General features: G+C 47.5%; 3 protein-coding genes, 1 non-coding gene and 1 pseudogene across 9 annotated transcripts; 4 read left to right on the top strand and 1 right to left on the bottom strand.

Moving 5' to 3' along the window:
• The first annotated feature begins 26,434 nt into the window (after window positions 1–26,434).
• On the top strand, window positions 26,435–91,269 carry UBE2E1 (ubiquitin conjugating enzyme E2 E1). Of its 3 annotated transcripts, XM_065947265.1 has the most exons (6): window positions 26,435–26,582; window positions 27,481–27,665; window positions 31,187–31,237; window positions 88,621–88,753; window positions 89,972–90,119; window positions 90,488–91,269. In XM_065947265.1, exons 2-6 carry the CDS (start codon window positions 27,514–27,516, stop codon window positions 90,583–90,585), a joined length of 582 nt encoding a protein of 193 aa, XP_065803337.1. In that variant the 5' UTR covers window positions 26,435–26,582; window positions 27,481–27,513; the 3' UTR covers window positions 90,586–91,269. The 3 variants fall into 3 exon arrangements, with proteins under 3 accessions (XP_065803337.1, XP_065803338.1, XP_065803339.1); XM_065947266.1 differs by lacking the exon at window positions 31,187–31,237; XM_065947267.1 differs by lacking the exons at window positions 88,621–88,753; window positions 89,972–90,119; window positions 90,488–91,269 and adding an exon at window positions 69,003–69,297.
• A 3,423-nt stretch (window positions 91,270–94,692) lies between these two features.
• Window positions 94,693–115,665, bottom strand: NKIRAS1 (NFKB inhibitor interacting Ras like 1). Of its 2 annotated transcripts, XM_065946790.1 has the most exons (5): window positions 115,547–115,563; window positions 111,817–111,908; window positions 107,318–107,428; window positions 101,547–101,788; window positions 94,693–95,377 (listed from the first exon to the last, which is right to left on the bottom strand). In XM_065946790.1, exons 3-5 carry the CDS (start codon window positions 107,409–107,411, stop codon window positions 95,135–95,137), a joined length of 579 nt encoding a protein of 192 aa, XP_065802862.1. In that variant the 5' UTR covers window positions 107,412–107,428; window positions 111,817–111,908; window positions 115,547–115,563; the 3' UTR covers window positions 94,693–95,134. The 2 variants fall into 2 exon arrangements, with proteins under 2 accessions (XP_065802862.1, XP_065802861.1); XM_065946789.1 differs by lacking the exon at window positions 111,817–111,908 and having other exon boundaries at window positions 115,547–115,665.
• TRNAG-CCC (transfer RNA glycine (anticodon CCC)) lies at window positions 110,886–110,958 on the top strand. The gene has a single exon. It is a non-coding gene; the product is annotated as a tRNA-Gly (tRNA).
• Window positions 115,666–115,768: 103 nt separating the features above from the next.
• RPL15 (ribosomal protein L15) lies at window positions 115,769–119,752 on the top strand. Of its 3 annotated transcripts, XM_065947047.1 has the most exons (5): window positions 115,769–115,832; window positions 116,254–116,436; window positions 116,537–116,673; window positions 117,882–118,197; window positions 119,248–119,752. In XM_065947047.1, the coding sequence occupies exons 2-4, from the start codon at window positions 116,265–116,267 to the stop codon at window positions 118,185–118,187; spliced, it is 615 nt and encodes a 204-aa protein (XP_065803119.1). In that variant the 5' UTR covers window positions 115,769–115,832; window positions 116,254–116,264; the 3' UTR covers window positions 118,188–118,197; window positions 119,248–119,752. The 3 variants fall into 3 exon arrangements, with proteins under 3 accessions (XP_065803119.1, XP_065803117.1, XP_065803118.1); XM_065947045.1 differs by having other exon boundaries at window positions 117,882–119,752; XM_065947046.1 differs by lacking the exon at window positions 115,769–115,832 and adding an exon at window positions 115,984–116,008 and having other exon boundaries at window positions 117,882–119,752.
• A 16,401-nt stretch (window positions 119,753–136,153) lies between these two features.
• LOC136176925 (glutaredoxin-2, mitochondrial pseudogene) lies at window positions 136,154–136,724 on the top strand (annotated as a pseudogene).
• The last annotated feature ends 4,894 nt before the right edge of the window (window positions 136,725–141,618 follow it).

The raw sequence follows: 141,618 nt of genomic DNA, 5'->3' as shown, positions 1-141,618 counted from the left end.
AAGGCTGTCTCCGTTCCCAGACAGCCTTCCGGTGGCCTTGGGCTGGCAGAAGCTGGGGCTTTGCCCTCCGTACGGAAGACGGGCAGAAAGTCTGGGCAGTCTGTGTGCCTGGCACACAGCCCCAAAGGACACACAGCTGTCTTTGTGGTGGGTGCCAGGGCCAAACCATGCCATGGAGAGCCATGTGATGGCTTTTAGGGGAAAAAAACGAGGCATCTCTCCTTTCAAAGGAAAACCCATGTTTCAGAACCCCTAGGGAGTAAGCAGCCAACAACACGAAATCATTATCCTCTGTCCCTCTGGGACTAGGGGTGAGCTTGCAAAGTTCCCAAGGAACGCATGTGACTTTTTTCTCTAAGGCATGATTCATTCCAGAGAAGTCCGCTTTGTTCTCCGAGTGACAGTTAGAGTCAGTACCTTAGACTTACACCAGAGGAGTGGCCCCTCTATCACATAACAGAAGGCTCCTAACTCGGCAAGACTCCTTGAAGAAGGAAGGGATGGGGGTTCCAGGTTTTCCGAACGTCCTTACTATCTCAGATTGTGGAAGGTTCACTTTAGGTACACATCTCTATTTTACACTAAAATCTGCTTTCGCATGGGGCCTGCCTTGAAGTCTGACCTGGCAACCCTGACCGAGGCCCCCAGCGGCTTGCCTGGATTTGCAGGAAGGACCCAGGTCCGCGTGCAGCAGCAGGCAGCCCTCCACCAAGAACCCGCCTGCCAGTGCAGGGGACGCAAGAGACCCGGGTTCGACCCCTGGGGCGGGAAGATCTCCTGGCGTGGGAAACGGCAGCCCACTCCAGTGCTCTTGCCTGGAGACTCCCACGGACGGAGGAGCCTGGCGGGCTACAGCCCGTGGGGTTTCACAGTCAGACACGGCTGAGCGCACACGCACGCGATCCCCAGGTGGGCGGCAGGCAGCCCTCCTCTCAGAGGCCAGCAGTGCCACCGACCCTCTCGGGCTAACCTTCTGCGGACGGCGGCCAGGCCTCGCTCCTGGCAGAGACCACGCCCAGACGGTCCCTGCAGCCAGGCCCCTCCCCTCCCAGCGCGCATGCGCTCTCCCGCTCTCGGAAGCAGCATCTCCAGCCTAAGGCGGTCCTCCAGCCTAAGGCGGTCCTCCAGCCTAAGGCGGTCCTCCAGCCTAAGGCGGTCCTCCGGTCCTCCAGCCTAAGGCGGTCCTCCAGCCGCCCTCTGCTTGTGGCCCTTTAGAAAAGCCCTTCTCACAGCCTGCTCGCATCACAGACTGCAGGCAGGTACACGAGGAGAAAGAAGACCCACAAACCCGGGAAAGAATTTCTTTTTTTTTTTAACCATCATCAAATTACAGAATGGCTCTTGTGAGGATTCAGCGAGGTTACAGAGGAAAAGTATCCGATCCGAGGAGATAAGAGAAATGGTAGAATCGCAAGGTTGTGATGCGGGCTGCGCCAAGCTGACTCTCGGCCACCCCTTAATAGTCCCACACGAGGAATTAACTCAGAGCCGCCTACAGGAAACATAATGCAAGCCACGTCTATGATAAATTGTCTAGCAGCCACATTTTAAAAAGTAAAAAGAAACAGGTAAAATCGACCTTAATGTCATATTCTTAGCCCAATATTAGAATTTCAACTTGGAATCTATAAAAAGTTATTGAGCCCATTTACCATCTTTTTTTCACTAAGTTTTATGGTCGTTTTTATGCAGTCATACACAACGAGACCAGATATATTCAGGTTCCATGGACTTAACAGTCACGGTCATCTTTTTTTCACGGGGATTCTGAAATCTGCTATGGATTTTATGCTGAGGGCGTGTCCCGGTTCAGACCAGCCGTGTGTGGATAGTGGCGGTCATACCACACAGCTTTGGTCTAATGAGTCTTATTTTATTTCTCCTCTCCGCCGGCCGAGAACCAGCACCCACCCACTCCCATTTTAAAGGAGGGGACTGAGGCTCAGGGCTCATAGTGACCCGTCACCGGGATCAGCAGGAACAGTGGTTTGTTCACCGAACAGGGTCCTGTTTGAGCCCTGATTTTGCCACTTCCGATTTCTGTGACCTCTGGCAGGCTCTTTCAGGTCTCCTAGGCTCAGGTTCCCCACAACTGAAGCAAAAGAGAAAAAATAACACCTACTCTTAGAGTGCAAGGATTAGATAGCGTGTTTGCAAAAGCCTCTCAAGTGGCTGGCGCATAGAGAAGTTCACTAAATGATTCTGATAGAATGGCCCAGGCGGAGCCTCCCCACTGGGGGACGTGACTCACGGCCTCCCGGGCTCTGTGAGCCTCAGCGGGCCCGTCTCCCTTCGTCAGCCTGCCCTCGGCTCCTCGGGCTCCTGTTCGCCCGCCGCAGGCCCAGGCCGCCCTGCCCACTGGTACCTGCGTTCCTGGCAGCTCCCCGTCCCTCCCCTGGGGCCCAGGAATCCCTCCCCACCACCACATTTTTTCCCCCTGTGAGACCTGCTTTCTCCCGAGTGACTGTGAGGCCCATGGAATCTCAATATATCTGGTCGCGTTGTGTAAGACTACTGCATAAAAACGACCATAAAACAGTGGCTTAGAATACCTTTTATTGTGCTCACAAATCTGCAAATGTGGGCATAAATCCAGCTGCCAAGTTTGAGAGGTGTTTGTGTTGCCTGTTCAGTGCCAGGCACTCTGCAGATTCTGTGGACATGGAAACACAAGACCTCCCCCCCGAGGTCTGCCTCCTCTGCTCCCGATAGCCATTCTACAAAACTCCTTAGGGAGGTCAGGCCTCAGAAATTCTGGGTCCGTTTGCAGGGTGGGGTCTTTAATCCAGGTAGCCCCTGGGCTCAGGAAGCCCAAGATGAGACTGAGAGGACCGCTGTGTGGGGTGGGTTTGGGTAGGACCTCTGTGTCAGAAATGGACCAACAGGAATTCCCACTAAGTAATTTCATTTGAATCCTGAAGCTGGAATTTTTTTTTTCTTAGCGGTTTTTAAAGTTTTTTTAATTGAAATATAGTTGGTTTACAATGTTGTGCTGGCTTCAGATGTACAGCAAAATGATTCATTTATACATAAATGAAAAAGTGAAGGCGTTAGTCACTCAGTCATGTCCAACTCTTTGCAGTCCCATGGACTATATAGCCCACGGGCTCTTAAGTTCCTGGAATTCTCCAGGCAAGAATCCTGGAGTGGGTGAAGTGAAGTGAAGTGAAAGTCACTCAGTCGTCTGACTGTTTGCGATCCCATGGACTAAACAGTCCATGGAATTCTCTAGGCCAGAATACTGGAGTGGGTAGCCTTTTCCTTCTCCAGGGGATCTTCCTGACCCAGGGATCAAACCTGGGTCTCCTGAATTGCAGGCAGATTCTTTGCCAACTGAGCCACCAGGGAAGCCCTTATACATATATCCATAGCCACATATATTCATTTTTACATTATCTTCCATTATAGTTTATTATAAGACATTGAGTAGAGTTCCCTGTGCTAGACAGGAGGTCCTTGTTGTTTACCTATTTTCTATATAGCAGTGTGTGTATGTTAATCCCAAACTCCTAATTTATCCTCCCCCTCTCCCCTTTGATAACCGTAAGCTGGTTTTTTATGTCTGTGAGTCTATTTCTGTTTTATAAAGAAGTTCATTTGCATCGTTGGGATTTTTTTAACTTAAGAAAACTTCACGTGTGTTGTTGAGAGAGAAAACCCTAAGAGTTCTCATCCTACATAAAACAATACACAGCAAGAGAACTACAGACTGTGATGAGCTCCGTGAAAGAGACAAGAGGGTGTTAAAGAGAGAGCGGGGAAGGGAAGGCTTCCCGGGAGAGGGGACATCTTCAGGAGACACTGAACCAGAGAATAATCCAGCAAAGTGAGGAGCTGTAAGAAGACCCACTTAGGTTGAAGAAAAGTAAGAGCAAACAGCTGGAAAAGGAAAAGGGCTTGTATGTCCAAGCAAGAGGAAGAAGCAATCGAGCAAAAGGCAGCTAGGGAGAGCGGGAGGGAGGTGTTGGTCCGGGAGCAGAGTGTGTAGTTGGTGTCGGTTATCATGACTGGTGCTGCCAAGACAAAGCTGAGATGGGAGATGGATGCTGGGGACGGGGAACAAGTTACTGACAGGTCAGGGAACTAAGAGACCCTGGTGTGTGTTGAAATGACCCAGAATGGGGATGGGAGTCAAATGGAGAGGAAGACAGTAAGCTGAGAGAGTAGATCCTCAGTGAATCGAGTTCAGCAGGAAGGCAGCAGGTTGACGGCTGGTGGAGAGATGCCACGGAGCAGAGTGACGCTGTCCCGACCTTGCAAAGCCATTCAGGTCTTAGAGAAAGAAAGGAGGCAGGTTGGTTTGGCCAAAGCCCTGGGGAGCAAAGTGAAAGTGAAAGTCACTCAGTCGTGTCTGACTCTTTGCAACCCCATGAACTATACAGTCCATGGAGTTCTCCAGGCCAGAATACTGGAGTGGGTAGCCTTTCCCTTCTCCAGGGGATCTTCCCAACCCAGGGATCGAACCCAGGTCTCCCACATTGCAGGTGGATTCTTTACCAGCTGAGCCACAAAGGAAGCCCTCTGGGGAGTCAAGTGAACATCTATTCCTTTCCCTGGCCTAAAGGACATTTTTTTAAACTCTTCAAAAGTGGTCTGGAATGACATGACCCAACCTAGAAGCGTGGGGCTCTGTGTGTGGATCTAAACTAGGGGAGGATTTGTGGGGATTTTCTGTTTTGATTTATAGCTTGTGTTTTGTTTGTTTTGAACAAGGACTGTCTGTGCATGATATGTGCATTTTTAAAACAATGAAAACAGAAGACAGGATTCATGGGGAGAAAGCCAACATAAAGTCTATACCACCCCCATCCGGTGGTATAGAATCTGCCTGCAATGCAGGAGACCCAGGTTCGATCCCTGGGTCGGGAAGATCCCCTGGAGGAGGGCATAGCAACTCCCTCCAGTATTCTTGCCTGGAGAATCCCATGGACAGAGGAGCCTGGCCGGCTACAGTCTATGGGGAAGCAAAGAGTTGGACATGACTGAGGGACTAATACATTCCCTCTCTTTCACTCCCATCGCAACTGTTAACTGAAGAATTTTCACAGGCTATAGTAGCTCTCAGGGTGTACGGTTTGCGGGCCGTTTCCCCAGGCCCCCTGAAATCAGCCCTTGGACGTCTCTGATGGAGAAGCTGGGCTCAGCTCCGGGTCACTGTTCTAGCATCAGAAACGAGCAGTAAGAAACCAGAACGGGTCCAGAGGGGCCACTATAACTGATGCAGTAAGTTCAAGACAGTCTCAAATGTTAAAAGGAGGTGTCCTTATCAATCTATCATCTGAAAGCTTGTCTTGACAGGATTAACAAGAATTATCTTTTGATAATTGCCAAAGAGAGTTTGCAAAATGTCGGAGGCTTCCGAGTCAGTCTATTAAAGTGCTGTATCTTGGGGTGTTTGTTTCTCCTCAGCCCCTGGTTTGCCCTCCTTTCTGGGGAGATCCCTCAGTTGGTTCACAGGAGAACATTCCAGAAGAGCTGTCTCAGCCTCAGAACCTCTAAGAAGGCCCTGGGTGGAGTCTGTGGCATCAGGCAGCGCGTTGGTCGCCTCGAGGGGGTCCGGGCTCTCTGGGAGCTCCGCTGCACCCCATTCCCCAGTTTTACCAGCCCCCTCTCAGCCTCCCCCCAAGTATAAGAGATCCGGATCTCGCTGCATGAGGCTCAGAAATCCACACACATTGAATAGGATTCCCTAGGTGATTTCTTCCGCCTCATAAAGTTTGAGAAATATCGGAAGTTTGAGAAATATTGACCTAGGGACTTGACTGAGGTTGTGAAGGGTCATTTCAGAGACATAACATCCGCTCGTGAGATAAATATGCTCCCTTTTTCTTGGGCTGGTAGCTTGACGGATGTCATTCATGAAATTAAAAGGTAGATTTAATACATATAAAGGGGGAAAGGAAATTGTCAGGCCAGTGCATCCTTGTATTGTCAGTAAACTTAGACAATTTTTTAAAATGCATTTATTTTTACTTACTTATCTGGCTGCACTGGGTCTTCGTTGCAGCATGTGGGATCTAGTTCCCTGCCCGGGGATTGAACCCCGGCTCCCTGCATTGGGAGTTCGGAGTCTCAGCCACTGGGCCACCAGGGTTCTAGACAAGGTTGCCCAGGTGACCCGAGTGGTAAAGAACCCGCCTGCTAATGCAGAAGACACAGAGCCACAGGTTTAATCCCTGGGGTGGGAAGATCCCCTGGGGAAGGGCCTGGCAACCCACTCCAGGATCCATGCCTGGAGAATCCATGGACAGAGGACTTGGGTGGGCCACCGTCCACAGGGTCTCAAAGAGCCGGACACACTGAAGTGACTTAGCACCCACGAACACCAAACACAACCTATCTGTTATACCGAGTTTTGCACGAATTGGTGAATTTTCAATAAGTTTTTTCTTTAGATCAAGTTGAGAAAAGTCATCTTTCTATCCCCTGAATGTTATGAACCTCTGCATTTAAACTTTAGTCCTCATACCTGCCCCTACAGTTCTGCAGCTAAACATGTGAAACAATGCCAAATGCCCTCCTGTTCACCAACTCGGGCTTTCTGGTCCTCCTTAAATAACCCAGGAAACCCAGGCGCATGGGGCAGAGTCAGATGGCCACTGTTCCTGAGCCTTGTTTGTGGAGCAAATGGAAAAACTCATTTCATGTTTAATGGCATTTCAGAATTGATTTACAACTGCCTACTCCTTCTGAGTCTGGGTTTTCCTTTGAAACAAAAAACACTGTAATAAAAAATGATAGAGAGGAACACTGAATTGGAAAAATGGTAATGGTACAAAAATGGTATAAAAATAAAATAAAATCATACCATTGTTGTTCTTTAAGATTCATTCAATATTCACTTAAAAAAAAAAATTAGAATGCAGGCAAGGTTCTAGGCACTGGACCACAGCAGCAAACTGAACTAGCATCCTTATTCTCAGGGAGCTTCTATCCTAGCTGGGAAAAAGATAAAGAAACAAACATATCAAGTGTCGTGTGGTGAGAGATGCAATGAAGAGGAATAAAGCAGGTTTGGGGGTAGAGAGGGCTTCCCAGGTGGCACTCGTGGTAAAGATCCCACCTGCCAACACAAGAGACGTAAGAGAGGAGCTTCGATCCCTGGGTCGGGAAGATGCCCTGGAGAAGGGCATGGCATCCCACCCCAGTATCCTTGCCTGGAGAATCCCATGGACAGAGGAGCCTGGTGGGCTACAGTCCATGGGGTCGCAGAGTCAGACATGACTGAAGCGACTTAGCACGCATGCATGCATGGGGATAGAGAGTGGGGCAGGGTGTGGGGCAAGGTTCCTGCTTTTGGGTGGACCAGAGAGCAGTGAGGGAGTGAGGCGGAGCCTGGGGCCCTGGGGTGGGAACAGAGCGGCAGGATGAGAGAGACGGGGCCAAAGAAGCAGGAGATGGGTCAGAAGGCTGGCAGAGAACGCCCCGTCACACAGGACGTGTGAATGTCGGCTCAGGTTCTGCCCAGAGCCGGAAATCCACTGCAGGGCTTGGGGCAGAGCCGCCACCTGGTCTGACTCGGAATCCGTAGGTGCAAACGGTCGGACGCTACGGGTGGAAGCAGACACGTTCATGATGGGGGTGCGCTGATGACCTCTGGCTGCAGGGGAGGCGGGGAAGCGGCATGGGTCGCACCCCTGTCTTGCTTCCTCTTGGTTGTCAACTGAAGAGCCAGCTGAGAGCTTTAAGATTCTCCCACAAAGACATGACAAGTGCCAAGTCCAAATTCAAGAGCCACCCCCCTCAGTTCAGGCGTGTCTTTGCTCAGTTCTGCTAGCCACTAGCCCTTCCCAGAGCAAAAATGTCCAGGTTAGCTATATGCCAACAGAAATTCATTTAAATTTTTAAAAATAAATAAGCTCCATTTCCAGGCGCGCGCGCGCACACACACACACACACACACACACATAGTCTCCAGGTTGTAGGGGCCACATGGCCCTAACCAGATGATTCCATCCTTGCCAGGGAACAAAATGTCACACCCTAAGACCTTTCAGTGCAAATATCCTATGATCTCTCTGCTTCAGACATTCCTCGAGCTTTCTAAGGCAAAGTCTCCTTGCTCCTGGAGACAATACCTTTAAAGGGCAGACAATTTATGAATATTCAAAAGAACAGAGAACTCAGCTTAGGAAGCTGGTTTACCTACAGTGTTATTGACTATGGCAAATGGGAGGAAAGCCTTTTCCTAAAACCCCACATCAACATATTTGCAAAGGCTAAGAAATGTAACGGGAGCCCTCCCAGGGATGCTCGGTTGTGAAAGCAGGCTCTTGAAGACTGCTGCAAGGAAGTAATCTCGTGGTGGAGCTTGAGGCATAGACAGGCCAAACTGGTGTGAGCATGCTCAGTCGTGTCTTACTCTTTAGTGACCACATGGACGGAATCCCACCATGGGATTCTCCAGGCAAGAATACCGGAGTGGGTGGCCATGCCCTCCTCCAGGGGATCTTCCCTATCCGGGGATGGAACTCGGGTCTCCTGCACTGCAGGCAGATTCCTTACCACTGAACCATCTGGAAAGCCTCAAGACAGAGCCAAGGGAGAGCAGAAGAGATGCCTCGTGTATACCCTTAGGCAGCTGCCCACCTTCTCCACTTCCTGCCTTCATTCATTCACCAGTTCATGTACTGACCCATCCATTCATCCGTCAGATTTATTGCATCCCTACCATGTGCCAGGCACGTGCTGAGTACTGGGGCACAGAGACTTAAAATAGAAAACCAGACAATTCCTACTTGGAAGGAATGCATGCAGTTGGAACCCCAGATTTCATTCCTCACCCCACAGATGGAGGGGCTGCGACGCCCAGAAAAAAGGTGGGCTCCTGCAGAGTTCTACAGTCTCCTGACCTGCCTCCAGCCCCCCACCCCCTCTTCATGAGCTTCTCACTCTGAACCTGTGGGTTTATCTCTGAAATACTCAAGCACAGGGCAGTCTCAATTTTAATTCTTAAATTGATGGATTTTATTCTTTTTTTTTTTTAGTACTCAGAATTTTATTTAAAAAATTTTTTTTCAGGTGATGAGGGTTCAGCCCGTCTGACTTGTGAGGAGCACTAGAGTAAATCATTTGCTTTTGTTTTCCCTTGACACTTTCTTACAAAAGTTTTCTTATAAAACATCCAAGAATGCTAAAAGCCTAGAATATTTCATCTTGATTTACCAGGTGTTAATATTTTGCCATACTCTGTGTACACTTAACAAAAATTAAGAGGAATCTATAACATGGAGAAGGAAATGGCAACCCACTCTAGGATTCTTGCCTAGAGAATCCTGTGGACGGAGGAGCCTGATGGGCGGCTGTCCGTAGGGTCGCACAGAGTCGGACACGACTGGAGCGACTTAGCAGGCATGCATAGCATGCAATCTATAACAAGACACAGTATCCTGTGCATATGGAAAAGAATATATAGTACTGTACAGTGAAAAGTAACACAACATTGTAAATCAACTACACTTCAATAAAATTTACAAAAACAAATCAAACTAGGTGCAAAGAACTTCCTGACCCAGACTCTGAGACCTGGAAGGCAGTCTTTGTATTCACGAGCTTAAAGTAAAAATTGCTCATCATGTAAATGTGAAGAGAAAAAAATTCAGGATATGAATGTATACATATAGAATGATCCCCATTTGGTAAAAACAATGTATTTGATCACAAACATACATGGAAAGGAAATTCTGGGAAGAAAGTCAACTAAATGTTTCCGTGGTTATCTCGGGATTGTGGATTTACAGGAGAATTTTGTTTTCTCTATTTTGCAAATCTCCTATACTGAGTGGGTATTACTTCTATTGTCATTCAAAGGTAGCTTTTTGAAAATCAGGTTTTAATTATTGCTGCCATTGGCATAGTGCTGTTTACTCAAAATTCAAAAATGGTGCACTGAAATCTCGGCTGCTGAGTCCCACTGAATTCTCCACGACAGTCGTGAGCCCATTTTCATGTTAAGGATGAGCAACTGAGCTTCCTGAGGACGCAGGAGGGTCAGAGTCAGAACTGGGCTCAGCGCCAGAGGGGAAGGTGTAGGCGGATCACCCTGGGGGGCTTGTGAAAACACAAACTGCAAATACTGCTGACGCAGGACCGCACAGGAGAAGCAGGGCCTGGGGGCAGAGGCCCACGTCAGGACCCCTGCTCTAAGGCTGTGTCTCGGTTTCCTCACCTGTAGATCAGGAAGATTCGTTTCTGCCTGGTGGGGTGGTCATGAAGGTCAAACAGGAAGCTCATGTCTATGGGTTTCCCAGACTGCAGTGGTAAAGAACCCGCCTGCCAATGCAGGAGGCGCAGGAGACGCAGAATCGATCCCTGAATCGAGAAGATCCCCTGGAGCAGGAAATGGCAGCCCACTCCAGCATTCTTGCCTGGAGAATCCCAAGGACAGAGGAGCCTGGCGGGCTGCAGCCCACGGGGTCGCAAAGAGCCAGACACGTGTGAACGACCAAGCACACGCACTCATGCAGGGCACTTGGCACAGGCGTGGTCCTCGCGCACACTCCACAATTGTGAGATCCTTCTCACGACTCAGGGCTTGCTCCCCGGGCTACACCATCACGCCTCAATACCCGCCAGCCTTACTGGAAGCTCTCAAAGCCTCTCTTATTCAAAGTGCCCGGAGCACAGTCTCCACTCATCCACACGTAGATGTAAATATTGTCTAAGGGGCCTCTGTTTGCAAGAAAGCTTGAGAAAATACTAGGTCTTTCTTTGCTGGAGAAACTTACTTTGCACTTAAAAAAAAAAAAAAAGGTAAGGGGATCTTTGGTTGAAATGTTTGCTTGGGGGCTGAGAATTAAAACTTAAGTTTCTGAACCCACCAACATCATTTTCTGTGATAATTTCAGTCTTGAAAACGAGTGCCAAGAACCTTGGAGGAAGAAGACAGCCTTGTGGGTTTTTTGTTTGTTTCGCAGATGCTTCAAGGGGTTTCCTCTGACACAGATGGAAGCAGAGGGTGGTGACAGGGGGCACGGGGCGGGGACTGGGGTGCAGGGAGGGGTGGAGAAGACCCAGGGAGAGGCACCGTTTATTCGCAAGCTCCCTGCTCCCTGGGCTGTCCTCTCTCCTTTCTCTAAGGTCTGCCAGTCAGAGCCGAGGCTGGGGGTCACACGTGCTCGGGTAAACCCAACAAGGAGGAAAGCATCTTAGGATGGGAGCCATCTGAGTCTGGTTTCCCCTTTTTCCTCTATAAAGATGGAATCACCCTAGGTGAAATAGATGATCAGTGCAAGTTTGATGCATGAAGCAGGGTCCCCAAAGCCGATGCTCTGAACAACCCAGAGGGATGAGGTGGGGAGGGAGGTGGGAGGGGATTCAGGACGGGTGGGACACATGTATACCGGTGGCTGATTCATGTCGATGTATGGCAAAAACCATCACAGTATTATAATTATCCTCCAATTAAACTGTTAATTAAATACATTTTTTTTTTTTTAAAAAAGGATGGATGGGGAGGGGAAGGTGGGGCGCTGCCTCCTCGTGGCTCCTGGACCTCCCACCTGGGCAGGTGCTGGTCTGGACCCCGGCGTGTCTCTCGGCCCTTGCTGTCTCCAGGGTGACCGCACGGCTTAATTACACAGTCAGGTTGTTGGCTCTGTCTAGACAGCGAGGGTGGCGAAGGCTGAGATGGAGACGAGGAAGGGGACTCCGGAGGCCTCTGGGGCTTCCAGGCGCCGTTTTCTGGGCCCTCTAGGTGGGAGCGGGCTGCTGGCCTCCTCTGCTCCTGGACGCGCACGCAGGACCTGGCCTCACGGACGTCCTTCTCTGGCCCCAGTTAGTTTTGTTTCTGAGTGGCATCAGGGGGCCCTGAATTCTCTCCGAGGCACCGCCCCCCGGGCAGACAGGTCGCCCACCCCCACTGAACGCACAAAGGCTGCAGAGAGCCGGGACCAGGAAACAGGGCAGGCAGCATCGGAGCACCGGCCCACACGCCCTTACGGGACCCCCGGGGCCGTCTGGGGAGGATAACTTTGATCTATCATGCATGGTTTATTTGCTTTTTTTATATTATTATGGAAATATTGGAGATACAGATAAAAAGTAAATAAGTCACAGTTAAAGACAATAGCATCATTATCTTGGTATTTATGATTCCAGATATTTTTAATATGACAATCTACATTTTTTTAAAGCAGATTTTTTTAATTTTTGGGAAGGATAACTGAATAGCATCATTCTGGGGGACCTCCCTGGCAGTCCAATGGTTAAGACTCAGCTTTCAATGCAAGGGGTGAGAATTCGATCCCTGGTCAGGGAACTAAGATCCCACAAATCGTGTGGCCCAGCCAAGAAAATATTTTAAAAAACAATAATCATAACATCATTTTATAACTGAGAAAACAAGGAGGAGAGATTAAGTGTCTGGACCCAATCACACAGAAAGTAAAGTACAGAAAAAGAAATGTGAGTGTGATCCCTGGGTCAGGAAGCGCCCCGGGAGGAGGGTATGGCAACCCACTCCAGCATTCTTGCCTGGGGAATCCCCGTGTGCTGAGGGGCCTGGTGGGCTACAGTCCATAGGGTCCCAAAGACTCGGACACAACGGAGCAATTAAGCACATACTCTGGTCATTCTGGGGCTATTTTAGACCGACAGCTTGCTGTGTATGAACCTCTGCGAGCTTTTCCCCTTGTGGCTGGTTTGACAGCTATTTGTCCATTCACTCACTCATTCATTCATTCACTCAAGAAATATTTGTTGATGGGCTGCTGGGTGAAACCCGAGACGGTGGGAGAAGAAGACACACTGCCCACAGAGCTTGGAGGGGGAGGCAGAGAGGGGAGGGACGCTGCAGACACCCTGGTAGGTCTTAGTCCTCGGGGAGAAAGCCTATAGGGGCTGCGGAGGTTGGAAGGCAGAGCCCCCCACACACCCACACCCCAACAGTGCTGAGAAAAGTCCTTACAGGGAGTGTGAATCTAAGTCCAGCTTCTAAAGCTTTGCTTCGCAACTCAGTTCCTTGTGCAGAGTTGTTCTGGGTTCAGTACCAGGTACTCTGTTAGGACTTCACACATTCCCAGGGGTTGAAATTTAGCTGACAAAAACTGTGGTCACTATTGTCATCCGCGGGGAGCCAGGGACACTGAGTTCTGGAGTCAGTCCTGAGTCTGACTTCTGGCTCTGCCCCCGAAGGGCTGCGTGACCCTGTGCGAGCGCCTTAGTCTCCCTGAGCCTCAGGGGTCTCATCTGTAAATGGGGGATAATAGAGGAAGCTGCCTTAAAGGGCTGTTGTAGAGATTAAGTCATAAAGCGCTTAGCACATAGTCAGCAATCAATACACCCTGGCTGGTATGAATAACGCTATGCGTGCGTGCATTCTAAGTCACCACTTCAGTCGTGTCTGACTCTGTGCAACCCCGTGGACTGTAGCCCGCCAGCATCCTCTGCCCACGGGATTCTCCAGGCCAGAATACTGAAGTGGGGTGGCATGCCCCCCTCCAGGGATCTTCCCAACCCAGGGATTAAACCCAGGTCTCTTGCATCTCCTGCGTCTCCTACATGAGCCGGGGGATTCTTTACCACTAGAGCCCTGGGAAGCCCTGATAACACCGTACAACCCCCCCATATGATCATTTTTTAAAACTTTATTTATTTATACAATGCTGTGTTGGGTCTTCGTTGCTGTGCGCGGGCTTTCTCTAGAGGGCTACCCTCTTGTGGAGCACGAGCTCTAAGGCGGGCAGGCTTAGTTGCCCTGAGGCACGTAGAGTCTTCCCACACCAGGGATCGAACCTGTGTCCACTGCATCGGCAGGCGGATTCCTAACCACTGGACCACTAGGGAAGTCCCCAAATAGTTCAGGACACTTTTTTTTTTCCTTTTTGGAAACATCCAGTCATGATAAAAGATGCTCTTTCAATTTTGCGGCATAGTTACCTTAACCACAGCTTGCTGGGACATTGTCATTTCTCTCCCATATCAGGTTGATGTATACACATTTTAAATCTATTCCAAATACCTTGCGTGTGTGCATGCTAAGTTGCTCGGTCGTGTCCGACTCTTTGCGACCCCATGGACGCCCACCAGGCTTCTCTATCCATGGGATTCCCCAGGCAGGAATACTGGAGTGGGTTGGCATGCCCTCCTCCAGGGGATCTTCCTGACCCAGGGATTGAACCCTCATCTCATACGTCTCCTGCATTGGCAGGCAGGTTCTTTATCACTAGCACCACCTGGAAGCCCTCAAATATCTTATTGGCTTTTATATAAGTGAGAGTAAATATTTCCAGGATTGGGATTATTATAGTTATCAAAGTAAATATACTGTTATTTCTGATATTTGTAGCAGAATGAAAAGGGCAGGAAAAAAATGTACTACTGATTTCAGTGGCAGAAATCTGGTGAAGACTGAACAGTTTTCACAGCTATCTTTATTGTGTGTGGACGAAAATCATGATGGCTCTGACTGAGGGTTCTGGGGGTTGAGATGCCTTTTGCCAAGTATGATTTCACATCTTGGAGAGGACAGATGCTCATCTGAGAGGTTTAACCCAGAGGACCTACTGACGGCCGTGCCTTTTAAAACTGGCTCAACCACAGCCTTTAAAAGAGAAATTGCATGGTCATCGTGTTTGAGTATAATTGACCAATGAATCCTCTTGATTCAAAAATCCTGGGGAAGAAAAACCTAAACATCTTTCATAGAAACAGCAGAACAGATCCTTCCAAAAACCCACATGGTGTGTCAATATTGTTTTAGGACCACGTGAAGCTATTTGGAAATCAATATTTAAACGTTTTTATGAAGTGAGCCATATGTCAAATGAGAGAGGACAAAAGGAACTGAATTGTGAAGCAGAAAATACAGAGTGTCTGTTTATGGCATCACTTAATATGTCTGTTTTCCTCTAGGCAAAGTTTCTTTATTATTGTTGATGTGATTCTTTTTATTCTATTCTCTGCACCAGGAGCAGAGTGCAGGTAAGTAAGAAATGATTCTGACTGTAATTTTATACCCACGCTGTATGTCTTCCACTGTAAATACCTATTCATACTGTGGTTATGCAAGTAATAGGATAACATCAGTGAAAGTCTGAAAAAAAGAAAGAAAAAAGCAGAAACAGAAGAACACCTTCTCCATCTGCTAATGCAACACCTAATGGTATTTCTGTCATTGCTTCACTGATATACGGTACTTTCATTTGGTGACTTCCCGCCCGGGCCTTGCAGTCAGGCTGGTTGAGTTTGCACTCAATTCCCCTTCTCACCAGCAGTTTGACCACAGCTAAACTGAGTTTGAGTTAGTTCCGGGAGATGGTGATGGACAGGGCAGCCTGGAGTGCTGCAGTCCATGGGGCCGCAGAGTCAGACATGACTGAGCGACTGGCCTGAAATTCCTTAAACTTTTTGTGCCTCAGATTCTCAGCTATACAACGGAGATGATAAGAATAGTACCTCTTGGGTTTTGAATCAGGGGATTCAACCAAGTGCATAGCAGAAACATTGGGGGGAAAAATTCCAAAAAGCAAAAGCTGATGGATGGACACCAAGGAAGTGGTGGAGGGGTGGGTGGGACTGGAAGATTGGGATTGACTTATATACACACACGATTGATATTATGTATAAAATAGATCGTTAATGGGAACCTACTGCATAGCATAGGGAACTCTACTCGATGCTCGGTGGTGGCCTGAATCAGAAGGAAATTCAGAGAAGAGGGGATATGTGTACATGCATTGCCAATTCACTTTGCTATGCACCTGAGACTACCACAACATTGTAAAGAAACTACACTCCAATAAAAGTAATTTTTAAAAAAAGCCTCAATACTAGGTGAAAATTTTAAACATTAAAAAAAATGTTTTTAAAACCTTGAATTTGCTGTATCCTGACAGTTATTTACATAGCATTTACATTGCATTTACAATGATATAGCACTTAGAGCATTTACATTGCATTAGGTATTACAAGCAATCTAGAGATGATTTCAAGTTTTACGAGAGGATGTGTAGGTTAGACGTATATACTATGCCGTTTTACATAAAGAGACTTGAGCATCCTTGGATTTTGGCCTCAGTGGGGGTTCTGGAACCAATCCCCCAGCCGTACCGAGTACCACTGAGTGCCAAATGTATTGGTTTTGTCTCTTGCAAGAAAACTGAAGATCAGAGAGGCTAAATGACCTTCACAGCTCTGGATTCAGGTCCAGAGATGTTTTTTAAGACACATGAGAAATGGTACATGTTTCAGCTGCTCCAGAGATGCCTTTGAAGGAAGAAATCTTCGCCTCCCGATGTCACACAGCAGGAAGGATCCAGTGTCACCCAGGTCTGGACTGTCTCGCTCCCCATGTTTAACTAGAATGAATCACACCTTTCTAGGGAAACTCAGGTTTACAAGATAGAGAAGAGATAAAGGGGTCATGTAAACAGTACCACGAGAAAAACAATCAAGCAAATCTAAAACCCTGGACATTCTGCAAAACAAATTGGCCAAGTCTTTTCAACAAGCCAATGCTGCCGTTGAGGAAAGGCAGGAGAGGTGGAACAGCTGGGTGTGGTTCTGAGTTAAAAGAGACAAAACAAACCCAGAACGTGTGGTCTTGAATAGGACTCTGATTTGATCCTAAAGGGAAATCAGAGAATTGAATATATACAGAATATTTAGACAAAACTAGGGAATTATTGCTAGTTAATAGTGAAAGTGAAAGTGGCTCAGTCGAGTTAAATTCTTTCTGACCCCAAGAACTATACAGCCCATGGAATTCTCCAGGCCAGAATACCAGAGTGGATAGCCTTTCCCTTCTCCAGGGAATCTTCCCAGCCCAGGGATCGAACCCAGGTCTCCCGCATGGCAGGCAGATTCTTTACCACCTGAGCCACCAGGGAAGCCCAAGAATACTGGAGTGGGTAGCCTATTCCTTCTCCAGCGGATCTTCCCGACCTAGGAATCAAACCGGGGTCTCCTGCACCGCAGGCGGATTCCTTACCAACTGAGCTACCAGGTTAATAATGTATACCTGTAACTGTAAGTGTAATGATGGTATGTGTTTTTTATTTTGTTTTTTGAAGAAGCAGCAGGTTGAAGAATTTAGGGTAAATCATCTTGACATCGGTTTACTTTAAACTGTTTTAGTAAATTAAAAGACAAATATGACAAATATTATCAATTCTTCAATGTAGGTGTTGAAGTGAGTGTAGGGGGATCCTTGTACTATGCTTTCTACTTTTATGAAGGTTTCAAATTTTTCATAGCAAAAAGGAAACGAATGAAACAGACAAAAAAGGACTTTTCTAGAAAGCAGAAGCCGCGTGTTAGAGATGCTGCAGAGATGGCCTCGCGCCGCACATGAGCAGATGTGCTCCACGCGGTGATGGCAACACACACCGCCCTGCCTTCCACATCCTCCACACCACGCACATGTCACGAGTGCTGCTCGCTCAGTCCTGTCCGACTCTGGGCGACCCCATGGACTGCAGCCCGCCAGGCTCCTCTGTCCGTGGGATTCTCCAGGCAAGAACACTGGAGCGGGCTGCCATTCCCTTCTCCAGGGCATCTTCCCGACCCAGGGAAGGGTTCATGAGGAGAGGACACAGAAGTCCCATTTAAAAAACTAAACTAAAACACCGTATACGCCTAAGGAAAACCTCTCCAGCCATTCCTATAAAAGGCCAAACCTAAATTATCTGGGTAGCATTTATGTGCAATAAATAAACAACAGGATGGTATTAATAATATGTGTTTATAATGCAAATATATTGGAGTACCAATAATTACTTTTTTAAATAAGAGGATGACGGACGATTTTGGTAACGATGGATCCATAAATGGGGACAGAACTAAGAAAATATCTATAGAATTTGAGCTGCCGATTCTGGGCTCTGCTCTAAGCCATTCCTTTACAAGTGAGAAAGTCTGACCAGAGTAAATGTATTCACCCCCAACTTCATAAAATCTTGATCTTACTCTCAAGCCAAGTTCAAGGAAAATCATAAGTTTTCATTTCATTGTCTAGCAGCTTCCAAAAATAACATCGTAAGTATATACCTCTTTAGACCAACCACCATCCCAAGGATTTATTTTAAGCTAAGACACAACTGGAACTAAATAAACTCTAAATATCGGAACATAAATCTCAGGCTTAGAAAGGATACTTCTAGTTTTCCCGCCTGTTGCTGAAGGACACAGCAGTGCTGAGGGGTGACCCAGAGTTGTGAGTAATGAGCTTTTCCACTGTTGAAGGGTGTCCAAATACAAATTTCTATACAATTATATGAAAAAAAAAATCTGTTTTCAAAAAATGTTATGTTCTCAACTCCGTAATATGGTAAAAATTTAGAACTCTAAGAGGACAAATATTCACCCCCAGTTACCCAGTTCTAAATCTCGGTCTTAGAACAGATGGAACCTAAACAGCTCATAGACGGTGCAAAAAATGACCTTTACAAACCCAAGCTGCTGCTGATGACGGTGGAATTGCTTCTGGGAATCCAGTGTGCGAATCTGAGAGCAGAGAAGCATGTAAGCAGCGACACGGTTTCACCACCATTTCCACGCTCGTCCACACTGTGATCCACAGACTGCCCAGAGACACTTCCTCGCGTTTCAAGCTTCTCTGAAAACTTCAGCTTGCCCACCGCCAGTTTCCTTTCAGACCTCTTGATTTAACGCTTTGAAGAGGCCGGACTAACCTCCTATCTACAGAGAAAGAGAATGAATTTTGTGTAAGAGACACAAATCCTCTGGAATGACCCTTTACCTGACAGTTGTCCAAACAATTGAGCTCAAGCGTCACGTACTCGGCCATCCTGACTCGCTCACTGAGAGGGGAGCGCTTCTGGGCCAGCTCGGTGATTTCTGACTCACCTGTTTCTTCGACCTCTCAGGCTGGTGCTCCGATGGCCCCCACTCAGCAGGTGCCTCGCAGCTCCCTGGATGCGGCCTCGGGCTCGAATGGGGCAGAGGTCCGCCACAGCAAAGTCTCCCGGCGACAGGAAGCGCCCAAAACAGTGTCCAAGTACAGGGCTGGCTGTGTGCGCTTCTAATTTATTAACTCTGGAGCAGCCAAAGGAAGTCTGAGGTTGCTGGATTAAGTCCTGAAAAATACTAATTAGACCAGAATAATGTGTTAGATTCAACGATGGTAGCTCTGGTCATGCCAGGCCCTGGACTAAGCAGTTTACAGACGTTTCTCATTTAACCTTTAAAAAAAAATCTTATGTGGATAAGCAACAAGGTCCTACTGTATGGCACAGGGAGCTATATTCAAGATTCTATGCTAAACCATCATGAAAAAATATGAAAAAGAATGTATAACAGAATCATTTTGTTGTACAGCAGAAAGCAGCCCATTATAAATCATCTTCGGTATTGTTCAGTTGCTCAGTTGTGTCCGACTCTTTGCAATCCCATGGACTACAGCACTCCAGGCTTCCCTGTCTTTCACCATCTCCCAGAGCTTGCTCAAACTCATGTCTGTTGAGTCGGTGATGCCACCAACCATCTCATCCTCTGTTGTCCCCTTCTCTTCCTGCCCTCAATCTTTCCCAGCATCAGGGTCTTTTCTAACCATCAACTATACTTCTATAAAAAATGAAAAAAAAAAAAAAAGAAATCAGTTTTATTATCCCAGTTTTACGTAGGCAGCAGCAAAAGTTGGGCAGGTTGGAGAACTTTCCAGACTTCACTGTCCGTCAGAGGGAGTGTGGGTCTGGAAACAAGCCTGCTTGTTCCCTAACTGTGTTCCTCCCTGGGATGGAGACGTGGGGAAGGCCGGGGCCGTGGGAAAACCTGGCACGTCTGATTTACCATGCTGTGTTTATCATGCTGGGCAGAACAGTGATTCAGGTATTCATACACATATTCCCTTTTTAAGAAATATATTCTTTTCTATGATGGTTTATCATAGGACTTCCCTGGTGGCTCAGATGGTAAAGAGTCTGCCTGCAATGCAGGAGACCCAGGTTTGATCCCTGGGTCAGGAAGATCCCCTGGAGGAGGCATGGCAACCCACTCCAGTATTCTTGCCTGAGAAATCCCATGGACAGAGGAGCCTGGTGGGCTACAATCTGTGGGGTCACAACAAGTCGGACATGGCTGAGCGACTAACACACGCATAGAACTTTGAAGATTCTCCTTGCTGTCCAGCGGATCTTGTTGTCCATCCACCCTACACATTAAAACTTAATCTGCTGACCCCAACTTCCCACTCCATCGCTCTGGGCAACCACAAGTCTGTTCCTAAAGAGACTTTTCAAGGAGACTGAAGTCAGGGATGAGGAAGGGCATGCCAGGATGTTTGCTTCTAGCCTCACAGTCACGCAGGGCCAACATCCGTCCCCACTCCACCATGAGATTACAGACTGTCTTCCATTCCGTGAGTGGGATTCAGGAAGCAAGCAGTGTGTGTGGGCACACACACGCCATGGAGAGCTGAGTCTGTGCCTGGCCTGATGTCCGCGGTGGAGGGTCTGTGAAGAGGATGACCCGGCCCGGTCCACGGAGAGCGCTGCCGGCCAGCTAAGACGAGGGAGCACTCACCCCTTGGAGGTTCCCTCTGGCTGTGGGTGTCCCCACGGGCACCCCACATTTGAGGCGCGGCGATGTGGACGCCAGCAGACCCCATGGTCCACTTGGATTCCTTCAAGGGAAAGTTCTGTGGCTAACCAGTTGCCTGTCCTTAGAAAACTCCTCCAGCATTTCTGGACCTCAGCCTCTTTGTGGGCTAACAGAACATTCAGGGATGCTCTCAAGGCCTCTTCCAGTTGGGAATTCTCTAACACTGAGGTCAAGACTTGAGATTCCTTTCCATGAAGGGGGTGGAGGGGCGGCTAGGAGTCTTTCAGGCCTCACCTTGGGGCCACGCGTGCTTTCCTAGGAATGGCAACACAGACCTCACATGTCCCTTATTGAGAGCTTGATGGTGTCCTCCCACACCTGTGAACCAGGGGCCACTGGAGGAGGTGGGAGAGTTGAAAGAGGACACCATCGATGCCAAGGGTGATGTCCATCCCCTGCCTTCTGAGACTGCATCGGTTCCTTTCAGTCGCTCAGGCGTGTCCGACTCTGCGACTCCATGGACTGCAGCACGTCAGGCCTCCCTGTCCATCACCAACTCCCGGAGCTTGCTCAAACTCATGTCCATCGAGCTGGTGATGCCATCCAACCCTCTCATCCTCTGTCGTCCCCTTCTCCTATGGCTGTGTACTGCTCACCTACTAAGTGCTACACTGTTCTAGAATACTTCTAAGCAGACGTGTTCTCGCCTATCACAGGCTTTAAATTCCCAGAGCTTCAGCATTAAACGTGATCAATTAAAATGAGCGCAGAGAATTAGGACTCAGGAGCAGCTTACCTAAGCCTAGACTCCCCCAGTGGCTTCCTCCTGGTTTGTGGACTTCTTCCTCTTCTTCCTGGCTTTTCTATCAAACTAATCTTCTTAAGACACCCCTTAGGCTAAAATGCCTCTAGTGTCTTTCTCTTGTACTTTTATCCTGTAATGAAGTCCGGGCTTCTCAGCTCAGCCCTCTGCAAATGACAGGCAACTTGTTTTCACCCTTCCAGCCACTACTAACTTCTTTTGAACAAATCTGTCTAGTCGTGGTCTCTCCAGTAACTTCTGGAGTTTTTCTGTCTCCATATATTTTTTTGTTATTTAAAGATAGAGTGGTTTGATTTTTTAAAGGTACTGAAAGAAGGCACAGGCTTCTCAGGTGGCTCAGTGGTAAATACTCCGTCTGCCAAGCAGGAGACTGGGGTTTGATCCCTGGGTCGGGAAGACCCCCTAGAGGAGGAAATGGCAACCCACTCCAGTGTTCTTGCCTGGAGAAAGAATTCCCAGGAACAGAAGAGCCTGCGAGCTACAGTCCAAGGGGTCCCAAAGAGGCAACACAACCGAAGCACACAAAGAATACCTCTCAGACTTTATTTCTGCCACAACACCTGGCACTGTGCTTAGCATACATGGGGCAGTTAATACGCATTTGTTGTTTAATTGATTTGGGGCTGAGACTTGAGTCCTGTCTGCTGCAAAGACAGAACTCATCAAGTAGGCTTAGCAAGTCCACATTGGTATCTTTGCTGCCAACTGCTTCTGGGCCTTTCAGTTACTGAGGTAACTTTTGGATTCAACACTGGATCCTTGACTCGAGATTTGCCACACCAGGGAACCGAGGGAAAGTTGATCTTTTTTAAAAAAGTTTCTCAATAGCTACTTAGTGTGAAAAAAAGTAATTTTCCATACTCTTTCATCCCTCCAAATTTTAGGAAACTGAAAATGTGTTCTGTTCAAGAAAAGGTTTCAGAAACTAATGGACCAAACTGCTCAAGCTGTAATCCAGTATGTTCGAATACACTGTGACCTTATGTTATCAACGTATAGGAGGCTGAAGGCTAGTGTGTTTAGAGAACAGGTCCCTCAGAGGAGACGCTAAATTATAAACTGGGAAGAATGCTTCCATACTAAGTACCAGTCATTTGTCGACATCAAACCCACCTTTTTGCTGTTGCCTGAGAAACCTTTTGACTCTTATCAAGTCTTGGTAAATTTTGAAAATCACATGGTTGTTCAATGCCTCCATGTGGTAGAAAAAAATAATTTAGCTCTGTCCTAGCTTTGTAATAGCAACCTTCAGGACCAATAGAGTCGGACAATGCTTAGAGTCCTTCAAAGGGATCAGTGTTTTTTTTTTGGAAAAAAAAAAAAAGCATGTGGAAAAAACAACCCAAATTGAAGATAAAAACCCCAGATCTCATTAGGCTTCATGTAATTGATCCTTCTTTGCAAATCTTCTTTATCCTTCTATCCTTTTGTATAAGGAATGACTTTTTCAAGCAAAGGAGCAACATAAAATAAAACAACTTGAATGAAATCTGCAGTGAGTCCATCTTTTCGGAAAAGCTTTATAGAAATTCTTTTTACATTCCCAACATAAGAGCTTTTTCCTTTTGAACAAAAAAAAAAAAAAAAAATAAAGGAAGTCTTTCTATCAAGTCATAAGGTAGCTTTAAAAAGTCACAGTAACAAATGTTAATTTGCTTGACAATTCTTTGAATATGACATTGGCCAAAGAGAACGATCAGCTTCATGAAATATTTGAAGTTCCGTGCAAGCAACAAACCAAAAACAGGCGTGCGCGAAAGTTAGATGGGGTCTCTTTCTTTGGAATCAACTCTGTCATTTCACCTCCTAGGGATCAGTCAATACATTGAACTTCAAGTGCTCCTATTTAAACACACTTGATACTCTAAAGATGGCTTGAGGAAGAGAACTGGATCATTTTGAGAATCAGAAAGAGGCATTACTAAACTGGAGCCCAATTTTTCAAAGCCCAGGGATGGCAGAGTGCTGCACCACATGGGCCTTTTGGCTGAATGCATCTTTTAAATGTAGATTGAGCCTTCTTATCAAAGCAGCCACTATATATATGCGCATTTGCTTGCCCTTGACTTTCAGAGTTAGGGGGAGGGGTGGAGGGAGATTTTCCTGGCACACCCTTTGTTTTCTTCAGGACAATGTAGCCTGAGAATGTAGTACCTACTTAAAATACGCCTGTCAATATGAAATAAAGAAATAATTAGGATTATTCTCAGAGTAGGGAGCAGGGAACTTCAATAGTGATCATTAATTGGTTCAAGTACAATACATGTTATAAGTTCAGTGATTCCCTTCACTAGCTTCCATTTTTTCCACTTTCCCAACTATGCTGATTGTTAATGTTCTTTAAAATATTATCAGAGTTCTTTATATAGTAAATATATTTAATATATTGTTCTTTAACATAGTTGAGACTCTCCCTTCTTCCCCCTACCAAACATTGCCAGAAGAAACAAAATCATCTCCAGACACCATGGACCACAGCTGTAATTCTGCCACCGACTTTCTGCTTGACCTTGGATAAGACACCGGGTTTCTTGACCTGAATTTCTTCATCTGCAACATGAGGAGTTTGAACTCAAAGATATTATATCTTAGGCCCCATTTGGTAAATACAATCCTCTAATTCCTCCACTCTTATCTTTCTCCTGAGGAGGTTTCTTATACTGTCATCAATTCTGAGTCATAAAGACCCCATGTCCTAACAAAATTCCTGAGAAGTAGGATCAGGGTGGTATTATGAATACTTTACTTTGAGCAACAGTTAATAAACCATCTAATTATAGATACACATTTATTCTTTCTTGCAGCTCACTAGTCACTACGGCATAGGTATGGCCCTTCATAGATGAGGAAAAGGAGGCTTAGAGAGGTCAATTTGGCTCCTTAGGCCTTGCAGCTAATAAGCAGAAGAGCTAGAAGGTTACAAATGAAGTATTATTATTATTTTTATGACAGAGACAACTGTCATTTTAAAATAACCTGACATAAAGAATAGTCTTCCGAGAGCAGCAGATTTTTTTCTTAACATTTTGAGGTTTTTATTCCCCCCTCGGCAGGCAGGTCATTCCTGAACCATAAAGCACTAACCAGGGTTAGAGATAAGAAGACTAGGACACAAAAGAGAGCTAGTGTCCCTCCAGACTGGTGGTTGGGAAGGCACTCCCCTATAGAGGAGGGGCCCTTCCATTTCATGATTTGTTTCCCCAGGGACCAGTCTAATCCAAGCATCGATGAAACACAAAATACCACGTTCGGTTTTTCAAAAAAAATATTATTATAGTTAGTATCCAAACATATGATTTACACAAACCAAAATTAAAGAAAAAATTCAGCCACCATCCCAGTCATATGAGCATCAAACCTTTTCTTTTCCTGCGTTCTTCACTAGTTGTACTCACACTGTTCAGTTCAGTTCAGTCGCTCAGTCCTGTCTGACTCTGCGACCCCGTGGACTACAGAACACCAGGCTTCCACGTCCATTACCAAAACTCTCGGAACTTGCTCAAACACACGTCTATTGAGTCGGTGACACTGACAGTGTAGACATGTATTTTAAAGAATCAGAAACCCAAATTTTCCTAAGAGGAAGTCTCAATTTTAATAACTGTCTTCAGATTTTTCTTTTCATCCCTACTGAGTTCATGTTTGTTTATTGTTTTCCCTTAAATTTATATCTTTTACATCCAAAGTACATGTATACAGCCTGGTTTTAAGCAGATTCTTTTGGGTTGTTTTCATATAACATACAGCAGAGAATGTTATTATTTTTATATGCTCTACTAGGACCCCTGAAATCAAACACACATCTGGGATCTTTTGAAAATTTCTAAGCATCTGACCGACTGAGGGATTGCTCTGCCTGGAGATAGGAGGCTGAAATGATGACCTATATATATTTTCTTTCTCAGCTTTTACCTCCTTGATTCCATGACAATTCTTGGTAGGTACATGTTTCCCTGTAAGGGTTGAGCAAGAAGTCTGCACAATTACTTTATGAGTCTTAATAAAGTTGGAGTTTCACGTTGAGGGCTAGGAGGGGTTTAGGTGGTAAGAATGCTTGTTTTCCTGGTTAGAGGATATGCCACGGGCTTTATAAATTGTGTTGTACTGTGGTAACTGAAGCCACTGTTGCCATGGAAAAGGATGGCAATTTGAATGAGATAATTTAGAGTGGCCCATGGAAGTGTGACTGGACAGTCGCTTAATGTACTACACCTAGTACATGTAACATCAGATGTATTTCTTCTATTTCCTTCGATTGAAATGAGGAATAAGTGAGAAACATAACTGTAATTTGATGGCTTAAAAAAATTAATCTTGGTAAGAACACTAAATGAACAATTCAGAATTAGAGGGACTTTTATAAAAATAGTATGATTATTTGAATGGCATTTGCATTGTAGCTGAAGAAGGTACAGCGGTCCCCCAAACTTTTAATCCCAATTCTGACACCAAAAATCCTAAATCCAGTCTAACGCAGTAGTACAGAGTTTATTCCCATTGATTTCTCACGTTCGTGAGACTATCGCACGTTGGTTGGTTTTACCTGTCACGAAATCACTTTTAGAAAACACCACCTCTGTCTATAAAAATGACTGGAAATACCTAAAATTGTAAAATGGCACGTGTCTGGCAGAGAAGTCCCGTTTCTCAGCGGCGAGCCCGCACCGACCTCTGCTCCTCGCAGGCAAACCGTCAGAGGGAGAAGCCCGGTCAGCCCACAGGAAAGCCGTCGTGGGATCTCTCATTTCCCCTTAGGCTGATCACTCTTCAGGAGCAGTTCCCGGGGGCATTCTCTCGTCCCAAGTGCTGGCTACCACATCACCTTTTTTTTAAACCAGTCGGCCACCCTCGGGTCCCCCCGGCAGAAGCCCTTTGCCGGAGGACTTCCTCAGGCCATCTCCCCACCCCGGGCGGTTCTCGGCGCCCCCACCCCTCCCAGCGAGGGCGGGGGCGGGGCCCCCAGGCCACGCGAGACCTCGGCCCCCGGCCCGCGCCCGAGGTGCTGAGGTGCGCGCTGGGGGGAGGGCGCGCGTGCGGGGGGAGGGGCGCGGGGCGGGGCCTGCGCGGGGGCGGGGCCTGCGCGGGGCGGGGCGGGGCGCGGGCGAGCGTGTGTGGCGGGGGAAGCCATTGCCTGTTTAATAGTTGCTGCTGCTGCACTTCCGCTTCTCTCCCGGCGAGAGAGAGACACGAGTGGCCAGGCCCAGCCGCAGCCGCAGCAGCAGCCGCCGCGGCGGCACGGAGCAGCCAGACACAAAGAGAGGTACGGGGATCCCCCCCGCCGCCCGCCGGCCCCCGGCCGCGCCGCCGGGCCTCGGGGCCGCCCCTCGCCGCCCGGGCGGCCGCCGGGCGCGGGGCTGGGGGTTGTGGGGCGGCTGGGGGCCGGGCCCGCCCGCGGGGGGATGGGCGGGGACCCCGGGCCGCGTGGGGCGCGGGGGCCGCCCGCGGCGGAGGCGGGGGGGGGCCGCCGGGGCTCGAACTGTCAGCGCGGCCCCGGGAGCCCCCCGTGGCCGCCGAGGCCCGCGGAGGGGGAGGGGAGGGGCTCCCCGTGCCCCCGGGGCGGGGGCTCGCGGGGCTAACCCCCCGGGGTGGCCGCGCTCATTGTTACTCCTCCGCCGGGGAGGCCCCGCACCCCCACCCCGGCGGCGCCCGCGCGAGTGCTGGGACCCCCGCCCGCCCGCGCCCCCGGGGGCCGGCGCGGGACTGGGGGGGGCCCGGCCTCGGCGCCCCCGCCCGGCGCCCGCTCCCCGCCCCCACCGGCGCCCGCTCCCCGCCCCCGTCCCCCCTTTCGGCTTCCTCCCTCGCCCCTCCCCGGCCTCCCCGCCCCGCCGCCTCGCCGAACTCCGCTCCCGGCCCCCGCGACCCCCGGGGGCCGCCGCACACTGCCCGAGGCCGGCCAGCCAGGCCCCCGCCCAGAGGGGAGCCTCGGAGGCGGTGGAGGGGGCGGCGCGCCGCCCTCCCGGTCGGTCCCCACCGCGGCCCCCACTCGGGGCCGGGAATACAGACAAACAGCCCGCGTCCGACTCGCGGAGGCCGTGATGGGCCTGGAGACTCGGGAAAGCGCGTGGAGGGCGGGGGGCGGCCGGGGCCGGAGCCCTCCTGACAGCGCCCGAGTTCCGTGTCTACACCGGCCTTTCTGTTTTGTCTCCCTCCCCCTGCAGGGGCTGTTTGCGGGGTGGGGCGGGGGGTTCGCTATGTCGGATGACGATTCGAGGGCCAGCACCAGCTCCTCCTCGTCTTCGTCTTCCAACCAGCAAACCGAGAAAGAAGCAAACACCCCCAAGAAGAAGGAGAGCAAAGTCAGCATGAGCAAAAACTCCAAACTCCTCTCCACCAGCGCCAAGAGGTACCGAGCCCCACCCCGCCCCCGAGCTGGCTCCTATTGCCCCACGGCCTCTGGCTGCACTGGGTCCGCCTCCAGTGAGGGTAGCCTACACGCTCCTCGGAGCTTCTGTGTTCATAAAAAGGGAGAAAAGGACCTTGAAAGTCCGAATTATTTCTCTCTGTTGCTGCTTCTGTGTTTTCTTCTGATCGTTGTCTACATGCAGCTGTTGTGGCTTGCCTCCCCCGTGTCTTGCTGCAGTTTGTAAGAATCCGCATGAGTGTTAACTAGTGACCCCCAAGTCTGATTTCAAATTATTTGTCCTGTTAATCACTACTCTGTGACCCTCCCCAAGACTGTCATCCCACTTAATTACTAATACCGGCCCGGACAGCTCTATTACGATTTCTATCACCGTCTTACTTCCTTCTCACCTGTTGCACATGGGATCTGTCTTTGAATAGTGCTTTCTTCACAAATTGCGGAAGGAATAACTAACTCACATTAGCAGAGTAAAAAATTTAATAGGTGGAGATGGATGTTTCAGATGGGATTTAAAGAGATTTTTCTGATTTAGAGAGTTGAGACAAATTAATGAATCAATAAATTATGTCAGTTATTCTAGGCTGTTTTGGGGGTTCTTTGTTCTTTTTGAGAATTTCCACTTGAGTTTCAGGGAAGCTCAAAATTTTTTTCATGCTGTTTTCTTTTATGCTGTAAACAAAACAAAAACACTTTTGTCAACACAAGTTGAATTCAAGCAGTAGCTCTTTTTCTTTTTTCTCTCCCTCTTATGTCTCTGGTAGAGGCTACTTTTAACCTCCATCATCCTTCAGTAGTTTCCTCAGACCCCAACGAGCCTTACTCTACCGCAGATTCCTTGGAGCCCCCATTCCTTTTCAAAAATCCTGTTGTCCAGTGTACAGTCATTAAACTTTAAAGTGGCAAACCAGGAAAATAGTAAGGAATCGAAATGGTAGCTTAGATAGAGATGTCTGTCTTAAAAGAACGTTAAAAAAATGGAACAGGAGGCTTCAGTTCTCTCCACTGAGTAGTAAACCAAAACTCTTAGTTAGAAAGTCTGTCCTGTCATTCTCCCTGCCTGGAAATTTGAAAAGTTGATAAAATGCTTTGGGGACCTGAGCACAGGAGATGAAGGAGAGGCTCTGGCTTAGTGTGAACAGCGTAGAGGTGGAGTTCAGTGGCAGGGTGCCTTGGCAAGATTCTCATTTTCAGAGGGGTCGTTTGATTGCATCTCAGCTTCCCAGGAGTCCTGAGCGGCCCTCTTTGGTCAGCCCTATGCTGGCTCTCTGCGAGCCTGGTGTCTACCCTGCCTGCTTTGGATGGAGCCTTCTCTCCATTCCCGCTCCCATTCTCCAGGCGCTCTGATTCAAGCTGAGGGCAGCTTTTGGCCTGACCTAAGGCAAAATATTTGTGTTAGTTCATTAGCATTTTTATATTTTGCTGGATTACCCTAGTGTACAGGAATACATTTGGGGATAAAGGCACAGGTGTCAAATATAGAATTGTCTGCTTTATGTAAGCAAATTAGAGACGGGTTTTTTTTTTCTTCATTAGACACAATTTGTCCGTTTACGCTAAGAAGGTTAAAAACTCATTTGAAAATGCCTGGGAAAGAGATGGTAGGTGTTAAATAAATGAAAGGTGGGAAGCTTCCAACAGTAATTTTATCTGTCAAGTTAACATCAGCTTTAGCTCCCTGGGAATCTTGCTGGAAGAGTGGCTGTTACCATAAGGCAGAGCTGTGGTTAATAGTAAAGGGGAAAAAACAGAGAGGGACTCGTATCCACGAAAGAACAAGGGGAGACGTGAGGTCGCTGAGACCCTGCAGATGCTGCTCTGAGAAACTGATTTGGAAGGTAGGAATAGAATTGGGAAGGGCACATATACTAGGAGATAGAATGAAAGAGAAGCCCGAGTCGGCCAACAGACGGTTGCTGCATATTAGAAGGAAACTGCTTGTTGGTTTTCAGTCCACAGCTGAAGGACAAGCCCGCATTGCAGGTGGACTGGATAAGAAACACTCTGTGGAACATGTGTGGATTACTCCTACAAGTCTTTTCCCAGTAGCCCAAAAGTAGTATGAATGTTTGCTATAGAAATGAAGTGGATAAAGCTGTCTGGTATTATCTTTTTTAGGTATTAAAGAGACAGCTCCCTTTTCAGTGAGTGTTTTATCAGAGAGATTGGATTGACAAGGAGAATTTATACCAGTTGTGCTTAGGGGGAGGTGATATTTGCCCTTGTACGTAGGCCTTAACATACACAGCCATTCTAGCAGATGCAGGTCAAGAATCAGGAAGCCTGCGATCCAAACTTTGCCTAACATACAATAATGAGTCAAACACCGGGGATGCCAAGGTCCCAGAGCTGATATGACGATCGATAGCAAAAAGAATTGAGCAGGACACAGATAAGTAGATACCAGAGATAGCAAAGCCCTTTCTACAGTTAACCAGATTTGTAGGGGACAAGAAATGTCCTCCAATCGGAAAGTTTAAGGAACTTCCCTAATCACCACCCCAATTCGAGGTAAATTTCTCTTGACTTATAAATGAAAAAAACTGCCTTCATAAAACCTTTTGCAGTCGCAGCTAGCTAGCCCTGTCCTACCCTCAGAAAACCTTTGGGAAGAGAAGAGCATCCGTTGGGATTGATTGCTTTTAGACTGTGTGCGTGTTCTACTCCTGTACTGCCCAGGTGGGATTTTTAAGTTGTAACATAGCCCTTTAGGGCTTCATACGATAGGGGCAGGAAAGGTGATGAAGGCAGCAGGCTGGTCTGGAAGGTGGCGGGGAGGCTTCAGGGCCGCAAACTTTGGTCTGAACTGATGCTCTGGGCGCCTAGGTAGGCCGAAGACAAAGGCCGGGCCGGCGTGAAGGCCGGGCGGCGTCGGCCCGGGGCGGGGGATGGGCTCCGTGCAGTGGCGGGGCGCTGCGGGGACGGGAGCCGGGGCACCGGGGGGTCCCGGGTTCAGAGCCCGTGCTGGGTGCGGCCCGGGGCGGCCAGGGAGTGCGGGGGGCGCCGGGGTGTGCGGGCGAGCGCGGCCGGGCGGCCGGTGCACCTTGCGGGCCGCGGGCGGGGTGTCCGGGCGGGGGGCGGGGGCGGGCCGCGGGGGTCCCCAGCCGGGCCTGCGGCTTCGCCCGCCGCGGGCGGGGTCCGTCCCGGGGGCGCCGCGCGGCCTGCGCCGCCCCCGCCCGACGGCCAGGCGGCAGGGCGGTCAGCGCCCGCGGGGCCGCGCGGGGAGCGGCCATGTTGGCTGCGTCCCGGGGACGCGGGCGGCCTGAGGGGGGCGCCGTGCGGGGCGGGGGAGACGCGGGGCGGGCGGCCGGCTGCGCCCGCGCGCTCTGCTGCGGCTCGGGAGAGCGGCCGCGAGCGCGGCGCTCCGGAAGGGTCGCGGCGGCGCCGCCGAGCGGGAGCCGTGCGGCGGGCGCGAGGCGGCCTCGAACCTGGGCGGGGGGGGCGGCAGGCCTGCGCGCGCCGCGCTGACCGCTGTCTTTCTCTCCCCTCGCCTCCCGATCCAGGATTCAGAAGGAGCTGGCGGACATCACTCTAGACCCTCCGCCCAACTGCAGGTGAGCGCCTCTCCCTTGCTCTCCTTTCTGAGCTGTCGGTTTCTTCTCGGCTGCAAACTTTTGCTTTTGTTCTTTGGCCAGCGGTGGCCGGGGCGCTGACCCCGCGCTCCCACCGGGATCAGGCCTGGGCGAAGGCTCTGCCGAGGCTCCGGCCGGCGCGCCCGGCCTGCGGCGGGGGGTCTGAGGCGGACGCCGGGACGCCCCTTCATGGCTGCTGAGGGTGCTGGGAGACCTAGATGCTTAGGGACGTTTTACTTCAGAAAACTGCTCTTTTGTCCTCATAGAGCGGTAACACTGCGTCTTCACAAGCTGCGTTATGTGCATTTTTGTGTTGGACTTGGGGCTGACCGATTCAGGATATAGCTTGTGGCTTTGATAAAGGGGTTTTCACTTTAAATTATTTCACAGATTTAAACTCTTCTGTAGCGGTGTTTTTCCTCAAAGTTGCGTTACTCGAACTGTGTGTATATAATGCGTGTTTCAGTTTCAAAACAGCTTGATACACGCTTTTGAAGGATTTGGTGATGACTTGATTTTGTTTAAAATAGCCATTTGGCTTTTGTTGGGTCAAGGTGGAAGACTGGATGATTTTACTAAGTCAAGGTGAACTGAGAAAGGACTTGTGTACTACAATAGCGCCATTTGAGAGAGATTAATTATTCCCTTCTGCTACTCCCACAGTCTGAAAATTAACTGTAATGGTTAAGCTAATTCTTAGGTCTCAGGATTGATAATTGGAATAGGATGTGGTGTTTTAGAAGTGTAAATTTATATGGCATAGGAAGAAGTTGTTTCTAGCAAGTAACAGTGGTGATAAACACAGAATTTAAAATGCGCCTGTGGAAATATTCAGGTTGAAAAACTAAAGGGAATATTTTGCTTGTGAACACTGAACTTTCTAAGCTATGGTTAATGGATGAAGTGGGGGAAGCTTTAATACTGCCATTGCTGTAACATGTTCTTACTGTCGGCCAGGTGTGGCGTGTTCCTTTGTAAAATCTTGTCCTGTTTTCTGAGTTTGAAATGCCCTTAACCTATAGTTTGTAGCCAGTTAATCGTCCTGGAGGACTTCTCTCTTGGCTATTAAGGATCTTTTCAGACTGTCCTTCTGAGCAGTTGAGAAATGGGCCAGGCTTAGGGCTGGGATAGCTTCCTTTTTCATCTTGGTGGCATCCTCGCTCTGCTGGAGGCCTGTGGCTCCCCTTGGTTGGTTGTAGTGAACCCATGGGCATTCCCTGAGGTACCTCTGCTCCCTGTCCTTAGCACCCACATGTTGGATATCACGTCTCTTCCATGCGTGTCTTGTGAGTTCAGACAGCTTTAGCTGACCTAGGTACCAAGTTTTTAAAACATGGTTTCAAAACTAATAATGCTTATCAAGGCATAAACTGTCTTCTTAAATTTACAGTTTAAAATTGTAAACAATTTGAAGGTTTTCATGGGATTAATCATTTTCTTTAAAAAATCAGTTCTCAGTACACTTCAGTTTCCTACCATTTTAGCTGAGTTCCCTTGTGAAAGATTTGTATTGCTCAACATGTAGAACTTCTTATCCTTGGAAAACCCTCCTGAAGACCCTTCAAGGTGAAACCTCTGACCATCCATCACCTGGGGGCCGGGGAAACACCAGACTGGATGGATGTTGGGTTGTGGGTGGTGGGGAGATAAGCTTTAACATACTTAAACATTTTGAAAATTTTCAGTTTCAGAGAAAACATAAGACATTTTTGTTTTGGGAGGGAAATGTGTATTATGTTGACTTTTAAAAGTGAAGACTGCCTTATTTTTCTGAAGACATTTTTCAGTAGGGCTGTTTAAGTACTGTGAACTATGATTTCTACTTTTAGGTGGTTTACTAGTATTACTGACAGAATGTTATACAATACCGCAATAGTGAGCTAACTTAAACGAGTTTGGTTTTATGTTTTCTGTTGGTACCTTATAGGATTGAATCATTTACTATTTTAATGTACATTGCTATTTGAGATGGAAATGGATAATTTGAAGCTACTTTTTGAAGTTCGTGTTCAACTCTTTGGAATCCCATGGACTGTAACTCACCAGGCTCCTCTGTCCATGGGATTCTCCAGGCAAGAATACTGGAGTGGGTAGCCTTTCCCTTCTCCAGGGGATCTTCCCCACCAGGGATCCAACCCAGGTCTCCCACATTGCAGGCAGATTCTTTACCTTCTGAGCCACCAGGAAGCTAGCTTCCAATTAAAATGTGTAAATTAAGTGATACATTGAGTGTATGCATGTTTATTTCTTTATAATTTTCTTAATGTTACTCAGCATGAAAGCTTGATAGCTTGGTTCTTAAATATTTTTAATTTCAACAGTTGTAAACTGTATTTTGAGTGAGTTGAATAATTAACTTTTAATTAATGTATATTAAGCTTTTGTAGGGCTGCCTTTCTTCAGTCACTATTGAGTGTGTGGCTTTAAATTTAGCTACATTACTTTATTGAAGTATAGTGGCTGGAACATGGTAGCCTCAGTAAACCATTGATTATTGCAAATCATTGGGAGAATTGCTTCTCCTGAAGGTGCACTGGATGTGTTGAATAATTTTAGCACTTGACAAATATATGTGAACTTACTGAACTTCCGGACTTGTGTGAAATGCAATTTCTCACAAAGTTATGTTTGAGCACATCAAGTTAAATCCTCAGTGTTTTGAGTAGTTTTTTTGAAGAACAAAATGAGGAATATATTCGATTGTTGGTGTTCAGTTGTCTGCTACTCTGTGGCCCCGTGGACTGCAGCACACCCTGCTTCCCTATCCTTCACTGTCTCCCTGATTTGTTCAAACTCCAGTCCATTGAGTCAGTGATACCATCCAACCATCTCATCCTCTGTCACCTCCTCCTCCTCCTGCCCTCAATCTTTGCCACCATCAGGGTCTTTTCCAGTGAGTTGGCTTTTCGCATTTGGTATTGGAACTTCAGCGTCTGTCTTTCCAGTGAATATTCAGGGTTGATTTCCTTTAGGATTGACTGGTTGGATCTCTGCTGTCCACGGGACTCTCAAGAGTCGTCTTCTACACCACAGTTCAAAGGTGTCAGTTCTTTGGCGCTCAGCCTTTATGGTTTAGCTCTGACATCTGTACATGACTGCTGGGAGAACCATAGATAGCTTTGACTAGGTGGACCTTTGTCTCTGTTTTTTAAAATGCTGTCTAGATGTGTTACAGTTTTTCTTCCAAGGAGCAAGCGTTTTCTAATTTCATGGCCACAGTAACTGCAGGGATTTTGGAGCCTGAGAAAATAAGTCACTGTTGCCACTTTTTCGCCATCTATTTGCCATGAAGTGATGGGATGGGATGCCACGATCTTAGTTTTTTGAATGTTGAGTTTTAAGCCAGTTTTTTCATTCTCTTATTTCATACATTCAGTGACCTCAAAAGTATTTTAAACTGTATTTTAAAAATTACTGTGTATTGCCATTAAAGTCAAATTCCTTAGTATCTCTGAGCTATTACATTTGTATATATAAATATAACCATAACCAGTTTCCCAGTTCATGTACTGTGCTTTTGCTTAGGCTTTTCCCTCTGCATTTTGGCTCTCATTTAGGAGAAGAATTCTGTCTTAACTACTGTAATGCTTTCCTAAAGCATTGGATTGTAAAATTATGCCTTTTAGATAGCTGGTGAACTCTGGGCCACTAGAGTCAGTTTTGTAGCTGTTATTTACAGCCTGAGGCTCAGGCTTCGCTAAATTGACTAGTTATAGCTGTATAACTAACCTGTAGCCATAAATGTCGGTAGCCTGTATGTCTGCACATAATAAATGACACATTTTGCACAAGCCCTTTAAACTTCAGATTTCTCTTATTATATATATCAGAATTTTGAGTAAATACTCATTTAGTGCCTCAAAACCTAAAAATTAAGATTTAGAACAAAGTGTCTTAGAGAAGTCATTAAACATTTCAGACATGGATGAGAATAATAAAAATAAAATTTCCTTTTATATGAGATGACTTTATTACATTTTGAGCATTATTTTTCTGTTTTCTAAATATAAAAACCCAACTAAGTCAGTGCTTTTTATTTTGGGGGCAGACCTAGAATGTAATCAGATACAGTGGTTTTAAAGTTTTACAGCTAAGCTCACCCTTTTTTTTAATATGATACAAAGGCTAATGTCAGGAACATTAAAAAAAATGTAAAGCAGTCTTCTCAACCTTCTTTTCCTCATTTACTCAAAGGGCTGAACACCGGGCTGACCTGCCTCATGGTGTTGTAAAGTTCACAGGAGATAAAGCGTGTTCTGATTGTGTAAGATGGTGATTCTATTAGAACTGCCCATTTAGCTCCCTGTAATGGCTCGTCTTTTTTCCTAACATTGCGTTTTATTGCTTGTATTTTAAGTACAATTTTAGGCTGTTATATGATTATAAGAATGTATGCTTTTGAAAGACAGATGCAGAAGTTGTGGAGTGGAGTGAAAGATACTCCTGAAGGTCTCTTCTGACCTCGCCCTTACAGAGGGGCTCTGGGTCAGCACTGATCGTGTCTGTGACTTTACATCGTTGTATTCTGTGGTTTATAAAACCTCCTGACGTTGGTGGTAGTCATAATGCGATGTCAGTTTAGAAATCCCAGGCTGCCCACCTTGGGCTGAGAAGATGTGATCCTCTTCTTACAGTAGTAAAGGCTGATCGTTTCGTCCAAGCATGTTTTGTATGCTTGCTTGGGTTTAAGAAACAGGTTCAACAGAAGTCTTCCGGTACAAAAACCCTGTCTCACCTTACCTGCTGAAAGATAGCCTTCCTTGTATATATCTTTCATTTATCTGTTACCTGTCTAAAAGTGAACTGTTTCCTAAATGAGTAGGAAGTCTTGTGGGTGTTGTGCTTCCCAAAAGACCACATGTGTGAATTGTCAAACTATACTGCTGCTGTTTCCCATAAAGCGAAAAAGAATTCCTGTGTGACCCAGCAATTCTACTCCTAAGTGTTGTCCCAAAAGGATTGAAAGCAGGGACTCGGCATTGAGTCAGTGTTCATAGCTGCTCATAGTAGTCAAAAAGTGCAAATAACCAAGTGTCCATCAGCAGATGAGCAGATACACAAAATGTGGTCTATCCGTATAATGGAATATTTTTCGGCCCCAAAAAGCTGTCCCCACCCGCCGCTGCACTGCCCAGCACGTGGGATCTCAGTTCTCCCCGGGGGAATGAGGGGTGATTGAACCCTCACCCGCAGCAGTGGAAGCGAGAGTCAGCCACTGGACTGCCAAGAAAGGCCCGTGGAATGAAGTTCTGATTCATGCTATATACCATGAATGAGCTTGAAAATAAGCTAGGCAAAAGGACAAATATTATTACATGATTCCATTTACATGATGACATAATTAGGACAGGCAGATTGGAGGGTTCCCAGGGGTAGGAGGAAGGGAGAATCGGTAGTTATTTCTTAACAGGGGCAGTTTCTGTTTGGGGTGATGAAAATTTTGCCAACAGATAGTGGTGATAGTTGCACAATGTTGTCATTATAATTAATGGTACTGAATTTTACACTTTCAAGTGGTTTAAAACGGCAAATTTTGTATTATATATTTTACCACACTAAAAGGAAAAGAAAAAGACTAGACTGCTGTTAAAATGTTGGCATCTTAAGGGAAAATTGTTTATAGTTTAGGAGGCAGTGCTACAGGTTTTCTGGGTTTGTGTAAGGGAATGTTAGGTTCCTGTCCTAAAGCCTGAGTGCCTGTCACGTGTGAGAAGTCGTTGCCGTCAGGGACTTCACTGTTTGGGAATCTTGGTGAGAAATGCACACACAGATTTTGGATTGTACTTGGGAGTGTCAGTAGTACCTGCAAAGTAGCGAGTGCATGCGACGTTATTTTAAAGGTTCAGAGGAGTGCGATGTGACCGTGACCTGATGCGAGGGTTTGGTCTGGGGCCGCGCAGGAGAGCAGGAGTGAGTGGGGAGAGTGCGAGACCCTCCTGGCGGAGAAGGGGCGCCCGTGCGGGCCCCGGGGTCACAGGAGAGCAGCCAGGGCGCTGCTGGGCGCCAGGGAGCGGCGTGTGGCAGGGGCTTCCTGGGGGGCTCAGTGGTGAAGAACCTTCCCAACCAGCAGGAGCCGTGGGTTCCATCCCTGGGTGGGGACGATCCCCTGGAGAAGGAAATGGCAAGCCACTCCAGAATTCTTGCCTGGGAGAGCCCATGGACAGAGGAGCCTGGGCTATGGTCCATGGGGTCGCGAAGAGTCGGCCCCAACTGGACAACTACACAGCAAGAAGCGAGGCAGTGAGAGGGAGCGGGAGAAGCCGCGGCGACACATATGCTCCTCGGGGTCGCCGGGAGGCTGCGGATGTGACCTCCTGGTGCTGGCAGGTCGCCAGAGACCCTTCGAACCAGAGGTATGATCCAGTTAGAGCTGAGCATCTGGACAGAGAAGCAAGGACTGCGTGGGACTCCTGCCACAGAGTCCAGGTGGGAGGGCCGGTGGGCCTGGGATGGGGACAGGCGGTGGCCTCAGTGGAGGGGGAGCGGTGGAGAGTACCGGAGCCAGAGAGCTTGGCCACCGATTGAGGTGTGCGGCCTGGAGAGGGCTCGGGGGCCCGGGGAAGACGGTGGTGCCGTGAGCACAAGCGGGGGGCCGGAAGCCTGGCTCCTGCTCCCGGGACCCCCGTGCACACAGCGCTGAGCGCAGTGCCGCTCCTTGGTAGGCCGTCAGTCAGGACTCGCGTGTTGATGGTACATTTAGGCTTATTATCATCTGTCATCGAGCTCTCAGATCTCCCTCACCTATTGTAAATTAGACAGGTTAGACTTACAGACTGCCCAAAGGACAGCAACCACGATTCCCATCTTTATTCTGATCCTGCATATGCTTTTCCCCCAACTTTTTAAATCTGAAAACTTTCAAGCTACAGAAGAGTTGAAAGAGTATTACAGGGAGCTCCAGCCTTCACCCCCATACATCAACTGTTAAAACTTCACCTGTGGTTTGCTTCTGTTTCATCTCTATGTATTTATTTTGCAGAACCATTTGGCAGTGATCTGCGGGCGTTGGGATGCCTGCATGTGGGTTTCTGTGCATTGAGTCTGAGGTGGGCTGGCGGGACGCCGGGGCCGGGGCCGGGGCTGGGGCTGGCCCTGGGCGTCTCCGGTAGATGCGAAGGTGGGTGATGAGGTCCGCCCGACGGCCCTGGGAGGAGGAGGACTGAGATCTGCACTGCGGGAGGGGGCAGCAGTGCGGCCCTGGCCAACAGATGCCAAGTGGGGGAGAGCTGTGAGCCGTGGGGGAGGCAAGGAAGTTTTCCCTGTGGACTTAAAGTATAACAGCCTGCTCTGTAGACTGAGAGGGGAAAAGTGAGAAGGCAGGAGCGGGAGAGGTAGTGTTCTTTGCACACAGTTTGTAGGGAAAGACAGTAGGATACAGAACTGAGATGGGTGAGTGAGAGCGAAGTCACCGCAGTCGTGCCAGCTCTTTTGGACCCCGTGGACTGTAGCCCGCCAGGCCCTCCTGTCCGTGGGCTTCTCCAGGCAGCCACACTGGAGTGGGTGGCCATGCCCTCCTCCGGGGGCTCTTCCCGGCCCAGGCGCAGACCCCGTCTTCTGTCTCCTGCTTTGGCAGGTGGGTTCTCACCACTAGCGCCACCTTGGAGGCGGTAAGTGGGAAAGCGCGTGTTTTGGAAGGCTGCTGGCCTGAGCCTGAGGATAGAGGGGTTGTGTCTAGAGGACCGAAGCCTTCGTGGTCCTCGAGGAGCACTCCGGCTGCTGGAAGAGCGGCCCCTGTCGCCAGTGTTCTTCCATTTGTTCTTTCCTGGGAGACTTGACGTTGCTTGAGAGCAGGGATTACGTCTTTGCATTCCTACGTTGTCCAAGAGAGAGTAAATAAACAATAATACATGTTTGTTAGACTAAAATACAAGCACAGAAACCCAGCCTGAGTCTGATAGTTTAATGGGACGTTCTCATTACCCTCTTCAGAAGGTACTGGAGAGAGCTGGAAAATGGGGTGTCCATTGCTGGCAGTCTTCCGAGGAGCCTGCCAGCCTGTTTGGGCAACTTTCACCTTGCTGGCATCACAGAGGAACGATGTGTGGTACAGAAGACGGTGCTGTGGCTAGTTTGGGAAGATGTGTGCAGAAAATACCAGTTCCTTTGTTCATGCATTTTGACTTCAAAAGATTACCGTTTGCCAAGAAGCGAGCATGGGTTTAGGGGTGCTGAGTAAATTGGGCTTCCCGGAGCGGCTCCCTGTGTCCAGAGCCTTTCCAGGGTGGGTTTCGTGGAGGTGTTGGCACCCGCCGGAGGCATGTGACAGATTCCCCGCCATCAGCGAGTGAGCGGGGCTGCGTGATGAGCCCGTGCTTGTTCACCCGTCCCGTGCAGCTGTGCTCTGAAGTGAAACAGCGGCTCGGGGACTGCTGTCAGACTGCGCCTCGCCCCGGGAACCCCCCTCCTCCTGGGGCTGAGGCACTCACCAGGGCTCCTTTCCGGAGACTGCAACCCGGGGGCTGCCGTGTGCGGGCAGCTCCTTGCTTGAAGCGTATGCAGAGGCCCTGCCACACTTTGTCATTGGTTACCTATGGAGTCATGTCCCACTGCTTGTGACCCCATGGACGGTAGCCCACCAGGCGCCCCTGTCCATGGGATTCTCCAGGCAGGCACACTGGAGTGCGCTGCCATTTCCTCCTCCGGGGATCTTCCCGACCAGGGAATCGAACCCTCGTCTCCTGCATTCTGGGTGGACTCTTCACCACTAAGCCGCCAGGGAAGCCCTGCGCCATGCTACATGGCTTATGATAAACTGGAGGAGGCCAAGGTGCTGTCTCCGTCAGGAAGGGCCCGTCGACTTTGCATAACTGAAGTTATCACTGGGTGTTGCTACTGGGCAGCATGCGGGTCATTAATACTGTAATTACTGCCGCGCAGAACTCTCCTGGGCCAGGCCCAAGCCCTTTTTTGTAATTCGGCACACCAGTCACCCTTCCTGGTGGCTCAGGCGTTAAAGCATCTGCCTGCAATGTGGGAGACCTGGGTTTGATTCCTGGGAAGGTTCCCCTGGAGAAGGAAATGGCAACCCACTCCAGTACCCCTGCCTGGAAAATCCCATGGATGGAGGGGTCGCAAAGAGTCGGACACGACTGAGCGGCTTCGCTTTGCTTTTTCAGAGGAGTATCGTGGACTCTAGACCCGGAGATTTGAGAGGCGTACCCTTGGGAGAAGTCAGCTCGTAGAGGCTCTTGGATGTCTCCAGCTCACCTGGAGAGGAAGGTGTGAGAACAGGGCTCAGGATAAAGACTTGGACGTCTTCTAGGCAGAGGTGGTGGAGGCTCAAGGAGAAGCCAGAAAAGGAGACAGAGAAGGAGAAGGCAGAGATGGGGGTGAGGAAGCAGCGAGTGGGAGGAGTTCTGAGTGGAGTGGCCATCAGCTCTGAAGCAGTGCTGCTGAGGTGGGCGAAGCGGAAACCAGGAGGCAGGCATCTCGTTGGGTTTTACACCTTCATGAGACCGATCCAGTACAGGCGCTGACTATTGAGAAGGAAAAGGTGTTCGTGTTACTCTTCCCAGCTAGCAGCTTTCACTGTGTTTATCCAGGGAAGTGATTCAGTGTTGCCAGGTTTTTACACTAGTTTAATTGTTCTTAACATTGTGTATGTTATTTCTCTTGGGAGGGGGGTCTATCATTTTCGGTGAATTCTCAAAAGGATTGGGGGGGTTCCTTTTCTCTCCTTCCACTAGAAAAGTTCCTGCTTTCCTAGACTCAAGGCCTTCGTACTCGTCACGGCTGACACTGTGGTGTGGATACCACATGTAAACAGTGCGGAGGTTCATATGTTGTATTTTGATAAATCCCTTTTGCTGGACTTGGTTTGAAAATACTAGGTAGTGGATAAATTGGAAAATCAGTAAATTGCTGCTGCCATCCTTAAACTTTTTAACCTCCTTTGGTTTGCAGTGTTCTGTGCTCTTCACACTTGTGAGTGCACTAGAATAAGTGGGTTTATGTGTTTACTTTTAACACAGCAGAAGTTATTCGTCATAGTCGATTTTTTTTTTTCATCCTTTTAAGGTTGACTGTTACGTTGTTTTATGTTGAATGTACCTGGAACTCTTAAAGATCGTACAAGCATCACCTTTCGAATCATCTTCCAGTCCCATTTTATTAATTTGTTTCAGATTATCCCAGGCACTCTTGGGGCGGTTAACTTGATAATTGAAATTGACCCTTTTTCTGAGGTTGATTCTCAAGACACATGTTTGTAAATTACGCACCTAAGCCGGGGACAGGGAGACACGTAGAGCTGCTGCTGCGTGTGGATAGCAGTTCCCTGTGAGACGATGGAGATGCTGACCCTCCCGAGTTCCTCCCGCCAGAGCCACGTGTTTAAATAGCAGTTATGCAGAGAAACCAGATGCCAGGTTCCCATTCCGATTTGGAGCAGGGGTGGGGGGATTGCACCGCTGTCCTAAGGGATCTAGTTGGTGTCTGTTTATTCACCTCACAAAAGTTGTCAGTCAAAGCACTACATTTTTAGTCTCCAAAATACACTGTATTTCATTGACATTAGCTTTGTTCAAAAGTGGGGTTTTGGAGTATGATTGATTTTTTTCACTTTTTGAAAGAGCGGTCATTATAGTAAATAAGTGCTTGGAGGAGAAGTTATTTATGATCTCTCTTATTCAAATAATTTTCTCAAATCTGTAAGTTAAAGTTGACGACACAGAGAAACCATCTTTGCTTGTATGGTGGGAAACTTCAGACTTGAGTCCTGGTGCTGGCTCACGTGGTGAGATGGAGGCGTCTGGTAGGTGGGGTCGTTCGGGTAAGTTAGTGGCTTAGACCTCCTGGAAGAGTGAGAGCAAAGCTGTGGGAGTTGATGACAGAATAAAGAGATTTTCTGGGTTGGGAGACATTCAGCTAGTTCAGAGTATTTGTTAGAATCACAGAAGCATTCGGTATGGCAGAGGAAGACAGACGGTAACTGTGGAACCACAAGGGTTTGGTTACATGGCACTTTGCTCCCCAAATAACTTCAATTTCTCCTGCCACCACTCATAACCCTTCCTCCTTTATGGAAATGTATGTCAGTGTTAGGAAAGTTACTGGAATTGGCTTTGTCAAATTTTATTTGTTAGCTGACTCTCCTAGAACACATTTATCCTAAAGAAGATTGTTAAAGTGGTGTCCATCAAAGATTCTGAAAGAAAACACTTGTTTTATAGCAAGCACCCAGGAGGATTTTTTTATATATATACATGAGAGAGAGCTTCCCTCTAACCTAAGTAAACAGTTCAGCAGATGTGCCTTAAGTGGCGGTAGTCGTGTGTGAGCAGAGACTGGCAGTAAAGACGGCGGTGCCTTGCATTATTGACAGTGTAGGCCTCTGCTTTGGCCTCGGTCCTTTTCCTCAGTAACCCTTTTAAGGAAAGTCCTCAGAGTGCCTACTTTAATCCTTCAGCCCGATCGGCAGGCCCCCAGAAAGTGCTGCCGCTCTGTAGCTCAGAATACTGAGATGTTTTCACATCCAGAATGTATTTATTACATAGTAAACATTGCCAGGGGCTTCACAGATGGCTCAGTGGTAAAGGATTCACCTGCCATTGCAGGAGATAATGGGTTCGATCCCTGGGTAGGGAAGATTCTCTGGAGAAGGAAATGACAACCTGCTCCAGCATTCTTCCCTGGAGAATCACATGGACAGAGGAGCCTGGCCTATAGTCCATTGGGTCGTAGTGAAAGTGATATCGCTCAGTCATGTCTGACTCTTTGTGACCCTGTGGGCGTAGCCTACCAAACTCCTCCGTCCAGGGGATTCTCCAGGCCAAAATACCGGAGTGGGTTGCCATTTCCTTCTCTAGGGGATCTTCCCAATCCAGGGCTCCAACCTAGGCCTCCCGCCTTGCAGGCAGACGCTTTACCGTCTGAACCACCAGGGAAGCATGGGGTCGTGGAGTCAGATAAAACTGAGTAACTGAACAGCAGACTGGCAGATGATGTGGGCCAGTCTTAAAATAAACCGTCCGCTAAGGACACAGTTCTTGTTAGAGCCAGAATTAGAAATTGGTTTTTGTTCTTCCTGGCCATGGCTGTTGGATGCTGTGTAGGTGTAAGAATTTCTTTTACTGCCGTGTACTGTAACTGTTTGCATTTAGACATACTGGGAGGAAATACTGTCTCATAGTGCCTGCAAGTTAAAATACATGGTTATGAAAGAAACCCTAAAAAGTTATTAAGGTCTTGGAGCCCAAATCAATTGTTAGGATGGAAATTCTGTAGCTTGGAGGATTGGATGTTCCCTTCTCTCTGTTTCTATGCCCTGTTTACTATGAGATGAGTGAATTTTCATTCACAGGTGACAAGTACTATGTTTGTCTTTTCCCAGGGCTCTTCTTGAAACCTTTCTACAGTTAGAGGTTATAGTCCAACTCTGCTTTCCAAAGGTTAAACTTTGTAACCTGGTAGTAAGCCCCTCCAGTTCTGAAGTTTGAGGTCGAACAAGCCCATGCAGTGCGATGGTAACACTTTGACCTGGAGGTGCAGGAAGAGAAATGCTGTCTTGTTAAAGGGCTAAGTCAAATCTTGAGACTTAATGACATAATGCAGGCTTAGTCTACCACTTCCTTTCGGGCTGAAATCTTTGTCGCTTTGCTTTCTAGCTTCCTTATTCCTTGCTCTGTGCCTACCCCCCCCCCCCCCCCCAATCCCTTCAGAACAAAAAAGTTAGCCAGTTGGGTGAAGTTTTCTGTTTGTTCTGAACACATTCACTTGAACCAGAAAGGTTTGTGACACTGGACTTGTTGAGGAAGAGATGTGATTGTGTGTCTCCAGGCTCTATGAATTGCTGTTGGCCTGAACTTTGAAAGTATGGTTCGTTCCCCCAACAGATGTTCTCCAGGCCCAGTAGATTAGTAAATTATGTTCCTTGAATGACGTTTAAAAACATATGACATCCTGAATACACGTGATTTGCATCACAAGAATTGTCTGTGATAATGACAGATTTTTGTTTGTTCCAGTTTAATCTTATTACTAGTTTTGCAAGTGTATTGAGGCCTGGTGGTTATCAGTGACTAGCTGGGGTGGGCGGGGTACCCCCCCGCCCGCCTGTTTCCCTGGGGCCTGTGGATCCCTCTGCAAGCCTCTGCTCAGAGTCTGCCCTGGCGTACTGCAGCCGGCGGCCTTTTGGCTTCAGACACAGCTGTGTTCCGCTGGTCTACACCACACACAGCCGCTCATCCTGACCCTTACTGGGCAGTTCCTGTTGTGCCAGGCACACGAGATAGAGGCTTCACCGGAAAAGTGCTCATGGAGCTTACATGCATACGGAGGGAGGAACAATGTTAAAAATGTATAAAGCAGTTCTTATCACAAGAAAAAAATGTTTTCTGTTTCTTTAATTTTGTATCTGGTATGAGATGATGGATATTCACTTACGGTGATCATCACTTCATGATGTATTCAGAAGTCAGAACGTTATGCTGTATGCCTTAAACTTATGCAGTGCTGTATGTGGATTACTTTTCAGTAAAGCCGGGAGGGAAGTGTACAAAAAGTAATTTCAGGTAGCAGTACTAAGAAATTAGTATAGAGTAATGGCGTAGTGAGTGACAGGGCCAGTGGGAGCATTGGTTGATGCCAGTTGGGAGAGATGGCCCTGAGTGATGACAAGGAGCCAGCCATGAGAGGACATTTTTAAGCCCAAAGACAGCAAATAGAAGACTAGACATTATGCATGAGGTCTGGAGTAGGAGATGAGGTGGGCAGCCGTCAGATTGTATTGATTTCAGTAGAAGGCCATTGGACAGTTTTAAACAGAGGAGTGGTCTGTACCACCATGATTGGCCTAGTCTCACCCAAAATTTCCAGCTCATAAAAAGAGAGCTCACGGAGTTACTCTTTGTAAATATTCTTGTTTGTTTTTTGCCTTACGAACAGATTCCCTGACATTTCTTTATATAGCTTTCTATTATACCTGGACAGGATAGATCTGTCATACCTACTGTATCTAGATATCTCATATCTAGCAATCTCCGCTCGCCTCTCTGTCTACCAGGTGGGCGGGGGTGTGACTGCCCTGTGACGTTGGCGCCGCCGACAGAAGCAGCTTCTTAGCTGGGTCTCCCCTGCTGGCCCAGCTTCCAGCTGAAGGGCAGGTGGCGCGGGGCTGCTGGGGGGAGCCTCAGGACTCGGCCTCCCTCCCCAGCAGAGCAGGAGCCGCAGGCAGAGCCGGGCCGGGTGCAGCCTGCTGGGGTCCTCCCAGACCCGCCTCAGTTCCCACAGTCCTCACAGGCTCCATCTCCGCGGCCTGAAACCCCGTGTCTGTGTGATGGGGCTGTGGGGCCGTGTCCTTGATTTGGTAGACTCTTCTGTGGAGTGACAGTTTGCCCTACCGTTTAGTTAATGAAAGTGGAAATACTTGGATGAAAAGGGGCATGTAGGCCAAACACAGGTAATGTTACTAATACATTGATTAGTGTTATAATCATTCTCAGGTGTGTGTCTGAACCTTCTGCTGCTGAAATTCTGATGTTAGAGAAATGACCTGTAAAATCAATGTAATTCCAACATATCCTAACAAATGATTCTGGGAGGTTTGGAGTTGCATTGATAAGAAATTACATCATTTCTTACAGAAGAGTAGGTTTTCTTATTGAAGAAATGGTTCTCATGATTTTTTTCGACTAACCTAATAACAGCTAAGTTAAGAGGCCTCTCTAGGAAATTGTTTCTCACTTATTTACCGTTATAGAAAAAATTACACACTTAAAATTTATGCATGTCATCCAAAATTCTTAAAAGGGGACACAATTTCAGTGCATATGAAACATGGGTATTTGCTTGAAGGGAAGCTACACCAATAATACAAAATAATCAATACAAAAATGCTTCCAGTAATTATGTTTGACTTTTAAATGAACAGAGACTTCTCCAGAGGCTCAGACAGTAAAGCGTCTGTCTGCAATGCGGGAGACCTGGGTTCGATCCCTGTGTTGGGAAGATCTCTTGGAGAAGGAAGTGGCAACCCACTCCAGTACTCTTGCCTGGAAAATCCCATGGATGGAGGAGCCTGGTGGGCTACAGTCCATGGGGTCGCAAAGAGTCGGACACAACTGAGCGACTTCACTTTGACTTTCACTTTTTAAAAGAACTGTGGTAATTATATTTTGAATGAATGTGTCCAATGTTCTAGGTATTCACTTTATGCAGAATAGTGAAGGAGCAATGGGAAGCCTGATTGATGGTACTCTGGACAGCTCTTTTTTTTTTTAACAGTTGTGTTTTTGATTGTGCCTGGCCTTCGTTGTGGCACGTGGGCTCTAGCTGCCTTGTTCAGGGGTCGGACCCCAGGCCCCCTGCCTTGGGAGTGCAGGGTCTTAGCCTCTGAACCACCAGGAGAAGTCCCCTGGACAACTCTTCAGAGTTCACGTACATATTGTATCTTAGTTCAGCTGCTTTCTGCCTCATACTCTGTGCTGTGGAGATTTAAAAAATAGCTTAAAACTTGATAATGATAGCAGCTAACGTGTCAGTATGATTTTTATTCCCATTTTAGAGATGAGGAAAGAGAAACTTAAAATGGTCAGGTAGCTTGCCCAAGATCACTTGGCTCTTAACTGGGGGAGCTGGTGTTTAGGTCCTGGCCCATCAGAGCCTGCCTCCCTAACCACCCTCTGAATTAGACCTCACTTCATGATACTGCCCATTCAGTTTTTACTCCGCTGAACTGTTTAGATTTAAAAAGACGGGGTTATTCACAAGTTAGCCACTGACTTTGTTTGGTCAAGCTGGCCGTTTACCTCGCTGTGTTCTCCAGCGTAGGTTCAGTCACGACGCGTTCCTCTTTAAAACCCGGAGGCGTCCCGCTGCCCTTTGGGTGAAGCGCCCACACTTGCTCTGAGGGGCCGCGCGGGGTCTTGTTTCCCAGCGTGGGCTCTGGAGCGCCCCGCTCAGTAGTTGGGCATGGTGATGGTTTAGTTGCCAAGTCGTGTCCAACTCTTGACCCTGTGGGCTGCAGCCCACCAGGCTCCTCTGTCCATGGGATTCTCCAGGCAAGAACACTGGAGTGGGTTGTCATTTCCTTCTCCAGGGGATCTTCCCCACCCAGGGATGGAGCCTGGGTCTCCTACTTTGCAGGCGGATTCTTTACCGACTGAGCTATATAGAAATCGGTCACAGGCTGACTCCAGGAGGCCTGGTTCCTATTTGTCACTTCCCCTCTGTAACTTAGCCGTGTTCATTTCACTCCCTGGTGCAGTCTCACTCCAGTTTCTATCCTTACTGTTCTTCCCGCCCAGACGGAGCTGATTCATCCCACACGGCGCTCTCATCTGTGCCCTGTGGCCCTTTATACGCTCCTCTTTACAACATTGATCACACTCAGTTACTGCTGTTCATGTTTTCCTTAAGACCTGATTGCTTTATTTCTTGGGCTTCTCAGGTGGCGCAGTGGTAAAGAATCCACCTGCCCTTGTAGGAGACACAAGAGACACGGGTTTGATCCCGAGTCGGGAAGGTCCCTGAGTTTGCGAAGAGCAGGACGCGACTGAGCACAGAGGCGCACCTCACTGCTGGAGCCTGACACCAGGGGGGCCTGGGGGTGGGTCCGAGGCGGCGTCCTGAGGGCTGTCGGCGGATGAGGTCGGCTCCTTTACCCACTGAGAAAGCTAGTCCAGGGGAAGTGATGGAGCCACAGTCGGGTTTAATCTTTCATTGATAGAAATAAGACTATTTCTGCTACTTCGTATAAATGTGATATTTATCCTTAGGATTTTAAATATAGGTTTGGTTTTTAAGAAAATGTGCAGTGTATCCAGTGATTGAAAATTCAGATCAAAATGAGAAAATGGGATCATGACTTGGATACTTAGCAGTGCTGGTTGAAGCATTCCCTGGTGAAGGCATCGAAGTTGCTGCATTATATTAAAAAGAGATAGATGTAAGTTACTTTTTGCGATAAAATGTTAAAGAGTAGCAGGCGCCATCAGGAAAAGAAAATTTGAAAGAAAATTAGGAAAGACATCTCCTTGGCTGTGCTGCGGCGTCGTTGCTTTTGTGCGGGCTTTCTCGAGGTGGCCGAGCGGCGTCGCGGGGCGCGCTTCAGCAGCTCCAGCTCACGGGCTCGGCGTGGTGCGCGGGTTCAGTCGCCCCGTGGCCCGGGGAGGGGTCCCATCTGTGTCCTCCGCTTTGGCAGGTAGATTCTTAACCACTGTGCCACCAGGGAAGTCCTGAAAGTTATTTGACTAAAATTATGAACTGAGCATTTGTTTGTGTCTGTATGTATAGCCCTGAGTTGGATTGTGTGGAGGTAGATGTTCCCAACATAAAGTGGCATAGAGCAGGCAGTGGACTGGACGCCGTGTGTTAAGGTTCATAGGGTAGAACTGTGTTCAGTGTTTTCTTTTTGTCATCCCTCCCTTCCGTCTAAGCTTTCTGTGCTGTGACGGCAGTGGGCGGTGATTCCCAGTCGCGCCTCTGACCTGGGGAGTGGGGAGCCCACCTTCCAAGGGGAGTGGGGAGCGGGGAGCCCGCCTTCCGAGCTGAGCTTGGAGAGGAGGAGGGAACGTCCGCCCGGCAAAAAGGAGGGAAGAGCCCCGCAGTCCCACAGCCTGAGCCGGGGCCTGAGAGGCAGCCCCCCTCGCTGCTAGGGGCCCACAGGGAAAATGGGGTGGAGGTGGAGGGTACACGGGCTGGGGGTGTCCGTGGAGGGAGGCTGGGGCTCTGGAAGGCTCTGCCCTGAGAAGGGAAGGGGTCTGAAGAGGGCTGACCTATTTTTCAACGTTAGAAATGGGGCCTCGCTTATTCTCCCTGCAGGCTACATTTACATCCCCACATGTGGTCTTTTGTATAAATAAGATACATCTGAAAGAGAAACAGGAAAAAAAGGGCACAGGAGAAACCACGGAGCTGGGTTCCGGAAGAGGCGCCCTGGTTTGCCATCACTCCGGACACACCTGGCCTGCCGCCCCCTGTGCTGCCTCCACGGCGGCCCACCTGGGGTTTGGGCTCTAGAGTAGTTTTGAAAACAGTTTTGCCAAGAAAATACCTTTGGAAAAAATCGTCTGTGTATGCTTTGTTAAAGAACCCCTTGTTTTCTGCGCTTTCCTTCCCCTCCCGCTCGTGGCCTCTCTCCTCCTTACTTTCTGGGGCGTCATTGGCATGCTGCATATTAGCTTCAGGAAGACAGCACAGTGACTGGATGTTCGTGTGTGTTTTGAAATGATCACCACAGCAAGTCCAGTCAGCGTGTCACCATCCATAGTTAGAGATGCTTTTCCTTGTGATGAGGGCCGCTCAGATGCACTCTGCCAGCAGCTTCCAGTGTGCGGGGGGCGTGGCTGGGCCACCGCGCTGTCCGTGGCCCCCGTGACTTCTCGCTGAGAGCGTGTGCTTTCTTAGGCCCTTCACGCCGTCTGTTCTGTCTGTGAGCTTGGTGTTGGGGGCGTTGGATTGCACATGTCAGTGAGATCGCGTGCTGTCTTTCTCTGTCTTGACTTCATTCAGCATTGTGCTCTCAGGCCCATTCACATCACTGCAGGCCTTTTCATGGCAGAGTAATATTCCTCTGTGTGTGTGTACTTACGCATCTTCATATATCTCTCGGGGGGGGGGGGGGGCACTTAGACTGTTTCTGTATCCTGGCTGTTGTGAATAACGCTGCAGTGGACATGTGGGTATATTTAGACGATCCCAGAAGTGGAATTCCCAGGTCATAGGATAGTTCTATTTTTAGTTTTTTGAGGAAGTTCCATCCTCAACAGCTGTTTTCCTTCCCACCAGCAGTGCACAGGTGGAACCCTCTATTTCTTTTTATTGAAGTATGGTTGTTCACAATACTGTGTTTCAGGTATATAGCATAGTAGTTCAGTAGTTTTATAAGTTACATTGCACTTAAAGTTACTGCATGCAGTAGCTTGTTTCACCTGCTGCCCAGGATGTCCTTGTTGCTTACCTCTTTTATACATGGTAATGTGTATCTTAATCCCACACCCCTAACTTTCCCCCATAAATTCCTCCCAACTGGTAACCCTCACTTGTTCTCTGTATCTGTGAGTCTGTTTTTGTTTTGTTACATGCATTCGTTTTTTTTTTTTTTTTTTTTTAGATTCCACATGAAAGTGATAATGTAAAATGTTTGCCTTTTTCTGTCTGACTTAGTTCACTAAGCATAATACCCTGTGGTCTGTCCATGTTGTTGGAAATGGAAGAATTTCATTCTTTTTTATGGCTCAGTAATATTTCCATTGTGTATTGTACATCTTTATCCATTCCTCTGTTGATGGACACTAATGTTGCTTCCGTATCTTGACTGTTGTAAATAAAGCTGCAGTGAACACTTGGGCACATGTATCTTTTTGAATTCCAGCTCTCTCTGGGTCTGTGCCTGGGAGTGGGATTGTTGGGTCCTGTAGTGGTTCTTGGTTTTTCAGGGACCCTCCACCCTGCTCTCCGCAGTGGCTGCCCCAGTTCACACCCACCCACCCTGCTCTCTGCAGTGGCTACCCCAGTTCACACCCACCCACCCTGCTGTCTGCAGTGGCTGCCCCAGTTCACACCCACCCACCCTTCGAGAGCATTGCCTTTGTCCACCCTCACCTGCACTGGTTATTTGTAGGCTCTCTGTCGGTGGCCATTCTGAAGGGTGTGAGGTGCTGTTTCATTGTGGTTTTGATTTGCATTTGTCTGATGGTTAGTAATGTTGAGCATCTTTTAGTGTTCCTGTTGGCCATCTGTATGTCTTTGGAAAAATTTCTGCTCAGGTCTTCTGCTCATTTTTTAATGCCATTTTTTTGATACTGAGTTGTATTAACTGTATGTTTATTAGTGCTATTTCTTAAATGCTTGATCTCTGGACTGTCCTTGGGCCATGTGTTAGTCTAATTCAGTGAGCCCTGCAGCATGGTATTCAATTTTATTCTCAACTCTTTGCGTCAGGTCTTCTGATATCCCCTTGACAGGACCACGGATGGGTGTAGTGTCTCAATTGTTAGATACTGTAACTAGATTTAAGTATCACAGATGTCAGTAGCCTAATTGCCCAATTCCCACTATATATGCAAAAATAAAATCACAAATAATGAAGTAAAGTTTATACCAGTCAGGGATAATTTGTTTTTGGCAAGCTGAAGTCATCTGTTGAATCTGAAAACGTGCAGAAATCTTTAGGTTTAGAAAATGCACAGAACAGAAGGCAGAAGGCCGGGCCGTGTGACTGCGCGTCGGGGTGGGGCAGCTGGGCTCTGGCTGTGTGGTTCCCCGGGGCTGTGGGGCAGCCCTCACCGCTCCGCTCCATTCACCAGCGTGGAACCTGCCCCGCGCGAGGGTGGCCCTGCCTTGGCCCCCCCCGAACTGCAGGGGCGTGGGCGCCGGCCGCCCTTGGAGCACTGGCCCCTCCACAGAGCTGTGCCAGTGGAACAGCAGAAGCAGAACTCTGGTGGGGTGGTTGCTCTGGGGCAAGCTTTGCTTCAAATGTAGAAAAATCATCTAAAATTTAAAGCGTCTGTATTGGTGGGCGCTGTCAGGCCCATTTTACAGATGATAGAATCAAGGCACCGGTTCTAGGTGGCTAGTGAGTGGAGGGCTGGAAGAGGAGCCCCGGGCGTGTTCTCCAGCATTCCACTTTGTTAAGACTCTGTGTTGCAGGTAAGGAGAGTTCAGTCTTAGCGCGTTCAGATGAAGAGCTGGTTAGAAGGCGTGCAGGCTGTGGCTTCGTCAGTCTGACCTGGGAGGGGCCGGGTGCCCGCGGGCGGGGTCCGCGCCCTCGCCGGCTCCGGCTCCGCTGCTCTCTGCGCATGCGCCTGTCTCCTCCCGCTGCCGTCGCGCCGCCCGCCCCGCTGCCTGCGGGAGCGGCCCGCGGGGACTGAGGGAGAAGCTGCCCTTTTTTTTGGCCAGTTCCAAAACTTCTGGGTAAGGGCCCAGTTAGTGCTGTTTGATTGACTCCTGGACCGACCAACTAGTTTGGTCACTGATCCAAATAACACCAGCGTTGATGGATAATTTAAGAAAATGGACGGAACGGTCCATGCGGTTCCTGGTGGGTGACTGGCAGCCGAGGTTCCCGGGCTCTCTGCGCCCGCTGAGGACGCTCCGTGCCAGCCACCCGGTGCACAGCGCCGGGTAAAGGGGCAGGGCGCAGATGTGTACCAAGCGGGGGAAGGGATCAGTGAATGACCTTCCTGAAAAAGCAGCGCGTCTGAAAATAGACTTCAGTTTGCTGATGGTTGTCCAGGGAGTGCCGTGGATGCAAACAGCCCGTTGGAACGTTCTCAGCCAGGGGGAAGGGCTGTTTCTCCTGGGCTGGGAGCGCGTGTAACTGCAGCACCGCCGTCTTTCCCTTCCTCCGCTCCCCTCATCTCTGCGTGTTTGTGTCTCAGGCCTGCCTAGCGTGAAGTGGAGGCGTTTCTTTTTTATTTTGCACTACTTGAAGAGAAGTTTTGTGCTGTTGTTCCTAAGCTTAAAAAAAAAGTCATCGGCGTGCCTCCCTTGAAAATGAACCATTTGATAGTCATAAACTAAAATGTAAGAATTTAATAGATTACCCCAGTGGGAGAATTTGTTTCCTAGACACCTTTGGAAGCAACTACGTTAATTAACTTATGTGATACATAATTTAATTTACTTTGACTTCTTACTTTGGAGAACCGTTTTGTTTTCCCCGTTTTTAGATGATTAACAGTGATTCAGGCAGCCGCCTGTGGTCTGAAAGCCCTCCTGAAGCAGCGGTTCATGTCCGAGGTGTCAGCTGTAGAGAAGGACGCTGCGGAGCAGCGGCGGTGTCAGCGACGCTGGTGGGAGGCTGAGCTGCCGCATCCCGCCGCAGACTGCTTCCCGTGTAAAGGAATTGCAGGCGTGAATGAAGAAAGAGGCTGCCTTAAGATACCAAAAGTTTTATATCAGACAGTGTCAACTTGTGATGGTGGTGACTCAGCAGCTTAACTCTTGGTCGTGTGCAGATAGTTTTTGCGATGTCTTGGGGTAAGACCCGCACTACTTCGTTATTACATAGCTGATCCGTTGTCTTTGCTATGAGAAGAGCTGGCTTTTTAGTCTCACAAAATGTGATTTACATCTTAACTCTGATCCTTAGTCCTCTAACCTGGGGCAGACCGCTTAACCCCTTACAGCTTTCCATCTGTAAATTGGAGATGATAACCCCTATCAGGTTCTCCTTCGGAGGGCAAGCATTTGTCACCATTTAGGGCGGTTTCTCTAAAACATTGAGTTGTTTTTCTTTGTCACTTGAAGCCCTTCCTCTCCCCTTCAGGAGCCTCAAGCCCGTCTCAAGCCGCCCCTCTGAGGTCACTGCTAACCTCCCTCCCCTAGTCTGCTGTTCCCTTTGAGATGGGAAATTGGATAGTTTTTTTTTTCTTAGCATTTTTCTTTTATGCATGTTTTAACTCACACTGTTTTCATGATGGGAGAGTTCACCTCGGGGACAGTTCTTCGGATCGGATGCACTTCGGGTGCTCCCCGCACGCAGGGCTCAAGCCCCGCAGTTTTGAGTCAGCGCGCGTGTGTGCTCAGTCAGCTCAGGCGCCGACTCTGCACCGTAGCCCGTCAGGCTGCCCGTGGGCTTCTCCAGGCAAGAGAGTTGGGATGGGTTGCCACGCCCTCCTTCGGGGGTCTCCCGCAGCCAGGGGCGCCTCCCGCTTTGCGGGTGGGGTCCTTACACTGAGTCGCCAGAGAAGGCCTTTCGAGTCAGTATGTCTTTACCTAACAGGTGAGCGGAGACGACAGACCACGGCCGGAACCTGTTTCTTCTCTAGCTTTGCAGTGTATGAGAAGGACGTGACTCAGAAACTTAGTGCTAGGAGGGTAATTATGGCAGATGTCGTTAATTGGCTTTGGGTTTCCTAAAGCCATTGACGTTGGCCAAATCTTGGAGCTTTCCTTTCCCTTCTTTTAACTTGAGGGATTTCTTTTAAAAATTAAAATAAATTTATATTGAATTTTCTTTTAGGACTTGTGGTATTCCCTGGAATACATACAAATCAGTATGAGGAATCAGTGTTTAATAATACTTAAAATTTAGAAGGCGCTGAGTTAATTACTTGCTTAAAGCAAATGAGCATTAAGTCTTGTATGCTTTGTTTTAATATTTATTTATTTGTCCCTGCCTGGGCTTAACTGAGGCAAGCAGGACCTAGTTCCCTGACCAGGGGTTGCACTTGGGCTTTCTGCCTTGGGAGTGCCGAGGCTTAGCTGCTGGACCACCCGGGAAGTCCCAAGTGGTGTATATTTACTGCCGTGATTCTCGAACCATTTGCTGTCTCAGTCATATGTAACATTTTAAAAAATATTCAGAAGCCACAGCCCACCCCAGTGACTCTCATCTCCAGGGGAGTGTTCAGACACTCAGGTTAAGACTGCACCAGGCCAGTTGTCAGAAGGCATATGGTGTATATGTTGCCTATAGTCCTAATTTCTGTTTTCATGACATAATCATAAATTACTAAACAAAATAAAAAGATAGTTGGTCAGTTTGGGAAACTGTTTTCTCCGCTTTTTGAACTTTTAGAAGGAAAACCTCAGGGTAAAGATGTGTATAGCTTTAGTCAGTTTATAAATAATTGAACCCTGGTGAACTGAGACTGTGTTAAATTTCAGTGTGTGGTTCTGTGCATAACCAACAGAAACAATCCACAAAGTAAACAGTTTATTTCCGCTTGTAATAGCTTTGTATTTAAAGGCGTTCAGCGGAAGGTGGGCAGAGGGGTTCAGTACCTGCTCCCCCTGAGTTCTGAGCTGTGTCTGATGACTTCAGCTGCTGCTTTCGTGATCTAGTCGTAGCATAGACAAGATACATGTATCTCAGGAAAAAGTTTCTGAGAGATTACTACTGATGTTAAGACTATGTTTTATGTTCCATGGGCCTTTTGGAACAAAAGCCACTTAGATGTAGTTGAAATACATTGAAACAGCAAGAACTGAAGCATTTTAGTCTTGTGAACAAGTTTTTAGAGCAGTTTTTAGAACTTAAAATAGATAGATACATTTAAAATGAACATTCAGCTAATAAAAGTAACCATCCATTCAAAATAATTTTGGAAACAGCTGATTTAGAGTTCTCCATAAAAATATTTTTTCATTTCACATATTGCTCATAAATTTTCACTGATAGTGCATTCACTCATTGAACATAGATACCGTCCACGTAACACATGTAAATGACTCAGGCTAGGCCCAGGCCCCATTGGAAGTCTTAGTCTGGAGGAGCAAGGAATTTTAAACAAGAAATAAAAGGGCTGTAAATTTTACACTGAAAACTAAGCTGTTTCGATTCTCCTGGTCAGAGGCAACTCGTTCTTTCTTCCAAAGAGTGCTAGAAGTTTTTTTTGGAAATTTTAGGGCTGAGTTTTTTAGTCCAGTTCTTCACTTTACGAATGGGAACACTCAGATCTGGGGAGGTGATGTGCGCTTCCTGTGGTGGCAGAGTGGAGGGCTGGCGTGTTTGGGAGAGGACAGCGGGCTTCTGCGTGCCGCCTGTGCCCTCGTCAGTGGCAGACAGGGCCACGCGTGCCCGGCGCACCAGCACCTTCCGCTGAGGGGCTTCATGCTCTCTGTTCACACAGAGAGAGGATAAAGCTCGTATCATTAAATAGTTCATAGTCTAGAGGGAAAGGCTGGCAGCTTTGACAACAGGCTTATAAAGGAGCTATTTGTTTAGCGTGTGGATTAAGATGACAGGTTCTGAATTAGATTGAATTAAAATTTTAGCTCCCCAGTTAGTAGATCTGTAAATTTGGGAGAAACATAAATCTCTGCACCTCAGTTTCCTTATATGTCACATGGAGATAAAAGTGCTTATGACCTCACAGGTTTTTAGGATTTAAGTATGTATTGTACATAAAAAACTTGTAACAGTGCTTTGTTCATAGTGAGCCCTTAATATGCAATAGCTGTTAATATTAAAAACAGTCTTTTTAAAAAATTTTATTGGAGAATAGTTGATTTACAGTGTTGTGTTAATTTCAGGTATACAGCAGAGTGAGTTAGTAAACATGCACATATATCCACTGGTTTGTTTTTTTTAATATTTATTTCTTCATTTGGCTCTGTCACGCGGGGTCTTTAGTCTTTGATATTGCTTTATTTGGCTCGGTCACGTGGGACCTTTTGGCGTGGTACGGGAACTCCAGTGGTACTGCATGGGGTTTCGGGGTGGGCGGACTAGGGCTTCCTTAGCCCGTGGCACGTGGAGTTTTGTTCCTTGACTACGAATCTGAACCTGTGTCCCCTCCATTGCGAGGCAGATTCTAAACCACTGGTCCACCAGGGAAAGTCCCCACTGGTTTTTTTTTTGTTTTTTTGTTTTTTTTTAATTAAAAAATTTTTTTTATCAGAGTATAGTTGATTTTACAGTGTTCTGTTTCATATGTCCAAGAAAGTGAATCAGTTTTCCGTATATGTATATCCACTCTTCTAGACTCTTCCCAGATATGTCATTACAGAGTATTCAGTAGAGTTCTCTGTACTATAAATAGACCTAAAATAGATAACTAATGAAAGCATTCTCTTTAAAAAGTTATACTATTCTGGTTTTCCTCCAATTTACAGAAGAAGAAGTTGAAGCATAAAGTTAGATAACTTGCCCATGATCACACAGCTAGAAGTTTTTGGAGCCAGGATTTACAAACTGGGAATCTAACCCAGTGCTCTCTGTGTAGACTTTGGGGCCTAGGCCGAAGTGTGTGCCAGCCTTAGGACCAACACTAGGGGAGTATTTGGTTGGTTGGTTTTGGTTTTGGCTTTTGTTCTGCTTTTTAATAGGGTCGCCTACATCTGATTTGAGTGAGAGTGGTTTATTTGATAAATAACATTTATTTTTTGAGGAGCTTTTGACTTAAAGAGGATTAAATGTTGATGGTATATGGTATGTAGTTTCAATAGAAGACAGACTCTGATAATCTGGAAAATTGAAAATTATACATCTTTATCCATCTCTTATAAATTTCCCTTCCTTTCTGTCTACCCATTAATCGGTGTTGCTTTATACTACACATTGATATTTTTAAGTCTCTGCAGGGGAAGTTTTTCATACTTTTAGTATGTAAATGATAGCTAGTGCATGACTTTGAATATTAATAAGGGTTTCTTTTAAGCAGCCTGTGGCTTCCCTGGTGGCTCAGTCAGTACAGAGTCCACCAGCAATGCGGAAGACCTTGGTTTGATCTCAGGGTTGGGAAAATTCCCTGGAGAAGGAAATGGCAACCCACTCCAGTATTCTTCTGGACAGAGGAGCCTGGTGGGCTACAGTACATGGAGTTACAAAGAGTTGGACACGACTAAGTGACTAACTTTCACTTTTCAAGGGTTCCCTTTAAGCAGTATAGAGTTGGGATTTCTTTTCTAATCTGACAGTGTTTGTATTTAAATTGGAATGTGTAGCCCATTTACATTTAGTGTTATTGTTGATGTGATTGGATTTAAAATCTGTTGTCTTACTATTTGTTTTCAGTTTATCCCATCTGTTCTTTTATCGCCTATTTCCTTTTTTCATGCTGTCTTAGGTTCAGTTTATCTTTCAGTGATAACATGCTTTGTTGGGTTATTGGCTGTAACTCTTTGTTTGTTATTTTAGTGGTTGTTTTAGAGTTTATAGGATTCCCATGTGGCTCAGAGGGTAGAATCCTGCCCACAGGAGACTTGAGTTCGGTCCCTGGGTGGGGAAGGTTCCTTGGAGAAGAAAATGGCAACCCACTCTAGTACTCTTGCCTGGAGAATCCCATTGATGGAGGATCCTGGTGGGCTACAGTCCATAGGGTTACAAAGAGTCAGACGCGACTGAGCGACTTCACTTTCACTTTCACGTTCACTTAGAGTTTATGAACCACATCTTTAGCATATTTCAGTCTGCCTTCAAGTGATATTATGCCCTTTATGGTATAGGGTCCTTCAACATTTATTTCTTCTACTGGGATATGCTATTGTTATCATAAATTTTATTTCTGCAGGTTATAAATCCCATAATACTTTGTTACTATTTCCACTTTAGATAATTACCCTTTTAAGAGAGTTAAGAAATTAAAAATTTATATTTTCTAAATATATTACTATTTCTGGTGTTATTTATTCCTTTTTATAATTCCAGATACACACCTACTATCATTTCATTCCAGCTGAGAGATTGCCTTTTAACATTTCTTATAGTCAGGTTTGCTGGTGATGAATTCTTTCAGCTTTTGTAGATCTGAAAGAATCTTCGTTTTGCCTTTGTTCTTGGAACATTTTGATGGGTACAGAACTCTGGTGGAGTTTTCTCTTCACGTATTGAGCTGTTGCTCACCTGTCTTCCGCTGGCTTTGTCCCCTGTGAGAAGTCTTCCTCATGTGCCCCCCCACGCCTGCCCCCAGCACACATTTAGTGCTGACGGTCAGTCACTCAGAGCTGGAGGACGGCCCCGACAGTGCACGCTCGCCGTCGCTGTCAGTGTCGTCTCTGGGTTTGTTCTGTTGATTGGTTTCTCTCCTTGCATTTTCAGACTTTTCTGTATCTGGTAGTTTTCTGTTGCATGCCAGACACTGTGACTTTACTGCTTTGAGTGCTGGGTATTTTTGTATTCTTAAGCATAGTCTGGTTTTTTTTTCTTAAGTGTTTATTTCTGGCTGTCCTGAGTCTTTGCTGCTGTGTGCGGACTTCCTCTGGTCGGGCCCCGGTTTCTCGTTGCAGTGGCTTCTGTCGCCGCGCACGGGCTCGGGCGTGTGGGCTCAGCAGCTATGGCTCACAGCCCCGGTTCCCCGCGGCCTGCGGAATCTTCTGCACCAGGGATTGAACCTCCATCCCCTGCCTTGGCACGTGGGTCCTTAACCACTGGGCCACTCAGAAAGCCCTTAAATATATTTTGAGCTTTATATTGAAGTACAATTAAGTTACTTGGAAATAATCTGATCCTTTTAAACTTTGTTTAAAGTGATAAGAACAGCTGAAGGTTTAACTTTTTGTCGCCCCTGCTGAGGCAGTACCATTCTGAGTGCCCTGGGGATTGGGAGATTTTTCTTCTCGGACAAGTGGAAACACAGACTCCTCTTAGCCCTGAGGGAGCCTGGGCTGACCCCTCCTTCCCTGTGTGTGCGCTCCCAAGTGGTGTAAGACGCCTCTAGCGCGTGTGCCCTGGCCACCCAGGTTCTGTCTCTGCACCATGGGGAGCACGGCGGGGGAGGGGTGTGTGTGTGTGTGTGTGTGTGTGTGTGTGTGTGTGTGCGCGCGCGCGCGCGTGCGCGCATGCATTCTTGTCTGCACCACAGGGAACATGGGAGTGTGAGTGTGGTGTGTGTGTGTGCATGCACGCATGCATTCTTCTCTGCACCACAGGGAACACAGGAGTGTGTGTGGGTGTGTGGGTATTTCTCAGGGAATACTGCCCTGAGCTGCCTGATATCCAGTGTTTAAAAATCCTTGTTTCATGTATTTTTTTTCTCTGTTGTTTAGTGTTTGGGAAAATTTGGTCCCTGTTTTATCCATGTTGACCAGAAGCTGAAGTGACATAAAAAGGCCAGGACATTTTTTTCATGAATAAAAGTCATTAGAAACCAGTGCTTTTATGCTGTTGCAGTTTTTATACATTTATTATAGTAATACTTTTAGAAATGTAGGTGAACTGTTTTGAAAAGATACAAAGTTACTGGATTCTTGTTGCAATGATGGCGGGATGGGAATTAAGTTCATCTTAAGTGGCTTGTGTTTCAAATTTTATCTGCTATAAATGAATAAAAGATTTTATGTAAAATTTACCTTGACATTTGGAGACTAGTACTGGTTCTGGTCGGATCAGTGGCACGTTGCACTTAGAGAATTTTTGGTTCCTTTGGGCTGTTGGTTTCTTTCTTACTCCTCCTTTTACTGACTTAGGATTAAATGTGCTTTGAGTGTATCCTAATTCTAATAATGATTGTAGGTCAGATCATATCAGGAAAATGTGTTGATTATAATAAGACATTGTAAATGGCTACACTGTTAGAGATTACAGTTCTGTTTTCCACGAATTTCTGTTGGATTTGCAGATGAAGTGTTCTGAACCTGATAGGAGATATAAATGTCAGATACTCAGCCCTTGCACTTGTTTCATCTTTGCACCTTGCCTCTTCTGAACCGCGCCGTTCGGCTGTGGGACTCTGGAGCGCCGGCTGTGTCCCCATCAGCCCACAGGCCCAGGCGGCTCCTCCTGTGAACGCAGGTCGTGACTCAGCTTTGAGATCCTACGGGCTGCTGAGCGGGAGGACCGCGTGCAGCCAGGAGTCCCACTTTCAGATCGCTGTCCTAGATCTGCTTGTTTTGTGGCAGTGTGTTTGTGGGTGGTGGTTTGGGGTTCTGGTAGGAGAGAGCTCAGGGCATTTTGAGGGGCTCATTGGGGGTTTTTTTGGTTTGGGGTGAAGAGCAGTTTTTATGACATGAAGTTGAGAAAACTCTTAAGTGTATTTTGAGAAAACTCTTAAGTGTATTTTTACTTGTTTTTTGAACTTTTTATTTTAGGTTGGTGTATAGCTGGTTAACAGGGTTACGATAGTTTCAGTTGAACAGCGAAGGGACTCAGCTATTCATATGCCTGTATCCGTTCTCCCCCAAACTCCTCCCCATCCAGGCTGCCACATAACAGTGAGCAGAGTCCCCTGTGCTATAGAGTAGGTCCTTGCTGGTGATCCATTTGAGATACAGCAGTGTGTGCACGTCCATCCCAGACTCCCTGACTGTCCCTTATCCCATGCTCCCCTGAGTCTGTCAGTCCATTTCTGTTTTGTAAATAAGTTTATTTGTTTCATGTTGTTTTAGATTTTGCATATAAGGGATGTCATAAAATACATCTGCTTCTTTGTCTGACTGACTTCACGCAATATGATAATCGCTAGGTCCGTCTATGTTGCTGCAAATGGCATTATTTCACTCTTTTTGATAGCTGAATAGTATATTCCACTGTATATGTTTTAGATTTTCGTGTGTGAGATGTATACTTTTTGAGGGAAGGAAGGTCCCTTACTGCAGAGGGCTGGACGGACAGGCGCCCCCAGCTCAGGCCTCCGGGGGAGGTGCGCACACCTTTACTCCCCACACGCGGTGGTCACGGCTCTGAGGGAAGCAGGGCTTGTTTTCCCAGACAGCCCTTGAGGTGCTGTGGGCCCAGTAAGACGACCGTGCGTTGTTACAGCAGTATATGTCCAGTAATTTAAATGTGTGAGTATGATGCTTACTGCTATAATACACCATGGCACATCTACTATATGAAGATACATATTTTTAAATGTTTTATTAAAATATAAAGTATGGTATAAAGCTTTTTTTCTGGCAAAGCAAAACAAAAAAAAAAGGACAACTTTCTTCAGATTCCCAAGATTGAAATTGACTATCACCCCAGAGTAGCTTTTGCTGGGGGTGGAGCGAGGGACCAGAGGGTTTTTCATGATAACTTAGGCTGTGTAGTTGTGAGGCTGGTGCCAGCCTTGTCAGCTGTAATCCCCAACATGCTGTCCAGCACCTGTGCGCGTGCTGAGTCGCTTCAGTCGTGTCTGACTCTTGCGACCCCATGGAGCCCACCAGGCTCCCCTCCAGGCAGGAATACTGGAGTGGGTTGCCGTGTCCTCCTCCAGGGGATCTTCCCGACCCAGGGATTGAACCTGGGTCCCGTGCATTGCAGGTGCATTCTTTACCACTGAGCCACCAGGGAAGCCTGTCTGTCACACAGTGGATGTTAGGTGTTTATTGACTGACACTGAACTTTTCACAGCATTTGCTGTTCCTGGAAGAATGTTAGGGCACTGAATCGCGCACCTGTGGAGCACCGTTGTCATGACACTGCAGATTTTCTCAGTTCTTTGCAGAAATTCATCTTAAGTCTTTGGTGCCTTCTGCTGTTAAAGTAGAACATAATGGCATATGAGCTTCGTTGTTGAGTGAGTGAGAGCTGTGATGATTTACTCCCTGCCTCCTCTCGCGCCTCTCCGTGCCCCCCGGAGCATCCGAGTCGTTAGCTCCCTGTACGTCTTCCACGCTGTGGTCATCTCTAGTAACTGTGGCAGTTAGCCCGTCGGTCTGTCCAGATGCTTCTCAGAATCCGCGTCCAGCCGTCCTGGACTGCCGTCTGCAGTTAGTGCTGTCAGCCAAACACTGGACCCTAAAAACCGCACATGTCAGACATCACTGATTGTTTCACCCAGGGGCCCTCCGCGCTCCTCTCTCTCCAGTGGGATCAGTTTTACCCAAGTGAGCGGGTGCTGCCATGTTTATCCTGCATTCTCCTTGTGCCAGTACCAGTGCAAGACGTCTTTTTGATATTTTTACGCTTTATGGTTTCTTATGCTTAGGCTCCTTTATTAAAGGTCTTTTAGATGTAAAACCGGAGTACGTAAAAACATGGATAGAGCTATAGTGTGTGCACATGTGCTGTGCTTGGGGTGATCTCTCCAAGGTTCCTGCTCCAGTAGCTAGTGTGGTGTGTGTTGAGCGTTCCCTCCTCCCCAACCCTCCCCCCCCCGCAAGTCAAGACTTAGGTTCCTTTTCCCTCTCTTCCCTTCCTGCTTCTTTTGTCTCCAGTTTCCCTCCTGTGAAGTCCCGGAGCGCCCGTCCTGGTCTGTTTCATCGTGTCATCAGTATGTGCTCTTACCAGTTGCTCAGTTTGTTTATATTTTTTACTTGCGTAAATGCCCGTCCCTCCATTCTTTCCTAAGCACAGTGTTCTCAGATCTCTTCCTGCTGCTGTGCACAGGTCTAGTCCTTGGTTTGGTCTGCGCGTGGTGCTTCACAGTAGGGCATGCCCCCTCTGTCTGCACAGGCCCAGCCTGCCTGCAGCCCCATCACCCCTGGCAGAGTCCCCTACGCATTTCAATCAGTGTCCGCAAGCGGATGGCACTCTGTAAGAGTTGAGCGGGATTGCAAGGGCCGTGGGGTTTGCTTAAATTTCAGTTGTGCCCAGGAGTGCTGCAGAAGGGCTATACCATCTCCATCCCCCCCCCCTCCCACCCCGGAGCAGGGCGTGGGGGTCCTCATATCCACAGATCCCTTTGGCAGGTTCTGGTTTTCTGAATTTTGCCAGTCTGCAAGCAGAAGGTGGTATTTGTAGTTTGACATGTATTTCTCAGATTATGCCACTTGTTAGCCTCTTGGCATATCCTTGTCAGATTTTTGTGTATCCTGGTCTGTATATTGTCTAATCAACATTTGTCCACTTTTCTATTGAAGTGCTATTTGATATCTTAAATATTAAACCTTTGTTCTAGACTTTGCAAATATCTTCTCTCTGACCACTGTTAACTTTATAATACAGTGTATCTCATATCTATTTTAAGTCTCTCTCAATCTGAATTCTAATTGTGTAACATGTAACACGTTCCAGCGGCGCGGGAAGACCGTGCGAGACACAGCGGGCCAGTGTGGGGGGCGAACTCGCCCTGTGGGGCAGGGAAGAGCGGCTCCCTGCCCAGCGCCGTGTGTGAGAGGCCCCGATGGATTAAAGGCCTGTGCTGGGAAGGCAAACCTAGCGCCAGAGACGAGTGCGTGACCCACAGGCCAGGAAGCACCTTCTCAGCGTCTCTTCAGAGGCACAGAGCTCCCGTGAAATGACTAAGGTATCGCGTGGAATTAAAGTGTTCCGGGCGTGGACCCCTCTCCGCCTCAGGCTCCGGTGCCTGGCGGGGTGCACGGCCTGCCCCGGGGGAGGGCCCGGGTCGGCAGAGCGTGGGCAGACTGTGTGCAGCGGACCGGAGCCTCTGCACGCAGTTCTGCCGTCCTGCTCGGCTCTGAGCCTAGACGCCTGTGCGGGGCGTGCCCCCTCCCCTGAGCACCTGTGGAGGAATAGTCCAGATCAGCGTGCGCTGGACAGCACAAGGTCCGCGGCAGAATCACTTGTGGTGGCTGTTTAAAGGGAGTACTCCCCCTTTCTCCACGTCTCCCTCCTCTGTTGTCTCAATATGTGGGGTGGGAAGGATCCGCCTTTTTTCTGAAAGCCTCAGAGCAGTGATGGCAAAACTTTTAAAGTAAAGGTCCAAATGGTAAGTATTTCAGGACTTGCAGGCTGTGTTAAAACCATTCTCACCCATGGTATAAAGCGGTAGCAGGAGATGTGGATTTGATCCCTGGGTCCGGAAGATCCCCTGGAGAAGGAAATGGCTACCCACTGCAGTGTTCTTGCCTGGAGAATCCCATGGACAGGGAGCCTGGTGGGCCACAGTCCCTGGGGTCGCACAGACTTGGACACGATTTGAGCGACTAAACAGCAGTGCTAGCAGCACAGGAGCTGGCGTTTGTGCGCTGTGGGCTGAAGCCGCTTCTGGTGGTTTTTTCCAAAAGCTACGAATCCTATTAAATACCTAGATTTGTGCTACTGCTTTTGTGGAAGACTGAATTAAGTCTCAAGGTTAAATGAGAATTAACTGAGAAGTACATCTTCTAAGTATCTGCTTTTAATGAATATATGGGTTAATTATTCATTTGACCAACCTCTTGATGGTATTTTATGGGAGAGTTAAATGCTTAATAGACGCTTCACATTTATGAAAGCAGAGTGTTGCCTGAACAGGTTAGGATTTTTGAGTGTAATTTTTACTACTTTAATTATTTTGTGAGATAATAGCTTGAAATTAAAATGAGGAATACTTTTTTTCAACTTACAGATTCACAGAGCAGTTACTGGGGGTATGTAGCTAGTGCATGATTGGAGCGTTCATTCAGTTCAGTCACTAAGTCGTGTCTGACTCTTTGTGACCCCACGGACTGCAGCATGCCAGGCCTCCCTGTCCATCACCAACTCCCGGAGCCTGCTCATACTCATGTCCATCGGGTTGGTGATGCCATCCAACCATCTCATCTCATCCTCTGCCATCCCCTTCTCCTCCCGCCTTCAATCTTTCCCAGAATCAGGGTCTTTTCAAATGAGTAAGCTCTTCGCATCAGGTGGCCAAAGGATTGCCGTTTCAGCTTCAGCATCTGTCCTTCCAATGAATATTCAGGACTGATCTCCTTTAGGATGGACTGGTTGGATATCCTTGCTGTCAAGGGACTCTCAAGAGTCTTCTCCAACACCACAGTTCAAAAGCATCAATTCTTAGGTGCTCAGCTTTCTTTATAGTCCAATTCTCACATCCATATATGACCACTGAAAAAACCATAGCTTTGACTAGATGGACCTTTGTTAGCAAAATAATGTCTCTGCTTTTTAATATGGTGTTTAGGTGTTTAGCAAACGTCTTTTAATTTCATGGCTGCAGTCAGTATCTGCAATTATTTTGGAGACCATAAAATAAAGTCAGCCACTATTTCTATTGTTTCCCCGTCTACTTGCCATGGAGTGATGGGACCAAATGCTGTGATCTTAGTTTTCTGAGTGTTGAGTTTCAAGCCAACTTTTTTACTGTCCTCTTTCATTTCATGAAGAGGCACTTTAGTTCTTCGCTTTCTGCCATGAAGGTGGTGTTATCTACGTATCTGAGGTTATTGATATTTTTCCCGGCAATCTTGATTCCACTTTGTGCTTAATTCAGCCAGGCATTTCACATGATGTACTGTGCATATAAGTTAAATAAGCAGGGTGACAGTATACAGCCTTGACGTACTCCTTTCCTGATTTGGAACCAGTCTGTTGTTCCATGTCCAGTTTTAACTGCTGATTCTTGACCTGCATACGGATTTCTCAGGAGGCAGGTAAGGTGGTCTGGTATTCCCGTCTCTTGAAGAATTTTCCACAGTTGTTGTGATCCAAAGTCAAAGGCTTTGGCATAGTCAATAAAGCAGAAGTAGATTTTTTTTTGTAGCTCTCTTGCGTTTTTGATGATCCAGCGGATCTTGGCAATTTGATCTCTGGTTCCTCTGCCTTTTTTAAAAACCAACTTGAACATCTGGAAGTTCATAGTTCACGTACTGTTGAAGCCTGTCTTGGAGAATTTTGAGCATTACTTTACCGGCGTGTGAGATGAGTGCAATTGTCCGGTAGTTTGGACATTCCCTGGCATTGCCTTTCTCTGGGATTGGAATGAAAACTGACCTTTTCCAGTCCTGTAGGCACTGCTGAGTTTTCCAAATTTGCTGGCATATTGAGTGCAGCAGTTTCACAGCATCATTTTGTGGTGGTAAAAATCAAACATGCTTAAAGCAGTCTTTAGGCTTTAAAAGGTCGATCTCTGAACCATCTTTTCTGTAGGAATCAGTTCCATGTTCTTACTAGTTTGTCTTTTATTTTAAATTTTATTGAGTTAGTGCATATCTTAATAATCAATGTGAGGTAAGGTAGCTTTTATTTATTATTTGATTTCAGTATAATGCCTTCGTTAATTATGTGAAATTTTACTGTAATTATGACCTTTGAAGTGAAAAGATTAACTTGATTATTGGAAAGCCAAAATGTAGCTTTAGATTGCTATGGCAGCAGTTACTGATACTCATGTAAGCAGCCACTATTTCTTTGGAAATTTGATCACTTACTGCTTTTAAAATTCTTCTGTGGGTCCAGTAGTGGTTAAAGGCCCAGAGCCCCTTTATGTAGTTCTCCTTGACTTCTCAAGGCGCAGTTGAGGGCCGTGTCATCAGCCACACCCTCCCGATGAGGGCTGAACCGGGATTCGCACGCGGTTCTGATTCTCAGGTTCTTTGCGTGTTTGGTTGTATAATACTGTGAGGTGTATTTGTAAAGCTTTTGAAAGCAGCGCAGCCCTTTCTTGAGACAGATTTCAGGGAAGTAAAGCATTTAGAACAGTGAAGCCTTCTGTCCCCTTGGGGTACAGTTTGAACCCCGTTGCTTGCAGTAGGTATTTCTGCTACGTTACCTAACTTGCTGTTAGGACAGCAGCCTGGGACTTCTTACTGAATTTGTTCAGATTCTGAGCTGCCTTCTCCCTTTCTCCTTCCATTGATGCCCACTGAAGCCTCCCTGACCTCACATGGATCCAAGCCCTTCCCTGAGGTGCACCACCTCTTTATTAGACCGTTGCCCGGGGAGCTCCTGCTGGCGGGGCCCCAGGGCCCCACAGATTAGATTAGCGGGACGGGGCTTTGGAAAGGGGAGTGGGGAGTTCAGAGGTCAGAGGAGAACAGAAAAGTCACGTGATGGGCAAGAGGAAGAGAGTGCGAAATGCCTTTAGTTTTCAGACTGGCAGGTCGCTGTTCACCTTAAGAGGGTTTACTGTGGACTACTGAGGGCGAAGCGGGTTTGACTCTCAGCTAGGAGGGTGTGTGTGGGCAGGGTGGGATTAGAAGTCGGCACTAGGGCAGGAGAACGCTGCCCTGTAGCTCACGGGGGATAGGGGTGTTTGGGGGACTGTTTCCACCTTTGTCCAGTTGTTTTTCTTTCTCACGGGGAAGTGTGAACAGAATTTTTCCCTTTGGCTGTGCCTCGCAGCATGTGGGATCTTCGTTCTCGACCAGGACCGAGGATGGGGCCTGTACCCCCTGCAATGGAAGTGCCGGGTCCCCAGCCCTGGCCCAGGGAGGGCCCAGCCTTGCGTTTTAATCATTTGTTGTTGGCCTTTCTCTTAACTGGCAGGGTCATGGAGTAGGCACCCCCTTTGACACTTTGATGAATCTTGTAAGAATTTTGAACAGATACTCTTGTCTAAATAGGTATTTTCCAATTGGCTGATACGTGAGCACATGGGCTTTATTTTGTCAGGCTCTCCTGCCCCGGGCCGGCAACCCCTGCTCCCGGAGCCGCTGAAGCTCTTCTTCCTCCCAGAGAAGTCAGCTGTGCTCCCAGACCTCAGCCCCTAAGCGTCCCCTGAAGAGGAGGGTGGCTCTGGCGGCCCTCCGCTCCAGCAGTTGCCCCCCGCCCCCGTCGGGTTTCTCTGGGCTTCTTGGTGCCCGGCCCGTGCTCCTCCCTCTGGCCGGCCGGCTGCGCTGCCTGCTGCTGCTCCCTCTGCCGCGTGAGGGCCGCTGCGCTGCCTGAGCCTCCTGGCTGCTGCCGCGGCTCTGCGGCGCGTGCGTACCTGGGGTGGACTGTGCCTGTCTGTGGGTCTCTCAGACCTGCAGTCCTGGCTCTTCATCAAGGCCCAGTCCAGCCAACCCACGCTGCCAGATGGACTGGTTAAAAGGATCCGCTTTGCTCAGAGGTGTCACCCTTCCGTATTGCTTTACCTGCTGTAAATAAGTGTTTTTTTAAAAATGTTAAACCTTATGTGTTTTTTTAATTTATTTTTTATTGAAGGATAAGTGCTTTACAGAATTTTGCTGTTTTCTGTCAAACCTTAACATGAAGCAAAACCTGATATTTTAACTTCTTGAAATAAACATAGACAATAACATGTTTATATATTTTAACTATTGCATATAATAGCAAACAAATAAATCAAGCATATGTCTAATGACATTTCTGAGCTAAAATCAGGGTGTATAGTTTTCTGAAATGTTACTGTATGAAGCATGCTAGATGATATACCTAAACTCAGCGTTTCGTTTTTAGCAGATAAAGGAATGATGCGCCTGCGTGTGCTGGGGCGGGCACATGGGATTTGTGCTGAAGAGGCTGGGCGCGCTGGCGAGGCCGCTTGGGCTCGTGTGTGTGTTGTAGCCGAGGCTCTGTGCTCTGTTGATGACCCTTCGGGGTTGCTACCGTGAAGTAGCTGTGATTATCCCAGGGACAGTTCTGTTCTCACTGTGCCTGCTCGAATCCACGTTGTTCGGTTTCCATCGCCTCTTAATTAGGCTCTTTGCTCTGTTCATTGAAGGTTGAATATGTAGTTTCCAGTTTCTGAATGGGTTGATGTTTTCACTGTTTGGGGTTTTCCACTTCTTAAAACTGACTGTGTCCCGTAGGCAGTACAAAGCCATTAAAATCTAAACAGCTTGCTAGGCATTTAAGGCTCTCTGTGATCTGTTCTCCTTGTTTCTCCAGTTCCATTTTCACCTACATTGCTGCAGGAGACGCCCGTCACCTCTGTTCAGTCACCGCTTCCCCTGGAAGAAGCCTGTTGGCCCTCCACGCACGGCTCGATGGCCCGTCCCTGCAGACCTCCCCGGCTCTCTCTGGGACGAGCTGCCGCGCCGCGTCCGCTCCGGCTCTCGGTTTCCGTGGCCAGTTCATGGTGCACTGTAGCGGTGCAGTGCGCGTTAAGCTGGGATGCATGCTCTTAGGCCAGTATTTTATGCTTATTTTCTGGGAGCTAAGTGGATGATCCCTTGGAAATACAGCTATACCCTCTTGTACTTGGAAGAACTTGAATTGGATAAAAGAGGCTTGTGTCACATGGTTTTAAAATGTTAACTTTGTTTTCCCTTTCCATCTTTTCTTGGTTTTTGTTTTTATTAAAACTATACACCAACATAGTTTAAAGAATCTAATATTTCTTTAAGGTTTGCTTCAAAGGAACACCTGTTGCAGCAGCCTGCCCCTCTTTGCTCTCCAGAGGCAGCTGCCTGTGTGCGCAGTCGTGTCCGACTCTCTGTGCCCCCGGGGACGGCGGCCCCCGGGGCTCCTCTGTCCGTGGGACTCACAGGCGACACTGGGGCGGGTCGCCGTGCCGCCTCCAGGGCTCTCCCCAGCCAGGGCTCAGACCCAGTCTCCTGCCTCTGCAGGCCGACTCTTCACCGCTGGGAAGGCCCAGAGGCAGCTACCCACACTTTTTTGAGTTGGTGGTTTTGCTGTTTACCTCCCTGTTTTTAGGTTGCTGTTTAGTTGGTAAGTAGAGTCTCTTTGCGACCCCATGGACTGTAGCCCACCAGGCTCCTCTGTCCATGGGGATTCTCTGGGCAAAGAAGACTAGCTGGTTGCCATTTCCTTCTCCAGGGGATCTTCCCAACCAGGGATGGAATTCAGGTCTCCAGCTTGGACAGATCGATGTGTCCACTGCATAATGGTTGCTACGCTAGGTTCGGGTAGCATCCACCGCCGCACAGAGGAGCGAGAACCTTCAGAGGCTGCTCTCCCAGCAGCTCTCAGCTGTACAGAGCTGGTAACCATGGTCGCCCTGCTGTCCGTGACGCCCCGTGGCTCGTTTACTGTTGGGGTCTGTGCTTCCGGACCACCTTCACCCGTACGCCCCCCCACCGCCATCTTCTCCCTGTGGCTTCATCTTAGCCGTGTTCTTCTTTGCTGGGTGCAGCATCTTCTGTGTCTCTGGATGTTGGTGGTCAGTTTACTCTGGGCTTTGTGATTTTTCTGTTCTCTGGTTGTCCCTCTCCCGTCTGTCTTGCTTTTTGTTGGCCGTGTTGGAGGAGCCTGCCTCGGTCACAGTCCTGAGGCGAGCCCTGCGGTTAGTGATTGGGGTCCTCCTGGGCCATCTGTGCTCCCCTGGTGCCAGGGAGGAGGGTTGGGGTCTCCGGGGCACCCAGGTGTGTGGACGCCCTCGGCTAGGCTAGGACCCGGCTTCAGAGCACCCTCAGTTTTAACCTCTCCTGAATGCGGACTCCCAGCTGGTGGGGTTTCTGTCCCGTGTGCCAGATGACCGCAGCATCGGCAGCCCAGAAGAGCACGCGCTTGTTCTGCAGTGAGGGGGCTGCTGGGCTCTGGAGGCTGCAGTCCAGGCCCAGTTCTGTTCTGACTCAGAGGCAGGGGAGAGCTGGCTACTGCTGCTGTGGGGGTGGCCTGCGGGTCGGCTGAGCAGCGGTCTCAGGCGCTGGCACACGCGGCCTGAGCCTGTGGGGTGACTGTCCGGGCGAGGACGGCGCTGCCCGGCTCAGCAGCGCCTCACAGACGGTCCTGGGGTGCGGCTCATGCGTGTGCGCTCTGAGCCAGCTCTTCCCCCCTCGCCTGACGCTGCCCCAGGCACTCAGGCTCCGGGTCTTCAGGGAGTGGGCTTGGTCTGATAGTCCACATCTCTGGGGTCATTGGGCATGATGTGAACTCTCTTGTAACAGCGTGTAGGAATCAGTCCTGGATGGCACATCCTTGACCACTGGTCTCTTCACCTTCCAGCTTCCCCTTATCATCGTCTCCTTTCCTGTCTGTCCCATCTTTGTAGGTTTTTGCCTTTTTGGAAAATCTGCTTGCTCTTGTGCAGGTGGCGCCTGGAAGAGGAGCCTCCGGCGCACGTGTTCACGCTGCCGTCTTCACGCGTGTGCTCCGAGATGGTCATTTCCCTCCTCTGGTCCAGTATTCACGCTAGGTCTGGGTGTTTCATTTTCCACGTTTGTCTCTGAGTCTTCAGCCTTCCTTTCCAGCCACACGCTGGGCGCTCAGCTGCGTCGTGCTCTGAGCCCTGCGCTTGCCGCAGATGTCTCCTTTGCTCTTCATCAGAACTTCTCTTGCCTTTTGATCTTTTCTCTAAAACTTCATCCTGGGTAGGCATGTCTTTCAGTAGTTAGTTCTCTGAAAGTTTATCCCATGTAAAATTGGAAGTCCCCAGCTGACGTTTTTGTTAGGACCCTTTTCGGTTCGGGGAGAATGCCCTTCGGTGTTGAACGATTAGAGCCCTTTTCAGAGGCGACTGATGTTAGCATGCGGTACATGTGTGTGCGCTGCTTGTGGTGATTTGGGAGCCAGAATGGTGACTGGCCAGCGGCCCCGGGGAGCCCTGGGTATCTGCTCACCAGCCCCAGCACTGGCCGCGCGCCTCTGGCAGCTGTGAGGTGTCACATGTGGACACCACACCTGGGCCGCCTCCGCAGCTGCTGCAGCGCCTGCCCCCGAGAAAGCTGCTGTCTCTGCTTAGCCAGAAGGGCGGGTGTAGGCAGCAGGACGGATCCGGCGATGAGATTCTGCAATGAGAAAGGGGCTCTGCAATGAGAAAGGAGCCGGAGGCCCCCCAGCCCTGTCTTGGACGTGTAGGGCGCAGCCTCGCTCATGCAGTCTCTCAGCCCTTCGCAGATATCAGCAGCCTTCCCCCGTTCCCCCTGACCAGCTGGGACCCAGAAAGAAGCCGGCGCCTCCCCCAGTGCAGTAGATAGCTCTGCTCGCCTGCTGCCCTGTGATCTCCTGGTGGCTCTGAGTGGCAGTGCAGAGGGAGGGAACGGAAGGCCTCGGAGGCCCGCTTCCCAGAGGCGCGGGGGGCCTTGTGCCCCCGGCGGGGCTGCCCTGCGTCTCGTCGCAGGTCGCTTCAGTGCTTGCCAGCCCCCTGGGGCCGCCGGAAGCCGGAGTGGATCTGAGCTCTGGGACCAAACTCACTTCTCAGCTGCAAAAATAGGTGTCATGTGCTAATACACCTGCTTTTTAGTGTTTTGGGTTTTTTTTTCTATTTCCACCTGAAGAATTGTGTTTCTTTTTTCTCTTTGCAGTTAGGAGCATAACATTTAGACTGTTACTCAGTTGAACTGATGCTCGTTTCTCAAAACCATCTTCGGTTTTCTTTAAACTGGGAATTCTTACCATTTGTGGACTTGTCACATTGTTAGCAAAACCCCCTGTCCTCCACAAGAAGTATGTACTGTGTGGGGGTGTATGTGTTTTCAGTTAATTCATTTCTGCAAATAAAGTGAATCAGTTTTTTAAGAAATTTTAATAATAGCTCTTAGCAGATCACAAGATTTTCTTGTTCCTGTTTAATTCCAGTCTCCATCCAAATGTGGAAGAGATATGAGATAATTAGGTAGCAGAGGCAGACTGGTAAGTGTGATTAAATGAAAGTGGTGTGAGTCCGGAGGCAGGTGATTTTATTAGAAGCTCTATGGATTATAGTGGACAGAAAATATAGTAGGAAGCATATTTTAGTAGGAAAGCCTAGACTGCATTTTCCAGAGTTGGGACTTTCCCCTTTAGGACTCCATCATTCAGGCACATTGTTTCACCTCTGGAATCTGTTTCCAGATCTTTAAAATGGAGGTAATATGACTTTTCCTGATAAAAGATTTCAGTGAAGATCAGAGAATTCAAAGTTTGTGAAAGAACTGTGGAAATTGTATGTTCCTTCGCAAATGTTGGGTATTCTGCTTTTGATTTCTGTTGGTTCTTGGAACAATATTTTAAATGTGCCTATGTTAGGTCAGAACAAACTGATCCCTAATAAATCCTGGAGAATTGAATTCAGAGTTTATTTCGCTTATTATACTTGGAGAAATTTTTGTCTACTTTATTGAGGCATAACATTACATATAATTAAATTCACCTGCTTCCAAGTCTTCCATGTTTTGGAGTCTTCAGCTGAATTGAGTATTTAGATAGCTGTTTAGGTGACATGAGCAGATCGTCTTAGGTGACAGTCGGTGTTTTTAACGTGTCTGCTGAGTGGCCTGTCAGGGCCCCCTGCCTTGATTTGAAAAGGATTCACTTCCTGCTCTTGGAGCCTCCTTGGTTCACACTGAGCCTTCTCTCTGCTCCACACGGCGGGTACAGGGTGGGGAAGGCAGCTGGAAGGAGCCCCGGGCTGAGTGGGGAGAGTCCCAGGCTTCCCCAGGCTCCGTGTTGAGCGTCAGGGGGCCTCGTCACAGGGCTGGAGGTGGCAGCAGCCACAGTCCCTTCCTGTGAAAGACCGTTTCACGTCGTCACCCACAGATGCAGCGAGTCGGGGTCCCCAAGGAAAACGTATGTGTTTTGAGGTTCTGTTTGTTTTAATAGCTGATGAAAGTAAGGGTCAAACACTTGTTCTAATGGTTAGCCAGTTGTGTTAATATGATTTTAGAATAATTTCCCCAGCAGGGCTTCCGTACCCCAGATTGAGTACCCCCACCCCCTGAATGCTGAAAGTGCTGGTTCTCTCCTCAGAAAGCCTGTTTACCCGGGTCACCACGTTACTCACCTTCTCTGATGCTCTCTCTCTTACTCAGTGGGTTTGATTCCATTTCGTCTACTCTTTCTAAAATGGTAACACGTTATTATGAAAGTTACACATGATTGTTTTTTTAAATCCCAGTGATTCAGATCTGTTTGAAGGAGAAGGTGAATCCCCTGCCTCATCCTTCAGGTATAACTACTGTTATAGTTTGGCTGTATGGTATGTCTTACAAAAATGAGACTGTTTTAGACACTGTTACAGAACCTGCTCTTTCAGTTAACACTACACTGTGGGTTTCTTCCCATCGTGTGCAGCGTGCGTGCTTCCTCTCATGTAAGAGCTGCGGGCTGTACCTTTATACGGCTGTACCGTGCTGTCTCTAACCTCTCTCCTAGTGATAATTTAGCTCGTTACAGATATTTTTCTATCACACATACGGTTCTTATAAATATCCTGGTACTATGGCCATGCGCACGTGTCCAGTCATTCCTTAGGTGAATTTCTGAGAAGCAGGATTTCTGTGTCAGAGGGTATCCTGGGTTTACACTCGAACATGTTACATCTAATCACAGTCTGAAAGGACTGCTGATTCCCTGTCCCACAACAGGGGAAGAGAGGGCCTGTTCCTCGTGCAGTTAACGCGGAAGACTGCCAGTCGTTTGAGTTCTTGCCAGTCCTTACAGGTTAAAAGGTGCCTTGTGTTTAATTTGCATTTCCTTGAGTCTAAATAAGATTGAGAATCTGTTTATTGGCCACATGGGTTTCTTTTGAGAAGTGCCTGTGTACTCTGAACGTTTTCCCAGTCGAGGTCCTCACCCTGTGTCTTGCACTGTGGCTCTGCGCACCGCCCTGTGATGAACTGTTCATGACTTCTCTGTCTGGCGGGTCTTCAGTTTTTCTGTCACGACATCTGTTCGTCTTTCCCTGTGTAACTTCGTTGGTGTTTCAGCTTTGGTTCCCCGAGAAGGAGACCCTGGAGAATTGGAATACAAGCCGTTTCTGTAGTGTTAGGAGCGCGGGGAGAGGCGGGAGTCAGCCTGGGAGGGAAGGGCTGTCCGCAGAGGACACCTCCTGGCCAGTGCCGAGCAGGCCGGGGACGCGTGCCCCGGGCCGTCAGCCGGTGGTGAGGGGCCATCGGAAGCTGTCCCAGCTCCTTGTTCCTGCCTGACGGGAGCACCCTGAAGGGCGCAGAACCACCTCCACCGCCCGCCGGGGGCCGAGGGCCGGGCCGTGCCATCTGTGCTCAGGGTCTCTGCCGCGGTCAGACGGCAGCGGGGAGGGCGGGACCCCCTGGACAAAGGCCCTGGCCTGGGGAGTCCGCAGGCCGCCCCTGGTCCACACCCGGGGGGGGAGCCAGACGCCTGCGGGAGGAGTGTCCGCGGGTCTGTGCGGTGGGCTCGCTGCAGGGGGCGTCCGCCGCACCCCCTCGGGAACAGTCACGGGGAGCCGCGCTCAGGAACGCCGGCTGCGGGGGGCTGACCCGGACGAGGCGCCGGCGGCCCCCGTGCAGGGCTTGGCCCGACAGGTCCCCACCCTCAGGCAGAAAACCCTCACGCGTGTTTTCTTCCAGTTTCTGTTCACACTTTTAAGGTTTTGAGGTTCTGTTTGTTTTAATAGCTGATGAAAGTAAGGGTCAAACACTTGTTCTAATGCGTAGCCAGTTGTGTTAATATGATTTTAAAATAATTTCCCCAGCAGTTGTCAAGTTTTTAAAAAAGTTTCAGGACCCCGTTATACCTTTAAAAATTATTATAAGCAAGAGCTTTTCTTTATATGGCTAATAATTATGGATTTTTACAGCATTCAAGATTAGAGCTGAAACATTAAAAAAAATAGTTCATTTAGAAATAACCTGGGACGTGTTAGCATGTAACTGATTTTCTAAATCCAAAAAACCTAGATGAGTGGCACTGTTTTACATATTTGCAGATTCCTCCAGTGTCAGACTTAAGGAAACAGCTGGGTTATTCTCTGCTCCTGCACTGACTGTCCTCAGCTCAGCCTCGGGAAAGCCTGGCGGCGCAGAGGGGAGGAGGCAGACGGTGGTTCAGGGCTGCGGACGGTGCTGACCTGTGGGGACCCGGGGCACCGCTCGTCTCGTCTTTCCCTGGTGGTGTCAGAGCCAGCTCGAGCTGAAGGCGTGTGTGTCCTCCAGATCCCCCTGGGTTTGTGCTGAGGGAGGCGGTAGGGGCTGGGCCGAGGACGCGCAGCACCTGTGTGGGGCGTTTCCTCAGAGCCTGGGGGGCGCGGGGGGAGAAGAAGCGGGAGCCTGGCCGGTGAGCCGGTGCGGGCATGCGATCTCAGATCCCCTCTGTGTGGATCAACCACAGACGATCCAAACTGGAATACGTTCAAGGGCAGTGAAAAATTTTAATTATTAAATAAAAGCTTTATCAAACAATACAATTAAAATAATTGTGGAATGCACCCCACATGGTAAGTGACCCAGAAAGTCCGCTGCCGCAAGACAGTTGAGGCAGGTCTTCGTTGACTCTGGACAGGCGAGGGTGGCCTCGGGCCCCCTGCTCACACGGCGCCCTGCTCGCCCGCCTGCAGCGTGAAGGCGGCGCAGACGGCTGGTGTGAGTGGCGGGGAACCTCAGTGAGGGCTCTGTAGCCAGAGTGGGTTCCAGAGTCTTCTCTTGGAACTGAGTAGAGCCCAGGAAGTTCTTTTTTTGAGAATGTTGGTGTCCTGCAAGTAAGTAGCTTCTCCTTGTGGCCGTGAATGTGGGAGGGTCAGCACTGAATGTGTGGAGGGTGCACATATTAAGAGGTGTGCCTTACCCCCCCGTCCCACCCCCACGAAGTCTAAACAGGAGGCTCTGTCTCCACCAGCTGCTTCTCACTGACTTGCAGGACGGTTATCGTCTCCATGGACAAGCTGGCTGTGCTCAGCTGGCCCGGGGAGAGCCCAACTAACCATTCGTTTCTAGTTACAGTAGCCCCCTGAACAGTGCAGGGATTGGGGGTCCCCAGTGCGCCTTTGGACTCCTCCCAAAACTTCTAACAGCCTGCTCTTGACCGGAAGCCTTACCAGTAACAACCATCGATTAACATATATTTTGTATATTGTATGTATGCTCAGTCATACATACAATACATATATACATACAAGTTTCTCAATCTTGTCTGACTCTTCGTGACCCTCTGGACTGTAGCCCGCCAGGCTCCTCTGTCCATGGGATTCTCTAGGCAAGAACACTGGAGTGGGTGCCGTTTCCTCCTCCAGGGGGTCTTCCTGACCCAGATTGAACCCACGTCCCTTACATTTTCCAGCATTGACGGGGGAGTTGCTAACCACTAGCGCCACCTGGGAAGCCCATTGTATATATACCTACATTTGTTTTATGCCTTCATGACATGCCTGTTTCTTAATTTTTTGATATTTCTAGGCTATGCAATTAGGCTGTGAGTTTTTTCAGATTGTTAGAGATCCTCCCAAAATTTGCATTGTATCTATTGGAAAATAGATTCCAATGTATCTATTGGAAAAAATCGATGCGTAAGTGGGCCCCCACAGTTGACACTCCTGTGGTTCAGGGGTCGGGAGTCCTCCCTGGAAGAGCAGGTTTATAGATGCTGCTGTAAACGCTGCGCCTGAAAGCGCAGGACTCAGCCAGACTCCACGCTGAGGCCCTGGCTCTGGCTCCTTAGTGGGAACAGAGGGGTAATGCCTGAGCGCCTGACCTGCTCAGACCATTTCTCTTATTTCTCTGGGAAAAACAAAGCAAATTAGAATTGTTCTAAATCAGGCTTGTCTGGTTCCTGCAGCAAAGAGCTATTGTCTGGTCCACCTTAATCCTGAATTGCTACCTGTTCAACACCGTATAGGAACGTGGCCTCTGAGACACGGGGCGTGCCAATCTTTTAATTCCCTGTAATCCTTCCAATGTTTCCCTCCCCCCACCCTCTGCAACCTAGTTTTTTTTAAGGCCCTTTGTTTGGGACTAGTTTGTCATTTCACGTGCTCGCTGCCTACCCTCACTCTTTACTCAGTGGTTCAGAGGTTAATGCCCGGTTCTGGGCTCAGTTAACTAAAAACTCTCTTGGACTTAGCCACCCCTGAGGACCATAATTTCTTAGGTCTGCAATTCTTTCAGTATCTGTGCTGGAGTCTCTTTCAAATTGTCTTAAACTAGTTTTCTTTTAAAAATTGTGTCCTTACTAGATGTCTCTCTAATTTTTTTCAATATTGGAATGGGAATTTCCAGAAGGACTGGATTGTTTCTTTTTCCTAAAGCAGTAACATGTAAGATAAAACTACAGCTGGTGGCTAGTTGGGCAAGATTGAGCTTTTGTGGGGTTTTGTTATTTCACCTAACTTGGAAACATTGTCATATAATCCTGAAGAGTGGTACATATTTTGACCAGCTAATTCAATGTTAATTGCTCTCAGGCCTACAAACCTGTACAGTATGTGGGAAATTACTCTCTAGAGACCTAGAGTCTGATGCGAGAGAGGTTGTGCACCCACGTAGCTTGTAGCAGTTTAAGTAATCCACAGACAAGTCTTTTCTGATTGGAAACACGTTTCAGAAATGAGCTCTCCAGCTTCCACAGGCCTCAGGTCAGCCCGGTGCTTGGTGCAGAGCGTGTCGTGAGTGCCTGTGACAGGCTGTCTGCCCTCCTGCAGGAGACAGGGGGTCTCTGTCCTCTGCTGGTGCAGCCAGCCTCGGGGGCTCTGCGGGAAGGCCCCTGCCCTGGCGGACGTGGACTGCGTTGTTTTCCGTGTGCGTCTGTCTGAGCTGGTGCCCCTTCCTGTGTGGGGCGGTGTGCCCCTGCTGGGACGCGCTGTTCCGGAGTGACTGCCTGGGTACACGGACGGGAGCCCCTGCGTGGACCCCGCTCTTCCGGGCGGTGCTGAAGGGCACACCACGCAGCCCGCCGTGTCCGCCCGCGAGGAGCTCAGCCGGGTGCCCTGCGTCTCGACCGTTACTGTTTTCTGCAGGGGCGCCAGAACAGCATGAATTTGGGGTCTGTCTTTAAAAAATTCCTCTGGATGTGTTCAGTAGCTGTCACCAAGAAGCTTGCTTTCCTTCCCTGGACCGATGTCTATTGGGCAGTGATTGTGGGGGACGAGGAGTCCCTCTGGTCAATTGAGAAAAGATTCCTGCTATTTTCTCATATTCATCTTGACTTTCTTAGCAGAAGAGTATATTAAGAATGGACTTTGAGTCGTATGTTTGTAGGGAACATAGATTTGATTGCAGGTCTCTTCCTGTAAGCACTTTCTCTGTTCTGTGTTGATTATTGATTTTACAGACTGAACAGAGTGAAGCATCACCAGGGTTGATATTTGTTTTTTACTGCCAAGTACAGGTGGAGCAGAGACCTAGGTAACACAACTGGTCCTTTGAATCTGTTACAGATGATTGGAAAGTGGAGTTGACAAGCGTTGCCATTTGTGTCCTCCACAGCCGCCTTCTCAGACTCTGATGTGCTCAGGCATCGTTTGGGGACTGTGTTAAGATGCAGATTCTAATGCCGTAGGTCTGGGGTGGAGCCTCAGAGTCTGCTTTTCTAACAAACAGCCAGGGGATACTGATGTTGCTTTTGTTCAGGGACCACATTTTGAGTAGCCGGGGTCTATAGAACACTGGGGTGTGTGCAAATCTACTTTTTTTGGGCTGGGGGGGGTGCACCTTTTGGGATCTCAGTTCTCCAACCAGGAACGGAACCCAGGCCGTGGCAGTGAAAGCAGCAAATCGTAACCCCTAGACCGCCAGGGAACTCCTGCAAATCCAGCGTTCAATGGTAACAGCATCTGGATCGCATTTCGCCTGCTTTCTCTGTGCCCGCACCACGCAGCAGAACAGCGATCGGGGATGGTGGTGGCTCTGAGAGCGCGTGGGGCTGCAGACGGACGCGGCTCTCTTTCCCACTGACACGCACGCTCCCGTCCCAGCTGCGACGTGCAGAACCCTGCTCAGACGGACTGTCACCCAGAGAGAGCTCGACTCCAAGGCTCCTGTGGTGTGGGCTTCGGGGCATCTGTGACGGCAGCCGTATCCAGGACACTGTATCCGGGACCCGTTGCTCTGTCAGGGAAGAGGAGAAGAGACAGGGACGAGCCCGTCCAGTCTTGGAGTTTCCTGGGGGTGTGGCTGCCCCGGGTCACCGTCCTGCGGGACGACACTGGGTCCTTGGGGACTTCTGGGAAGAACGAGCCGCGCGTCCCAGGCCCCTCCTGACGGCCTGCCCCGTGCCCCCCCACGCCCGGCTGCCGGGACGCCTGTCTGCGGCACGATGGTTGACTGTCTGTCCCCCAGCCTCACATCCCTCACTGTTTCCCAGGGTGTGAGACCAGATAACTGAGTCTTTCAGAATTATGTCTAAAATAGCATCTCAATTAGGGATTTCTGTGTGTGTAAGCAGGGATCATCTCTCCCAATAAAAATTCTAAAAATTGATTGTAATATTTGCCTTGCTTTCAGGATGTTTGTAAGAAAATAGTGATACCTTTTGAAAACTGAAGTGCAACGTTGATTTCTTAACTGTCAAAGTAGAAGAATCTGTAATAAGTTAATACTGAGTGTGGGCATGGGTGAGGACCAAGAAAAACATCTTAAAGTGAAAGTAAAATTTTGTTTCATTTGAAATGAAGTTTAAACATTCACATGTGTGGTTTTCTTGGAAAAGTCAATCCAGAGAGCACATCAGATTCTGTAGTAAGGCTGCTCTGATGACAGGTTTTAAAAATTGGTTCTATTCATTTCTTAGGATTACACCTTAAATGACTTGTATTGGTTAGGTTCTGTACTGTTCACATTAGGACCGTATGTTTCACAGAAGTTACGTCAACTGATCGCGTTTGCTGGGTGGCTACAGGTCAGCGCTGGTGAGGTGTGGGCCTGTGGCTGCGCTGCCCCGCGCTTCGGGAAGGCGGGGGTCCCGACCGCCCCCGCCTGCGCCCTGGTGGATCCGTGTGACCTCAGAAACCACTGCAGAAATGAGAAAGCTGCATCCAGCGGGGAGTTCTCTCGCTTTCCTGGCAGGGTGTCTGTTGCTGTCTGCGCGCCGGGCTGCAGGGCGCGGGCTCCCGCGGTGCAGTGCCGCGGCTCGGGCGCTCTTGGTCCTGGGCGCTGGGGCGCGGGCTCCGTCGTCGTGGCCTCGGGCTTGGTTGCTCCGCAGCATGTGGGGTCTCCTGAGTCAGGGATTGAACCTGTGTCTCCTGCACCGACAGCTGGATTCTTTACCACCGAGCCACCAGGGAAACCCTAAAGCTGTGTTTACTTTGACCAGAAGGGGAAAAAACAGAACTTAGGTCACAGTTCTTTCCTTTGGCCTTGTGTAAGAGTTTATACGAAACAAAAACTATTACACTTTTGTCTTCCCCTGACCACGTTGCATGACTTGCAGGGTCTTAGTACCTCGATCAGAGATTGAAGCTGGGCCCTTGGCAGTGAAATCAAGGAGTCCTGACCACTGGACCGCCAGGGAATTACCTTGCGCTTTTGTTTTGAAAAGTGTTTGTGTTACAGATAAACCTGAGTTTAGCAGAATCTGAAAGGCAGAGTCTCAGCCACTTGCGGAGATTGCAGTCACCAAGGAGGGACGCATGTTGTGGTGGTATTCCTGTCTTCCCTTAATCCCTTAAATTCAACCTCCCATTTCCCAGTTCAGAACTTTCATCCCTTCTAAGGCCTTAGACTCATTTGTATATTTGAATTGGTGTTCAAAACTGGGGTTACATTTCTTATTGTGCAGCCGAAACTATCTTCTGTTACAGGGAGGGGACAGGAGGCTGGTGAAGGCGTGTGCTGTCCTGAGGAGGTAAACCAGTCAGTCATTTTATGGAGGAAGGGGGTGGGTGGGGCATTCGGGGACACTTCCCCAGAACAGCCTCACTTTCTGAGAGCTGGACGCGTCCGCCCTCAAATTTTGCCATGGGTCTGTCTACTCACCACCTTCTAGACCAGTGGGATCCTTTTTCTAGAAGGTGAGAGTTAGAGGGAAAAGCAAAAAGTATTACAGGCCCCTTACCATAATTTTTGCTCTGTGATCAAGAAAATGCACATGATAGAAAGCTGTGACTTCACTCAGTAACAGGCAGCGTCGCTTGGTCTTTCCAGCAGATTCTCAGACGCTTCACAGTAATTCCCAGGCCCCTGGTTGAGGACCCACAGGTTAGGGATCTATGCTGTTGAGTCTTTTCCAAAGCTCCTGTTTATGCTTCATGATTTCAACTACTTTTGATACTACCTCACTTAGACTGTTTTTCTTATAACCCACCTTCATTCTCCATTTTCTTAGTATAGAGACAATGTTAATTAAACAGTTGCTCTTCCCATATACGTCCAGCTTACATACTTGAAACTCTGTAAGATATTGATTAGGTCTTAGTTGCAGCATGTGGGATCCAGTTCCCTGACCAGGGATAGAACCCAGGTCCCCTGCGTTGAGCGACTGGATTCTTAACCACTGGACCACCAGGGAAGCCCTCAAACTCTATGTCTCTCCATGCATTTTTCTGAACTGTCAGAAGAGTTTACACCCGAACCGAAAGCTGCTTACAAACAGGCAGCAGTCTTGATTTGAATTTCTAGCTGTATCACAGGTGACACTCTGTGAACTGTTGATGCTTACGTTCTGGACGGTTGTCGTCCTAGTGACCTGTACCGGGTGTCCCAGATGGAAAGCACCTGCTCTGAGGTCACCAGAAGAGCTCTCTAAATATGTAGAGTCTCGGTTCCCCTTCCGGATGGGCTAAGCTCAGTAGTAGCCCTGGCATGAAGGTCAGGAATCTGTCATTTTTAAAGTTCTGCAGATGATTGTGGTGATGAAATGTACAAGCCACCAATTTTCTTTCCAGTCATAAAATCTGCTTGTAGTGGCATGTTGTTAGACCACTGTGCTTCTGTTTTCTCTATTAAGGTCCCAGCAGGATTGGGCCTTTGCCAGCATATCCCCACCAGGGTGGGAGTGACTGACTTCATCGTTATTTTTTTCTCGGTCTCTTAGCACCACTAAGCTGACTGTGAGGAAAACAGTATGGCTACTTAGGCACCTGGAGAAGGACATTCCCACTCCAGGATTCTTGCCTGGGAAATCCCTTGGACAGAGGAGCCCGGCGGGCTGCAGTCCACAGGGCCACAGAGTTGGGTAGACTGAGTGAGCAGCTGGCACGGCGGTGCTTTGGACGGCCTTGCTTCTGCTCGTGCCTCTCATCTGTGAGAAGGGGTTTACAGTGAATGCCACCTTTCGCCGTCACGTCTTAGATACTGTGAACTTGGTGAGAGAGGGTGGTTTGTCTTCTTAGCTGCCGCTAAGCTGTGTCAGTGTCCTCTCCATCTGATTAGACAGGGCTCGTAACTGCGCCAGCCAGGATCTGTAGACTTTCTGCAAACCTGTAGGCAGGCGGCCAGCTTCAGACGCCTGAGGACCAGTGCCCATCTCAGGACGTGAAGCAGCAGTCAGTCGTAGCCCTTCCCGCGGAGGGGTTACCACGTGTCTCCAGAGAGAGCGCCGGCCAGGGGCACTCCTTGCATCCCAGCTTGCGATAGCTGTGGTCAGACGTCTTGCAGAATCGGAAGTCATCTTTTCTTTTTTTAAACTCAAAGATGGTGTCTGCATATATGTGTGACTTAATCTTAGAGATAGTGTTAACTAAACAGTCTCTTTTTCCATGCGTGTCCAGTGTAAAACAGGTTTTTAATAGTTCTTGGGACTGTCCACCACAGGGAAGCACGAAGGGGCCGTCCTGTGTGCGCCGGTGGTTCTCCTCAGGCCGTTGGTAACGGGGGTGACCGCTGCCGTTGAAGGAGCCGTCGCTGTGGACCTGTCTCTCTGCAGAGGTAGTCACCGGCACCGCCTTCCCGGGAGTGCTGAGTGCTCAGAATGTTGCCGCGAGGCGGGGAGTCAAAGCCAGTAGCTTGCCCAAGGTCACCCAGCTCCTAAGTGCCCAGTTCAGGGTCTGGACTCTCTGCCGCTTGGCCAGGTGGGCCCTGACCCTCCCCACGGCGCCCTGTCCTTGGTCCCGGTTTGCTCCTTTCTTTTCGGCCACACCGTGCTTTCTTCCCCAGCTTCTTTCTTTTCTTTCACAAGCGTGTTTCCCTAGCCTCTGTTACTCCTGTTTCTTCTCCAAACTCCAGTTCAGTTCAGTCGCTCAGTCGTGTACAACTCTTTGCGACCCCATGGACTGCAGCACGCCAGGCCTCCCTGTTCATCACCAGCTCCTGGAGTTTACCCAAACCCATGTCCATCAAGTCGGTGATACCATCCAGCCATCTCATCCTCTGTCGCCCCCTTCTCCTCCTGCCCTCAATCCCTCCCAGCACCAGGGTCTTTTCAAATGAGTCAGCTCTTCGCATCAGGTGGCCAAAGTATTGGAGTTTCAGCTTCAGCATCAGTCCTTCCAATGAACACCCAGGACTGATCTCCTTTAGGTTGGATCTCCTTGCAGTCCAAGGGACTCTCAGAGTCTTCTCCAACACCGCAGTTCAAAAGCATCAGTTCTTCGGTGCTCAGCCTTCTTTATAGTCCAACTCTCACATCCATACGTGACCACTGGAAAAACCATAGCCTTGACGAGATGGACTTTTGTTGGCAAAGTAATGTCTCTGCTTTTTAAGATGCTGTCTAGGTTGGTCATAACTTTCCTTCCAAGGAGTAAGCGTCTTTTAATTCCATGGCTGCAATCACCATCTGTGGTGATTTTGGAGCCCAGAAAAATAAAGTCAGCCACTGTTTCCACTGTTTCCCCATCTATTTGCCATGAAGTGATGGGACCAGATGCCATGATGTTAGTTGTCTGAATGTTGAGCTTTAAGCCAACTTTTTTACTCTCCTTTTTCACTTTCATCAAGAGGCTTTTTAGTTCTTCATTTTCTGCCATAAGGTTGCAGTCATCTGCATATCTGAGGTTATTGATATTTCTCCTGGGGCAGTCTTGATTCCAGCTTGTGCTTCTTCCAGCCCAGCATTTCTCATGATGTACTCTGCATATAAGTTAAATAAGCAGGGTGACAATATACAGACTTGACGTGCTCCTTTTCCTATTTGGAACCAGTCTGTTCCATGTCCAGTTCTAACTGTTGCTTCCTGACCTGCATACGGGTTTCTCAAGAGGCAGGTCAGGTGGTCTGGTATTCCCATCTCTTGAAGAATTTTCCACAGTTTATTGTGATCCACACAGTCAAAAGCTTTGGCCTAGTCAATAAAGCAGAAATAGATGTTTTTCTGGAACTTTCTTGCTTTTTTTATGATCCAGCGGATGTTGGCAATTTGATCTCTGGTTCCTCTGCCTTTTCTAAAACCAGCTTGAACATCTGGAAGCTCACGGTTCATGTATTGCTGAAGCCTGGCTTGGAGAATTTTGAGCATTACTTTACTAGCGTGTGAGATGAGTGCAATTGTGTGGTAGTTTGAGCATTCTTTGGGATTGCCTTTCTTAGGGATTGAAATGAAAACTGACCTTTTCCAGTCCTGTGGCCACTGCGGAGTTTTCCAAATTTGCTGGCATATTGCGTACAGCACTTTCACAGCATCATCTTTCAGGGTTTGAAATAGCTCAACTGGAATTCCATGACATCCACTAGCTTTGTTCGTAGTGATGCTTTCTAAGGCCCACTTGACTTCGCATTCCAGGATGTCTGGCTGTAGGTGAGTGATCACACCATCGTGGTTATCTGGGTCATGAAGATCTTTTTTGTACAGTTCTTCTGTGTATTCTTGCCACCTCTTCTTAATATCTTCTGTTAGGTTCATACCATTTCTGTCCTTTATTGTGCCCATCTTTGCATGAAATGTTCCCTTGGTATCTCTACTTTTCTTGAAGAGATCTCTAGTCTTTCCCATTCTGTTGTTTTCCTCTGTTTCTTTGCATTGATCACTGAAGAAAGCTTTCTTATCTCTCCTTGCTCTTCTTTGGAACTCTGCATTCAAATGGGAATATCTTTCCTTTTCTCCTTTGCTTTTCCCTTCTCTTCTTTTCACAGCTGTTTGTAAGGCCTCCTCAGACAGCCATTTTGCTTTTTTGCATTCTGTTTTCTTGGGAATGGTCTTGATCCCTGTCTCCTGTACAATGTCACGTACCTCCATCCATAGTTCATCAGGTACTCTATCAGATTTAGTCCCTTAAATCTATTTCTCACTTCCACTGTATAGTCAAACTCCAGACTGAAAGAAAAAATCTCCAGTGACTTTGGGGAAAGTATGGGGCAACAAGACAGCTTTCACTTTTCCTTTTCTTCTCATCTCCCTTCCTGTTCATCTGTTTCTCTTAAAAGGAGTTGAACCCTGCCTCAAACCAGTTAGCAGAGGGCAAGATGAAGACGAGCAGTTCTCGTCTTGTTCATTATGGGAACCCCCGGCATGCAGCATCTGCCTGGTGTGTGGGCTGTCCGCACGTGTGTGAGTGAACGAGTCCGGCTGACACAGAACGTTTGTCTGAAAGAGTTCTGCCTGCTCTGTAGAAAGTCTTCTGTGTGTTGACTGGATCTGCAAGTCTCCAAGTGAAGAACTTTTTTGGTGTTGGGCTACTGTCCTCAAAGCAGCAGTTAATAGTTGGGTTTGAGACTCTGAAGTGAAAGCATGCGTGTTAAGCCCTCCACAGCGTTGCCCGTGTCATCCCCGTGCTGTGGGAGGGTCTTTACTTCAGGAACCAAACTGAGTCCCAAGCTCCTCGTCTTCTCTAAACCCCAGAACGTCACACCTGCTGTTTGGACACGTGTGTTAAGCTTTCGGTTTTTGTTTATTCATGTGCCTGACTAAGAGGTGCCGATCCGACAGGGCCGTGGAGAAGGTATCCCGGCGTGAGCGCGTGTAACCAGGAGTGCTCTGGTGTGTGGAGGGCTGCTTGTGAACGACTTGTAACTGGGTCGTCGTGTCCCCTGCCCGCCCATACATGGTTTACGCTGTTCAGAGAACTGCCATCTGTGGGACTCCTTTCTGTTTAAGATTATGGAGAAACGGGGGGAAGAGCCCCCATCAGAGGGTCAGAAATGACGCTTTGACCAGAGGTGAGGCGGCTGTGAAGAGCTCTGTGTGCTGAGAGGTGTTTCTCTCTTTTAAGTGCTGCTGCTAACAGCCAGGGCATGGAAGCAGCCTAGATGCCCATCAGCAGACGAATGGATAAGGAAGCTGTGGTACATATACACAATGGAATATCACTCAGCCGTTAAAAAGAATTCATTTGAATCAGTTCTAATGAGGTGGATGAAACTGGAGCCCATTATACAGAGTGAAGTAAGCCAGAAAGATAAAGACCAATGCAGTATACTAATGCATATATATGGAATTTAGAAAGATGGTAATGATAACCCTGTATGCAAGACTTTCTGTCACAGATGTATAGAACAGACTTTTAAGACTCTATGGGAGAAGGCGAGGGTGGGATGATCTGAGAGAGTAGCATTGAAACAAGTATACTATCAAGGGTGAAACAGATGGCCAGTCCAGGTTGGATGCATGAGACAAGTGCTCGGGCTGGTGCACTGGGAGGACCCAGAGGGATGGGATGGGGAGGGAGGTGGGGGGGGGGGGATCAGGATGGGATGGACACATGGACATCCATGGCTGATTCATGTCAATGTATGGCAAAAACCACTACAGTATTGTAAAGTAATTAGCCTCCAACTAATATAAATAAATGAAAAAATAAAGTATATCCCACTGCGCACTTAACCCCCCACCCCCCAAAAAGTGTAGTTTGCGTCTCCTACGGTGCCTGGAGGAGAGGGTTTCTGGCTCCTTCCCAGCCGGTTTGGAGGCTTCGCACCCCTCCCCGTGTTCCTGGCTGGAGGCCCGATGGAGGCCTGCACTCGCGGGTCTGGGAGGCGGGCACCTGTGCTCTACGGAGAGCGCCCGGTGTTAACGGGGAGGCGGAGGGCGCCCCGCGCGGACGGGGAGGCGGAGAGCGCCCGGTGTTGACGGGGAGGCGGAGGGCGCCCGGCGCTGACGGGGAGGCGGAGGGCGCCCGGCGCGGACGGGGAGGCGGAGGGCGCCCCGCGCGGACGGGGAGGCGGAGGGCGCCCGGTGTTAACGGGGAGGCGGAGGGCGCCCGGTGTTAACGGGGAGGCGGAGGGCGCCCGGCGCTGACGGGGAGGCGGAGGGCGCCCGGCGCGGACGGGGAGGCGGAGGGCGCCCCGCGCGGACGGGGAGGCGGAGGGCGCCCGGCGTTGACGGGGAGGCGGAGGGCGCCCGGTGTTGACGGGGAGGCGGAGGGCGCCCCGCGCGGACGGGGAGGCGGAGGGCGCCCGGCGCTGACGGGGAGGCGGAGGGCGCCCGGCGTTGACGGGGAGGCGGAGGGCGCCCGGCGCTGACGGGGAGGCGGAGGGCGCCCGGTGTTAACGGGGAGGCGGAGGGCGCCCCGCGCTGACGGGGAGGCGGAGGGCGCCCGGCGCTGACGGGGAGGCGGAGGGCGCCCCGCGCGGACGGGGAGGCGGAGGGCGCCCGGCGCGGACGGGGAGGCGGAGGGCGCCCGGCGTTGACGGGGAGGCGGAGGGCGCCCGGCGCTGACGGGGAGGCGGAGGGCGCCCCGCGCTGACGGGGAGGCGGAGGGCGCCCCGCGCTGACGGGGAGGCGGAGGGCGCCCGGTGTTAACGGGGAGGCGGAGGGCGCCCCGCGCTGACGGGGAGGCGGAGGGCGCCCGGCGCTGACGGGGAGGCGGAGGGCGCCCCGCGCGGACGGGGAGGCGGAGGGCGCCCGGCGTTGACGGGGAGGCGGAGGGCGCCCGGCGTTGACGGGGAGGCGGAGGGCGCCCGGCGCTGACGGGGAGGCGGAGGGCGCCCGGTGTTGACGGGGAGGCGGAGGGCGCCCGGCGCTGACGGGGAGGCGGAGGGCGCCCGGTGTTAACGGGGAGGCGGAGGGCGCCCCGCGCGGACGGGTGCGCCGCCGGGCGCCCTCTCACCGCGGCCGTGTTGCTCCGCAGCGCTGGTCCCAAAGGCGACAACATCTACGAGTGGAGGTCCACCATCCTCGGGCCCCCGGGCTCCGTGTACGAGGGCGGCGTGTTCTTCCTGGACATCACGTTCACCCCGGAGTACCCCTTCAAGCCTCCGAAGGTAAGGCGCCGCGCTGACTGAGGCTGACGCTCAGATAGTCCCGTGAGCGAGGAATCCGGCCTTTTTAACACGGGGGTTTAACCGCAAAAGATCCTGACTAACCTCTAAGTATGTTTGAACATACGTAAAACACGTCTGGGGGTTGACTGCCTCATTTGGCAAAGACCGTTTCTAAGAAAGTGTCTTTCCATGGGGCTTAAAGTCCTGCTGTCTATAGTAACGGCGCCCCGTCAGCAATTCCTGTTTTCCACTCGTCAGGGGAAGTCTGACCGAGGCCCAGTCCGCACACCGGGGTGGTGCAGCGCCTGTTAGCGTGGCCCCGCGCGCGGATGCTGTGCGGATCGTGAAGCGCCGGCCCTTCAGACCCAGGAGCGGCCCTCCTCGGGTGGGCTGCCGCTCCCCGCCCGCTCAGACTCTGCTTCAGTCGGGGCGGGCGCGGTGCCGCGCGAGGGCTGGCTGACGCTCCTGTCGCTCTCGGAAGGTGGTCCGGTTACAGCTGAGGTGCGCTCTAGATGATGCGGTGTATTTCACGAGTGAAAGTTGAGACCAGACCAAACGGCCCAGGCTCGTGAGGCTGATGGTGCTTTGTCTGTGGTCCTTCCCCGTTCCTGGCTCCACCCCCGAACCTGTGAGAGGGGATTCAGTGCCGTAGGCGGCAAGACCGCTGCAGGATCTGAGGTGAAGCTCAGAGACGAGCAGAAACAAACCGCATCTGCTGGTCCGTGTTTCAGCCTCTTAGGTGTGTGATCACTGTCTGCTAAGCTGTTTGTCTTCATGCGCCCACTGCCAGGTTTCAATCAGGTGAAGTTAGCCTTGAGAGCATGTAGTTCCACCAGCTAACACAAGAGGTCAGCAAACGACTGGCTATCCAAACTCGAAAACGTTAGGGAAAGATTTACATTAAAATTGCTAAAGATGAATTCAAGAAACATACAGGGAACTATATCCAGCCTCCTGGGATAAACCATAATGGAAAAGAATATTTAAAATATATATGTGTGTGTGTGTATGTATGTATAATTGACTCACTTTGCTGAAAAGCAGGTATTAACACAAAATTGTAAATCAACTATAGTTCAATTTAAGAGGAAAAAAAGGAAAAATTGAAGTTACCTTGCTTTTTGTTGGCGATTACTTTTTAAATGAGATTCAAAATCCCTGAGATTGTATCCATGAATACTTTCTAATCTCAATTTTAACACTACCTTATTTTTTTAGGTTACATTTCGGACAAGAATCTATCACTGTAATATTAACAGTCAAGGAGTTATTTGCTTGGACATTTTGAAAGATAATTGGAGCCCAGCACTAACCATTTCTAAAGTCCTTCTTTCTATCTGTTCACTTCTCACAGACTGTAATCCTGGTAAGCTTACTGGTTGTTTACCTTGTTTTATTCCTCCTCACTTGGGAAATGGTGGTTTTTTCTATTTAAACTAAGATTTTCTAAAGTTCCGATTTTATTTGTGTAGAAGCTTTCAAAGGAGAAAAAATTGTTTTTCAAAGAAATTTCTAATCAAGGGTTCCGTCTACTGGTTGAAACACGGAGGAGCAAACCCTCCAGTGGGGGGTGGCCGTGGGGGAAGGGAAGCCTAGAAGGAAAGGTGTCCAGAATGGTGGAGTGGCTTGATCACAACCACCTGTCGGCACTCTTCCAGGCTCTCACTGACCTACTGGCTGAGATTTAAATGTCCTTTCCCTTTCCTCAAAGTAACGTGCGTTCTTCTCTTCCAGCCGACCCCTTGGTGGGCAGCATTGCCACTCAGTATATGACCAACAGAGCCGAGCATGACAGAATGGCCCGGCAGTGGACCAAGCGGTACGCCACATAGATGGGCCCTCACGGCGCTTTACATCGTCTGTCTGTCACAGAGAGAGCTGCTTATGGTTTTGAAGGGGTGGGGAGGGTGGGCGTTGGTAAAGAGTAGGGTATTTCTATAACAGATATTATTCAGTCTTATTTCCTAAGATTTTGTTGTAACTTAAGGTATCTTGCTACAGTAGACAGAATTGGTAATAGCAACTTTTAAAAACTGTCATTAGTTCTGCAATATTAGCTGAAATGCAGTACAGAGAAGAATAGACATTTGGGTTCAGTTGCTTGGAGACTGTAAATTTAAAACAGCTTAATTTCGTACAGGTTACACATGGCCATTTATGTAAAGTCCTTCCAAGACTACACACTTCTGTTTTGAAAAATTGGAGTTTGTTTTCCCTCTTTGGAAGGGAACATTGATATTTAACAGCTTTTAGAGACTGCTATCTCATGTATAAAATGGACACGTGGCTATGACACCAATATAGAAGATGAGTAGTTATGTATTTTATTTTAAATGCCAATCTACTTTATTGTGAAGAGAGAGAGGTTTGAATCAGGACTTTTGAAAACCTGTAGTAAAATACCTTAAGCTGTTAACTGTCAGGCGTGGAGTGGGAGTTGCTCAGTGGATTGGTTCTATGTTGTGGACTACTTACGTCTGCATTTGTTACTGTGCTAATAAACAATATTAAAACAACCACCAACACTGCTGCATTCATTACTTTCTTTTGCCTTTTTTGGTAGTTTTTCTTCTTGCTAGCTTTTTACTGTTAAAACAATCTAGAGGTAATGCAGACTAAACACGTTGGTTTCATTTACCCAGCACCAACTGGGCTTGGTATGTTACTCTTAATTTATCCAACAGCCTTGCAGGATAAATACTGAGGTGCCTTAGAAAAGGTTAGATAATCTAAGTCATTTTCTTCCAAAGATAAGTGTTCTGCTACATCTTTTTGAAAGCATTTGCCAATTTGTAGGTGCGGTGGTGGAATTAGGTTGGTGCAAAAGTAGCTGCCGTTTTGCAGTGTTGAACTTTGCCATTTGATGCTGGAATACATTCTTAAATGTGGTTATGTTATTCATCATTTTTCTGTGCATGTCTCAATTTACTTTTTTCTTTTTGCTAATGACTTATTGCTAACAAAATGTTAGATAAAAAATGAAATAATTCTCTTACTCAGTTTCAAAATGGATTGTAAGCAGCAGAGACAACTCGCAACATTAACGACACACTTGGCCCAGGAACTGCTAACAGACAGCGCAGGGGTGGATCAGGAAGTCTTGCAAAGGAGACAAGAGCCATGAAGACAAGGAGCCCAGTGGGCGGCCAGCAGAGGCTGCCCACAGCCCACTGAGAGGGTCGGCGAGGCCACTGCTCACAGCCACACAAGAAATTGCCGGAGAACTCGGTGTCGACCTTTCTGTGGTGATTCGGCACTTGAAACAGACTGGAAAGTTGAAAAAGCTCTGTAAGTGGGTGCCTTACGAGCTGACTGCAAACTGAAACAAACCACTTCTCAATCCTGCGCGACAGGGACGCGCGATGAAAGGTGGATTTCACACAGCTGGCGACGACCAGCTCTGTGGCTGGACTGAAAAGACGCTGCCGGGTACTCCCAAGGCCAGACTCGCCCCAAAAGAGCTCCTGGGTGTTGTTTGGTGGGTTCCTGCCGGCCTGACCCACTACAGCTTGCTGGATCCTGGTGAAACCGTTCCACCTGAGAAGTACGCTCAGCAAATCAGTGAGATGCACCAAAAACCGCAATGCCTGCGGCCGGCATTGGTCCCGATTCCCTCGACAACACTCATTGCACGTAACACAACCGTCGCTTCAGAAGTTGAACAAATTGGCCCACAATCTTGCCTCATCGTGATATTCATCAGAACTCTCGCCAACCGACTACCACTTCTTCAAGCATCTCGACCACTTTTTGCAGGGAAAACTTTCACAACCATCAGGAGGCAGAAAATGCTTTCCAAGAGTTCATGGAATCCCAAAGCACAGATTTTTTTTTTCCATTTATTTTTATTAGTTGGACGAAGCAGAGATATTTATGCTACAGGAATAAACAGTTATTTTTTGTTGGGAAAAATGTGTTGATTGTACTGGTTCCTATTTTGATTAATAAAGATGTGTTCGAGCCTAGTTACAGTGATCTAGAATTCACGGTCCAAAGCCACAGTCACATTGGCACCAACCTGATACAAGGTATTGAGTACAGTTCCCTGGGCCGTACAGTGGGTCCTGTTGGTTACCTGTTTTATTTATAGGAGTGTCTATCTGTTCATCCTAAACTTTGAGTTTATCCCTGCCCACCTCTCCCCCCTGGTAACCATAGTTTGTTTTCACAGTCTGTGCGTCTGTTTCTGGTTTGTAAGTAAGTTCGTTTGTACCATGTTAGGTTCCACATGTCATTGATACCAGATTGTCTCTGACTAACTTCACTTAGGGTGATAACCGTCTCTAGGTCCTTTTTTCCTTTGTGTGGTCTTCGCCGACCTCGCCATTTCAGAAGAGCCTAGACCTGCTGGTTTTTTGTAGCTTTTCTCTTGATGTGAGTCTGTCTCACGTTGCTTGTGACTTGATTGAGGTTGTGTACCTTTGGCAGGAACACCCTTGGGGTGATGCTGTTCTTCTCAAGGCACCGTGTCAATTTGTCCCCTTACTGACAACATCTGCTTTTTGTCATAGATATTTGCTCTGGATCTTCACTTACGGCATGTGGGAGCTAGTTCCTCGACCAGGGATCAAACCCAGATCCCCTGTATTGGGAGCAGAGTCTTAGCCTGTTTAATCTAGGGAGACTATAAAGCCCTGTTATATATATATATATATGTATATATATATATAACATGATTTAAGATAGTCGCTGTCTTCAAAGAGCTCATTGTTTTGTTGGGGTGACAAGTCCTAAATCTCATGGGTTAAACTGTGCTGAGTGTAATAGTTCCTGATTTGGTTAAAAAAGATGTCTTTGAGCCTAGTTAGAATGATTTGAAATTCACGGTCTGAAACCGAATTACGTTTGCACCAACCTGGTATCACCACATGAGAAGTGGGCTCTTGTGGAGAAGTAACTACAGCCACAGGAGAAGGAGCTGCAGGGTCCAGAGTGGGGGTTCATGTCCCTCCGTTGCGTGTTTAAGCATCGTCATGCCGCGCACGGACAGAGCCAAGCTGGGTTCAGCAGAGGAGCAGACTGCAAGATGGGTTTCTGTGGGGTTTGGCCACACTGGCGTGAGGGTTCTTAGTTCCCGAGCTTGAGCCTGAGCTCCTGCAGGGGTAGCGGAGTCTTCACCACTGGACCACCAGGGAAAGCCCCCCACCCCCATATGTTCCTTTTAAATTCTGTGTCCTATGCTTAGTCACTCAGTCGTGTCTGACTCTGTGACCCATGGGCTGTATCCCACCAGGCTCCTCTGTCCATGGGATTCTCTAGGCAAGAATAATACTGCAGTGGGTAGCCTTTCCAGTCTCCAGGGATCGAACCCAGGTCTTCCACATGGCAGGCGGATTCTTTACCATCTCAGCTTTAAATAACTCTGAAAGTATTTATCTGTGTTTAAGAAAAAATGAAGAAGCTAGAGGTTCAACACTCAGTAACTAGGAGAGAAGGCAGGGAATGATTTAACCATCTGAGTGACAGTTCTTTTACCAAAAAAAGAAAAAAAAAGTGATGAGAAACATTGATTGTAAATTGGCCGGTGCTGCCGCAGTGTCAGTTTGTATCTAATATGCCGTAGTTCTTGCCTTGCAGTCATTGAACTGAGCCAATTGAGTTTAAATTCACTGAACCTCATCTCTTAAAAAGTATTCAAGATAACTACTGTTTAGTAGACCTTTTAACATTACTATTATTGCTGGACCACATCTCATTTAAAACCAATAGTTAACTGCTTTCAAGGTTGAAATGACTAAGGAGCTTGCTGCTTACTTTCCAAGTAGTTATGGTAACTTTGACTTGGGCAGAATGAAGCTTTACTAGTGTTTAGCAGCTTCCTAAAGAAGGAAGAACCGGTTTGAACGTATTTACACCACCTACTCAATTCATGCTCAACATAATTTCAGCAAAGTTAAATCACATTTTGTTCTGTTTAGCAAGATCTCCACCAGATGAAGTTTGGCTTAACTCAGTACTCCAGTTTACTGTTTGTGATCCAATCTGGACACAGTGAGGTGTCATTTTAGAACACTAGACCGGAGACGCTTGGAAGTCTGCATGAAGTGGCACAGGATGACTGCTTCTGAGAAAGGTTAAAGGTGAGCAGAGCTACTCGGGTCATCTGCATACAGCCAAGCTTTATTCTTTTAATAAGTACAACAGAATGTAAATAAATAGCACAGGTGCTCAATTCAGGGACAAGTTTCAAACAATGAGGGTACAAATGCATGATTTCAAGTCAGGCAACAATACAACTTGGCCCAAGTAGCTTAATGATAACTGAAAGTGCATCCGAGGCTTCCTAAGGACCAAGGCAGACACAAACGGCCTCGCTTGAACGTGTTCACAGACAGACAGACAGGCAGTCCCGGCTGACCGAAGGCGGGCGCGTCTGCAGTTCTAGTTTTCCGAGCTCGAGTTGCCTTTGTTTTTCCTGCCGGGCAGAGGGAAGCTGGATTTGCTCTGGGGCTGGGAGAGCTTGCTGGCCAGCAGGGTGAAGGGCTCGATCAGGGTCTTGCGGTCGGTGACCGTCACCTCCCACAGGCGCACCTTCTCGCTCCTGGCCCACTGCTGCGCGACCTCGGCGTCCACCTGTCGCTGCTCCGAAAGGTCGATCTTGTTCCCTAGAACCACGATCGCCACCTGGAGGAGGGGCGGAGGGAAAGGTCAGACTCCCAGACCAAACGGAGAAGGGAGGCTGTACCCTGTAGCCAACCGCTGCAGACGTGACCCGCGTGGTGAGGCGGGGCGGCAGCGCACTGCTTGCTTGTGCGTTTTGTTAAAAGCAGGAGTGCGCCACCGGCGGCTGTGAGACGCTGTAACCGGTGAAATAACGGGTGTGAATGGGAGGTGGGCTGGGGACACCAATGCCTGGGATACAGATAACGTCTGACTGAAACGTGCCTGCATTTCAGTTTAGCTCTTACCTGCTGTCTGGAAAATCTGCGAGATGTCCTTGAAAACACAACAGGGCGCCTGGAGCCGGGAGAGGTCTGCACCCCGGGGGACCTGACTCAGCCCACTCTACTCACGTTAATCCGAGTCACGGCCAAGCGCCTGAGGCAGGCGCTGAAAGCCCTGCTGAGCGCGTGCCCCAGCGGGAGCACTGCGCTAAAGGCAGGGCGAGCGAGCCTCCTCTCAGTGGGACACTTGCCACGCAGGGCACACGCGGGCCACGCGAGCAGCAGTCACGGGGCACTCAGAGCCGGGGGCCGGAGAGGCCTACGAAGGGGCGGCGGCGGGGGACGGCTCGGACCCACGGGCGGCCCGGCCTTTCTGTGGCCGGCCCGCCGGGACGGAGCAGCGCCCGGAGCCCGGTCTTCCTGGCCGGTCATAACGGCCGTTTCTCAGCAGGAGCCGCCCTCCCGGCGCCCCCACCCCCTTGGCGCTTCAGCGGGGTGGACGACCCTTCGGGAGCCGCCTCTCTCAGCACCCCCTCCACACAGGCTCACCATCGCCCTGACCCCCATCAGCACCCCGACTGCGGGCGCCCCGAATCACCGCCCTCCCGGCCCCCCTCAGCCTAGGCTCCCCTGACATGGTGATCACCTGGATCACGCCCCCACCCCGGTTCATTAGCAGCTTCTTTTCTGAACGGGCCTGCGTATCCTTGGCCGAGCTGGGTCCCCGCTGCTCCGGGCCTCTCCCCGCGGAGGCTTCTCCCCGCGGCGCCCGATCGCAGAGCAGTCTCAGGACTTGCGGTGCACGAGCAGCCGCTCCACGGCGTCTTCCTAGATCGGGGAGCGAACCCTTGTCTCCTGAACCGACAGGCAGAGTCTCGACAACCAACCCCCCCAGGGAAGCTCCAAGTTGAAGTCGACCGCAGTGTGCCAACAGCGTCTACTTCATGTGGCTGGAGAACCACCTGCCGGCGGGTCCCCGTTGGGAAGCCCGACCTCGAGGGCGGTGCCGGCCCAGGCGGGCGCGCTCCCCTCTCGTCCCTGCCGCCGCGGCCGCCGCCTCCGGCCTCCACTGTGCCTCCGCTTTCCCCCCTCACCTCCGCTGACGTCCATGCTTGCAGCAAGTAGGCAGAAGCAACGCAAAGGGAACTTCCGTGTACTTCCACCACCGCACCTAACCGCCCTCCTCATCCTCTAAGCCCACGTCCGCCCTCTAGGATCGGGGGTCGCTCCACCAACCATCCCCTCGCTCCTGCACCTCTCCACTGAGCCATCCTGCGTACAAACAGCCTTCTCAGCATCCTTCTCCAGCTCCTGTCAGTCTCCCTTCAGTCCTGACTCTCTGCGACCCCACGGACAGTAGCCCGCCAGGCTCCTCTGTCCACGGGATTCTCCAGGCAAGAAGACTGGACCGGGCCGCCATGTCCTCCTCCAGGGCCTCTTCCCCGCCCAGGGATGGAACGCGTGTCCCCCGTGTCTCCAGGACTGGCAGGCGGGTTCTTGACCACCGCGCCCCTGGGAAGCCCCGCCCCTCTATGGGGCAGACGTTCGCCCTCTGCCTCCAGGCTCTTGAAGAGCTGTTTGCTGTGCTCAGCTCCCTCACAGCGGTCCGTCAGACGTCATCTCAGTTTCATTGAACTGCGCCGCGTTCCGCTTTCCGCATCTGACAGAGCCTGCTCGCTGCCTGCTTTTTAAAGCGCCGGCCGCGCTTGCCGCCCGGCCTCTGCCCTCCTCCGGTGTCCTCCTCTTGCCTCAGAGGCGCTTCCGGTGCAGCCTCCGCCGCCGCGCCCCCCTCGGTGCCAACCACTAAAGGTCAGCGTGCCTGAGAGCGCGCTGGTGCAGTAAACCCGGCTGCGCACCTTCTCCCGCAAGGCCAGAGTCAGCATAGCGATCAGCTTAAAACTAAGTCGAAAGGAAGTTCAACTTCCTGCACATGAAGGAAAAGCGGAGCTACAGAAACACCCTTCACCCAGAAGGGTCGCGGAATCCGGACATTCAGGCAGTGTCGGCAAGCGTGCGCAACAGGCGCTTTCACTGCATTCCTGGCGACGGCAACTCGGCACTGTCCTTACCCCTCGAGCCTTCCCTGGCGGCTCAGACGGTAAAGCGTCTGCCTACAGTGCTAGAGACCCAGGTTCGATCCCTGGGTCGGGAAGATCTCCTGGAGGAGGAAATGGCAGCCCGCTCCAGCATGCTTGCCTGGAAAATCCCATGGACGAAGCCTGGTGGGCTGCAGTCCACGGGGTCACAGAGAGTCGGACACGACCGAGCGACTTCACAAGATCCTAACTTCCGCTGGTGGATCTTCAACTATATGCTAAAATGTACAAAATAATAAAAGTCTAAGATTATTTACTGTAGCATGGTTCATAACAGCACGTGACCCAAGATATCCCGTGTCCATCAGCCCGAGGCTAATTACATATGATATATCCATAGTCACACAATGGATACCAGGCATCAGCTTTAAAAAAAAAAAAAAAAAAGGAATCCTGAGTACCGCTAGGGAAAGGACTCCAAGATGCATTACATGAAAAATACAAGGTGTAGAACAATAAGCCACCTCTGGTATAAGAGAAGAATAAGAAAAAGTGTGTACATCTTTATTTACTTGTATTTATATGAAGAAACTCTGCAAAGGTGCCCCTCGACTAGAAAGATGGGAAAATATTTAAAAAGCACAGTTGGGGTACCGGAAATGGATGGTTGAGGACAGGCGGGAACCGGAGTTCACTGGAGTCCTTCTGATGTATCCTTTTAATTTTTGAACCATACGCAAACATTGCCCGTTTCATTTTCTTAAAAACAAACATGAAAATAAGTCATGTAACCCCGGCTACACCCTGTCCTCCCTCTGCCTCCACACAGGGGCGCCCTCGGCCGCCACCCTCCCCGCCCGCCGCCCCCAGCTTGACAGGCGCCGCCCCAGCCTCAGCCGGGCCCACCCGGAGCAGCCCCTCCGGATGCCGGCCAGGCGCCCGTCGCGTCCCCGATCTCAGCGAGCGGTGTCCTCAGGGAGGCCTTCCCGCCTCCCGCCAGCGGCTCTGTGGAAGCAGAGACCGTTCCATGGTCGCCTGTGTCCCCGGCCCCTCCCCAGAACAGTGCCGGCCCTAAACGTCTGCCGTGCAAACTCGTCTACACTGAGCTACCACCTCATTCACTAAAGTCTGTAAATGGGCTTCCCTGCTGGCTCGGCGGTAAAGAGTCCGCCTGCCCATGCAGGAGACGCGGGTTCCACCCCGACACAGGCAAATCCCACCCGCCACAGAGCAGCGGTGCCGGCGCGCCCCCACCGCAGAGCCCGCGCGCCCCAAGTACTGAGCGGCCCGGCTCGCTGGACTACAGCAAGCCCATGCAGCAACGAGACCCAGCACGGGCAAGAATAAAGGGATAAAAATGTTAAAGTCTACGCATAACATGCTGGGGAGGGCGTGGGGAAAGGAGCCCTTCTACACTGCCGCAAAATGTAAGCTGGAGCTGCCAGTGTGGGGGTTTCTTGAGAAACTAAAAATAGATTAATCATAGGATTCCGCATGCCCCTTCCTGGGCATGTATCTGGAGAAAACTCAAAGTAGCCAAGACCTGGGGAATGGATAAAGACTCTGTGTGTGTGTGTGTGTGTGTGTGTGTGTGTGTGTGTGTGTGTGTGTGTCATCAGAGGAATGGATAAAGACTGTGTGTGTGTGTGTGTGTGTGTGTGTGTGTGTGTGTGTCATCAGAGGAATGGATAAAGACTGTGTGTGTGTGTGTGTGTGTGTGTGTGTGTCATCAGAGGAATGGATAAAGACTGTGTGTGTGTGTGTGTGTGTGTGTGTGTGTGTGTGTGTGATAGCCTACATGCCCATCATCAGAGGAATGGATAAAGACACTCTGTGTGTGTGTGTGTGTGTGTGTGTGTGTGTGTGTGTGTGTGTGTGTGTCTGGAGAAAACTCAAAGTAGCCAAGACCTGGGGAATGGATAAAGACTCTGTGTGTGTGTGTGTGTGTGTGTGTGTGTGTGTGTGTGTGTCATCAGAGGAATGGATAAAGACTCTGTGTGTGTGTGTGTGTGTGTGTGTGTGTGTGTGTATCTGGAGAAAACTCAAAGTAGCCAAGACCGCCAAGACCTGGGGAATGGATAAAGACTGTGTGTGTGTGTGTGTGTGTGTGTGTGTGTGTGTGTGTGTGTGTGTGTGTGTGTGTGTGTGTGAGATAGCCTACATGCCCATCATCAGAGGAATGGATAAAGACACTCTGTGTGTGTGTGTGTGTGTGTGTGTGTGTGTGTGTGTGTGTGTGTGTGTGTGTGTGTGTGTGTGTGTGAGAGAGAGAGAGATAGCCTACATGCCCATCATCAGAGGAATGGATAAAGACACTGTGTGGTGTGTGTGTGTGTGTGATTGTGTGATTGTGTGTGTGTGTGGGGGGGGGTAAAGACACCGTGTGTGTGTACAGTGGAGTGTAGAACAAAATAATGCCGTCTGTAGCAACGCGGATTGACCTAGAGATTGTCAAACTAACTGCAGTCAGTCTGAAGAAAAAAGACAAATACCACAGGAAATCATGTACATGCGGAGTCTGAAACGTGACGCAGATGACCCTGCCTGACAGAGACAGACTCACCGCGAAAAGACCGGTGGCTGTCCAGGGGAGACGGCCGCGGGAGGGACGGAGTGGGAGGCGGGGTCAGCAGGCGGAGCCCCCACATGCAGAAGGGAGCAGGAAAACCCTACCGACAGCGCAGCTTGTGACTGAAGGGTTGTTACAAACTGCAGTTCCACGGACGTCAACATGACAAGGTGACAGAAATGGAGAACAGGTGAGTCACTGACGAAGGAGGGAGGGTGGGCGGGGACGCAGGGGACAGAAGAGGTCCGCGGGGACCCCTGCAGTGCTGGGGCCCCCAGCTGTGTCAGCGTCAGAGTCTCCGCTGCGTTATCTACGACGCTGCTGTTATTGTCACCAAGTCGGTCTGACTCTCTGTGACCCCGTTATCTGCAGCCCACCAGGCTCCTCCGTCCGTGGGATTCTCCAGGCGACAATACTGGAGTGGGTTGCCATTTCCTTCTTCAGGGGATCTTCCCGACTCAGGGATCTAACCCGTGTCTCCTGCATTTCAGGCAGATTCTTTACCTCTGAGCCAGCGGGGAAGCCCTATTCTACAATGGTCTTGCAGGATGTTACCAGCATTGGGGGAAACTGAGTGAGGGATCTCTGCTGTTTCTTAAAATTGCATGTGAATCTACAATCATCTCAAAATTAAAAGTTTGACATAAAAAAATATATAAAAATTAGGTTAACAGGTTCATGACATGGTTCCCTAGGCACTGAGAAGGTGGTCTTGACTTGGAGAAAGCCCGGGGAACCAGTGACTGAGAACTTCTGGGGGGACAGAAATATCCTGCTGAAAAATTCTGCAGAAAGTAGACCCCTGGAGTGTCAGTGGGCACAGGGACAGGGGAACAATGCTACGTGGGCAGACATGGGCTGGGCCACCGAGGACTTCACAGACCACAGTGAGAGCCTTATTTTCAAGTGGCAAATCAATAGAACCCAGTTATTATTCATTTTTTTCCATTTCTTTCCTTTTTTTTCCTCTTTAAGGCTGAAGACAATCCTATATATTCAAAAAGACAATAAAAAGCCCTAGGATACAGTGGTCCCAAATGACATGAAATGAACTAGGTATGTGAGAAACGGAGTCACTAAAATTCAACTTATACAAGGAAACAAGGAAAGGTAGAGAGTCAAGTGCTGGTCCTGGTGAACCCATCAGCTCTGTATTTCCTGGGCTAAGAAAAAAAAATCATGAAGATTACAGATATTGTGAATACAACTGAAAGCTTTTAAAACATTTTAATTGCCCAGAAGTCCATGCTACAATTTAAACAGAATTCATAGTTGGCTTATTTTTTTTTAACAGCCCCACTTACCTCTTTTTTATCTTTGAACTTATCAATCTCCTTCTTCAGAAGCTCCACTCTTTGAAAGGATTCAAGGTTATTCACACTGTACACAAGAACAAAGCCGTCGGCAAATGAAAAATAATGCTTGGGCAGCTCCACGCCTTCCTGCAGGCCTCTGGTGTCATACAGATGCAGCTGTTCCTTGACCCCTCGATCCGTTTCCACTGACGCCATGTACACATCTTCCATCGTCTCACAGTCCTCTATTCCTGGGATGAAAGGCAAATTGTTATTTTTTAAACCTTTACTGAATCTGTTACAGTAGTGCCTCTAGTTTTTGGCTGCCTGGCATGTAGGATCTCAGCTCCCCGACCAGGGACTGAACTCTCAGCCCCTGCACTGGGAGGCAGTCTAAACCACTGGTCCACCAGGGAAGTCCCCAGAAATTACTTCTGTATATACAAATATCACATCATTACATTACTCATCTGAAACTAATGTTATGTCAACTTCATCTCCATTTTTTAAAAATCTATTAGTTTCTGGACAACTCTACCAATTTTTGAGTATTTTCTCATCATGTACAAGTTGGCTTTCTAGGTTCCTTATTTACTATACCTAAGAATCATATTTCCACTTACTAACTTATTTAAAATGAAAAGTAGTTAAGATTCTTTCTTCCATATAGGAATATTTAGGAATAAAAGATAAAGATATATATATAATATATATATTTCCATAGAGGAATAAAAGATAAAAATTTGGCAATGAGATTTACTATTACTTATTTTTAAAAAGTAACTTACAAGTCAGAGAACTTAATGTCCAAAATGGAAATTAAAGTCTGATTTTTAAAGTAGTTTCAACAACTAAGTAGCCCTGTTTTCTTCATCATCAGAGTCAAGGACAGGACTTGGGTAATCTTGATTTTTTCTCTGTACAACTTCCACTGTTTCCAGGGTCTGTTTAAAGGACTCAAACATGGACATGTCCAGTCTGGGTCTAAGCACCAGGCCTCATATTAAGTACCTCCCGTGCACTTCTGTGTGACGTCTCCCATGTCCTTCACACTAAGGAGACTTGCTACCCTTCCGCCCACCCGTCCCTCCTGCTTTGTCCCTGGATCGCCATCCATCTGCTCAGTCCCAAGTGTTCTCTCGGAAGAAGGAAGCATGGTTGAAAGTGGAAGACACTCACTCAGGCGTGTCTGACGCTGTGACCACAGGGACTATAGCCCCCAGGCTCCTCTGTCCATGGGGTTCTCCAGGCAAGAGTACTGGAGTGGGGAGCCTTTCCCTCCTCCAGGGGATCTTCCCAGCCCAGGGATGGAACCCAGGTCTCCCACATTGCAGGTGGATTCTTTACCGACTGAGCCACCAGGGAAGCTGGTGAACACGGGTGGGTGAACATGGTCCCAAGCCAGCCCCCCGACTGCTACGATCGCTGCTCCATCCACCGCCGGCTCCCACTCGCCTGGCCGTGCCCTTCTCCGGAACCACTACCAACAGCTCAGGAAACAGCTGGGCAACACCTCGTCCTCTCCAGACTCTGCTGAGATGTCAGCTCTGTAGGTTTTCTTTGGATTATCCTCTATTCTCCATCCTGCGCTTCCTGTGTCTTGCACACGTAAGACCATTTCACACATCCATCTTTTCATATCTGTCCCCTCCAAAACCAGAAGTAAACTCCTCAAGAGCCAGGACTGTGGGTAATCTCTCTCTAGTTCTGAGGACCAACAAATCGACTTACAGATGTAGAAAGTCCTCAGAGATTATCTGAGTGGAATGAATGAGTGAGCGAGCTCACGCTTGGTGCCCCATTCATCCCCCTGCTCACCGGAATGATGAGCCTTGAAACGGGCAATCTTACTCTGCTCCATCTGTGTGCATTTTGTCTCTGCAACTCGTCCGTAACTTCCTTGAGAGAAACACCCACTGAATACACGCCAAGTATTCAACAACGGTTTGTTGACAAGGAGGTTAAGACGAGAAGATGAACAGTCTGAATTTCAACTAGTGTGAGAGGCAGCCCATGAAGACACAAACTTGGCAGGGCTTTGATTACAAAAAAATTTTAAAACAAAAACTACCAAGACTTTGGTAATGGTGGATGTTTTATCCACCAAAAGCCAGTCTGGTTCCCTTCCTCCCATTAAGCTTAGACCTTTTGAGATTTTGTCATCCTGTAAACTGTGTGAAGCCAGCTCTCCGGATGGCCTCTCCCACTCCACGCTGCCCCATCGCAGCGGGCGACTAAGCTGCACTCGGGAAAGGAAAAACACAAGCTGCTGCAGAGGCGATCAGAGGGCAGAGTGAAGACGGGGGCAAGCCAGGGCCCGCGCCCAAACTGCACGGCCAGCTCTTCACCCTCCAGGCGGAGGGATCTGGGGAATCTGACCAGTGAAAAAGTTACAAACCCTAAATATGCTAACCTCTTGGGTGGCAAATGCCCACCCAGGTCACCTTATAATGAAGCAAACTCATGAATCCTACCCACAGCTTAGAGCTTTAAATTAGCTTTTCAGTTCGCCATTCTTAACCACTAAGCAGACAACCAAGGATTAGCAGACACCCGAGGAAGAGACCAAAAATCAGGAAAGAGCACCTGAAAAGAAAGACTGTGCAAAGAAAAGAAAACAAACAAACAACAAACTACCCAACGCTACATTAGAGAGAGGAGACAGTGCGTCATGAAGTAAGAACAGGAGACTCAGAGATGAAAACTGGATGTAAGGGCTAAAAAACAAAGACGAGGACTCCTATGGAGGTCCAGTGGCTTGAGACAGCGCTTGCAACGCAGGGGGCGAGGGTTCAATCCCGGGTCAGGAACTAAGACCCCACACGCCTTGCGGTGTGGTCAAAGCATTTAAAAAACAGCATGTAATCACAGGAAGACATGAGATTCGGAAAACCACCTCAGCGTGTGTGTGCTCAGTTGTGTCAGACTCTGCGACCCCATGGACTGTAGCCCTCCAGGCTCCTCTGTCCATGGGATTCTCCAGGTCAGAGTACTGGGGTGGGTTGCCATTTCCTTCCCCAGGGGATCTTCCTGACCCAGGGATCAAACCCTTGTTTCTGGCAGAGAGAATCACAGGGATAATAATAGTAAACAGCTTTATTCGGAAGCCCCAGGGTTAGACTGTGCACCAGGCACAGAGGGCTGTCTGAGGCTGTCATTGCCCAAGGCCTCATTTCATCGTGAAACATTTTTAACCCAAAAAAACAACTGGAAGATCTGCTTCAGCAAAAGGAGGGCATAAACAAAAGATGACAAAAGGTCTAGATACAGGAACTGAAACCCAGAGAGAAGAAAGAAGTCAAGGGAAGTCCTGTGGTGATAGTTGTGCAACAGGCCCAGAGGGTGCCAGCTCACAGATCTCACCAAAAAGTGTGTGTGCGTGCGTGCGTGCGTGTGTGGTGGGGGATTATCTGATACAGCAGACCTCACAGAAAACAGAAACATCTGGACATGCATAAGAATTAGGAAAAGGTATAAACAAAACTAAAGAAATGATGAACAGGGCAAATATTCGCCTCCATAAACAGAGAAAGAAAAAAGGAAACACAGTAGATGACGCTGCTCAGCTGAGAACATCCACGTGTGCCGGCAGTCCTCAAGGTGTGGTCTGACAGAGATCCCTTGAGGTCTCCTTCCAGGGAACCCACACGGGCCAAGGGTCAGACACGAGTGAGCGACTAAACACAACACAACAGGGGCAAAACTTTTTTCGTAACAACGCTAAGGCGATCACCTTTTGCACTATGTTGACATTTGCTGATGATGCAAAAGTAACGGTGGGTAAAACCACATTGGCTTAGCACAAATTCAGGCAGGGGCACCAACCGTCTTGGTGGCTGAATTCCTCACCACCTCCTAATACGGTTTAAAGATGAAAAGTCAATTTCATCTAAAAATGTCCCTGATAAAGCCAGAAAAATGACCAAATTTATTAAATCCCAATCTTTGAGTATGTATCTTTACATCTTTTCAAAATTTTACGTGATTAATGGGATGTCTGCATTAAGTATTTCACTTAATGAGTAATGGTGACCGTCTGGAGGAAGAGTTCTTGTGTCTGAGTTGCAAGCTGAACTAGGCTTTTTCTTTTTTTTTTTTTAAAGAAATGACACAGAAAAAACCAAGGGTTTTTCTGGGTATCTGGCAGACATTTTCTCAAAGATGAATAAACGGAGTCTCTCATTTCCAGGGAGATAACTGACAATATGTGTGGTTAATGATAAAATTTGTGAGCTTTCAAGCAAAAAAGGAGAATTGTATCCATCGGCATAAACTCAATAGCCTCCCAGTGCCAATGAGATTGGTGATGACATCAACAAATGTTATTCAGGCTTATCTAAGTTAACCAGTATTTTCCAAATGACCCATTCATGATAAAAAACCATGCTTGGGTAAAAAATCCATTTGATGTGCAAGATACATCAATGTGATTTTAATGTAATACAAGTTCACTGATGTGGTTTCAGGGTTCACACTGCATAACCTTTAAGTAACTATCAATGACCCGAGTTTTATTGAAATACCAAAGAAGCAAATCCTGAAGTACCTGCAAAGCTATTAAAATACTCATAACTTTTTCAACCACACACTTGTGTGAGGCCAGATGTTCTTCACGTATTTCAACTAAAACAACACACAACAGCAGGCTGAACGCAGACACAATGGGTTATGATAATCCAGCCGCCTTCTACTCGGATGGACATTCGATTTTCAGAAATGTAAATCAATAATCGTCTTCTCACTAAATTGTTTTTGAAAATAGAATTATTTTTCATAAAAATGTGTTCCCTTAGCATGTAGTAAATGTATTGTTCTTACTTTAAGTAGTACATTTAAAGTTTTCCTCAGTTTTAATTTCTAATGTAATTGAAATGTTGTAAGACATAGCCTACATAAACAAAAGCTGTGGGGGTTCTGACAGGATAAAGGGATTCTTTTTACCCACCTTGGGCATAATTTGTTTTTTGTACAAATTAGAATCTGAGGGTAAAAAATTCAGAACCGTTAATGCAGCATTTATGACAGGAGTGATGGTTTTGGGGAAATCAAAAGGTTTTGGAATTTCTGATGCAGGCATCATAATGAAAACCGAATGTGGAATTAACCAAAGTTGTTAAATATTATTTTGGGAAGGTAGAAGAGAATCAGAGCTCATCAAATGGTTAATAAAAATAAGATAGAAATGTGCTCCAGGGTTCTTGCCACTGACAAACACTTCAAAGTGTTTGTCATGATTCTACCTAAGAGAAGCCTCATTTCATTCTGTTATGTCTGTGACCTCCTTAAAGCCAGAGAGGCCTCATCATAGCCTGGATCACAGAGGAAGTACAGAACAATTTTTAACTCAATGAATGGATAAATGAATGAGATAATCCAATTCACAAAAGTAGGTCATACTGCAGCAAACAGCTCTCTCTTCCATTCTTAAAACCCATTCGGCGGTATTGGAAAGTCATGTATGAAATGAAAATGAAAGATCAGTGTATCTGGAGGTCAGCGACTGCGATTCGTGACGTGAATGATCTACTGGAAACCACAGACAACACTGCCTTGCCTGTTATAACTCCTGTTCTAACAGAGTGAGTGCGAGCACTCCAGAATGTCGACAATATAAAAACGCTTTCTCCTTGCCCCTACATACCCCTTCGGTCTCTGTCGACTTCTACAACCCTCCAGGTCCTTCTAGACGACACCTCACCCATCTCCAGGTCAGCGTGGCCAACCAAAGATCCCAATCAGTTCCCAGAGTCTACAGAGAAACTAGAGGAAAAACATCTTACCAATAGTATGATTCCCATAAAGGAGCTGCTCCAAGATCGCCGTCTTCCCCACAGAGAGCAGGCCACAGACCACCACCTTGCAGCCCTTCCCCATCTTCTCCTCGGGGGTCGCTGTGAAGAGGGGAGAAGATCTTTAAAAGAAAAGAAAAAAAATCCTCTCCTTTTTCTATGTTTCAATGTAATTACTAATATGTACACAGGGGGATACTGGGTATTGCAAGTATAAAAAAAGAGATACAGAATAAAGTTTATTCTTCCAAACTCCGTTCCCTGGTTCCCACATGCTCCCTCAGAGTAATCATTGCTATGGTTCCGTGTATACCCCTGCAGAGGTGACCTAGAGAAACACAGGAATACACGTATAAACATGCTTGTTATCAAAAAGAATAGACACATCTTATGTAAAGACTATTTCAGTATTAATTAAAGTCTACAGCAATCCAAACAGAATCCTAGATAAATCCAATCCTTGAAAGACTGCCTGCTCATCAATGTCTACCTGAAAAAACAAGCACTTAAGTAAAACTTTAAGGAGCCATGAAGATAAAAATTTGGATAGAGAATGGACATCATTAAAAATTTGGATAGAGGATGGATGTCATTTCTTTTAAAAAAAGCATTAACACCATCAATGCCAACGTTAGTCTTTTCTCAGGACAGTGAGATACTGGATTTGGGGCTGTCTTAGTCACAATTCTTTCTGAGTCATGGTTCTTCATGCTAGAAAAATTGCTCAGGCACTTTAAACTGAAAGAAAAGGAAAACTCTTTCCTCCTTGCTTCCTCAGATATCAAGGAAGACAGAGAGCAGGTAACATTTTATTGAATTTTCCTCAAGGTTTTTTTTTTGTCTTCCAGAAGGCAAGGTAACAGTAGACAAGACAGAAACAGAAAAAAGACTCATTAACTACAACAAAATAGCCTGCTAAGAGAATTTAGATTTCCACATTGCCTTTTGTCACCTTCCAACACAAACCTTAATCATCATGTCCTCCAGCTCTCTCACCTAGAAGCATGGAGGGGCTTCCCAGGGGGCTCAGTGGTAAAGAACCCACTTGCCACCGTAGGAGACGTGGGTTCAATCCCTGGGTTGGGAAGATCCCCTGGAGCAGGAAATGCTCCAGTATCCTACTCCAGTATCCCTGCCTGGGAAATCCCATGAACAGAGAAACCTAGAGGGCTAAAGTCCATGGGGTCACAAGAGTTCGACATGACTGAGTGACTAAATAACAACAAAAACAGAAGTGTGGAACATGCAATAACTCTGACTTAAAAAGGATGGCACAACTCCTTCAAGGCAGAAAACAACAAAAATGTTCAAATAAGCATCCAATAAAAGAGACCTGTGGACATCTTTCTATATGCACAAGTCGCACACCACTCGTTTTTAACCAAGATCTAAAACACTAAGCGAAAAAGAACTTTCCATCAGCCTTCTCTACTTTCTCAAAGTCTGTAATTTTTTTAAACTGAGGTATAGCTGATTTCCTTGGGCCTTCCCAAGTGACACTCGTGGTAAAGAATCCACCTGATATGTAGGAGACACAAGAGATGACGGTTCAATCCCTGAGTCAGGAAGATCCCTCTGTGGTATTCTTGCCTGGGAAATTCCATGCAAAGAGCCTGGCAGGCTATAGTCCACAGGGCTGCAAAGAGTCAGACACAACTGAGCCCGCACAAGATGCATAACTGATTCCCAATATTAGTTTCAAGTGTAAAAAGATTCAAAATTTTTATAGATTATACTCCATTTACAGTTATTATAAACTATTGGCTATATTCCCTGTACTGTACAATATATCCTTTTAGATTACTTATATTTACATAAGTTGTATGAAAGTTGTTCCTCTTAATCCCCTACTCCTATATTGCCCTTCCCCCTTCCTTCTCCCCATGGTAACCACTAGCTCGTTCTCTGTATCTGTGAGTTCGCGTCTTTCCTGTTACACTCACTAGTCTGTTTTTCTTTTTTTTTAATTCCACATATAAGTGGTAACATACAATATTTGTCCTTGTCTCTTATTTCAGTAAGCATAATACCCTCCAGGTCCACCCATGTTGTGGTAAATGGCAGAATGTCATTCTTTTTCATGGCTGAGTAATATTCCACTGTGTGCGTACCATGTCTACCTTATCCATTCATCTGTTGATGAAATCTTTGGTTGCTCCCGTATTTCAAGTGTTGTAAATAATGCTGCAGTGAACACTGCGGTATATTTATCTTTTCAAATTTGTGTTTCTGTTTTCTTAGGCTATAAACCCAGGAGTGGAAATGCTCACTCATATGGTAGCTCTGTTTTTAGTTTTTTGAGAAACCTCCATACCGCTCTCCACAGTGGCTGCCCCAGCTTACATTCCCAGCAACAGTGCAGGAGGGTCCTCTTTTCTCCGGTTCCTCGCCAACATGTGTTATCTGCAGACCTCCTGATGCCAGCCATTCTGACAGATAAGAGGTGATCTCTCACTGGGGTTCTGATTTGCATTTCTCTGATGATGAATGACGCTGAGCACCTTTTCATGTGCCTACTGCCACCTGTATGTCTTCTTTGAAAAAGTGTCTATTCAGATCAGTCACTCATTTTTAAATTGGATTGTTTGGGTTCTTTGATAATGAATTGCTATATTTTGGGTATTAACCCTTATCAGTCATATTATTTGCAAATATTTTCTCCCATTCAGTACATTGTTTTCATTTTGTCAATGGTTTTCTCTGCTGTGCAAAATCTTTCAGGTTTAAACAGGTGCCATTTGTTTATTTTTGCTTTTGTTTCCTGTACCTTAGGAAACAGATTCAAACAAACATTGCTAAAATTTATGTCAGAGTGTTCTGCCTATGTTTTCTAAGAGTTTTATAGTTTTTGATCTTACATCTTTAGTCTGTTTTGAGTTTATTTTTCTATATTGTGTTAGGGAATGTTTTAATTTCACTCTATTATATGTAACTGTCCAGTTTTCCCAGCACCACTTACTGAAGAGACTTTTTTTTTCTCCATTATATATACTTTCCTTTGTCATAGATTGTCAAATTCTACAACTGTGTATAACCCAAATCAGGCCACAACACTAATCACATGAAACATTTTAATGCTACTATTATTATAGTGCAGTAATGACACAGTACTCATTTCCATAGCAGTATGTTACATTTTACCAGTAGATAAATAATCATCACTTATGTGACATAACCATTATTTCTTAGCTGGCATGCTCGGAATCATTCTGATAAATCTTCCCAAGAGTATTTATCACCTGCTTCCAGGAGAACCACTTCTCTTAGGGGACTTTCTTTTCAATTTCAATTTCAGAGTACTTGCAACAGAAAAATTCTCAGTCTGTCTTTATAAGGGCAGGGTTTGGTGTAACACTAATCATCTGTGGTATGCTAACACCTATGTCAGCTACTATAGCCTGTATTAAAAGGTTATCTATAGATACTTCTGAATTTGTGATTAATGTCATTTCCTTTATCATAGGATTCTACTCTCTCTCTCCATACTGTGGTCTCCTGTAAGTTACACTACTGAATCTTTCTTTCAAAGGGTTTTTAATATTAATTAAAATTTGCGACTTCCCTGGTGGTCTAGGGGCTAAGACTCTGTGCTCCCAATGCAGGAGCCCCGGGTTCGATCCCCGGTCAGGGAACTAGAACCCGCATGCCACAACTGAAGATCCCACATACTGCAACTAAGAGCCGGTGCAGCCAAATAAAATTTTTTTAATGGGATTTGCATGCCAAGTGAGAATTATTAAAAATAATAATAACAATGGTTACAATTTAAAGAAAGTTGCCACCTAACTATGAGAGAAGAGAACAAGAAAGTGGTAGCAGGACAAACTCATTCTGTTGTCAGGAAAGGTTGCCGCTGGAATCTAAATTCTGATTTTTCTACTATCTTCTATTGTTACTTCCCTTCCTCCAAAACATCTCAGCCCCATAGAATTTGTAAATACCAATCCTCACCTCTTCTCTCCTTGAAGTGAAGTGAAGTCGCTCAGTCGTGTCCGACTCTTTGCGACCCCATGGATTGTAGCCTATCAGGCTCCTCAGTTCATGGGATTTTCCAGGCAAGAATACTGGAGTGGGTTGCCATTTCCTTCTCCCCTTACTGTTCAATCAAAAAAGTCCCCCATTACCACATACTATACTAACCTTCAAAAAAAATTCAAGTGCTTTAAAAGGGTAGGTACATACTGTAGTTGAGGGAAGCCGCTGTTTTAAGAAAAAAAGCCCAGTGATTCACAGCAATAGACTCTGTGAAAGGGAGGCGGGTATGAGTGCGAGGGACCGTAGAAAACTGAAAAAAGGCTGAAATCAACAGACTCCTGAGAAATCAGAAATCAAATATTCCTGAGACTCTTTGGAAGTAGTCTTAATTATCTGCTTTAAAAGTGGTATAATACAATTGTACTTTGATCACTTGTGACTGGCAGATAAAGTATGTTAAAAATATGCATTATTTTGTATTTGTGTATAAGAAACTGCAGGAGTTATTTCAATACCTCAGAGGAAACTTCATCAAGGGTGTAATAAATTGCAGGAGTTATTTCAACACCTCAGAGGAAACGTCATCAAGGGCAAACAGCAAAAGGAACTGAAAAAGAGGTAATTCAAACACTAGATAAGGATTTTAAGGTTGTGTAGGAAGGCAAGAAGGAAAGAAAGAAAACACAACAGACCATGGTAAATATTTTACACCACCAAAAAGAAAAAAAACAAAGATAAGAGTGTGATTACTTAAAACATACCTGAAACATTCTAGGTTCTTAGTTGTCTTCACATGGAAAACAATAATACTACATAAACCCGAAGATCAGTGACCTGCTTTACCATCAAATAAAAAAAATACGAATTCTGAGGCAAAACTATTGTGTGCAAAATAAATAAGTTATAAGGCTATACACTGTACAGCACAGGGAATATAGCCAATATTTTCTAATAATTATAAGTGGAATATAACTTAAAACTGCAAATCACTGTTGTACACCTGAAATTCATATAATATTGTACATCAACTATACCTCTTAAAATTCATTTCTTAAAAGTATGAATCCTTCAAAAAAGTTAACATCTAAGGTAACATCTAAGATTCTGAATGAATAACATTAAATACACACAAAAACACTTCATCTTCTATGCATGACATGATGGCAGGGACTTTCATGACATACAAGGAAACTGTTCTCACATTTATATATACTCATATTTACAAACAAAAATTACTAAAAGCTTAGTTCTCTGAGCATTATAATATTGCACCATTTCCTTCCAAATATAAAAGGTCATCTGCAATGCCCCAAACAGGCCGGGAGTCACAGGAAGAAACATGGGGTGGCCAAGCCGCTTACTAAAACCAGGCTTTGAAAGTCTGAAAGTCTTCAGAGTAGAGAGCTGATCTCCAAGGTTCCTTCTAACACTCTAGAGTTACGAGCGCAGAAACTACTTACCCAGAAACCACATCAACACGAGGTTAACACCAAAAGCGGTAGTTAAGGATACTTGTACAGTCCCTACCCTGAGAAACTGCTGGACAATAATATTCAAACTGGGATCTATGCATCCCTAATATTCTGATGTATTAATAAATGACTAAGAAAATGTGCTTAACAGACAAAATCCAATACAGTCTTAAATACATACTGCTTTGCCTTCCAGGCTAATCAATAATGTGGCTAGAGAATAAAACTGTGATCTAATCCATCCTGTTGAAAACACTGAGCCCTGTCAGTATTCTCTTGGAAAAGCCGCCAGAGACAGCAACCCCAAATTGTCAGTACGGCTGTTCTAAGGAAATCATTCTAGTTTTACAGTAAAACACAGCTTTTTTATGCAACCGGAAAAATACTAACACTGAAACACTGTTGACTTCATAAAGAGATGTTATGGATCTTATAATGTAAGCATAGCAGGAGGAAAATTTCTACTCCTGTGCAGTGGTTTATGTAAACATAATGGATTGTGTGCAGTGCTTCCACTTACCCATATATGAATACATTTCACTTACACAAATACATATTAAGAGTTTTGCAAACTACATTACACATAATAAATACAATAAGCACATTCCAGCTTACCATTCTTCTACTCATTCAGTAAATATTTACTGAGGGATTACCATAATGACAAGCATTAGGGATAAAGCAGAGGGCAAAACCAGAAATGATCACTGCCCTCAGAAACCTCAAAATCAATTGAAAATACCAATCCAAATCTTGCAAAATTACTACATGAGACACTGCAAATTAAGAAACAAAACCGCAGAACCTAATTAAGAAATTAGCAGTGATTAATCACATTGCCAGAATCCTCTTTCCAAATGATGATCCCAACTTTGCAATCAATAGTTCTTGACTAATGTTTCTCACACCCCACATCTGATCCATCAATAAACCTTCTACCTTTGAAATGCGTCCATGGCTGGACCAGTTAGCGCCTCCATCACTAATGAAGTAGCCCAAGGCACCATCCTCTCTCATGCGGTCTCTCAAAGATGCCCATGTCATATTCCCCAAATCCACGAGTATTCTACTTTACATGGACTTCTAGGTTACAAGACTTCGTAGGTTGTGACTAAATTAAGAACCTGAGAGGGGGAGATCACCCCGGCTTATCTGAGTGGACCCAACGTCATCACAAGTGTCTTTACAAGGAGGGACAAGAGGGTCAGAAAGAGAGAGACAGCGATATGAAGATGCTACAATGCTGGTTTTGCCAATGAAGGAGTTAAGGAGCCAGGGAATGCAGGTGACCTTTAGAAGCTGGAAAAGAAAGGAAATGGATTCTCCCCTAGAGCCTCTAAAAGAAACACAGCCCAAGTGACAACCCCATTTTAGCCTAGTGAGATTCCTGACCTACAGAACTGTAAGACAACATATGTGTACTGTTTTAAGTCTGTAAAGTTGCTGTAATTTGTTTCAGCTACAATAGAAAAATGAATACAACTTCCTAACTGGCCACTTTTCCCCCTTCTTCCTTTTAGCCTCAAATGATCTTCTGTTGTTTTTTCGGCTGCGCTTGCTTGTGGGATCTTTTAATAATTCCCCCCAATCAGGGACTGAACCCGGGCCATGGCCTTGAAAGCACTGCAGAGCCAGAGAATTCCCCCAAACAATCCTTTTTAAAATGTAGGTCACATGAAGTCACCCTTCTGCTCAAACCCTTCCAGCGGTTTCCAATCTCAGAAAGTCTGCAAACCCACAGTCCTCATAAGAACCTCCACCTCTTTGATGTCTCTTGCTAGTTCCCCTGTGGCTAGATTCCAGCCACACGACTGTTCTCGTGTTAACGCAGGTACTGAACAGGTTGGCTCTGTTCCCTCTGACTGAGATCCGGCCCCAGGGCTCAGGTCTTTCCTCAAATGTCACCCTGAAGATTCCGGCAGAAATTTCTACCTCCATCCCAATACTCCCTACCGCTTCGCTCTCGTCAACGTCTGTCCTTAGCACTCACCACAGACTATATGTATGTTGACTGCCCTATTCCAAGAAGCTAGAATCTTTGCCACAACCCCAGCCACCTTCCCAGCAGCTGGGCGCACACGAGGCACTGGATAAATCAAAGCCCCTGTGAGGGGCTTTTGCAACGGTACCACTGCAACTAGGAGAAAAAACCAGCAAGATCGGAAAGGAGGTTGGAAACTAACCAAACCCGTTAATTTAGACGACAAAGGAGTCTCTTACACCTTCGCCCCATTTCAACTTAGAATGTGTAAAAGAGTTAAGCCACTTCATTTCTCTAAAATGAAAATATCCTGGAGGTGCAAAAAAAAAAAGCCAGTAAATAAACTGTCAGTGAAGAACGCAACACAAAATGTCTGCATTTTCTCAGCTTTCCCCCACCCCCGAAACGCTCGCACCTGCCGACCAGATTGTGGCATATAAATAGGTTTTCAAAAAAAAAAACAACAACAACAACCCCAAACCCGTGGTTCCAACGGAGCAAACCCAGGGCCAGACCTGCACGCAGGAAAAGCGCCACCCGGGCGGGCCCCGTCCCCGCCCCGCGCCCCCGCAACCCTCTCTGGAGAAAACCCCTCAGAGCCGGGTCTGCGACCCCAACTGCTCCGGGAGGGGCGCAGCCGCCGCCGCGAAGCCCCCGCGCCTCCAGCGGCCCGCCCGGCGGGACCCCCGGCCTGTGCGCGCGTGCGTTCAGGGAGAGAGGCGCCCGCAGCCCCCCGCAGACCCGAGCAGGGCCGCCCGGCAGCGCCGCGGCCCCGGGAACCCCGCCCCCTACCTGCCTCTCAGCCGCAGACGCTCGGCTGCCCGAACCTCGCCGCCGACGGTCGCCGCCGGCTCTGAGGCGCGCGTCCCGGGCAGCAGGGGGCGGGACCCTGAGGCAGGTCGCGCCCAATCGCGGCCGAACTCCGCCCACCCGGTCTCGCTGTCGGAACTACATATCCCATGAGGCCCTGCGCCTCCGCCGCTTTCCACCGGAAGGAGGCTTGCTGTCGTCGGGGGCGGAGCGCCAAAGGGATTGTGGGAGAGAGGTTCACTCCTTTCCGTCAGGCGGCAGCCATCAGGTAGGCAGTGTCAGGATATTCGCGGTTTCATCCGCCGCCGATCTCCCTCCACGTCGGCCATCCAGGCTCGGGGGCCCTGCGTCCTGGGAGCTTCTCCTGCCTCCTGCGCGGCGCGGGTTTGATTGAGACGCGGGGTAGCGCGGGGCGCGGAGAGGCGGCCCCCCGGACCGGGCTGGGTAGGGGATGCGGTGATGGCGGCGCGGACCCGAGCTGGGCCCGGGGCGCGGGGAGGGAGGCGCGGGGCCTGAGGTGCGGGGAGCCGGGTCTCGGGCGTTCGAAAGCGAGGCCGGCGGGCCGGGAGGAGTAGGCGTCTTCACCCGCGCCGCGCCGCTCCATCCCCGAGCCTGCCTTGTGTCCGCCGGGCGCTGAGGCGGACGGCTGCTCGCGGCGCGCGTGCTGTCTGACGCCCGCGTATCCCCAGGGTGAGCCGACATGGGCGCCTACAAGTACATCCAGGAGCTGTGGAGGAAGAAGCAGTCAGACGTGATGCGCTTCCTGCTGCGGGTGCGCTGCTGGCAGTACCGCCAGCTCTCGGCGCTGCACCGCGCCCCGCGCCCCACCAGGCCCGACAAGGCGCGCAGGCTGGGCTACAAGGCCAAGCAAGGTGAGGGGGGCCCCGGGGCGGGGGGCGCCTGAGGTGGCGGCGTGGGAAACCCGTCCCGAGGCCTCCGCCCTCACGGCCTCCCTGTCGTCCTCTCAAACAGGCTATGTCATATACCGGATCCGTGTGCGCCGCGGGGGCCGCAAACGCCCCGTTCCTAAGGGTGCCACCTACGGCAAGCCTGTGCACCATGGTGTCAACCAGCTCAAGTTTGCTCGAAGCCTGCAGTCGGTTGCGGAGGTAAGAGACTTCTTGAGTGGCTTGCCTGTTGGTCACCTCCTGGAGGTGATGGAGAAGGATCTGGGCTGCTGTTAGGTGGCTCACTTGTACCTAGATGAGCCCTGTTGTGTTTGACATGTGGTTTGGTGATTTTTATTTCTACTAACCTCAGTAAATCTTTTCCAACACCTACTTAGGGGGAAAAGTGCAAGACCTTTATAGATGAAGTATTTTTTTTAAAGACAACTCCCCGTCAACATTAAAATTGGAGACGTGGGAAGATAAAGCCTTTTGAAGGGGAAGAGAAATACATAACATTGTGTTAGATGTCATCCAGTTTGGTTTGTCGTGATAGAATTCCCGTTTTCTAACACACAAATAAATACGTGGAATTAGGTTCTGACATGATACAGAAAAGGGTTTCTCGCCCATCTTCCCCCTCCCTCCCCCCAGCTTAAGTGGTAAAGAATCTGCCTGCAGCGCAGGAGATGCAGGTTTGATCCTTGGGTGGGGAAGATCCCTTGGAGGATGAAATGACAACCCTCTCCAGTATTCTTGCCTGAAAAATCCCATGGATGGAGGGACCTGGTGGGCTACAGTCCACGGGGTCACAAAAAGTTGCAAAGACAACGACTAAGCACAAACGTGCAATCTGGTTGAGTTGCTACCAGAATTTAGTTTTCATTTGGGAATCTCCCATAGGTCATATAAATTAATGTGAACCTGTGGAGCCTAAGCTTTTAAAGGGCAATTAAACATCTTAAAGAGGAAGTCTCCCCAGGTGTTACTTGTTATGATTGTGTTTCTTGATTAGTAAATTAAGCTATGCTCTGTTGAAGAGGTTGTCCAACATGGGCCTGTTGCCCGCTATAAGCTAAAAGTATTTTGTTTTAAAAGGCATAGAAGGCCATGGAAGAGACCTTTGTAGTCTTCAGAATTCTCTTAAGTTTGCTAACACTTCCTTGTACTAGAAAAGTGCTGGGTTCCAGAATCCTAAGTTTGGTTAGCTAGATACTAGTATTCACACCTTAATTGGCAAGAAGCTAGTAGGAGAAAGGTCTCAAGTAAGCATGTCTGTGTTATTTTCTAGCTAAGTCTTCCTTTGTGGGGTCCCAGCCTGTGGGGAGATGCTCAGTGTTTGAGTAGTTTAAGTCAGAAGGCTTACTCTCTTGTCTATGTGCTACTGGGACGTGTGGAAGGCTGACTGGGGCCTTTGTTTCCTGTCCTAGGAGCGCGCTGGCCGCCACTGTGGGGCCCTGAGGGTCCTGAATTCCTACTGGGTTGGTGAAGATTCTACATACAAATTCTTTGAGGTTATCCTCATTGATCCATTCCATAAAGCTATCAGAAGAAACCCTGACACCCAGTGGATCACCAAACCAGTCCACAAGCACAGGGAGATGCGGGGGCTGACGTCTGCAGGCAGAAAGAGCCGCGGCCTGGGCAAGGGCCACAAGTTCCACCACACTATCGGTGGCTCTCGTCGTGCAGCTTGGAGAAGGCGCAATACTCTCCAGCTCCACCGCTACCGCTAATATACGTAATGTTTGTAAAGTTCTTAATCTAATAAACAATTTAGGACGTTCTTGTCTGCTTAAAAGTGTTTTTTAATTTGTCTGTTAAAACTAGTTGTCTGCAGATTGCTTCATTGAATGCATTGTCAAATTATGAAAGTTAAAAGTGCAATAATGTTTGAAGACTTATTGAAGTTACTTACACTTACACATATAAGTGTGTATGAAGTGATGGTGTATCTTGTTTTTAATAAGGGAAATGCCTTTGTTTTTGCTTTATTAGGGAGTTGATGTGTCCGTGTTTAAAATGCTGTTTGGTACAATAGGTGTAAAATTCTGTAAAAGAGGAGTACAGAAACTTAACCCTGTAGATTTGTTGATGCATGTGATGAGACCTGCAGCTTTATTGGGGTGATGCAATGCTCTGCAGTTTTATGGAGTTTGGCAGGGACAATGTTTTCGGTTAGATTTTCCTTGAAAATGTGAAGGGTGTCCTGATCTTTCTCATGATCATATGCAGAAAAATAACGAAATTTTTGACTAGGACCTACATTTAGGCTTAATCTAATACTACGTTTGTGTAACTGCTCCTTCTGAAAAGCAAAAAGTAATGCCACCATTTTTAAGAGAATGGAATAGAACTGTTGCAAGAGGGTTCTGACAAATGAATCAAATCCTGGTTTACCTAAATTAAACTGCCTTGGCCTCCATGGTACCACTGAAGTTCATATAAAGCTCCTGGTTCAGGCTTTGGGATCTGTAGAATACTGAACTTCATGCAAAATGGTCGTATATACATTGGTGTCGATTAAAACTGATGGAAATTGAACATTAGATAAGTGGCGGGGGGTAGTTACTAGCTCTAAGGTTTGTACGGTAGTGATGTTAGGATTGGGGGCTTGGTGTTCATCAGATCCCTTTCAAGTGTAGGATGGTAGGAAAAACCTGGATCAAAAAGTTAAATGCTTTATCTGTAGTATTAGTTTGTGACCATCATGAATTCTAAGCCACATTAGGGGGTGGGGGAAATAGAGGTGGTTATATTTAAAAGTATCATTGCTAAGTGTAGTCTGTTCTCTAGGGTCAAGTCACTCCATTCTTAAAAGGCTACTGAGAAAACTCATGTTGGTGTCAATGCAAGTTCAGCTGGCCTCCAACTTTGTGTTGTCTACAGTTCCATCCCTGCTCAAACCAGCCTCACTGTTCCAGACTTGCTGGGCCACCAGCTGTGACTGCGCTTACCACCTCATTCTGCTTGTTCCATCGTGTCTTCCCATAGACTAGGCTTCTGTTTCCGAGGGTGGATTTGAGTGTAGAAAATACAGAAGAGGAATTACCCCAATTCTTGGCTTGCTATCTTCATAAGTAGTTTGGTACTGAAGTTTAATCGCTGGTTTTCTTGAACCAATTTTTCTTTTTCAAGGATCTTTAAAAAGGCCCACTTAAGTGATTTCCAGAAAACAGGCTTGCAAAACCTTTTAAGACCTAAATTCCTTCCAACTCAAAAAAATCTTAAACCATATTTTGTGTGTAGAGGTTGTTCAACTATATAATAACAGAATAAATGTCTATTAAACCAAAACAAATGGACCTTCTGTTATCTTTTGTCATTTAATACTAGTAGGCTTTAACGCAAACCAACCTGCAAGAAGACGCAACAAAATGATGGCCGAAACAGTCAACAATTCAGGGGAAATGGATAGTACTTAGTTTTAATCGCACTTCTTTGGTCCTTGCATGAATTAGAAAAACTTGTTTGAAAGTTGTTTTTCCAACTATTAGGTTGCCAGTTGGGGAGGGGAGGTCAAAGGTCTGGGTTCCCTGTATTTAGATCACAGTCTGAAAAGCTTCCATGGTCTTCCTTGCCTCACCCTGTGGTCTCACTGCTGACGGCATTCTGTAATAGCTCTTCCCACTCCTGGCAGTTTCTCAGGCACTCCAGGCCCTTTCTAATGCCTGTATTGCTGGAACACTCATCAGATAATACCTGTCACCTCAAGCTTTCCCTGACAACTGTAAGTTGTACCCTTTGGAAAGATAAGCAGTTGGTTCAAATATGCCCCAATTGATGATTAGGATTTTGTTCAGCAGTAGGGCAGTTGGATTTTAACAACCCCAGAAGATGGAGACGTTTCATTAAGGAAGCAGAAGAAGCAATTGCCCAAGGTTGCCCAGTGGCAGTCTGAATTACTGGCCTCTTTAACATTTAAAGTTTGGTATGTAATACATTGACATGGCTAAAAATTCAAAAGGTAAAATTAAGGACTACAGTAGAAGTCTTGCTGCCTCTCCAGTTCCGTTCTGGAGGCAACGTGATCAGTATGTTTTTTCCCACCAGGAGATAACTCATAAGTATATAAATGCAATATATATGTTTTTTTTTTCTTTACCCAAATGGTAGGATATTACACATGTTGATTTCTTTTTTTCACGTAGTTATATATTTCTGAAGGTATCACTGATTTGACGGACATGAGTCTGAGCAAGCTCCGGGAGATGATGAAGGATAGGGAAACTTGGCACGCTGCAGTCCATGGGGTCGCAGAGTTAGACACAACCCAGTGACTGAACAACAGCATATCTTTGAGCTTATTTTATACCGGTTCATCAAGAGCTGCTTTGTTCTTTTTTATGAGCGCACACTGATAAGTTGTTTAATGTGGCCCCTACTGTTGAATATCTTTTTTTTCCAGTCTCTTTTACAAAAAGTTTTTTGCATATATCTTCATTTATCTATAGGATTAATTCCTAGAAGCAGAATGGCAGAGTTAATATACAGTATGTATATTACTGTATGATTCCATCTATATGACATTCTGGAAAAGGCAAAATAATGGAGACAGTAAACAGGATCAGTTCAGTCACTCATTCATGTCCTGAAATATTTCCTGAATATTTCCTTCCAATGAATTTCAGGACTGATTGAATAGTTTTATTTCCTTGCAGTCCTAGGAACTCCAAGAGTCTACTCCAACACCACAGTTCAAAAGCATCAATTCTTCGGCGCTCAGCTTGCTTTATGGTGCAACTCTCACATCCATACATGACCACTGGAAAAACCATAGCTTGGACTAGGTGGACCTTTGTCAGCAAAGTAATGTCTCTGCTTTTTAATATGCTGTCTAGGTTGGTCATAACTTTCTTTCCAAGGAGCAAGCGTCTTAATTTCATGGCTATAGTCACCATCTGCAGTGATTTTGGAGCCCCCCAAAATAAAGTCTCACTGTTTCCATTGTTTCCCCATCTATTTGCCATGAAGTGATGGGACTGGATGCCATGATCTTAGTTTTCTGAACGTTGAGTTTTAAGCCAACTTTTTCACTCCTCTTTCCCTTTCATCAAGAGGCTCTTTAGTACTGTGCTTTCTGTCATAAGGATGGTGTCATCTGCGTCTCTAGTCGCCATTGGTCAGAGGGAGGACGGAATGAGTAGGCAGAGCACCGAGGATAATTTGCGGCCAGAAGCCATGGTGTTTGATGCTCTGCTACTGCTGCTACTGCTAAGTCACTTCAGCCGTGTCCGACTCTGTGCGACCCCATCCCTGGGATTCTCCAGGCAAGGACACTGGAGTGGGTTGTGATTTCCTTCTCCAATGCATAAAAGTGAAAAGTGAAAGTGAAGTCTCTCAGCCATGTCCAACTCTTCTCGACCCCATGGACTGCAGCCCACCAGGCTCCTCCTCCATGGGATTTTCCAGGCAAGAGTCCTGGAGTGGGCTGCCACTGCCTTCTCTGGTGTGATGCTCTAGTGCTATATAATACCACTATACGTTTGTCTAAGCTCACAGAATGTGCAACTTCAAAAGCGAGCCCTACTGTGAGCTATGGTAGTTAGTGATAATATTGCAATGCTGTTTCATCAGCTGTAACAAATGTACCGTGCTGGAAGAGGACACTGATGATGGGTGAGACTGTATGCATGTGAGGGCAGACGGTTTATGAGAAATTGAACTGTGAACTTAAAACTGTTCAAAAAACAGTTTATCATAAATAGCAAGCAAGGGGGAAAAAATGAATGTATTGACAGAGATTCTGCTTGTCCAGTCTGATAGAACTGTCATCTACTTTTATTTTTACTCTTCTGAGTGTGGCAGAAGCAAAGCCACATGCCATAGCTTTTTTTCCTGGGCTTACAGCTGACCTATGTTTCACCCAGTGCCTTGTACTTTAGGTAGGGGTCTTAATGACATTCTTGCCAATACATGAAAACAAATGACACATCTCCTTCCAAGGCAATCAAGAGCTGGTAAGTCAATGAAGGCCAGTGATTCTGATCTCCTAGCTAGAAAATGGTAGAAAAAGCTGCTCAACCCCATCAGCCTGCGCAAACCAGCAAGCTTTGCTGCATTAAGCGACTGTTACCTGCACTTTTTCTTATGATAGCATAGCCTTGTTTGACCCTGACGAATTCAGGAAGTCGAGCCTGCTTTTTATAGTTGTCTTAGTTTTTCTTATGGTGACCTTCTATTGTAATCCTTTGGCCATTTTTCTATTAAAATCCATACACCTTTAAGTACCATGCTATATTAAATGAATTGTAGGTGGCTGCTACCTTACTGTTACTGCGTTTCATCATTTCTCTGCTCTTAAGTTTCTTAAAGGTGACTTTATATAGAATGAGCTTCCCTGATAGCTCAGTTGGTAGAGAATCCGCCTGCAATGCAGGAGACCCAGGTTCGATTCCTGGGTTGGGAAGATCCCCTGGAGAAGGGAAAGGCTACCCACTCTAGTATTCTGGCCTGGAGAATTCCACAGACTGTATAGACCATGGGGTCTCAAAGAGTTGGATACGACTGAGCTACTTTCACTTCACTTTACTTCACTTATGTAGAATAAGTTCTCAAAAGTTCAACTGTTTGTTTTACCCTTTCAATTCTAAGCTCTCCTTCCACCTCCAGATTCTGAAATCCCTCAGGGAAATTAGTAAGGTATATTGCATCAGTCAGGTACCAACCTCTACATCTCAGTGGCTTAAAATTATAAAGGCTTATTTCTTGAACAAACCCTACATGTTCATGGAGGGCTGATCATGGTCCTCATCCCAGAAACCAGGCTGTGGAACAGCCACTCCAGCACATTGCCAGCTGTCCATGGCAAAGGGCAAAGGCAGCATGGTACACCATGCCCCAGCTCAGAGCCTTTTCTCAGGAAGTCGTCGGAAGCAAGTTCCATGGCTCTACCTGAGTTCAGCGTGGGGAAGTGAGATTTCACCAGGTAAGAGAGAGAACTGAATATTTGTGAACAGTTGAGCTTTTATAAATATCCACCACTTGGAGAAAAATACGCATTATTTGGGTTTGTCCTAGAAGCATCACACACCCTGACATACCAGCAGTGAGGCGACATGCTACATCTACACACCACCAGCTACGTCTTGACCACCCCACAGAGACTCACCCAGAGTGGTAGCCTTTACCCAGGAATCCTTCCCCACCATCATCCTCCAGTTCAGCCTTGGGAGCGTTGGTTGGATGTTTAGCTTGTTCATAGATTTTTAGCTGTTGTTATTCATGTTGCAGTGAAAATAATCAGTATACATATAGTTTTCAACCATCTTCACATGGGAAAAATAAATTTAGGGCCTGCTAGGAAACACTGATCAAGTTTCCTAAAGAAAAAAAAAAAAAATCTGCTGCAAAGGTGGCATAGTTAGCCTGTATCTTTAAAACACATTATCAAAGCACTCAAATTTAATGAAGCAGCTAAAACACACACTTCACAGCTCACTCTCAAATCCTGGGAAAGGGCAATTCACTGCCCCCACCCACAGAAATTGATTAATCATTTAATATAATTAGTATGCTAGGAACATCTGAACTCATGTGCTTGCAATTCTATTGTCATTTGGCAGTCCTAGTTGGTTTAGAAACAGCAATTGATGGGTAACATAATTATCTAATCACTAAACTTCTTACTGCAGAGACCACAAACATAGTATTTAGGTTCCAGAGGTTGATTATTAGCTGAGTGAGGAAATTTCACGTATCAGAAAGGAAAACTGAAGAACTGATCATCCACAGCCCACTGGCTTCTAGGTAGGTAGATTCTGTGGGGGGGGCCTGTTAGAAGCCACTGCTGTCAACACATCTAGTATAACACTGTGACCGGGACGAAAGATGTGTAAACTCTGCCTTCCTCCCAGTTTAGTAGTTCTCTGATGTGTTCATGTTTCCTTTTTGTATGAGATATGTTGGTACAATGACTGCTTACAGATTTTGCTCCTCTATGCTCCATTCTATTCTTTTCTTCTCTTTTTTTTTTTAATACAGTCCATCAGTGGAGAACTGGAGGCTTCCAGAGTCAGATCAACAAAAAAGCCCAGGGCAAGACTAGGAAGGGCCAAACGCAAAGCTAGAAACCACCACAAAGCTGTTAGCTGCCAACGGAAAGGCTTTAGGCTTTCCTAATGGAACGGTGTAACAGTAGAAATTAGTATGTTTAATTATGCAACAATATAATTGATTTTTTTTCTATTTGGGTGATTTTGGTGGTGTTTCCCCCCCACCCCCTTGCAGCATATGGGATTTAGTTCCCTGACCAGGGATCGAACCAGCGCCCCCTGCATTGGAATCACAGAGCCTTAACCACTGGCCTGCCGGGGAAGTCCCTCATTGATTATTTTTGTGTGATTTGTAAAATCCGTCTGAAGTTCTGGAAATGCTTTGAGTAACAGCATTCTCATTGTTTCAGGATGGTGTTTTTGGTCTTCATGAATCTCATCAGGTGTTAGAAAAGCCACTGCCTTTTTAAATAAAACAAAACTCATCTCGAGGTCTGGCAGATTTGTAACAGATTTTAAGTAGGGTTGGGAGGTTGGACTAGTCAAGATTGCTTTGACTTTCAAGGGCTGTTAGCGATCACCATGGCCACCTCCTTGACACTCCCCGCCACCCACCCTGACAATACTCTGTAGTGTAGGTGGGATCAGGAGAAATTATTTGAAGAAGATTTTTATTAAATCTACAGGGCTTAATTGGTTTGGTTTGTCACTAAGTCGTGTCCGACTCCTGAGACCCCCTGGACTGTAGCCCGCCAGGCTCCTCAGTCCCATGGGATTCTCCAGGCAAGAATACTGGAGTGGGTTGCCATTTCCTTCTCCAAGAGGGTTTAATTGTGAGGGTTTAATTAATTAGAGGAAGGGAAGGCATAAGCCAACTTGTTTTACAAGACGAAGAATACATTTGGGACCCACCCTTGAGGGTTTCCCTGGTAGCTCAGTCGGTAAAGAATCTGCCTGAAATGCAGGAGACGGGTTTGATACCTGGGTCGGGAAGATCCCCTGGAGAAGAAAATGGCAACCCACTCCAGTATTCTGACCTGGAGAATCCCAGGGACAGAGGAGCCTGGAAGGCTAAAGTCCACGGGGTCGCAAAGAGTCTGACACGACTTAGCAACTAGACCACCACCTGATGCCTTCGGCAAGCTTCTTTGCTCCACCTCGTGCGTGCACCTCTCATGATAAACATGAGACAATGCTGTGAGTTTTGGGGGCAGCGGTTAAAGACAAGGACACCAGAGTCAGACCAGTTGAGTTCAGCCCCTGCACTCCCATTTCCTGGACAGATCATCTTGGGGGATCTTTCAGGATAAATCCTGTCATTTGTAAAATAGGTGAACAGTCCACCCAGGGTCAGTCAGCATTTCTCCCGTGCTACCTGGGGAGAAGGAACATTCTGAGAGTCTGATGTCTAGTCAGACTTGGTAGAGAGAAGCATTTCTGCAGGGGAAAAAAGGGGTCTATTACGTCATGACGGCCTGAGGGAATTTTCTCTTAAGAGCCGATTCCCTTTCCTCTGACTCTGCTTTTCCCCACGTTACCACTTTATCAAATATTGAGTCTTCCAGGTAGACCAGGAAGAGCCCTTTTTCTGCAGGTCTCGTGAATTGCAGGCAGATTCTTTGCTGACTGAGCTACAAGGGAAACCCCCAAGAGTGGGTCCCAGAGCCCTTTTTCTGCAGACCAAAGACCTGGATTGTCCATTTATGGATCACTGATATACTCTTACCCAAATGTTGTTAATTCTCACTAACCCTCTAATCCTTCATAATTTCTCAGTGAGCTAACATTGTTTCTAAATATGTAAAGTGTCTTTAACTCCAGCGTATGTCATAATCGACTTGGATATAAAAACAAATCCTGTTCCATCTCAGTACAATCAGGAGAAATTTTTATACTAACATTTTTCCCTAAAGAAGCTGAACTTTGAGAGAGAAGTTGATTCCAGCTCAGGAGGCCCTGTGTGTGGTTTATCACAAATGTGCGTGCTGTCCAGGAAGTGGACAGGAAGAGAGAAGCCAAGTCCCAGGGGTCTCAGCCTCACAGGGGGCTTCTGCCCGATTCCAGGGGGACCCCTGGAGAGGGAGTGATGCTTCGGAGGGCATCCTGACACACACACCTTTCCTGTACCAGCCGGTCACAGGCTGGGGTTACCCTGGGCAAGGGGACCCCGTGTAAGTCCAGGGCGGCCTCGCTGAGGGTCACAGGTGCCCAGAAGCTGGGGGATGGGCAGCATGGGGGCATTAGCAGGATCCAGGCGCCTCAGGCGCAGTACCCGCAACTCCACCCCCAGTAACAAGGGGATTCCATGGCCCTCTTGGTGTAGTTGGTTTTGTTTTTGTTTCTTAACGAAAGCATTGTCATGATCAACAAGTTCTTTGGCCAACATTTCAAGTATAATAAAATCAGCAAACAGTCCTGCGTGAATTAACTAGCTTTGGGTGTTTTGAAGCTGTTTGTAAAAGTAACCAGTTTTAGGTAAACATTTGAATGTGGTGTTTCCACAAATGTGTTTGCATTCCTGCCTCTAGCGGGGGAGTGATTATTTAGGTACACGTAGATGGCAACCCACTCCAGTGTTCTTGCCTGGAGAATCCCAGGGACGGGGGAGCCTGGTGGGCTGCCGCCTACGGGGTCGCACAGAGTCGGACACGACTGAAGCGACTTGGCAGCAGCAGTCTCTCCTATGTATGATGAATTGTTTTTTAATTGGAGTGCAGTTGATTTACAATGTTGTGTTCGTTTCTGGTGTACGGCGAAGTGATTCAGTTATTCGTGTGTATGTATTCTTTTTGTGTCATTTTCCATTATGGTTTATTATAAGATATTGAATATACAGTTCTCTGTGCTATCCAGGAGGACCTTGTTGTTCATCTATACGATGTTTCTAGTCAACTAAATATTGTAATTTTTAAGCCAAGGATGTTCACAAAGCTCTCACATATCTCAAAATGAATGAAAACATTCTTAACAAGCTTACCGTAAACCACTTTTAATTTTGAGTAAGTGGTAAACATGTGTTTGACTTACTGGCCAATCAAGTGTGGAGAATATTCTAAGGAATAGTTCACTTGCTTTAAATTTTTCACATGAATATTTAAGAGAATATTTAAAATGTAAATTAACTTTAAAAACATGTTCTAGATTATCTATAAAATTATTTCTATTTTTAAATATGCTTACTATGTGTGGGACTCTAAAACTTCTTAAATATAATGCTAACAAGCGTTTTTCTTAATTACAGAAAATATGCAAAGTATAGAAAAAAAAATTTGTGAATGCCATTCTCCAGAGAGAACCATGTTATTTTGGTTTCTTTTCTTCCAGTTTCTTTTTTGTAAATTAAAAAATATTGTAAAATTTCCACCTGTCATGATGACAGTCAGTAATTGGTGGAATAGGTAATCTGGACAAGATCTCCCTCTGAGGACAATTAGAGAGGTAGAGTACATTTTACATGTATGTAATATTCTCTCTATATATATATCCATGTTCAGTAACTATGTAGTTTCTGACTCTTTGGGACCCCATGGACTGTAGCCCACCAGGCTCCTCTGTCCGTCGAATTCTCTAGGTAAGAATACGGGAGTGGGTTGCCACTTCCTTCTCTAAGATATATATCTACACACACACACACACACACACACACACACACACACACACACACACACACATATCCACAAGTATGTAAAATAAATATAAGCACATAGACAAAGTAAATATATGTGCATATATATGCCATACGCACACACATATCTATGAACTCAGAAGCAGTGGAGAGTCACAGAACCCAGATCCAGGATGACCCAGGGAGCTGAGAAAGAGGGGAGAATGCAGCACTGCTTCTGGAAGGGGCAGCTGAGGGGCAGAGAGGCTGAGCGGTGCTCTGACATGCTTGCTGGGCGACGGGGAGAGATGGAGAGATGCAGTCCCGGGCATTACGGGAGGAGGATGCCGACAGACTGTCCACACTAGTGCTGGGCGTCCCCCAAATCTATTCTCAAAAGCAGCAAGCGTGACCTTTCTGAAACTAGCCACACCATGGCTCTCTTGGGCTTGAAACTCACCAGTAACTTTAAGTTTCAGAGTAAAATATAAGAAAAAAGTTTTTAAAGGACAAAAGGACTACAGGACTCCTACATTAGCAGTTTTCAACCCTATTTTTGTGTCGAAAGGACTCAACACCCTGTTTTATAATAGAATTTATAGTGCCCTCAAGGGCTTCCCTGGTGGCTCAGAGGGTAAAGCGTCCGCCTGCAATGCAGGAGACTCGGGTTCAGTCCCTGGGTTGGGAAGATTCCCCTGGAGTAGGAAATGGCAACCCACTCCAGTACTCTTGCCTGGAAAACCCCATGGACGGAGGAGCCTGGGAGGCTGCAGTCCATGGGGTCACAAAGAGTCAGACATGACTTCACTTTTCACTTTCCTTTCCTTGACTATCATGATATGAAATTTATATATGACAACTAATCTACAAATATAATTTCAGAAAAATCAATATAGTGCCCAAGCTGTAATATAAGGAAAAATAAAAGTAATCTATAATAAAACAATGTGTATTGCAAGATATAAATTTCTGCATAAGCTAGATCAGAATGTACTATGAAGTGCTAAGAAGGTATTTACTCCTTTGTGGAGAATTCCTGTGAATATAAGCTGATACAGATCATCTTTATATGTTCAGATACCGTAAAAAAAAGTGTTGCCTCCAGTGCTCTGATTTTTGAAAGGTTTAAAAATTCTTGGTAAGGACTTCCCCGGTGGCCCAGTGGTTAGGAATCCACCTGCCACTGCAAAGGACACGGGTTTGATCCCTGGCCCAGGAAGATCCCACATTCCCAGGGGCAACTAAGCTCAAGCACCACAACTACTGAGGCTGCAGTCTAGAGCTCGTGCTCCACAGGAGAAGCCCCTGCAGTGAGAATCCCGTGCGCTGCAACTAGAGAGTGGCCCCCACTCGCCCCACCTAGAGAGCAGACCCCGCTCCCTGCAACTAGAGAAAGTCCACGCCCTCGAAATGAAGACCCAGCACAGCCACAAATAAATAAATTAATTCATTAAAAAAACCTCTTGGTGACGTTCCAAACAAAACCCACAGGGAGCTTCACTGGCTTCACAAGAAGTCACACTCCTAGAAAACACAGTATCCATTCAAACTGTGCAAAAAGCAGTGTGTGTTTATATGTGAGATGAAGTTAAGTTCCAGGCTCATATAATAAGGCAGATCTTTCCACTTATCTACAAAACAGAAATAGAGTCACAGATGTAGAAAACAATCTTATGGTGACCAGAGAAGAAACGGGGGAGGGATAAATTGGGAGACTGGGATTTATATACACACACTCCTACATGTACAAAAGATAAGTAATACAGACCTACTGTATGGTGCAGGGAAGTCTACTCAATACTCCATAACGACCCATGGGGGGAAAGAATCTAGAAACCAGCCGATATGTGTGTACATAACTCAGTCACTTTGCTGTTTACATGAAATTAATACAACACTGTAAATCAACTGCCCTCCAATAAAAAATTTTAAAATATAACAAATTTGATTTGTCTTTCCCCTCTAAAAATGTAGCAAGATATTTGAAAGTTGTTAAACACAAAACAGTTCCCCAAGGAGTGAGACTGTCCCACACGTTGGCAGGGCTTCTGTCTTCCCTGGCGCCTCCCTCCCCCTCCGCCCCTCTGCACAAAATACCAGGAGTGTCTTTGTCATCCTGGTGACAATCAGAAACACCACCACCAATTTTTAAAGCGCCCCTGAGATGGGACTTCCCTGGAGGTCCTGGTGGTTGAGACTCCATGCTTCCACTGCAGGGGACAAGGGTTGAATCCTGCTGGGATCCGTGGGAGTCCATGGGAACTGCATGCTATGTGGAGTTTTTAATTAAAAAAAAAATTACCCTGAGATGGAGGGACAACTCTCTTTGAGAGCTGCTCTGAAGTGACCCGGGGCACAGTCACCTCCCTGACCTGATTTCTCACTGCATTCTCCCTTGCTCCTCCTTCTGGAGCCTGGCCTCCTCGTGTGTGTGTGTGTGTGTGTGTGTGTGTGTGTGTTTAGTCGCTAAGTCATGTCCACCCCTTTTGTGACCCCATGGACGGTAGCCCACCACGCTCCTCTGTCCATGGAAGTTCCCAGGCAAGAATACTGGAGTGGGCTGCCATTTCCTTCTTCAGGGAGTCTTCCCAGCCCAGGGATCGAACCCATGTCTCTTGGGTCTCCTGCATTGGCAGGTGGAAATTCTTTACCACGGTGCCACCTGGCCTCCTTGCTGCTCCTCAAATTCGATGACACACGCTCCAGCTTAGGGTCTTTGCAGTGGTCGTGCAGTCTTCTGTTCACCTGGAACTCTCCTCCTTCAGACGCAGACATGACTCCCTCCCTCACCTTCTTCAGGTCTTTGCTTAAACATCACCTTCTCAGCGAGGCCCTCTGGACCCTTTATATAAAACCCCCTCCCCCTGCACCTTGGCTTTCCCTCTCCTCTCCTCCGTTTATTCTCCCCCTCAACATGCATGTCTGATATCCCCTTTGTATTATTTATTTATTGTCTGTCAGGCCACCCCCCACCCCCAGAGGCTTTAAGCCTGCTGCGGTCGGGTGTCCCGTCTGTTTTGTCCACGACGAGGCTCAGTGCGTGTCCCAGAAGGAGAGGGGACACGGAGTTTACGTACGTGCCCGTGCGATAACTACACAGAGCCGTGGGCCTACGGGCCGCCCAGGTGTCTCGGGGTAGAGAATCTGCCTGCCAGTGCAGGAGCTGTGGGCTCGATCCCTGGGTCAGGAAGAGCCCCTGGAGGAAGAAATGGCAACCTACTCTAGTATTCTTGCCTGGAAAGTTCCATCGACGGGGCAGCCTGGCGGGCTCCAGTCCCTGGGGTAACAAAGAGTCGGACACGACCGGGCATAGCACAAGCAAAACGGACCTACACCTAGAACAGGCAACATAGCAGGCAAGCCGTATAACTACGGATAATACAGAAAATCTCATTCTAAAAAGTCAGAGGAGTTCAGAAAAAAGATATCATGGTTTTCATCTACCTCTTTATGAGGAAGCTGGGTGTCGTGTTTGTGGAGGTGGTGATTGATTATGAAGTCAGCTTGTGAAGTTTACCACCAATCAGACTGTGAACTTGGCAAGTTCGGGGGCCCTGCCAGGTCTTAGCCATTCCCCGTCTCTTCCTCCCTAACGGAGCCCCAAATGTGTTTGGCTATCTGTCTTTCTCCAACAGATCCCGAGGATGCGGTGACTCACCCCTATCACTAGGAGAACATCCTATTTCCATCTATGTTTCCTTAATGCTACTGAGCATATATTAATGAGTGCATTTGGCATTCAGGTGTCTTTGAATGCTCAAATCTTTTGCCTATTTTTTTATGGAGTTGTTTCCTTTTTATTGCTGAGTTGGAAGAGCTCTTTGTATATCCTTGATACAAGTCCTTCCCGAGATAATATGTATTATAAATATTTTCTCCTGGTCTGTGGCTTGCCTTTTTTAAATATAGTGTCTTTCAAAGAGTAAAAAAAAACAAAAGAGAGGGATGGGCAAGGAGAGGGATTGGGGAAGCGAAAGAAGGGTGGGCTTCAGGAAGCAACAGAAGGTCCACACCCAGATTCCTCTCCTTGCCCTCAGCCAACCAGTGAGTTCAGAAACACTTGGGACAAATACCACGGATATTCCTCATATGTGGAATGTAAAATATGATACAAGTGATCTGATCTACAAAACAGAAACAGACTCACAGGCATAGAAAATAAATTTATGGTTACTGATGGGGAAAGGATGTGGAGGAGGGTTAAATTAGGAACTTGGGATTAGCACATGCAAACTACTATATACGAAAAAAATAAAAAGCAAAATCCTATTGTACAGCACAGGGAATTATATTCAATATCTTGTAATAAACCGTAATGAAAAAGAATATGAAAAAGTATACATATGTATATAGACAGCCTTCCTGGTAGCTCAGCTGATAAAGAATCTCTGCAATGCAGGAGACCTGGGTTCCATCCCTGGGTCGGGAAGATCCCCTGGAGGAGGGCATGGCAACCAACTGCAGTATTCTTGCCTGGAGAATCCCATGGACAGAGGAGCCTGGCAGGCTACGGTCCACGGGGTCATAGAGTTGGACACAGCTGAAGGACTAACACACAGTGTTATTTATTATTGGTCAGTGGGGCCTGCCACTAGATTCTGTAGTTTTTGTAAGTGGAGAGGTTAATTTTGAGGGGAGAAATGGGGAAGAACGTCTGTAAGTAATATCACCCCACAGCCAATTGATTTCAGGTGCTTAGAAGTCAAAACGGCTTGAAGCCCTCAATTCTCTTTGCAGTGTGAGGGGTTTATGGACCCCCAAACCCCACAGCTAAATAGAAGTGTCAGAAGTCATCACAGACCAGGCACAGCTTTGAGAGGTGTTTTGAATTGGTCACAGGAGGCAGCCTTCCAATAACAGCTCTTGTGAGAATGCTTATTAAACTGGGCTTAATTAAAGGGTATTCAACAACTAAAGAAATGATAGTGAAATTCCGGCCATTTCCATGCTATACTAAACGATGCCTGGAGGTCTCCATCTTTTTTCTTTTTTAATTGGACTGTAGTTGGTTTAGTAGGTTGTGTAGTTTTGGGTGTACAGCAAAGTGACTCAGTTATACATATACCTACATCCACTGCTTTTTGTTTTTGTTTTTTTTTAGATTCTTGTTGCATATAGGTCATTACAGAATAGTGGGTAGAGGTCCTTGTTGATTATCTACTTCATATATGGTGTATATATGTTATATACTGTATATATTTACACACCAGTGTATGCATGTTAATCCCAGCCTCCTAGTTTATCCCTCCCTCTCCTCTCTGGTAACCATGAATTTGTTTTCTACATCTGTGACTCTGTTTTGTAAATAAGTTTGTTGGTATCCTTTACTTTTTATTTCACATATAATTGATACCATATGACATGTGTCTTTCTCTGTCTGACTTACTTCACTTAGTACGATCACCTCTAGGTCCAAATGCCGCAAATGGCGTTGTCTTGTTCTTTTTCATGACTGAATAGTATTCCACCGTACATCTGTAACACAGCTTCTTTATCCACGCCTCTGGTGGCCCTTGCCTTAACCTGAGACTTCACAAGCTGAAGTGTACATCCTTAGTGAAACAGTCCACACGAGGCCCGTATATTATCACCTGAAGAAAAATAACTTCTGCTGTTTTATAAAGGCGAGGTAGAGAGTCGCTTACTGGGAAGAGTAGGAACCAGCGTGTGTCTCATTCTGACTCTTTCCTTCAAAACGGCGTGCATTTCTGGGCTGGGCGTCAGGAAGGTCACTGTTCGTGGGTCGCTGCAGACTCACTTCTGGTGGGCGGGCTCATGGCCTTTCCCAGAGATGGCCCATCCGGGACACCCCTGGTAGTACAGTGGATAAGAATCTTCCCGCCAGTGGGGAGGACACAGGTTCAATTCCTGGTCCAGGAAGATCCCACTTACTTGGGAGCAGCTAAGCCTGTGCACCCCAACGACCAAGCCCGTGCTCTGCAACAAGAGTGGCCACCACAATGCGAGGTCCATGCACCCCAACTAGAGAGTGGCCCCACTTGCCACAACTAGAGAAAGCCCGCACGCAATACATACGCAAATAACAGTAACAGAGATTCCTCCTTCTAATGCCTGAAACCCACGCGTATGTCAAGTCACAAAGCAATGTGGGGTTAAGGCTGCAGGTAGAATGAGTTTGCTGATCGGCTGACCTGGCCACGGTGCGATGACCTGGGTGGGCCCGGTGCGATCACAAGGGTCCGTTTAAGAGGGAGGGCAATGAGCCTGAGAGGCAGAGAGACGGCAAGATGAGACGGACTTGACCAGACATTGTGGGTTCTGAAGATGGACAGAGAGCGTGAGCCAAGGCCCTGGGGCAGCCTCTGGAAGCTGGGGGAGGCCAGAAAACAGGCTCCCCCCTCAGGGCCCTGGAAAGGCCCGCAGCCCTGTTGACGCCTTGATCTTAAATCTGGGGAGAGCCGTGCTAGACCTCAGGCCTACAGAACTGTAAGACAGCGAGTGTGCCTTTTGGGACGCCACCATGTCGTGGCCACTGGTGACAGCAGCGGTGGGCAGTCCCGCAGGGCTGTGCTGCTCTCTGCATGTGTCCGGGTCTCCCTCCCACCCAGACCCTCACAGCTCTGCTTCTCCCCACTGTGGCCCTTTATGAGTCACTCATAAAGTGCTTCTCAATGCGGGCCATCTGACCGCAGCTAGAGATATTTTGGATGCATGATTGAGTGAAAGTTGCTTTGTCGTGTCTGATTCTTTGCGACCCCGAATTCTCCAGGCAAGAATACTGGAGTGGGTAGCCTTTCCCTTCTCCAGGGGACCTTCCCAACGCAGGGATGGAACCCTGGTCTCCTGCATTGCAGGCAGATTCTTTGCCATCTGAGCCACCAGAGATATTTTGTCACACTTGGGAGCTGGGAGTTTGCTACTGGCATCTCTAGAGGGTAGAAGCCTGGGATGCGGCTAAACACCCTGTAACGCACAGGGCAACTCCCCCCGCCACCCACCAAAGAATTATCCAGCCCCAGGTGCCAATAGCATCACTATAACCAATAGCCAATATCCAGCCCCAAATGCCAGTAGCATCACTATAGCCAATAGCCAATATCCAGCCCCAAATGCCAATAGCATCACTCCTGGAAAACCCCACTCAACACACACATCAGCTATACACAGAATAGATGGGCTTGGGGGAGAGGGGCCTACCTTCAACCCCCTTCCTTCATCCCTCCCCCTGCCTTTTTTTGAGTGGGTGGGGAGGTGGGGCAAGAATGTTGTCTTGCTTTGTTTACGCCATGCATTCCCAAGTGGGTAAGGAATAGTGCCTCCAAGGGGATGAAAACTAGTTTTTGAGGAGTAAAAAAGATACAAATATTACAATGGTCTGTGGCCCTCTGAAACTCAAGCCCACCTGACAAAATCTTATTCCTTGGTATTTCATTTTTTGCATTACAGACAATTTAAATGATATTTGGTTTTTTCCCCTTAGGTGAGTGACAATGAAAACAAATGTTGAGAAACACTGACTTCCACTGAAGTGTCGGTGGAGATGGAGAACATCAATGTTTTTTTCTTCTGATCTTTTATTTTTTTGTTAGGTTCAAGGGAAAAGTAGCCATAAGCTTTTAGAGTAGTTGCTGTATTGTGTAGCAAAGAACATGATTAAATGTTTTTGCAAGCTAGAAAATTGTTTAAAATATGTATGCTTGTGGATTTTTTTAAAATGGACATAAAGATATACAAACATGCCGTTCCAATGCTAACATCTAATTTAAGATGTTTTCTCCTGTTTTTTCACCTCTTCTTCTAGGACAGGTCATTAATTTGAAGAAGGAAAATCTAGTAGAATGCCACAGTAATGAATATAATCACAAATACTGGACATTCTAAAATAGAATATTTTCAGTTTCACACCACAAAATACTCTTGTTTTCTATTAAGAGTACTTCAAAATTTACCTATTTATGTATTATTTATTAACACGCTTAAGGAAGGTTTCCTTCTTTTTTTTTTTTTTCAGCGACATCAGTAGTTGAATGGACGGAGGTTAAGACAGGTTTCTAAAGTTAGCTCAATCTCCCGGCCCGGGTGCTGGCCCGCCTGCTCGCTGAGGCCCCGCGCTGAGACCATGTACTGGAGCTTGGCGCCGCTGGTGGGGACTTGGCTCGTCCGGGTCAGGAGCAGCTCAGCGGGCCGGCTTGAGGGGCCAGTGGGAATTTCGGGCTCCGGGATGGGGAACAGCACATCGTCATCTTTGGGAAACGCAGCAACTGCTCCCGTGAATCAGATCCAAGAAACCATTTCTAATAATCGTGTGGTGATTTTCTCCAAAACATCCTGTTCTTACTGTACGATGGCAAAAAACTTTTCCATGACATGAATGTTAACTATAAAGTGGTGGAATTGGACATCCTTGAATACAGAAGTCAGTTTCAAGACGCTCTTCACAAAATGACTGGTGAAAGAACTGTACCACGAATATTTGTCAATGGAACTTTTATTGGAGGTGCAACTGACACTCGAGGCTTCACAAAGAAGGGAAATTGCTTCCACTAGTTCACCAGTGTCATTTAAAAAAAGTAAGAGGGAAGAACTTTAGTGATGTAAGTGCATACAACTTTGCTAGTAATATGTCACTATATATTTAAAATGATGTTGCCTGATAATGCCTTTTAAATATTTGAAGGTGTTTTAAATATATGAATTATCTTGATGAAAAGGTTGTAAAAATAATGAACAATAAATCACTGTGGAAACAAAAATAAATAAACAAATAAAGTTAGCTCAAGATAAGGCAAAGTACTGACCAGAACTTTATATTAGCCCAGTAGAAATGCGGAGGGTTTGTATTTGTGTATGTGCAATAAGGAAGCACAAATCTGACTCCATATTGGATCCATTTCTTTTACTTTAACCTTTCCATTGCTTTTGTTACAAAAAGGATGTGCCTATAAACTTAAATTATACACAGAGGCCCATCTCTGGGAATCCCGCCTCCCGGGTCATAAGCATTAAGCTAGAATACCTTTGTTTAACTCACAGGAAACATCCTAACCAGGCCCATCTGTGAATGACTGCAGGGCGGAAAAACTGAACACGTTCCCGCTAGAGGCTGATGGAACTGGGAAATGTCTGACTTGACTCCCTTCCCTTTTAGTACAGAAGGACCCTGAATTCTAACTCAGGAAGGATGGGTCTTTGGGGGCATGAGCCTACCGTCTTCTGTCAGCTGACTTTCCGAATAAAGTCACTGTCCCTCAGGGGCCTTCCTGGTGGTCCAGCGGCTAAGACTCCAAGTTCCCAATGAAGGGGGCCAGGGTTTGATCCCTGGTCAGGGAACCAGACCCCACATGCTGCAACTAAGAGTTCGCATGCCGCAACCAAAGACCCTGCATGTTGCAATGACGATCAAAGATTCCAAGTGCCACAACTAAGACGGCACAGTCAAAGAAATAATCAAAAATAAAGACACATGTAAGTCGCTCTTCCTTGCCCCCAAAATTTGTCTCTCAATCAGGCCTGCTGTGCAGCGAGCAGTGTATCATCTGCACTTTCTTCCTGCCACATTGACGTGCAGAAACCTGTTTTTCAGGAAGAGAAATTAACATCTTTGTACCTTTCCTCACCTCCAGACAAGCCACTCCAACAGACCAAAAGCAAACAGCAAGCGTAATTGCATCCTTAAGGTTTTGTCCTGGGTCTGCAGAGAGAAGGAAGCCTGCCCCTTGGGCAGCTGTGGCCCGCGCTGTCCTTCGTAAGTGTAGAATGACACTTGTAATACTGATGCTCTGAATGATTGAAGGATTACTCGAGTTGTTCGAATGATGTCATTCTGCTGCAGTTCCTCTGGCTATTTGGCTTTCATACTGCAAATGTGCTAAAAATTTAGGTCCCAGCTTGAACTTTTTTTTATGCTGAGGTCAGCCTTGTGGGTTGCCTCATTATACAGAGCCTGCAGGGGCGACCCTTCTGGGCAGGCAGCCAGCACTCTCCAGGCAGCAGGAACAATTTCAGCTCAATTTACAAAGCAAAACAGAGGGATCTGGTTGATCTATAAAGACCAACTCTGCAAGAATTAGTGCAAAATGGTGATCAGTCACAGTTTGCCCATCTTGCTGAGAGAATAAAACACTCTTCAGAGATTGCATCCCTCTTCTTTCAATGAAAGCATCCACTCTTGTTCTCTTATTTAAAAAAAAAAAAAAAAACAAAATTCAGACTATTAGAAGACTTATTATCTAATGTTGATAGATTTGATAGATAAAATTTAATAAAAGATTGCTTAAGGGATGCATGTAATAAGTGATTTCTATATCCTGGGGAGACTGTAAGGTTAAACAGTGCTGACTGCCCCCAAGGACCCCATCCAGTCTCATTCATTCACTTTTTCTTTTGACCCTTGAAAGGTGATCTGAGATTTCTAGGTCCTTTAGGTTGTTTTTGCAGGTTATGCAAGCACAGATAAACTGGGTAAAGTCAGCATTCTAGTAGCGGAATTCTGCTTCTTTGTTGCTACCGAAGACTTTCCATCCACCAGAATGTAGGCTCAAATGAGCCGTGAGCATTGCTTTTCCCTTCCTCATCTTACTGCAGTGATGAAGCATCTGTGTTTGCTGTCTGTATTTGTTCTCTGTTGCTTCTATAACAAGGAACCACAGTGCAGTGTCATAACACCATACAAATTTCTGATCGTCCAGTTTCAGAGGTCAGAAGTCCAAAGAGTGTCATGAGAGGTGAAAATCCAGTTATTGACAAGGCTGTGTTTCTTTCCAGAGCATCTAGGGGAAGACTTTTTTTGTCCTTTCCAGCTTCCAGAGATTACCCCTTTCCTCGTTGGTGGTTCGTTTCCATCTTCAAAGCCAGCAATGGCCAGCCAGGTCTTTCTCAGCCTGCCCCATCATACACTGACTTTCTGCCCAGTAATTCCTCATTTAAAGAATCCTGGTGATTACACTGGCCCACCTGCATAACCCAGGCTAACCTCTTAGGTTTAAGGTCAGCTGATGTGCAACTTGAATGCCATCTGCAAGCTTAATCCCTGCTATTGTGAGTGTAAGATGCTCAGAGTTTCCAGGGAATTATGGCACGGTGGTGCATGCCTTTGGGTGTGTTGCTCTGCTTGCCGCCGTGTCTTTGACTGTCAGGCAGTAATGAAACCATTTAAACTTCAACCAGATTGCTCTCTCAGTGCTCAGTAAAGCTCTCCCTTCTTTCTCGTTTAGTCACATCTGCACAGACTTCACCTTCCCAGATCACGTGTTCCTTTCTCCCATCTCTGTTCATGCACTAGGTCCCCTCCTGAACTGCCTGCCCCCACCATCTGAATTTCTCCTTCAATTTCTTCAATTTCTTTCTTCTTCAATTTCTCCTTCAATTTCTTCTTCAATCACAAGACACCTCTTTAGTGATGGCATTTCTGACTCTTCCATGATATTTGTTCCTTCTTCCATTACAGGTCTTTCTTTACACCGTTCATTTGTCTATTCACAAGTATTTATTAAGAAAAAAATGTATTGAGGAATACATATGTGTCAGAAGAATGAAATGCACCAGTGAACAAGATGGTAAGTCCCTGCTCCCGTGTATTCCATATTTTAGTAGTGGAGATAATACACATGTACATAAGAGGAATAGTTTCAGGCAGTGGCAAGAATTGTGCAGCAAGGGTGGAATTAAATAGAAATCGGGCCTTTCTCCAGAAGGGGAGGACGTTGAGATACAATGTGGAGGACAGGAGTCAGCTTATGATGATCTGAGGGAAAACTATTCCAGGCAGAAGGAAGAGCACATGTAAATGTCCTGAGTTGGGAATGAGCGTGGGAGGTTGGCGATGAGGAAATGAGGCCAGGGAAGTGGGAAGTCAGAGAGAGCAGAAGGTGAGGTATTTTTTTATTTTTATTTTTAACATTTTGGCCATGCTGCATGGCCTATGGGATCTTAGTTTCCTGACCAGGGATCAAACCCTTGCCTCCTGCAGTGGAAGCTAGGAGTCCTAACCACTGGACTGCCAGGAAATTCCCTAGAGTTTTAAAAAATAGAAACCAATAGGCTACCAAAAAAAAAAAAAAACTCATAATGACTATAAAATAAACCTGACAATGGCTAAAACTAAACATGATAAGATTTGTTGTTGACTCAAAAGTAACAGAATTAAATCCTGCCAAAATGAAAATCTGCAAAACTTGGTTAGGCAGATGGACAAAATAAGTCATTGACAGAAATCCTAATGGTTGAAACTCTGATTGGGGAAAAAAATAATCAATGAATCAACTCTTTTAAGATTCTGAGGGAGAAATTTGATTTTTATGAAAAGAGTTCCAGCAAACAAAAGTGAAAATGGGAACAATTTGAAATAGCTTAACTTCACCATACACAAAACTGGTCAATTATTGATTAGTTCAGCAATAAATTATTCAAATCAAGTTGGCCTAATGGATTTGTCCAGTTAATACTTTCCTGCTGAAAATTTATCAATGTCAGGATAATTCTAACTAAAATGTATTCATAAGCTTGTCAAAGAATCAACTCTCTGTGGGTTTAAAATGACTGCCATTAAAAAATCTTATGGAATCGTGCTGGGTGAAGTGAGTCACACAGAGAAGAATGTCACTCGTATGTGGAATCTAAAATAAATGATACGGATGAACTTATTTACAGAACAGGGACAGACTCACAGACATGCAGACAAACTTATGGTTCCCAAAGGAGAGGGGGCAAGGATGGAGGGATGACTTGGGAGACTGGGATGGACTCACACACTGCTGTATATAGATGCTGCGGTCACTCAGCTAGAGCCATATATCCTGGGATGCAAAGTCAAGTGGGCCTTCGGAAGCATCACTGCGAACAGGGCTGATGGAGGTGATGGAATTCCAGTTGAGCTATTTCAAGTCCTAAAAGATGATGCTACCCTCAATATGCCAGCAAATTTGGAAAACTCAGCAGTGCCTACAGGACTGGAAAAGGTCAGTTTTCATTCCAATCCCAAAGAAAGGCAATGCCAGGGAATGCTCAAACTACCGCACAATTGCACTCATCTCACACGCTAGTAAAGTAATGCTCAAAATTCTCCAGGCCAAGCTTCAACAGTACATGAACTGTGAACTTCCAGATGTTCAAGCTGGACTAAGAAAAGGCAGAGGAACCAGAGATCAAATTACAACATCCGTTGGATTATAGAAAAAGCAAGAGAGTTCCAAGAAAACATCTGCTTTATTGACTACACTGAAGTCTTTGACTGTATGGATCGCAACAAACTGTGGAAAATTCTTCAAGAGATGGGAATACCAGACCACCTGACCTGCCTCCTGAGAAACTTGTATGCAGGTCAGGAAGCAACAATTAGAACTGGACATGGAACAACAGACTGGTTCCAAATCAGGAAAGAAGTACATCAAGGCTGTATATTGTCACCCTGATTATTTAACTTATATGCAGAGTACATCTTGTGAAATGCTGGACTGGATGAAGCACAATCTGGAATCAAGACTGCTGGGAGAAATATCAATAACCTCAGATATGCAGATGACACCACCCTTATGGCAGAAAGCGAAGAACTAAAGAACCTCTTGATGAGAGTGAAAGAGGAGAGTGAAAAAGTTGACTTAAAGCTCAACA

This window comes from Muntiacus reevesi, chromosome 10, assembly GCF_963930625.1.
Source record: "Muntiacus reevesi chromosome 10, mMunRee1.1, whole genome shotgun sequence".
Lineage (NCBI taxonomy): Eukaryota > Metazoa > Chordata > Mammalia > Artiodactyla > Cervidae > Muntiacus > Muntiacus reevesi.
The sequence above is the reverse complement of the archived record's forward strand: the minus strand, read 5'-3'. Positions and strand labels throughout refer to the sequence as shown.

Bases quoted from the DNA above. Each gene is read 5' to 3' on its own strand.
- RPL15 (XM_065947047.1), top strand. From the start codon at position 116,265: ATGGGCGCCTACAAGTACATCCAGGAGCTGTGGAGGAAGAAGCAGTCA. The intron at 116,437-116,536 runs GTGAGGGGGGCC...CCTCTCAAACAG, and splicing joins GGGCTACAAGGCCAAGCAAG to GCTATGTCATATACCGGATC. The intron at 116,674-117,881 runs GTAAGAGACTTC...TTCCTGTCCTAG, and splicing joins GCCTGCAGTCGGTTGCGGAG to GAGCGCGCTGGCCGCCACTG.
- UBE2E1 (XM_065947265.1), top strand. From the start codon at position 27,514: ATGTCGGATGACGATTCGAGGGCCAGCACCAGCTCCTCCTCGTCTTCG. The intron at 27,666-31,186 runs GTACCGAGCCCC...CTCCCGATCCAG, and splicing joins CTCTCCACCAGCGCCAAGAG to GATTCAGAAGGAGCTGGCGG. The intron at 31,238-88,620 runs GTGAGCGCCTCT...GTTGCTCCGCAG, and splicing joins GACCCTCCGCCCAACTGCAG to CGCTGGTCCCAAAGGCGACA.
- NKIRAS1 (XM_065946789.1), bottom strand. From the start codon at position 107,411: ATGGGGAAGGGCTGCAAGGTGGTGGTCTGTGGCCTGCTCTCTGTGGGG. The intron at 101,789-107,317 runs GTAAGATGTTTT...CTTTCATCCCAG, and splicing joins TTATGGGAATCATACTATTG to GAATAGAGGACTGTGAGACG. The intron at 95,378-101,546 runs GTAAGTGGGGCT...CCCCTCCTCCAG, and splicing joins AGTTCAAAGATAAAAAAGAG to GTGGCGATCGTGGTTCTAGG.